The sequence below is a fragment of the Pipistrellus hanaki genome, assembly GCF_964339955.1.
Source record: "Pipistrellus hanaki genome assembly, chromosome: 2".
Lineage (NCBI taxonomy): Eukaryota > Metazoa > Chordata > Mammalia > Chiroptera > Vespertilionidae > Pipistrellus > Pipistrellus hanaki.
Genome location: NC_140504.1, coordinates 49,881,605 through 49,995,954, shown reverse-complemented (window position 1 = coordinate 49,995,954; position 114,350 = coordinate 49,881,605). Strand labels below are relative to the sequence as shown.

Genomic DNA, 114,350 nt, shown 5'->3' with positions numbered 1-114,350 from the left:
CAATAAGTAGCATAAGAAACTTTAAAGGTAAAAGAAGGTTTAGACTCAAAAGGACCTAAGAACTACATTCTGAATGTTAAGGAGAAGAATGGATATGCTCTTAGCACAATGTGCTTGATTTTATTTCTTTTCCAACAGCTAAGAAATAGAAAACTGAGTATAGAGCTAAAAGTAAGAGGGAGACCTAGGTTTTATTGAGTTGTATTTTTTTCACTCACTTAGTCATGTAATCACTGTGTGAACTTGTAAGAGTGTTTGGGCCTCACATTCATCTTCAAAACAAGGAAGTAGTTTTACTAAATATAGAGTGTCCCAAAAAATGTACACACACACTGAATAATTATGAAGGCAGTGTTTATTAAAATAGACTTCATTTTCAAAATTGAACTACCAGCTGTTAAAGTGTGTATACATTTTTTTGGGACACCCTGCATATGTTATACTTAATAATTACTAAGATTCCTTACAATTCTAAAATCCAAGCACAAGATATTTTTCTCCACACTGTCCTTCTCTCACTAGAAATAACTTATACACTCTCTGCTTACTTGTGTTTACAGGGAGGAATCTTAGATTAAGTTCTTAGTTTTATGGAAGAAAATTAATGTACTTAGAGTTTGGGTGAATTTTTGTACTTCAGATATTTATAAAATAGAAAATAAAACTCCCGCCGAAGCCGGTTTGGCTCAGTGGTAGAGCGTCGGTCTGCGGACTGAAAGGTCCTAGGTTCGATTCCAGTCAAGGGCATGTACATTGGTTGCGGGCACATCCCCGGTAGGGGGTGTGCAAGAGGCAGCTGGTCGATGTTTCTCTCTCATCGATGTTTCTAGCTCTCTCTCCCTCTCCCTTCCTCTCTGTAAAAAAATCAATAAAATATATATTAAAAAAAGAAAAGAAAATAAAACTCCCAAAATGTACTGTATTTTCCGGCGTATAAGACGACCCCCTAATTTTACAGTTAAAACATAGGTTTAGGCCTATATTCGCTGTATAAGACTACCCCCCACTTCTGAGGCAACACCAGTTCTTTTTAATATAAATGCTTCCCACCACCAGTATAGAAAAGTTTCCTTTTATTCTGGTCTTCTCCCCCAAACTGAGCTCCATCCTAAATCTCCTTATCTCTGAAAAGAACACACCCCAATGTTTCATAAACAAACCTAGCTATTGTATTTCCGATGTTCAGATCTTTCCAAGGGTTTCAGAATCTCAGAGTAATCACCCAGATTCCCAAGGGAAAAACCAGGAAAAAAAAAAAAAATTCAAGGTCAGTCACAAAATAGCAACCTGAGACACATGCAGCAATAGTAAAGAGGGAGGCAAGCCAAGAAATCAGGACTGGGGCGAGTCCAAGAAGTTCACCAGCCAGCTTCAAGGGCTGGGCTGGAGTACAAGGTCAACTCCGCCGTTTTCTGGACTATGAGAGGCAGCTATTCATTTAATGATCTATTCATTGAGCACCAGGCATCGTAATGGGCCCTGGGGATAAAATGGTGAGCAAGGTGGCTGCAGACCCTATCTTCACACAGCTTGCAGAGCAACGATATTCTCTGAGCACCTACTGCGAATGAGGCCTTGTGCCGGACACTAAACACTCATCCTTTGTTAGAGCACAGCAGTTTGGCGGCTTCACGTAAATCAAAATAAACAGAAGTCAAGTAGCTGCCCTTGTCAGAGGTTCGAGCTTGTCCACTGCAGATGAGACAGTATCTAGGATTGCCAGATAAAATTCAAGACCAGCTAAATTTAAATTTCAGGTAAACAATGGGCCATTATTTAATAGTATAAGTTTGTTCCAGATTTCAGATAAAGCAGCATTTGTTTTTTTACTATGTTGCATGCAATATTTAGGATAATTTATACGAAATGCTGAAATTCAAATTTGACTGGGAGTGGTATATTTTTATTTGCTAAATCTGGGAACCTTAACATTATACTTTTTGATTAATATGCTCTGGATTTCTTCTCACTAGAAATCTACATTATCTTCAAAGGTAAGCACAAGTCTTATGTATATAACCCTTAACTATTTTTATTAGTTTGATATGTCTTTTAGACCACCAGTTTTTCAGCTTTGTTGAGTTATAATCAATGGACAATAAAAATACATACTTAAAGTGTGCAGTTTATACAGATGTACAGGGTACATTCCTGTGAAAACACCACCATAATCAGCATAATGAATATATCCATTATCCCCAAAAGTTTTCTAGTGCTTCTTTGTAATCCTTTGCCCAAATCACTACCTAAGTAACCACTGATATATTTTCTGTCACTATAGATTAATATGAATTTTCTAGAATTTTCTCTTGTTTGAATGTTTGTCTGTTTGTTTGTTTTCCCCATTGATTTCTAGAGAAAATGGAAGAGAGGTAGGAAGGGGAGAGAGAGAGACAGAAACATAGACGTGAGAGACACATCAAGTGGTTGCCTCCTGCAACCAAGGTACCTGCCCTTGACAGGGCATTAAACCTGCAACCATTCCGTCGCGGGCTAACACTTCAACCACTGAGCAAAACAGACCAGGGCTCTTAATAAATAAACAAACAAACAAACAAACAAATAAATAAAATAATATATATTATATATATAATATATATTATATATAATATATATATTAATTTTAGAGAGGAAGGGAGGGGGGGGGAATAGAAACATCAATGATGAAAGAGAATCACTGATCATGCCCCTTACTGGGGATCGAGCCAGAAACCCAAGCATATGCCCTTGACTGGAATCAAACCCAGGACCCTTCAGTCCACAGGCTGATGCTCCATCCACTGAGCCAAACCAGCCAGGGCCTCTTTATATACATATATATGGAGAGAGAGAGAGAGAGAGAGAGAGAGAGAGAGAGAGAGAGAGAGAGAGATTTGTTATTTCTCTTATTTATGCAATCATTGGTTGCTTCTTGTATGTGCCCTGACTGGAGATTGAACCTGCAACCTTGGCATATCAGAAGGACACTCTAATAATTAGAGCTCTACAGTGTAGAGCCTAAGACCATTGGAAAACACAGATATTTACATTACGATTCATTAACAGTAGCAAAATTACAGTTATGAAGTAGCAACAAAAATAATTTTATGGTTGGGGGTCACCACAACATGAGGAACTGCTCTAACCAAATGAGTCACCTGGCCACGGCCTACACTCTTTTTTATCTGGATTATTTCACTCAGCATAGTTGTTTCAATCTCTATGCTTGTATTCTTTTTCTTGCATTATTGCACTGACTGGGGATTCTAGTACCATGTTTAACAGGAATGATGAAAGTGGACATTATTTAACTGGGAGTCTTATATTGTATTTTTATTAGCTAAATTTTTATTTGTTTCATTCCCAATCCCAGAGCAAAAGCATTCAGTCTTTCACCAATAAGTATAATGTTAGATGTTTTTGTAGATGTCCTTTAACAGATTGAAGAAGTTCATTTCTACTCCTGGTTTGCTGACAATTGTAATCATGAGTGAACGTTGAATTTTATCTAATGCTCTTTATCCATCTATTGAGATGACCAAATGGGTTTTCTCTTTAAGTTTATAAATATAGTGGATTACATTGACTGATTTTTACAATTTGAATCACCTTGCATTTCTATGATAAAACTACTTAGTCGTGGTATGTTATCCTTTTTACATATTATTGGATTTGATTTGCTAGCATTTTGTCAAGGATATTGTTTCTTTTTTATGAGTGATCTTGGTGTGTAATTTCTTCTTCTTATAATGTCTTTGTCTGATTTTTGTATCAACTCCTTTGTGTTTCAGAAGAGGATTTTTAGTCCTAGCCAGTTTGGCTGAGTGGATAGAGCTTTGGCCTGAAACCTAAGGGTCCGGAGTTTGATTCTTGTCAAGGACATGTACCTCGGCTGTAGGCTCCTCAAAAAAAAAAAAAAAAAAAAAAGAAAGAAAGAAAGAAAGAAAAAGAAAAAAAAAGGAAAGATATCCTTGGTGAGGATTAATAAATATATAAATAAATAATAATAAAAATATGATTTTTAGAATCTATATGTTATAATTTTTATTATACTGTTATAATAAGGGACTTGGGTATAATTGCATTATATGTAGGTATAATATGTATTATAGTTCGGTATAACTATTATTATTATTATACTTAACGCCCTTGAGCTACTTGTGTGTACATTACAGTTTTTCTTTTCTGCTCAAATCTTCTCATTCTACCCCTTTTATCATTGTTTTCGGATGCAGTAGTTTTTTTCTTTGCCAGTTTGCTAGAACTTCCTCTTCCTCATTTGTGTTGCCCTTTTTTTGTTCTACTTTTTTCTGGCTGTTCTACTCTTCCTTTTAACCTAAGGATTCTTTCATTCACTTACTCAAATGGAGCTTGATTTCCTGGTATGAGTGAGACACTGTGCTGACAATACTGCGACACAACAGAGAACGTGACAGACCGGTGCAGGCATCGCTGGAGGCATTGCTGGTCTCCAAGTGCGTGACTGTCATCAGTTTTTCTCTGACCAGGGAAACTGCTCTGGGAAGACAGGGGAACTTGAAGGGGATTTTTTCCAGGAATCAGGGGTTGGACCTCTCGTTCACTCCTTATTCGGCTTTATCTTCTCTGGGCAGGGTAGGAGTCCTTCTACCGAGGGTCCTGGAGCAATTCACTGAAGGACCAATTGTGGAATTTTCTGAAGCTAACCAAATTTGCATACATCACAATTTCCGCCTATATGCATAAATCTGTTCCTTATAAAAATATATTCTCGATTTGTGCTAAATAGGTTGGTACCCAGGAAGGTCTGGAGAGCCAGGGTCAGGGGGCCATTAGGCATTTATCCTTCTCTCTCTGCCTGCGGCCTCCCTGCTCTGGGATGAAGATGGACTAATTCTCATTTCTCCCTTCCTCTCAGGAGAGGGTCACTTCTCTTGGCCCATTTTTATCCAGCCAGAGGCTGGGACAGAGACACGCTGAACAGCTTCAAGTGTGTCAAGGATTTGATCAGTCCAGAAATAAGGTTTTAAAAATTTCACATTGACTTTCTGGATTCTGGAGTAGTATGTATTGATTATGACTGGCGAGGAACTTTACTATATAGTTGAGTAAATGAATCCAGTACTAACTGCGTCAAGGGGGTAGAGATGTTGCTGTAAAGACAAAATAGAAACCAGTCAATTAAAACTTGGAAAAATTCTTCAAAAGCTTTTTAATTTTTTTTTGAAATTGATTTTAGAAAGAGAAAGGGAGAGAGGGAAGAAGGGAAGGGAGGAAGGGAGGGAAGAGAGGGAAGGAGAGAGAAAGAGAGAGAGAGAGAGAGATCTATTGGTTGCCTCTTGTGTGCACCCCAACCGGGAATTGAACCCGAAACCTCGGTATGTGCCCTGACTGGGAATTGAACCTTTTAGCTATATGGGACAATGCTCCACCTGGCCAGGCTAAAAATTTCTAAAGATGCTAAATTTGAAAAATTTTACTTAAAATATACTCAAAATTAATCATTATAAACTAAGAAATTTGAAACACTAACATTTTGGCTTTATTGATTAATATGCAGTCATAAGAAAACAAACCATATTAAGGTGCTTGCCTTAAAAAATTTCTCACCAAAGGATAGGATATGTTTTTATTGCTTTTGAGAAAGAGAGAGGAAGAGAGAGAGAGAGGGAGAGAGAGACAGACAGACAGGCAGACAGACAGACACCGGTTGCCTCCCATATATGCTCTGACTGGGGTTCAAACCCACAACCATTTGGTGTATTGGATGACACTCCAGCCAACTGAGCCACCTAGCCAGAGCAGATACGTGCCTATTTTTAAAAAACATTTTCAAGTCTAGAGAGAAGTGGTAACAATAGTCCAGAGCTCATATATCCTTCACTAAGATTCACCTATTATTGGTTTTGCCACATTTGCTTTCTCTATATATAGCTAGATAGCTATAATTAATACTATTTGTTGTTGGATAATCTGAGTTGCAGACATCATGACTTTATAGAATATATCTCTAAGGATATCCGTTTACATAACCACGCTAAAATGATGAAACTTAGGAAATTTAACAGTGATGGAATTCTATTCTCTAATGTATATAGTTCATATTAAAATTTTGCCAATTACCCTAATAAATAAATTATCTTTTATAGCAATATTTTCTTCCAATATAGGATCCAATCCAGGTTCACATGTTGTATTTCTTTGTCCAGCCTCTTTTGTCTCATTTAATCTGAAAAAGTTTGTCTGCCTTTTTGTCTTTATGGAATTTACATTTTTGAATATTGAAGGCAGTTATTGCATAGATTGTCCTTCAATTTGGCTTTGTCTTATTGCCATCCTGTGATTAGATTTTTCAGGATAAGTAATGTGGTGTCCTTGTCAGTATTTAACACCAGAAGGTGTCTTTTTGTCTTCTTGGTGGTCTTAATTTTAATCACTTGGTTAAGGTGATGTTCACCAGATTTCTCCATTGTAAAGGTATCCCTTTTTCCCATTTATAAGTAATCTGTAGAAATATTGTTGACACTATGTAAATAGCAGATTTCAATAATGGCTTTAGCAACTATTGATAATTCTTGCCTGAATCAATTATTACTATCGTGACTAAAAAATAATGCTTGTCTAACTCGATCATTCCTCTACTTTCATAACTGACATTCAATTGTAAAAAAAAAAAAAAAGATTTCAAACAAAACAAAACAAAAAAAGATTTCCCTTCCCTCATTTCTTTCTTCTTTTTTTCTATGTATTTATATATTTGCACACTTACTTATATATACATCTAAATTTCCATAGTGGTTCTCTCTCATCATTGATGTTTCTGTCTCTCTCCCTCTCCCTTTCTTTCTGAAATCAATAAAAATATATTTTAAAAAAGAAATAGTCTTCTTGACTATATCAGCAAATATCAATTATTGACCTGAATGTTTTTATTATATTCACTAAAATTATTCTTTGCAGCAAAATACATACTCATTTGCATTCAAAAATTATCTTCTGAAAAGCAATGGGGTGAAAAGTGTAGGAGTTGTACATATGCTTGAGAAATATGGAGCTTTATATACATTCATGAATGAACTCGTTTTGATGCTCAAATTGTTTTTGACTTGACCAGTGAGAGACATCCCTTAGCTTTTAAAATTTGAATATTTTCCAAAATGCTAAGAACAATTTCAGTGAATATAATAAAAACATATTCAGGACTATAATTGATATTTGTTGATATATTCAAGAAGACTATTTCATATATATATATGAAAATGTCAGTAAGGGACAATTAATGAGATACGTCTGGGGAGAGACAGAAACATCAATGATGAGAGAAAAAAACCACTGACCCGCTGCCTCCTGCATGCCCCCGGGGATCAAGCTTGCAACCAGGCATGTGCCCTTGACCAAAATCGAACCCAGGATCCTTCAATTCTCTGGCTGACTCTATCCACTAAGCCAAGCCGCTAGGGCATGAAGACTATTTCTTAAAACCAAGTATATGTCAAATAGGTAAATGTAATGAGCTTTAAAAAATCTGTTATTTAAATAACTGATTCTCTAGACCTCTGAGTCGGGTTCCCCGGGAGAAAGGTGACAACAGTGTGTGAGGTTCACATCCTTAGAGACTCCGGAGACTGGCGTTGGTGGGCGTTCCAGCCTGGCGCACGCCCACAAGCACGCTGGCCGGGTCCGCAGCCCAGCGCAGCTTCCGATTGGATAGAACGGTGCGTGCCGGGAGCGGCCGGGCCTTCGCAGTGCTTTCTGGGAGTTGTGGTTTTTGGAGCAGGAAGTGGGGGTGTCAGGGATAGAAACCACAGCTGAGGCAGCATTCACTGCAGCTGCGGTCATCATCCGGGTGTAGTGCATCCCTGCGAGCCTATCCGCCCTGGGTCCCTTCTCTGTTCCCGGCGGGGCTCCGGGAGCCCCGAGGGGCGAAGCGGCAGGGACGCCTCTCTTCGGAAAGGAGGCGATGTCGCAGCCCCGGATGGGGCCGGAGCGTGCGGGAGTGGAGCTTGGCGACTGCGAGGAGCGCCGGCCGCCGGAGGAGAGCAGGTGGCTGGGGAAGGGCCGGGGAGCCAGTCGGGGGGCGAATCCATGAGCTTCACCACCGGGAGGCTTGGGAGATCTCGGCGTGGGGAGACGTGGCCCGGTGCGATAGACAGGAGGGTGACTGCCGTGGGCGGCTTGTTTGGGAAGACATTCTGAGAGCAGGGACGGGCAGGGCGTGGGTAGGACGGAGGAGTGACCCGGCTTTCTGAGGGCGAGGGAGGGGGGATAGGAGGTGTGGAGGGCAGGGGGAGAAGTGGTGGCTGCAGAAGAGGTGGATCTGAGGGGCTCCGTAGCAAGGTTTTATGGTCCAGAGCCTAGGGATGGGGAGAGGACGCAAGGTTGGTGGCCTGCCTGAAACGCGATGACAGCAAGCAAGTCGGGGCCCATATTGCGAAGGTTGACGTTGTGAGCATGTCTGGGAGCAAAGGTTAGGCACTTATAAGTGTCCTAGAAAGAAGCTTAGGCAGATCGATGAGTGTGAGGGGGAAGGCGAGCATGTGGATGAAAGCCGGCCGTTGTAGCGGCAGTGGTGTTGGGTGGGGGCTTGCTAAGGAGATTTGGAAATGGTGTGCCTGCCCCCTGTCAGTGCTGGATCACTTCATTTCCTTCTCATTTCCAAACCCTTCACTTCTTCGCAGCTGCAACTTAGCAATTTCACATTTATTTATGTGGAACGATTGTCATCAAGTTCATAGTTTCTAGAAATTAAGGAGTTTAAGATTTTTTAAACGCTTTTATTTATGATTGTTTTTAATCCTCGCCTGAGGACATATTTATTAAATATATATTTTTTATTGATTTTTTACAGAAAGGAAGGGAGAAGGATAGAGAGTTAGAAACATCGATGAGAGAGAATCATCCATCAGCTGCCTCTTGCACACCCCCTACTGGGGATGTGCCCGAAACCAAGGTACATGCCCCCAACCAGAATCGAACCTGGGACCCTTGAGTCTGCAGGCCGACGCTCTATCCACTGAGCCAAACCGGTTTCAGCCTGAGGACATATTTATTGATTTTTAGAGAGAGGAAGGGGGAAAGAGAAACACACACATGCGCGTGCATACACACATATCAGTGTGAGAGAGAAACATAGATTGGTTGCCTCTCCTATGCGCCTCAACCAGGGACCAAACCTGCAACTTGGGTATGTGCCTGACCAGGGAATCAAACCCTTAACCTTTCAGTGCATGACAACACTCCAACCAACTGAGCCACACTGGCTAGGGCAAAAACTACTTTAAATGGTGACTTATGTAGAGGTGCATCCCATATTTAGGGTTTGCTTTGTTAATAACTCTGATCTTAACCTTTTAACAATTAGCAATGGTGGCAGGATAGAACAAGACTGTGGCTTAAGGGAGTCTTGTTTGACTTTTAAAAATATTCAGATACAGTTATGGTGTCGGGCAGCTGGGGTCTAAAGACTGGAGGTAGAACAGTTACCTCTGAGAAAATGTCAGTAAGAGAAAATTAATGAGATACGTCTGGGTGAAGACCTGGTTGTTTAAGTGCAGTTAGCCTGTCGTCTGCTGTACAAAACCTGGACGGTCAGGGCACTGGGTTTCTTGCCTGAGATCTATGAATGATGTGTTAGTGAAATCGACCACCTTACTTCCCTTTTCCATGTTTCAGTTTCTGCTTGTATATATTTGGCTATCTATTCTTCCTCCAGATGTCTGTGAAATGCTTCATGTAAGAGACCCCAAATAAATTCTAAGTAAGTCTTAAGGTTATTTTTATTTTCTTCTTCCAGTTTATGTGCTAGGAGACAATAAAATTCAAGTTCAAGTTTTCTCCCCATAGCTGGGTTAGTTATTTACTTAATATACTTAAGAAACACTTATTTACCACATGCCAGGACTGCATAGGAGTCTTATAGGTAAACTTATTTAATCCTCACAACAAGTGGATAAGATACTCTATTATCACTATTTAACAGATAAGAAAACTGAGACTTAGGATAAATAACTTGCCAAGGTCATATAGTAAATCCTTGATGGAATTGGAATTAAAACCCAGGCAATCTGGCTCCCGAGCCTGCACTTTTGATTCCTAAGCTATGCTGCCTCTCACTTTGCTAATGTATAGTGAGAAAGAAATGTTTAAGATAGTGAACTTTATAGCATTCTCTGCCTGACATTCAGCCAATAGATAGCTCCTTTGCAGGTATGTTTTCCTTTTACTCTTTCCATGCTTGACTATTTATCTTTCAATTACAGGTGACAGTCAATATTATTTTAGTTTCAGGTGTACAGCATAGTGGTCAGACGAGGTGATCCCTCTAATAATTCTAATACCCACCAGACATCATACATAGTTATTACAGTGTTATTGACTATGTTCCCTATGCTGTACTTAAATCCCCATGACATTCTGTAACTACCAATTTGTATTTCTTAATCCCTTCACCTTTTCACCCAGTCTCCCCAACCCCTCCCATCTGGCAGTCCTCAGTTTGTTCTTTATGTCTGTGAGTCTTCGTTGTGTTTGTTCATCCATGCTTGACTCTCAACCAAGGCACTCTAGTCAAGAATTAATTTCAGCAGTGGGATTATTCCCATAATGCCACTTATATTGTTGCTATAGCCTATTCTCTGTTGGTGGTTGTTTACTCAGAATGTGTTTTTAGTGAAGCTTCGTGGCATTGATGGCCTTCGTAGCTCTAGAGAGACAACTGATAAATGCATGCCTTGATCCTGAGAACTGAGGCATTGTGGCTGAGTTAGTGCAAACCAAACCAGTCTATGGCCAATAAAACACCTAATTCATAAAAAATCTTTATGAGATGGCATTATTTTTTTAAAAAATACAACTTTTCAATATATTTTCTGAAAGCAGCTGTTTTAGTAAAATGTGCATAAGCTTATGGACAGATAGCATCCCTTTATTGCCTGCATTTGAATCCTTGTTCTACTGCTTAACTTGGTTCATCCTGTCTGAGTAGGAAGAACGATGCCTTTTTGACTGGTAAGGTGTGAGAATTCTATAAGATAATTGCATAAAGTTCCTCACAGAGTGGCTGGTATATACTACGTGCAAAAAAATAACAGTTTGGCTCAGTGGATAGAGCGTCGGGCTTGGGAACTGAAAGGTCCCAGGTTCGATTCCGGTCAAGGGCACATGCCCAGGTTGTGGGCTCCATCCCCAGTGGGGAGACGTGCAGGAGGCAGCCAATCCATGATTCTCTCTCATCTCATTGTGGATGTTCCTATCTCTCTCCCTCTTCCTTCCTCTCTGAAATCAATAAAAATAAATAATAAAAAAAGAACTAATACTATAAAAAAAATGACTACTTCTGTCCCCTCCCCAGTTTTCCTGAAGCAAGGTGTGTGTGTATGTGTGCATGCTCATTCTCTTGGTGCAATGGTTTAGCCTGCTCTTCCTCCTTCCCTGGCTCCTCTGTCTCAGTTGGACAGACTGAGGACGGGTGTGGGCCTAGCTTTTAACTTCATCCCTGGAGTGCAACTATGCCCGCTGTTGTTTTCCCCTTAGCTAGTTATCACTCCAGCAGAAGGCTGTAGTTCTTAGAGATGATGTTTCATTTTCCCTAGGGTTTCCTAAATGCCAGTTTTGGGGTGTTTTGTTTTTTGGAGATTTTCCGGTGAAAGTACTAAACAGTTAAAGGAATGGTTCTTCTAAGCATTGCTTTGTTACGCCAGACTGCCATGGCCTAAACAGTCTATTTCTGAGTTTGGAACCCAGCTACCTGTGCAGTTTTCCTGGTGCGGTGAACTAGATAGTGTCTGCAAACTGAACTCATTCAATTGCCCAGAACCTTTTCCTCTTCTGTTCTCTGTCTTAGTTAATAGAATTTTCCACGCAGTCAACCAAGCCAGAAGCCTCAGAGTGAAATTTGATTCTTCCCTCTTCATTTTCCATATCCAAGCAGTCACCAAGTCCTCTAAATTCTCTTCCCGATTTTTATCTTGAAGCTTTATTTTTTTTCTCTGTTTTCAAATATATTGGCTTATATTAGTGAAAAAAAAAACAGAGAGTAGTAATGCTTCAGGAATGGCCAAATGTAGGTGTGTACTTAAACAAAAATTTGTCCCTCTCTATGTGGCCTTTATTCTGGTATGTTGGCTTCCTTCTCAGGCAGACTTTTCTACAGGGCAACCCTTAGCAAATTGAACTTTAGCAATCCCAACGAAAATAAATAAATGAAGAATGTGGTCTCAGTAGGTACGGCAAAAGCAAAAATTCTGTACTGACTCTTTTTAGATAGAAATGACTTATGTTCCTGTTTCAGGGTATGGGACATGCAGCTGAGTCAGGACTAAACTATGTGCCCAACCCTGCGTGCAGGGCCGTGTGATACTTCCTTAGAACTCCACGGACCAGGCTGAGTGGCAGAGGTGTGGTTTCCCTGTGGGAAATCAGGGACCTGTTATTAAAAGAAAGGGACATGCATTCTGGGCAGATATAAATAAAATATTCACTGAAGACCCTTATTTGTCATTATGGATTATCTCAACCGCCTTTTAACCTAATCTCCCAATCTGAACTCACTCCCCCAATTCCAGAGAGCTTCCACACTGCTACCAACTTAATTTTTTTCTTATTCTTCCATTTTTAAAAATTAAATTATTATCTGTGTACATATCTTACCATTGCCCCCCTCCATACATGCCCTCCAACTTAATTTTTCAGAAGCAAAGTTATAAAAATAATATGCTCAGAAATGTTCAGTGGTTTCTTATTAAAAATAAAAAAAAAACAGTCAAAACTCTTTCCCTAATATTCAATCTGGACTTTAGTCCCTATGAAACTCCCAATTATAAAGCCATGTATTTATTCTATGTCACCATTCTCATTGTTGCTCCTCTACATTCCCTGTAATAGCTCCTTCTGTGTCTGGAGATCTCTTAGTCATCCTTTAAATAATGTTTCTTTGGGAGGCATCCCTTACCTGTCCTTTTTCATCTCTCTTATTATAGCATTTCTCACTTCATAGCACTTGATGTACGTGCCCATTTTCCCCATTGCATTCTGAATGCCGTGAGAGGGGGACTCCTCTTTAACCACCATAATAAGCCTAATATAGCGCCTGACATTGGTGTTCAAGGGGTGCCAGTGTACTGTTGCCATTGAAAGAAAGAAAGGGCCTCTTTTGTTGACCATGCTAGGAGTTGACAGTTTATACAGCACTGGCAGCAAAGTAGGATGATTACATGACTTTTGAGCAATCCATACTACTAGTCCAATCCTATCTAATAAAGAGGGAATATGCTAATTGACCATCACTCCATCACAAAGATGGCTGCGCCCACAGCTGAGGCGAAGTTCCCGTAAGGAGACTTAACGAGCAATCAGCAGACACCTGAGGCTACAACCTCCCCCACCCCTGTGAGGCTTGACAGGGGAACTCAGGCCAAGTCCCCCACCCTGGTATCAGGCTGGGGGACCTCAGGCCACACCTCCAACCCCAGTGCCAGGCCAGGGGACCTGAGGCCATGCCCCCTGCCTGGCGGGGTTTGATGGGGGACCTGAGGCTGTGGCCCCCTCCCGGTGCTGGACCTGAGGCTGCGCTCCCCCGCTGGGTGGGGCTTGATGGGGGCCTCAGGCCATGCCCCCCACCCAGGGGGCTTGACAGGGGACCTCAGGTTGTGTCCCCACCTGACAGGGCTTGACAGAGGACCTCAGGCCACACCCCCTGTCCTGGCGCTGGGCCAGGGGACCTGATGCTATGCCCCTGCCTGGCAGGGCTTGACAGGGTTGGGTCTGGATCCATCCTAATGGGCGGGGGTGGTGGGGGCAGGGCACGGCTGGGTCTGGGTCTTATGTGATTTTGAGGTGCATGTGGGTGGGCGAGGACTTGACTCTGGGTCCCATGGTGTGCCCCAGACTCTGACAGGAGTAAAGTTTTCATATACATTTTACTAATTTTCTTTCATCTCTGACACTTCTATTATAGAGAAAGGGCAAATAGCAATATTAAATTATTTTCTCTAATTAATCTCCTTTTAATGTGCATGAATTTCGTGCACCAGGTCACTAGTTATTAATTTTAAAAAAAGAGCCCACAGAAACATTCTCCTGAAGTTATTTTTGGGACAAAAGAGGAGATGTATTAGCTGACAGCAGGAACCCACAGTTGACTTTTTTTAGTATCTACCCTCCTCACAGCTGTTTCTGCTTTTTATAGCTGCTTTATTACTCTTCCACTAAATGGATTTTGTTTTGTTTTGTAATCTTCGTTAAGTTTCACCAACCTAAATTTCAGTTCTTTAGTCACACCAGATTTTAAGTGCTTAATGGTCACAGCGGCTAGTGGCTGCCATATTGCACAACACAGATATAGAACTTCCCAGCATCACAGAAAATGTGATTGAACAATGCTGCTATAGATGTAAATCTGAATTTTTCAGGAAACAACTACAGCATGCTTATATGCTTTTTGTTCCTCTGAATCGGGCTCACTTGGAGAGAGAGAGAGAGAGAGAGAGAGAGAGAGAGAGAGAGAGAGAGAGAGAGAGAGAGAGAGAGAGAGAGACTGTGTTCAAATTCAGAATACTTAGCAGGATTGGGTAAGGAGTTGGTACACCATTGGTGGTTAGGTTTCTAACATTTCTACATAAGGGATTTTACTTTTGTTAAACCTGCTCGTTGTTGAAATTCAATAAATTTGATATCATTCAAATTTAGTGTGATTGGTGAGGCCTTTTTTGAATAGGTACGAAGCTTCTAAGCATGCCTATAAGTACTGCTTATTCTCTCCTGGACATGGAGATTCTGCTGTCAGCCATTAAAGGGATGGAACTGGCCAGTGATGAGGTTCTCCTTGGTGCACCAGAGTGGAGACTTATAATAGACTCAAGTGTGTGTGTTTTTTCCTATAAGCATACTGTTTATTTTTAAAACATCATAGATACTTAACTATATATTCTACAAGGTAAATAGTATATAATTAAAAACAGAACATATGGAGCCAGATAAGAAGAAAATTGCCACTTCAGTGTTACCAATAATTATTTTACCTAATTATGTTTTTCTGTACTGTAAGAAGGAACCCATTACGTCTTTCCAGGAAGTGCTTTCTGGCATTAAAAGTCCCAGGTGCTTGCCTTACCACAATCTTTCCACACAAGATGCTCTTGATACTTTCCAGCTTCTTGTTTACTAACTTTGTTCAGATTATTATTCTTTCATTAACTGATAGCTTCAAGGAAGGCCTAAACAACTTTTCTCTATTTTCCCTCATATAATCAAAAGTAAGCACTATTAACATTTTTTTTAAATTTTTATGTTGAGATTACAAATAGCAGAATAATTTTATATTCTGCTTTTTATACTTTAATCTACTATTATTAGCTTGGAAACTTCCCAATCACAAATTTTTAAAAAAATATATATTTTATTGATTTTTCACAGAGAGGAAGAGAGAGAGATAGAGAGTTAGAAACATCGATGAGAGAGAAACATCGATCAGCTGCCTCCTGCACACCCCCCACTGGGGATGTGCCTGCAACCAAGGTACATGCCCTTGACTGGAATTGAAACTGGGACCCTTCAGTCCGCAGACCAACTCTCTATCCACAGAGCCAAACCAGTTAGGGCCCTAATCACAAATTTTAATGATTTCGTGATATTCCATCAGATGATGTCACATAGCTGTCCTCTTATTCCAGGGATCAAATCATTACCTGATTTGAGTCAGCCTGATTTTCAGCTCTGATCTCAGGTAGATACCACCATTCATTTCACATACATGGCACGCTGTAGTAGAGGGGCTATGCCAATAAGTTGAAGCTATTTCCTTTTACCATGAAAAGGAGCATTGAGGATTGAAGATAGGCCGATATGTATTTCTTGGATTGAGGCTCTCTTTAAAATTGCATCACATTTACTTATTTACTATTTATTTTACTTACTTAGTGTAACAGTTCAAAAAATTAACATTTGCTTATAACTTCTTTGTTTCTACCTTGAGTGTCACTGCTGACTGTGATTTGGCACCCTTCAGACTGAGTTGGCATTTAGGAAAACTGCTTTTCCTTGAATATCCTCATTTGAGTTGCTTAAGCGATTCCTGTTCCTCTTTAAAGGAGGAATGTAGTCAAAATCCTCCCAAAAGAAAACAGGTAGGACTTTTATTCTGAGAATTAGCTTTACTGTTAGTTAATGAAAATGATTCAGGTAGAGATGGATTATGCTTGCCCTTGCCATTTAGGCCCGGTTCTTCCTTGGCACAGGTGAGCAGCTTGGAAAGACTGCTTTTAATTTATGATGAATAAAGGAGAACACTCTGTGTATTTGCAGAAGTGGCTCTGCAACGGATGCTTTGAACCTAATAACTTCAAAGTCCCGACCTGTGCCCAGATAAAGGTTACCTGTGAATACAGGGTGAGACCATCCAAAGAATTACCAAATGGGTTTAACCTAGGAAATACTTTGGTTAACAAATGAGGAGGAGTATTTGATTTCTCTTGGTGATCTGCTTATTTGCATGTTAGATTCAGGAATGAAAGGATTAATCCAACCACTGTGTATGGGCTTCGATTGAATTTAGTATTTCAACTCTGAAAATGATAACTCTATAATTAGATGAAAGGACCCTAAAAAGGTAAAAGCACTAAACAGACTAGCTATATAAATAAAAAAAATTTTTAGGTTTACTTTTCTTCTACATGAGCATGCACCAAATATAGATGTTTTGTTGTATCTTATAGCAAGAGGCATATTCTTTTATAGCTTTGGATCTCAGGGATACTTCATTGTGGGGGAAAAACATTCTTTGGTTTTGTCCAGAGAAGTTGTCAGTAGATCTGAATGCTCAAGGTTTCTAGGATTTCAGTGCTTTTTGCATCATTTTGGAACCAAAGCCCTCGGATGATAAGTACTTGGTGCCTGCTTTCAGGGTTTATCATGATGTCCTTTGGCAGTTAAGCTTGTAAGATCAATGTATAGATAGAATGAAACAGAACACACATATGTATAGTAACTTGAGGAACCAGACTGGCTGTCTGGCCTGCAAGACTTGATTGTAACCTGTTGGAATGTAAAAACTGTATCAGTCAGAACAGGTCAGATTAGCTCTGAGGAAGCATAGGAGATGGAGAGTCAAGTGAAAGTTGGCAGTCTTGGCCTCTGTAATGGCAGTTTCTCACAGTACGACAATAAATGACATTTTTATGACCACCTCAGTCCTGTGTACGTCTTAGTTATCCTGAGATCTCTCTCAGAGTTGGTATAGAAAAAGAACAGGGAAATTGCCAATAGGTACATAAAAAGTTTTCCGCATCACTGATCACCAGGGAAATGTATATCAAAACCACAATGAGTCCTGGCTGGGTTGGCTCAGTTAGATGAGTGTCATAACATGCACTGAGAGGGCACCAATTTGATGCCCAGTCAGGGCACTTGGCTGGGTTGCAGGCTTGATCCCCAGGAGGGGGCTTATGGAAGGTAGCCAATTGATGTTTCTCTCTCTCTCTCTCTCTCTCTCTCTCTCTCTCTCTCTCTCTCTCTGTCTCTCTGTCTCTGTCTCTCTTTCAAATCAATAAAAATATTTTAAAAACACACAATGAGATGTCACCTCACACCTGTTAGAAGAGCTAGCATAAAAAAGACAAGAGATAACAAGTGTTTGTGAGGATGTGGAGAAAAGGGGATTCTTGGGCACCATTGATGGGATTATAAATTGGTGCAGCCAAGAGATGCAAACCAAAACAACAATGCGGTACCATCTCACACCTGTCAGAATGGCCAACATCAACAAATCAACAAAGGACAAGTGTTGGCGAGGTTGCGGAGAAAAAGGAACCCTCGTGCACTGCTGGTGGGAATGCAGACTGGTGCAACCACTGTGCAGAACAGTGTGGAGTCTCCTCAAAAAACTGAAAATGGAACTCCCATTTGACCCAGTAATCCCACTCCTAGGAATATATCCCAAGAAACTAGAAACACCAATCAGAAAGGATATATGCACCCCTATGTTCATAGCAGCACAATTTACAATAGTTAGGATTTGGAAACAGCCTAGGTGCCCATCAGCAGATGATTGGATCCAAAAACCATGGTACATCTACACAATGGAATACTATGCGGCCATAAAAAAGAAGGAATTCTCATCATTTGCAGCAACCTGGATGGAATTGGAGAACATCATGCTGAGTGAAATAAGCCAGTCAATGAAAGAGTAACACCACATGACCTCACTCATTTATGGATAATAAAGAACATTATAAACTGATGAACCAAAAGATAGATATAGAGACAGTAAAACAACAAGCAGACTGTCAAATTACAGCGGGGAGGGTAGGGAGATCTGGGGAAGATAATAGATCAATCGAAGGACTTGTATACATGCATATAAGTACAACCAATGGACACAAAACTCTGGGGAGGGAGGGTATGTATGGGAGGGGGAGGTAATGTTAAAATATGTACACAGATAATAATTTAATAAAAAAAAATGTAAAAAAAAATTGGTGCAGCCACAATGGAAAAAGTATGGAGATTCCTCAAAATATTTAAAATATAACTATATTTTAAATTCTTCTTCTGGGTACATAGATAAAGGTAACAAAATCTCTATCTCAAGATATGCATTGATTTTTAAAAAAAGATATCTGCACCCCTTTATTGAAGCATTATTTATAATAGCCAAGACGTGAAAGCAACCTATATGCCCACTGACAGATTAATGGGTAAAGTAAATCTGATAGCCCTAGATTGGCTCAGTGGGTAGAATGTCTGCCCTTAGACTGAAGGGCCCCAGGTTCAATTTTGGTCAAGTCCACATACCTCGGTTGCGGGTTCAATCCCCAGCCCCTCTTGAGGCCTGTGTGGGAGGCAACCAATTGATGTGTCTCTCTCATATTGATGTTTCTCTCTCTCTGTTCCCCGCCTCCCCTCCACCCTCTCTAAAAGTCAGTGGAAAAATACCCTTGGGTGAGGATTAACAACAACAACAAAAGTATACACTCATACAATGGAATATTATTAAACCATAAATAAGAAAATCTTGTCAAGACTGGTTTGGCTCAGTGGATAGAGCGTTGGCCTGTGGACTGGAAGGTCCCAGGTTCGATTCCAATCAAGGGCATGAGCCTTGGTTGCGGGCACATCCCTGGTAGGGGGTGTGCAAGAGGCAGCTGATCGAAGATTCTTTTTCATTGATGTTTCTAACTCTCTATCCCTCTCTCTTCCTCTCTGTAAAAAAATCAATAAAAAAAGAAAAGAAAAGAAAATCTTGCCATTTGCAACAGTATGATGGACCTTGAGGGCATTATACTAAGTGAAATAAGTCAGACAATAAAAGACAAATACGTATAATCTCACTTATATGTGAATCTGAGAAACCCAAATTCATAGCAACAGAGAACAGATTGCTGGTTGCCAGAGGTGGGGGGTGGAGGGGTGAGAGAAATGGGTAAAGGTAGTCCAGAGGTACAGTCATAAGGTAAATAAGTTCCGAGGAGAGGGAAAAAATAATAAGTTCTGAGGATGTAATATGCAGTGTGGTGACCATAGTTAACGATAGTGTATGTTTATTTGAAAGTTGCTAAGATAGTGTCTTAAAATTCTCATTAAAAATCGTAACTATGTGAGAGGTGATAAATATTTACTGTAATGATGAATAAACTTACTGTAGTAATCAGTTTGCAATATATACATGTGTCAAATCATTATTTTGTGCCTCTGAAACTAATATAAATTTATACATCAATTATATCTCAATAAAAACGGGGGTGGAGAAAGAAATAGAATAGGGGAGTCGGGTGACTCAAATGTTTAATGGCGTAAGATTAAGAAAGTGTGGTGTCTCTCAGTTTGAATAAATTCTTCATCTCAAGGCTTTCAGATCAGAAGAGCAGAGTGAGATCCATCTGGGTTTTTCTTTCTAGATGATACTCATATACCATACCGAGCTTCATTCATTTTATTTTATTTGTCTGCCTTTACTGTACCCACCTACTTTTTAAAGATGCTCAAAACATGTACAAAAATGTGTAAGAAAGGTTTATTTTGAGTACTGAAAGAAAGAATTCCAGTTCAGAATCCTTCCATACCTGTATATTTAAATAATGTAAATAGTTATGGTAAAAGTTCCTTAAAGAAATTATGACCATTTTCATTATTGTTCTTAAAGAGAGGAAAGAGCCCTAACTGGTTTGACTCAGTAGATAGAGCATCAACTTTGGACTCAAGGGTCCCAGGTCCAATTCCGGTCAAGGGCATGTACCTTGGTTGTGGGCACAAACCCAGTAGGGAGTGTGCAAGAGGCAGCTGATTGATGTTTCTCTCTCATCGATGTTTCTAGCTCTCTATCCCTTTCCCTTCCTCTCTGGAAAGGGATAGGGATATAATTCTTTCCAAATATATATATATATTTGGAAAGAGTTGTATGCTAAAAAGACATTAAGGGGTTAGGTAAAGTCCCAGCATAACAACTGGGGACCTAAAAGAAGGAATTTGATGCCTCATCTCATTATGTTTCCCTTATCCTGTTTGTTTCAGTGCATCCAATTTTTTTTTTATTTAATTGCAGTTGATTTTGAGTTTTTATGGGTTGGAAACTCTGTTGAGAAAATGCTGGGGATTTAAGAGGAACCTTAAAGATCATCTAGCATCAATTTTTAAACTTTTCCATTAAAGTGCTTTCTTTCTTTCTTTTTTAAAAAATATATATTTTATTGATTTTACAGAGAGGAAGGGGGAGGGATAGAGAGTGAGAAACATCGATGAGAGAGAAACATCGATCAGCTGCCTCCTGCACACACCCCCCCTCGCGCCCCCCCCCCCCCCCCCGAGGATGTGCCTGCAGCCAAGTGAAATCGAACCTGGGACCCTTGGACAATATATAAAGAGATGACCGGAATCGAACCTGGGACCCTTCAGTCAGCAGGCCAACACCCTATCCACTGAGCCAAACCAATTAAGACTATTTGTTTTTTTAAAAAAAATATATTTTTATTGATTTCAGAGAGGAAGGGAAAGGGAGAGGGAGAGAGAGATAAAAAAAAAAAAAAAATCAATGATGAGAGAATCATTGATTGGCTGCCTGCACACCCCTTACTGGGGATTGAGCCTGCAGTAAGAACACGTGAGAACAGTTGACTGATTTGGGGGCATGTCCCAAAATGGCTCAGTGCAAACTTAAAACATTTTTATCTCAATTTTTGCTTAAAAAATTGCAGGGGAAAAATCATGGGCAGCCTGTCCTGTGTGGCTTAGTGATGGAGCCCCGGAGGTCAGGGCTCCATTCCTGGTCAGGGCACATGACCAGCTTGCAGGCTCAATCCCCAGTGGGGGTTGTGCAGGAAGCAGCTCATCAATGATTTTCTATCAGTATTGATGTTTCTCTCTCTTTCCCTTCCTTTCTCTAACCCTTCCTATCTCTGAAATTAATAAAAACACATTTTATTTTATTTTTTTTATTTTTTATTTTTTTTAATATATTTTATTGATTTTTTTTTTACCCCCTCCCTCCCTCCCACACATCCCCTCCCTCCCCAGAGTTTTGTGTCCATTGGTTGCACTTATATGCATGTATACAAGTCCTTCGGTTGATCTATTATCTCCCCCAGATCTTCCTCCCGTCCCCACTGTAACTTGACAGTCTACTTGTTGATATACTGTCTCTATATCTATCTTATGGTTCACCAGTTTATAATGTTCTTTATTATCCACAAATGAGTGAGGTCATGTGGTGTTTCTCTTTCATTGATTGGCTTATTTCACTCAGCAAGATGTTCTCCAATTCCATCCAGGATGCTGCAAATGATGAGAAATCCTTCTTTTTTATGGCAGCATAGTATTCCATTGTGTAGATGTACCATAGTTTTTGGATCCAATCATCTGCTGACGGACACTTAGGCTGTTTCCAAATTCTGGCTATTGTAGATTGTGCTGCTATGAACATAGGGGTGCATATATCCTTTCTGATTGGTGTTTCAAGTTTCTTGGGATATATTCCTAGAAGTGGGATTACTGGGTCAAATGGGAGTTCCATTTTCAGTTTTTTGAGGAAACTCCACACTGTTCTCCACAGTGGTTGCACCAGTCTACATTCCCACCAGCAGTGCGCGAGGGTTCCTTTTTCTCCGCAACCTCGCCAACACTTGTCGTTTGTTGATTTGTTGATGTTGGCCATTCTGACAGGTGTGAGATGGTACCGCATTGTTGTTTTGATTTGCATCTCTCGGATAATTAGTGACTTTGAGCATGTTTTCATGTGCTTTTTGGCCTTCCTTCTGTCTTCTTTTGAAAATATTCTATTTAGGTCCATTGCCCATTTTTTAATTGGATCATTCATCTTCCTTTTATTTAGTTGTATAAGCTGTTTGTAGATGTTGGAGATTAAACCTTTATCAGTGGTAACATTTGCAAATATGTTCTCCCACACAGTGGGCTTTCTTGTTGTTTTGTTGATGGTTTCTTTTGCTGTAAAAAAGCTTTTTATTTTGATGTAGTCCCATTTGTTTATTTTCTCTTTAGCTTCCATTGCACTAGGGGTAGTATCAGTGAAGAAGTTTTTTTGGCATACGTCTGAGATTTTGTTGCCTGTGGATGCTTCAAGTATTTTTATGGTTTCCCGTCTGATGTTTAAGTCCTGTATCCATTTTGAGTTTATTTTTGTGTATGGTGTAAGTTGGTGATCTAGTTTCATTCTTTTGCATGTATCTGTCCAATTTTCCCAACACCATTTATTGAAGAGACTGTCTTGACTCCATTGTATATTAGTGCCTCCTTTGTCAAATATTAATTGAGCATAGTGATTTGGGTTGATATCTGGGTTCTCGATTTGATTCCATTGATCTATATGTCTGTTTTTGTGCCAGTACCAGGCTGTTTTGAGAACAGTGGCTTTGTAATACAGTTTGAAGTCTGGTATTGAGATACCTCCTACTTTACTCTTCTTTCTCAGGATTGCTGTGGCTATTCGGGGTCTTTTATTGTTCCAAATGAACTTTTGGAGAGTTCTTTCTAGGTCAGTGAAATATGCCGTTGGTATTTTAATGGGGAGTGCATTGAACTTATAGATTGCTTTAGGAAGTATGGACATTTTGATGATGTTGATTCTACCAATCCATGAACATGGTATGTTCTTCCATCTGTTTACATCTTCCTCTATTTCTTTTTTCAGTGTCGTGTAGTTTTCCGCAAATAGGTCCTTTACTTCCTTAGTTAAGTTTATTCCTAGGTATCTTAATTTTTTTGGTGCGATCATAAATGTAATTGCTTTTTTAGTCTCTGTTTCTATAAACTCACTGTTGGTGTATAGAAATGCCATAGATTTCTTGGTGTTAATTTTGTATCCTGCTACATTGCCAAATTCATTTATTAAGCCAATTAGTTTTTTAATGGAGTCTTTTGGGTTTTTTATATACAATATCATGTCGTCTGCAAATAAGGATAACTTTACTTCTTCTTTTCCAATTTGGATGCCTTTTATTTCCTCCTCTTGTCTAATTGCAATGGCTAGTACTTCCAGTACTATGTCAAAGAGGAGTGGCGATAGTGGGCATCCCTGTCTTGTTCCTGTTCTTAGAGGGAATGGTTTTAGTTTTTGCCCATTGAGTATGATGTTTGCTGTGGGTTTATCATATATAGCTTTTATTACGTTGAGGTATGATCCTTGTACTCCCACCTTGTTAAGAGTTTTTATCAGGAAAGGGTGTTGGATTTTATCAAATGCTTTTTCTGCATCAATTGATATGACTATATGATTTTTATCTTTCAACTTGTTTATGTGATGTATCACGTTTATTGATTTGCGGATATTGTACCAACCTTGCATTCCTGGTATAAATCCTACTTGGTCATGGTGTATGATCTTTGTGATGCTCTGCTGGAGCCGATTTGCTAGAATTTTGTTGAGGATTTTGGCATCTATGTTCATGAGGGATATTGGCCTGTAATTCTCTTTCATTGAGTTGTCTTTATCGGGTTTTGGTATTAGGGTGATGCTGGCTTCATAGAAGGAGTTTGGAAGTGTTCCTTCCTCTTGAATTTTTTGGAATAGTCTGAGGAGGATAGGTTTTAGTTCTTCCTTGAATGTTTGGTAAAACTCTCCTGTGAAGCCATCTGGCCCTGGGCTTTTGTTTGCTGGAAGCTTTTTGATGACTGTTTCAATTTCTTCCCAAGTCACTGGTCTATTGAGATTTTTAGATTCTTCCTGATTGAGTTTTGGAAGTTTGTATTTTTCTAGGAATATGTCCATTTCCTCCAGGTTGTTCAGTTTGTTGGAATAGAGTTGTTCGTAGTATTTTGTAACAATCCGTTGTATTTCGGTGGGGTCTGTTGTTATTTCACCTCTTTCATTTCTGATTTTGTTTATTTGGGTCCTCTCTCTTTGTTTCTTGGTTAGCCTGGCTAGAGGTCCATCTATCTTGTTTATTCTTTCAAAGAACCAGCTCTTGGTTTTGTTGATCTTATGTATTGTTTTTTTGGTCTCTATGTCGTTTATCTCTGCTCTGATTTTTGTTATTTCCTTCCTTCTGCTTACACTGGGTTTTTCTTGTTGCTCCTTTTCTAACTCTTTGAGTTGTAGAGTTAGATCATCTGTTACTATTTTTTCTAGTTTTTTGCAATAGGCTTGTAAGGATATGAACTTCCCTCTCAAAACTGCTTTTGCTGTGTCCCAAAGATTTTGGATTGTTGTGCTTTCATTGTCATTTGTTTCCAGGATGTTTTTAATTTCTTCCTTGATTTCTCTGGTAACCCAGTCCTTGTTTAATAGCAAGCTGTTTAGTCTCCATGTGTTTGATTTCTTTGGATTATTTTTATTGTAGTTAATTTCCAGTTTTATGCCATTATGGTCTGAAAAGATGCTTGATATGATTTCTATCTTCTTGAATTTGAAGAGACTTTGCCTATGTCCCAAAATGTGGTCTATCTTTGAGAATGTCCCATGTGCACTTGAGAAGAATGTATATTCTGTGGCTTTGGGGTGGAGTGTCCTGAAGATGTCAATTAATTCCATCTGGTCTAGTGAGTCATTTAGGATTGATATTTCTTTGCTGATTTTTTGTTTAGATGATTTGTCGAAGGGTGACAGTGGGGTATTAAAATCTCCTACTATGATTGTATTGCTATTAATCTCTCCCTTAATGTCCTCTAGCAGTTTTTTAATGTATTTGGTTGCTCCTGTAAAAACACATTTTAAAAAAATCATGGGCAATTTATGACCTTACCCATAATATTTGTATCTAGGTATGTGTACTTAGTGCTGGAAATATCTATATATATAAAAAGCCAGCCACCAGACCCCTGTAATGACCAGAACAACTGGTCGCCATGATGCTTACAATGGCCAGCAAACCGGCCGGATCTGGGGTGGGGCTGGCTGGTCAACCTCCTGCAGCCTCTCCCCTTGGCTGGCCCTGCCCCCAATGGGCTCTCACCACCTTGATCGGCCCATAGCCCCTCCCCTGGCTGGCCCCACTCCCAATCGCCCCCCAAGCTCCAATAGGGGCCAGAGCCAGCTGGCCAACCTACTGCAGCTACCCCGCCCATCCCCATGCCACATCAGGCCCCCTCCACCCTGACTAGGGGCAGGGCCAGCCAGCCAACCGCTTGTGGCCCCTCCCCCTGGGCAGCCCTACCCTCCATCAACCCACACCCACATAAATCAGGGATGGGGCTGGCCAGCCAACCACCCACAATCCCCCTGGCTGCTGGCCCCAGATTGGATCCCCCACTCCATTCGGGAGCAGGGCCTGCAGGCCCACTGCCCATGGCCCCTCCCCTTGGCTGGCCCCATCCCCAGCTGGTCCCCCACCCCAATTTGGGGCAGGGCTGGCCAGCCCACAGCCCCTCTCCATGGCCAGCCCTGCCCTCAATTGGTCCCCCACCCCAATCAGGGGCAGGGCCTGCTGGCCAATCACCTTTGGCCCTTTTCCCCCTCCTCTGATTGGGCCCCAATCAGGGCCAGGCTTGCTAGACCCCACCTATGCACGAATTCATGCACTGGGCCTCTAGTGGTAATATGAAGTCATTTTCCACCCCTGCTTTTTTGTTTGGCACAAGATTTCTGGTTTTGAGCAAATGTCTACATCTCTTTATATATTGTCTATGGTCTAGAAAAGGATCTTGATGGGTCATATTCCCAGAATCACAGGTTATCAGCTACTTATGTGAGGATTGAATGATGGTGGGTAAAGATCACATTGCAAAGATTAATATGCCATGTAAATGTGAGCTGTTTCTTTTTTTAAATCTTGGTGTTCTATACATCTTCAATCCTCTCAGAATTGGGTCTTATGACCAAGTAAAAAAATTAATAGGGGAGAGAATGATAAGATGGGGGACAGAGGGTTTCTTGCCTTAGACTTTCTTTGACATGATCAAAATGAGGCACAGCAAGTTAACTAACCATTGGTGTAATTGATGCTCTTACAGGAGGGAGCACTGGCAGTTGTTGGGTAATTTGAAGACTACCGTGGAGGGTTTGGTGTCAGCCAACAGCCCCAACGTTTGGTCCAAGTATGGTGGCCTGGAACGGCTTTGCAGGGACATGCAGAGCATCCTCTATCACGGGCTCATCCATGACAAGGTACGGAGACCTTCTTTTGTGTCAAATTGGGTGAATTAGTTGTTGGAAAGAAACAGTTGCATTAAGTTGTTGGCGGGGAGAAGATGATGGCCACTAGTCTATGAGCCCTTGAGGGAAGAACTGTACAATATGATGACGAGGAATCATTGGGCCTTTCCTCTTAGGATTATCATAGGACACATCTGATAAATATTTATTGAATATTGTTGTTTTTAGAATGTCCTATGAATATTATTTTGTAGACAACTGGTTGATACTTATGAGTAGTATTTGTAGTCATAGCTAACTTTTTAAAATATAAACTTTTTGATGTTGAGTTTATTTTTCATAATATCCTAAAACATTCTAATAAGATTTGAGTATTAAAAATGAGTGGAAGCTAATATTTAATAGTTTTTGCTTGTCTTTGGCAATTACTTCAGTTGCAGTGTTTTAAGTAAGGTTTGGTCTGGATAAATTTGTCAAGTGACTCATTGGTCTGGTATCCTTCTACTTTTTGAGTATCAAACCTGTCCTGGCCAGTGTGGCTCAGTGGTTGGGTGTCCTCCCATGCACCGAAAGGTTGCCTGTTTGATTCCTGGTCAGGGCACATGCCTGTGTTGCAGGCTCTACCCCTAATAGGGGGCGTGCAGAAGGCAGCCAAGAGATGTTTTGCTTTCACGTGGATGTTTCCCTCTCTCCCTCTCCCTTCCTTTCTCTCTGTAAATAAAATTTTTAAAAAAATATATTTTATTGATTTTTCACAGAGAGGAAGAGAGAGGGATAGAGAGTTAGAAACATCGATGAGAGAGAATCATTGATCAGCTGCCTCTTGCACACCCCCTACTGGGGATGCGCCCGCAACCAAGGTACATGCCCTTGACTGGAATCGAACCCAGGACCTTTCATCCCAGGCCGACGCTCTATCCACTGAGCCAAACCGGTCCCGGCTGTAAATAAAATTTTAAAAATCTTTATTTTTTTATTTTTTAAATATATTTTATTGATTTTTTTACAGAGAGGAAGGGAGAGAGATAGAGAGCTAGAAACGTCAATGAGAGAGAAACATCAACCAGCTGCCTCTTGCACACCCCCTACCGGGGATGTTCCCGCAACCAACGTACATGCCCCCGACCGGAATCGAACCTGGGACCCTTCAGTCCGCAGACCGATGCTCTACCACTGAGCCAATCTGCTTTCGGCTAAAAATCTTTATTTATTTAAAAAATATATTTATTAAATTTATTGATGAGAGAGAGAGAGGGAGAGAGAGAGGGAGAGAGAGAGAAAGAGAGAAATGTTGGTGTGTTGTTCCACTTACTAGTATTTATGCATTCATTGGTTGTCTCTTGTATGTGCCCTGACTGGGGATTGAACCTGCAACCTTGACGTATCAGGGCAATGCTCTAACCTAGGGGTGTCGAACTCAATCAGAGAAGGGGCCAAAATCTAAAATCCAGCCTAAATCGCGAGCCGAATGGTTTACTGAACAGTCATAAACTGACAATTTCATAAACTGACAGCGGAGTGCAGTGATGACAGCGCGGTGCGGGCCACATTGCAAGGCCTGGCGGGCTGGATTTGGCCCGCGGGCCTTGTGTTTGACACATGTGCTAACCAATTGAACTACCCAGCCAGGGCCCCATAAAAAAATCTTTATAAAATAAAAATCAAACCTCACAAATAAGTTCATAATTATGTATTCCCAAATATACATGCTCTTTTCTACCAGAGCCCAGTATTTTTCCCTGGAACTCTTTCCCCTGAGCCATGGTTAGCCTTTTTTTTTTTTTTTAAAAATCAGAATTTATTCTCAACTACCGTAGCAGTCACATTGGAAAAGATCTAATCAGTGAATTGGTATTAAGGTATTTATAGTTGATAGGATTTACTTTGCTACCCTCCCTTCTAAAAGTCTGGGTATATTATCTCTAACAATATCTTTAAACCAATGTTCCTATTGGCTTTTATTGTTAAAAATATTTTTATTGATTTCAGAGAGGAAGGGAGAGTGGGGAGGGAGAGAGAAACATCAATGATGAGAGGAAATCATTGATTGGCTGCGTCCTGCATGCCCCCTACTGGGGATCAAGCTCACAATCCAGGCATGTGCCCTTGTCTGGAATCAAACCCGGGACCCTTCAGTATGCAGGCTGATTCCCTATCCACTGAGCCAAACCAGCTGGGCCCTATTGGATTTTTTGGAGTTAGTGGGAAAGTTGGTTTAAGTTAGATTTTTTTTAAAATTCAAAGTAAGTTCTGAAAATGAGGCCTTCTCTTTTAATTAGTTTTAAAGATGTGAAAATTTTTTTATCCTTCAAAGAATTGTTCTTTTTAAAAAGATATATATTTTATTGTTTTTTTACAGAGATTAAGGGAGAGAGCTAGAGAGTTAGAAACATCAGTGAAAGAGACACATTGATCAGCTGCCTCCTGTACACCTCCTACTGGGGATGTGCCTGCAACCAAGATACATGCCCTTGACCAGAATCGAACCTGGGATCTCTCAGTCCGCTCTATCCACTGAGCCAAACCAGTTACGGCAAGAATTGTTCTTTTTTTTTTTTTTTTTTTTTTTTAAAAATATATTTTATTGATATTTTACAGAGAGGAAGGGAGAGAGATAGAGAGCCAGAAACGTCAATGAGAGAGAAACATTGACCAGCTGCCTCTTGCACACCCCCTACCGGGGATGTGCCCGCAACCAAGGTACATGCCCTTGACCGGAATCGAACCCGGGACCTTTCAGTCCACAGACCGACGCTCTACCACTGAGCCAAACCGGTTTCGGCAAGAATTGTTCTTAATGGTCATCATTATTAAAACACTATTTTAGGAATTTGGAGGCTAAATTGTATAGCAATTTGACAAAAGAATTAGTCAGAAACTAATCCAGATGCATCGCTCAGGTCCTTGGGGGGAAAAATGACATCATAGTTATAATTATAGACTTTTGAGTCAGACTTCTCATATTTTAATTTTAGCTTTACCACTATGTGGTAAGTTATATAACTCCTTGTACCTCTGTTTCCTCGTTTGTAAAATTATGAGATAACACTGGTACCCACCTCATAGGATTGCTGTAAGAATTAAATGAGATAATATATAAAAAGATTTAGAAAACATGAGAAATTTTTAGTCTTAACTATTAGGTAATAAGATATTTTTTGAGCCTTGCTTTTGTCATCTGTAAAATTAGGATAATGTCATTTATATAATAACATTTGATGGAAAGATTAAATGTAAAAGCATACAAATTTACCTACTGAAGTTAATGGCACATAGGAGGTAATTAATATATGTTTCTTTTTTTTTTTTTTTAAACTTTCAAGTTAACTTTTATGTAGTCGTATGGCAAAAATAATTAGAATTTACAAAACAAATAAGTTAACCCACTACAATCTGCCTTCTTCCCTTAGCACTGATGATCTTGGTACTAAAATTTAAGTAAGAATGACATCCATGTTATCAAATCCAATTAACATATTTCTCCTTTGAGGGCTGTCTTATGTTCTTCACTATTGACCACCATCAGACCTTGACTTTTTTTTTTTTTTTTTTTTAATATATATTTTATTGATTTTTTTACAGAGAGGAAGGGAGAAAGATAGAGAGCTAGAAACATCGATCAGCTGCCTCCTGCACACCCCCTAATGGGGATGTGCCTGCAACCAAGGTACATGCCCTTAACCGGTATCGAACCTGGGACTGTTTAGTCCACAGGCTGACGCTCTATCCACTGAGCCAAACTGGTTTGGCTCAGACCTTGACTTTTATGGCATTATTATTTTATCATGTCATGGAGAACCTCCAACTTCTGTGACCACTCCTTCTTAGTTGCTTTCCCTGGAATCTCTTCCTCTTGGATTTTAGCTTTTAATGGGGTTCTGTCTTATGTCCTTATCTCTTCTTACTTTGTTCATTTCCCTGAAGCAGTCTTATCCACTCGCATTGTTTAGGCTCAGACATTTTTGCTGAACTCCAGGCCCACAAGACTGGCTGTCTTGCTCTATATTATCTGGCTGGCTGTCCTACAGACTAAGCACAGTATGACCCCAAACAAACTTATATTCTCTCATGAGATTGCCCTTCCTCCTGGTATTTTTAATACTAATTTGTGACATTGCCAGCTACTCAGTCTTCCAAGTTAGAAACTTGGGAATCATGCCAACATGTTTTACAAAACTCAATACAAATTTCCCAGACTGACCACCAAAATAGCTACTAGATTAGTGACCCTGCCTTCTAGTGATTAAAGTACCTGTGACTTGGTAGCAAAAAGATTCTATTACTAATTTTACAAGGTCATCTAGAGTAATCAGTTAACCATATTCAGGACAATTTTACCATCTGTGCCAGGAGGAGAAAATGTGCCATGAAGAAATAGTGAAGTCAATGAGATTCTCAAGTGAACAATTATTCTCTCTCTCTTTCTCTTTCTCTCTTCCTCTTTTTCTCTCTTCACCCCCCCCCCCCTCTCTCTCTCTCTCTCTCTCTCTCACTATAGGGCTTAATGGGAAGAATAAAAACCGAAGGTTCATTTTAATTCCACCACTGCTCTGTTCTGCCTTGTAAAGACCTAAACATTGAAGTCAGTGTCAAGGACTGGTTTTCCCTTTTCATTTCCTTCCTAAAGACTAAGGCTTTCAAAGGTCTGGCTGTTGCGTCATCAAGAAGCTATTTGCCCTCGGAGAGGGGGAGGGGTATAATGACTCATGTGGGCCATTTCTTTTGTGCTTTCATAAGGATGTGTTATCGAATGTGTATTACATATTCTTTTAATCAGGGCCTTAGGAAACCTGTAAATGGCCATATTCTTAGAAAATATCATTTTCCAAGGTTTTCAAGGCAAATGGAAATGAAAAGAAAGCTGGGGTAGCAATACTTATATCTGACAAATTAGATCTCAGAGTGAAGGACATAACAAGAGACAATGAAGGCCACTTCATAATACTAAAGGGAGCAATCAAACAAGAAGAAATAACCCTGGTAAATATATATGCACCCAGTACGGGAGCACCCAAATACATAAAAAAACTGCTGGAGGACATTAAGGGAGAGATTAACAGCAATACAATCATAGTAGGAGATTTTAATACCCCACTGTCACCCTTCGACAAATCATCCAAACAAAAAATCAGCAAAAAAATATCAATCCTAAATGACTCACTAGACCAGATGGAATTAATTGACATCTTCAGAACATTCCACCCCAAAGCCACAGAATATACATTCTTCTCAAATGCACATGGGACATTCTCAAAGATAGACCACATTTTGGGACATAGGCAAAGTCTCTTCAAATTCAAGAAGATAGAAATCATATCAAGCATCTTCTCAGACCATAATGGCATAAAACTGGAAATTAACTACAATAAAAATAATCCAAAGAAATCAAACACATGGAGACTAAACAGCATGCTATTAAACAAGGACTGGGTTACCAGAGAAATCAAGGAAGAAATTAAAAACATCCTGGCAACAAATGACAATGAAAACACAACAATCCAAAATCTATGGGACACAGCAAAAGCAGTTTTGAGAGGGAAGTTCATATCCTTACAAGCCTATTGCAAAAAACTAGAAAAAAGTGTAACAAATGATCTAACTCTACAACTCAAAGAGTTAGAAAAAGAGCAACAAGAAAAGCCCAGTGTAAGTAGAAGGAAGGAAATAACAAAAATCAGAGCACAGATAAACGACATAGAGACCAAAGAAACAATACATAAGATCAACAAAACCAAGAGCTGGTTCTTTGAAAGGATAAACAAGATAGATGGACCTCTAGCCAGACTAACCAAGAAACAAAGAGAGAGGACCCAAATAAACAAAATCAGAAATGAAAGAGGTGAAATAACAACAGACCCCACCGAAATACAACGGATTGTTACAAAATACTATGAACAACTCTACTCCAACAAACTGAACAACCTGGAGGAAATGGACATATTCCTAGAAAAATATAATCTTCCAAAACTCAATCAGGAAGAATCTAAAAATCTCAATAAACCAGTGACTTGGGAAGAAATTGAAACAGTCATCAAAAAGCTTCCAGCAAACAAAAGCCCAGGGCCAGATAGCTTCACAGGAGAGTTTTACCAAACATTCAAGGAAGAACTAAAAACTATCCTCCTCAGACTATTCCAAAAAATCCAAGAGGAAGGAACACTTCCAAATTCCTTCTATGAAGCCAGCATCACCCTAATACCAAAACCAGATAAAGACAACTCAATGAAAGAGAATTACAGACCAATATCCCTCATGAACATAGATGCTAAAATCCTCAACAAAATTCTAGCAAATCGACTCCAGAAGAGTATCACAAAGATCATACACCACGACCAAGTAGGATTTATTCCAGGAATGCAAGGATGGTACAATATCCGCAAATCAATAAACGTGATACATCACATAAACAAATTGAAAGATAAAAATCATATAGTCATATCAATTGATGCAGAAAAAGCATTTGATAAAATCCAACACCCTTTTCTGATAAAAACTCTTAACAAGGTGGGAGTACAAGGATCATACCTCAACATAATAAAAGCTATATATGATAAACCCACAGCCAACATTATACTCAATGGGCAAAAACTAAAACCATTCCCTCTAAGAACAGGAACAAGACAGGGATGCCCACTCTCACCACTCCTGTTTGACATAGTACTGGAAGTACTAGCCATTGCAATTAGACAAGAGGAGGAAATAGAAGGCATCCAAATTGGAAAAGAAGAAGTAAAGTTATCCTTATTCGCCGATGACATGATATTGTACATAAAAAACCCAAAAGACTCCATTAAAAAACGAATTGACTTAATAAATGAATTTGGTAATGTAGCAGGATACAAAATTAATGCCAAGAAATCCATGGCTTTTCTATACACCAACAGAGAAACTGCAGAAACAGAGACTAAAAAAGCAATTCCATTTACCATCGCACCAAAAAAATTAAGATACCTAGGAATAACTTTAACTAAGGAAGTAAAGGACCTATATGGGGAAAACTACACGACACTGAAAAAAGAGATAGAGGAAGATGTAAGGAGATGGAAGAACATACCATGTTCATGGATTGGTAGGATCAACATCATCAAAATGTCCATACTTCCTAAAGCAATCTATAGGTTCAATGCACTCCCCATTAAAATACCAACGACATATTTCACCGACCTAGAAAGAACTCTCCAAAAGTTCATTTGGAACAATAAAAGACCCCGAATAGCCACAGCAATCCTGAGAAAGAAGAGTAAAGTAGGAGGGATCTCAATACCAGACTTCAAACTATATTACAAAGCCACTGTTCTCAAAACAGCCTGGTACTGGCACAAGAACAGACATATAGATCAATGGAATCGAATCGAGAACCCAGATATCAACCCAAATCACTATGCTCAACTAATATTTGACAAAGGAGGCACGAATATACAATGGAGTCAAGACAGTTTCTTCAATAAATGGTGTTGGGAAAATTGGACAGACACATGCAAAAGAATGAAACTAGATCACCAACTTTCACCATTCACAAAAATAAACTCAAAATGGATACAGGACTTAAACATCAGACGGGAAACCATAAAAATACTAGAAGCATCCACAGGCAGCAAAATCTCAGACGTATGCCAAAAGAACTTCTTCACTGATACTACCCCTAGGGCAATGGAAGCTAAAGAGAAAATAAACAAATGGGACTACATCAAAATAAAAAGCTTTTTTACAGCAAAAGAAACCATCAACAAAACAACAAGAAAGCCCACAGTGTGGGAGAACATATTTGCAAATGATACCACTGATAAAGGTTTAATCTCCAACATCTACAAACAGCTTATACAACTAAATAAAAGGAAGATAAATAATCCAATTAAAAAATGGGCAATGGACCTAAATAGAACATTTTCAAAAGAAGACAGAAGGAAGGCCAAAAGGCACATGAAAACATGCTCAAAGTCACTAATTGTCCGAGAGATGCAAATCAAAACAACAATGCGGTACCATCTCACACCTGTCAGAATGGCCAACATCAACAAATCAACAAACGACAAGTGTTGGCGAGGTTGCGGAGAAAAAGGAACCCTCGTGCACTGCTGGTGGGAATGTAGACTGGTGCAACCACTGTGGAGAACAGTGTGGAGTTTCCTCAAAAAACTGAAAATGGAACTCCCATTTGACCCAGTAATCCCACTCCTAGGAATATATCCCAAGAAACTAGAAACACCAATCAGAAAGGATATATGCACCCCTATGTTCATAGCAGCACAATCTACAATAGCCAGAATTTGGAAACAGCCTAAGTGTCCGTCAGCAGATGATTGGATCCAAAAACTTTGGTACATCTACACAATGGAATACTATGCGGCCATAAAAAAGAAGGAATTCTCATCATTTGCAGCAAACTGGATGGAACTGGAGAACATCATGCTGAGTGAAATAAGCCAATCAATGAAAGAGAAACACCACATGACCTCACTCATTTGTGGATAACAAAGAGCATTATAAACTGATGAACCAAAAGATAGATATAGAGACAGTAAATCAACAAGTAGACTGTCAAATTACAGCGGGGAGGGGAGGAAGATCTGGGGGAGATAATAGATCAACCGAAGGACTTTTATACATGCATATAAGTATAACCAATGGACACAAAACTCTGGGGAGGGAGGGGATGTGTGGGAGGGAGGGTGGGGGGCAAAAAAAAAAAATCAATAAAATATATTAAAAAAAAAATAAATAAATAAAAAAAAAATAAATAAACAATGTTGATATGAAAAAAAAAACAACAACAAAAAAAAAAAAAACCCAAAAGACTCCATTAAAAAACGAATTGACTTAATAAATGAATTTGGTAATGTAGCAGGATACAAAATTAATGCCAAGAAATCCATGGCTTTTCTATACACCAACAGAGAAACTGCAGAAACAGAGACTAAAAAAGCAATTCCATTTACCATCGCACCAAAAAAATTAAGATACCTAGGAATAACTTTAACTAAGGAAGTAAAGGACCTATATGGGGAAAACTACACGACACTGAAAAAAGAGATAGAGGAAGATGTAAGGAGATGGAAGAACATACCATGTTCATGGATTGGTAGGATCAACATCATCAAAATGTCCATACTTCCTAAAGCAATCTATAGGTTCAATGCACTCCCCATTAAAATACCAACGACATATTTCACCGACCTAGAAAGAACTCTCCAAAAGTTCATTTGGAACAATAAAAGACCCCGAATAGCCACAGCAATCCTGAGAAAGAAGAGTAAAGTAGGAGGGATCTCAATACCAGACTTCAAACTATATTACAAAGCCACTGTTCTCAAAACAGCCTGGTACTGGCACAAGAACAGACATATAGATCAATGGAATCGAATCGAGAACCCAGATATCAACCCAAATCACTATGCTCAACTAATATTTGACAAAGGAGGCACGAATATACAATGGAGTCAAGACAGTTTCTTCAATAAATGGTGTTGGGAAAATTGGACAGACACATGCAAAAGAATGAAACTAGATCACCAACTTTCACCATTCACAAAAATAAACTCAAAATGGATACAGGACTTAAACATCAGACGGGAAACCATAAAAATACTAGAAGCATCCACAGGCAGCAAAATCTCAGACGTATGCCAAAAGAACTTCTTCACTGATACTACCCCTAGGGCAATGGAAGCTAAAGAGAAAATAAACAAATGGGACTACATCAAAATAAAAAGCTTTTTTACAGCAAAAGAAACCATCAACAAAACAACAAGAAAGCCCACAGTGTGGGAGAACATATTTGCAAATGATACCACTGATAAAGGTTTAATCTCCAACATCTACAAACAGCTTATACAACTAAATAAAAGGAAGATAAATAATCCAATTAAAAAATGGGCAATGGACCTAAATAGAACATTTTCAAAAGAAGACAGAAGGAAGGCCAAAAGGCACATGAAAACATGCTCAAAGTCACTAATTGTCCGAGAGATGCAAATCAAAACAACAATGCGGTACCATCTCACACCTGTCAGAATGGCCAACATCAACAAATCAACAAACGACAAGTGTTGGCGAGTTTGCGGAGAAAAAGGAACCCTCGTGCACTGCTGGTGGGAATGCAGACTGGTGCAACCACTGTGGAGAACAGTGTGGAGTTTCCTCAAAAAACTGAAAATGGAACTCCCATTTGACCCAGTAATCCCACTCCTAGGAATATATCCCAAGAAACTAGAAACACCAATCAGAAAGGATATATGCACCCCTATGTTCATAGCAGCACAATCTACAATAGCCAGAATTTGGAAACAGCCTAAGTGTCCATCAGCAGATGATTGGATCCAAAAACTTTGGTACATCTACACAATGGAATACTATGCGGCCATAAAAAAGAAGGAATTCTCATCATTTGCAGCAAACTGGATGGAATTGGAGAACATCATGCTGAGTGAAATAAGCCAATCAATGAAAGAGAAACACTACATGACCTCACTCATTTGTGGATTACAAAGAGCATTATAAACTGATGAACCAAAAGATAGATATAGAGACAGTATATCAACAAGTAGACTGTCAAATTACAGCGGGGAGGGGAGGAAGATCTGGGGGAGATAATAGATCAACCGAAGGACTTTTATACATGCATATAAGTATAACCAATGGACACAAAACTCTGGGGAGGGAGGGGATGTGTGGGAGGGAGGGTGGGGGGCAAAAAAAAAAAATCAATAAAATATATTAAAAATAAATAAATAAATAAAAAAATAAATAAATAAAAAAAATAAAATAAAATAGCAAATGTTAAATATAAAAAAAAAAAATAAAAAAATAAAGGCAGATATTATAAACTAAAAAAAAAAAAAAAAAAAAAAAAAGAAAATATCATTTTCCTTGACAGCCTTCATCTAGGCTATTTTTAGTCCTCCCATAGCAATAACAATCACTCTTTAATATTTTGGTAGATTTTATTATTTTTTTGTGCATTTATATGCTTTTTAAAATATTAAGATTGTACTGTATATATCACTTCATATGTCTGTGCTTTTTAAAATACTAAGATTGTGCTGTATGTATCACTCCATAACTTGTTTTAAAATATTTAATTATTATTTATTTATTTTTAAAGTGTATTTTTATTGATTTCAGAGCAAGGAAGGGAAAGGGAGAGAGAGATAGAAACGTCAATGATGAGAGTCATTGATTGACTGCCTCCTGCACACACCTCTTTGGGGCTCAAACCTGAAACCCCAGGCATGTGCCCTGACTAGAAATTGAACCGTGACTTTCTGGTTCCTGGGTCGACTGACACTCAACCATGGAACCACACCAATCAGGCAATATTTAATTCTTTCAATGGACAATATATTTATATGGTTAAAAAACCAAAAAGTATAAAACCATATCCAGTAAAATGTCCTGATTCCATAGGTAACTACTACTTACCAGTTTCTTTCCAGAGAATTTTTATGCTTATAAAAGTAAATATCCTATTTAATAAAAGAGTAATATGCAAATTGACCATCACGCCAACACACAAGATGGCCACCCCCATGTTGTCAAAGATGGCTACCCCTGTGTAGACACAAGATGGCCACCACAAGATCACCAGCAGGGGAGGGCAGTTGTGGGTGATCAGGCCAGCAGGGGAGGGAAGTTGGAAGGAACTAGGCCTACAAGGGAGGGCAGTTGAGGGGGACCCAGGTCTGCAAGGGAGGGCAGTTGGGGGGGATCAGGCCTGAAGGGGGAGGGCAGTTAGGGGTGAATGCACCAGCAGAAGAGGGCAGTTGGGGGTGACCAGGCCTGCAAGGGAGGGCAGTTGGGGGGGTGGAACCAGGCCTGCAAGGGAGAGCAGTTGGGGGTGACTAAGCACTCCCACACAAATTTCGTGCCCTGGGCCTCTAGGGAATACATAATTTTCTTTGCTACACCTGATTTTTCACATAAATAAAAGGACACTATAACCATTATTCTGTATCTTGCTTTTCTCGCTTGATGTATCTTATAATAATTTATTTAAAATAGTTAGTCCGACTGGCATGGCTCAGTGGTTGAGCGTAGACCTATGAACCAGGAGGTTATGGTTCGACTCCTGGTCAGGGCACATGCCTAGGTTGCAGGTTCAATCCCCAGTGGGGGTGTGCAGGAGGCAGCTGATCAATGATTCTGTTATCATTGATGTTTCTCTTTTTCTGAAATCAATAAAAAGTATATTAAAAATAAATAAAATCACTGAAGAGTTTCATTCTTTTTTACAACTATCATTTTATTGTGTATACAATAATTTATTTAAACAGTCTCCTGGTAGTGGACATTCAAATTGCTTCCAGTCATTTGCTGTTAATAATAATGCTACAGTGAATAACCTTGTATATAGGTCACTTGGTTCTTTACTATATTCCTAGACATATTTGTTAGTCTAAAGGGCATGTGCTATTCTTTTCTTTCTTTCTTTTTTATTTTCTTACCACAAAGTTGAAATTTGTGGTTTTGCTCATGTACAAATAGAATATAATAGTTAAATTTTTATGGTTTCTAAACACTTAACCACTGATGATTCCCCATAAGATGCTGTTATCCTTCAGAGTTCAGGTGCCTGATCTGTGAAAGCCCAACTTTGCCTTCCTTTTTACCCACCAAATTAATTTGTCTTTCCAGAAGTCTTGTTGGATGTTTTCTTTGTTGGCCTCTCCATGTTGCTGCTTTATTTGAACGACTTCATTTTGTAACTACTCTATAGTCCTTTCAATCTCATAATTCTTACTGACCAGGAATACCCAATTTGACTACATTTCTCTTAACGTAGATCCAGCTGTGAGTTGCATGTTCTTTTGCTGCCAGTTTAAATCTTGAATATGTTTACTTAACTTCTGGAGCTTTTTCTGTGCATGTCAGCCACGTGAACTAGATTTTCATTATATATTTCCCAGGCATTGCATCCATGCTGTGACATTAGTTCTGGATTCTCAATTCGATCCGCTTGATGCTCGGACTGGGCTACAGAATTGTTTACATTCTTGCCATGCAGCAACGTCATTTTTCTGACCAAGGAAGGGGCTGGAAGTTCACGTAGTTTTATACTGAGCCATGCGATTGGTTAAGGAACAGCCAACCTTTCAAATTTATTTCTCATTATGTTGGTTTCAAAAGCGGAGCAGCCCGGGGCTGTCGGGTAGTTCAGGTAGTTCTTTGTAGGCTGATGTCTGAGAGTTTGCTTCTCCACTAGCCCCGCAGCCCTTCCCACACACCAGGCACTTGTAACCTTAGTCAAAATACAGCCTTGCAGACTCTGCAGCCACCAAACCAGTGCCCGCCGAGCTTAGGGTCACCGGGTTTTCTCAGGCTGTGTGCTTTCCACTTTCGATAGTTGTTGCTAAATCACCCTCTAGCATAGGGGTGTCGAACTCAATCAGAGAAGGGGCCAAAATCTAAAATCCACATTTAAATCGCGGGCCGAATGGTTTACTGAACAGTCATAAACTGACAATGTCATAAACTGACAGCGGAGTGCAGTGATGACAGCGCGGTGCGGGCCACATTGCAAGGCCTGGCGGGCTGGATTTGGCCCGCGGGCCTTGTGTTTGACACATGTGCTCTAGCACGTTAATGTCTGTTTATACCCTGTGAATTTTTTCTTTTCCCCCCCATTTTCCTTAAATTTTTAGTTTTATCCTGTGGGTTTGTAGGAGCTCTACAGTTATTAAGAAAATTAGTGGTGCGCTTACTGTGAAAAATACAGATGACATGTGATAGAATTATACACTTGAAACTTATATAATGTGTTAACCAATAAATTTAACTTAATAAAAAAAGAAAATTAGTCCTTGTCTATAATGTAAGTTATAAATATCTTTTTTTCCTAGTTTGTCTTTTGACACACTTTTAAAATCTACCCCTGAGGATATTTTCTCTGTTGTTGTCCTCCTCCTCCTCCTCCTCCTTCTCCTCCTCCTCCTTAGCTTGATGCTATGAAAGGGAGGCAGGAGGAGGGAGAGAGAAAGAAAAAAAATTTATGCATTACCTCTAACCACTGAACAACCCAGCCAGGGCTATATCATTTTTTTATAACAGGAAAAGCCTTCTTATTCTTCATGATCTGAACCATTAGCTGATTGATTTATTAAACAGTGGTAAGATATATCACTCAGACATTTTGTTTTAATTGAAAACATCTAAAATTGCATTTGTTCAATGGTCTTTGGCTATAGGGCCAAAACCAAATCAACCTATTTTATTGATTTCAGAGAGGAAGGGAGAGGGAGAGAGAGATTGAAATATCAATGATGAGAAAGAATCATTGATCACCTGCCTCCTGCATGTCCCCTACTGGGGATTGAGGCACAGCTTCCTCCTCCTCCTCCTCTTCCTCCTTCCTTAGCTGGAATTTATTTTGGCCTATAGATTGTGGAGAATGTCTAATTTTTACTAACCATTTTTTCTTTTCTACTGATTTTCTCCCAAAAGTGGTTTATTAAGTGAACCTAACATTTTTAATAGTCTTTATTTTTTTAGAGCAGTTTTAGGTTCTTAGCCAAACTGAGCAGAAGGTACAGATTTCCCATAAACCCCCTGCCTTCTCTCGTGTATAGCCTCTCTCACTCTCAGCATTCCCCACCAGAGGGGCACATTTGTCCCAACTGATGAACCTGCATTGATACATCATTCTTACCCAAATGCACAGTTTACATTAGGGTTCGCTCTTGGTCTTAAACTGTCTATGGCTTGGACAAATTTTTAATGACATGTCACTACCATTACAGTAGCATTTAGAGTAGTTTCACGGCCCTAAAAGTCCTCTGTGTTTCACCTCTTCATCTTCTCCGTCCTACCCCCGCCCCAAACCCTGGTAGCTACTGTCATTTTACTGTTTCCATAACGTTTTGCCTTTTCTAGAATGTCATATAGTGAAATCATAAGGTATGTAGCCTTTTCAGATTGAATTCTTTCATTTAGTAATATGCATTTACATTTCCTCTGTGTCTTTTTATGGCATGATAGTGCATTTCTTTTTGGTGCTGAAGAACATTTCATTGCCTGAATGTACCGCCATTTATTTATTTATTTATTTGCCTTTCAACTATTTAATACTTATTTACACACAGACACTTGATGACAGATATCATTCTCACTCTATAAATGAAAAGTTCAAGTTAAGTAACCTTCCAAAGGCCTCTAAGAGTTGGTGCTGTCTCTTGCATACTTTCTTCCCAGGCCTTAATACTATAACCCCTAGATCCTGTTAGGGAGGTTTTTGAAGTAAAAGTAGGGAAGTAGAGATGCCTAAGGACCTACACTCAGTCCAGAGAACAAAAGCACTTGTGGACATTTAAAAAAAAAATTATTATTATTTTTTTGTTAATATATTTTATTGATTTTTTTACAGAGAGGAAGGGAGAGGGATAAAAAGTTAGAAACATCGATGATAGAGAAACATTGATCAGTTGCCTCCTGCACACCTCCTAATGGGGATGTGCTCGCAACCAAAGTACGTGCCCTTAATCGGAATCGAATCTGGGACCCTTGAGTCCACAGGCCGACACTCTATCCACTGAGCCAAACCGGTTACAGCCACTTGTGGACATTTTATTTATTTATTTATTTATTTATTTATTTATTTTAAAAAAATATATTTTATTGATTTTGTACAGAGAGGAAGGGAGAGAGATAGAGAGTTAGAAACATCAATGAGAGAGAGTGTCATCGATCAGCTGCCTCTTGCACACCTCCCACTGGGGATATGCCCGCAACCAAGGTACATGCCCTTGACCGGAATTGAACCCGGGACCCTTCAGTCCCCAAGCCGATGCTCTATCCATTGAGCCAAACCGGTCTCCGCTACTTGTGGACAGTTTAATAAACTTCCTTCCATGTAGCTTCAAGTTACCAGGACACAGGCCCCCCAACACCCTTCATCTCCTCCTCGGCTGCTCTGCTGGAGACCTTGGACTTCACAGTGACAGGCCGCTCTGGCAGCCTTCCCTTCCCCAGAACGGTGTAGTAGCCTATCGCACCACATCAGTGACAGAAGCAGCTCCAGTCTTGCTTTTGGCAGCATTTACCCGGGTCTGCTCGCTGACCAGGGTCCACAGTTTATCAAGGTTGACAGTTGGGCAGAAGCTCTGGTTCCTCTTTCAGTGGTAATGCCTCACACCAACTTTCCCAAAGTCACCTGGGTGATATTTGTCGAAGGTGATCCTGTGATGATGCAAGCCGCCAAGCATCACCTCGGCCCCCAGTGCTTCCTGTGCTTGCCGATACCGCTGTGGCCTGGCTCACGTGGCCCCGATGTTTCGGGTCTTCCTCAGTCTGGACGGCCTGTTGGTGGCCGAGATGGAAGAGCACCACCGTTTACTTATCCATTACTTACTGAGGGACATTTCTGTTGCTTCCAGGCTATGATAATTATGAATAAATCTGCTATAAATGTCTGTGAGTAGGATTTTATGTGGACATAAGTTTTCAGCTCCTTTGGGTAAATAACAAGGAGTGTGATCACTGGACCATATGGTAAGGGTATGTTTAGTTTTACAAGAAACTACCAAGCTGTTTCCCAGAGTGGCTTTAACATTTTGCATTGCTACCATCAGCAAATAAGGGTTCCTTTGCACTAAATTAGGGGTGTCGAACTCAATCAGAGAAGGGGCCAAAATCTAAAATCCAGCCTAAATCGCGGGCCGAATGGTTTACTGAACAGTCATAAACTGACAATGTCATAAACTGACAGCGGAGTGCAGTGATGACAGCGCGGTGCAGACCACATTGCAAGGCCTGGCGGGCTGGATTTGGCCCGCGGGCCTTGTGTTTGACACATGTGCTCTAAATCCTTGCCAGCATTTATGTTGGCGTTGACCTGGATTTTGACCATTCTAATAGGTATCGTATTGTTTTAATTTGTATTTCCCTGGTGACGTATGATGTAGTGTATCTTTTTTTTTTTTTTGTGATAGGGATTATAATTCATTATTATTTTTTATTTTGCTCCAATTTTATTTTATTATTATTTTTTAAATAAATCTTTATTGCTCAGATTATTACAATTGTTTCTCCTTCCCCCCCTCCCATAGCTCCCTTCCACCAGGTTCCTGCCACACCCTCTGCCCTTACCTCCCCCCACCCTCGCCATTGTCCTCATCCATAGGTTATACGACTTTAACCCAGTCTCTTTCTGCACCCCTGATAATTATCAATCCACTCCCTTTCTTTGCCCCTGATTCTATTATATTCACCAGTTTATTCTGGTCTTCAGATTTTTTTTTTTTTTTTTTGCCAGTGCAAAAACTAAACCACATACATGTTATTTTCAAAACTTGAATGTCAAGAGCAAAACTTTGGCTATTAAATAATAACAACAATGCCAATGCAAAACAACAAAATGAGAAATCAGAATTATGGACATATTAATATTTTTAGCTACTAAATGAGTCTCTTTTGCTGCTGGTGTAGATTTACTCAGAGTCCTTGGACTTGCTGCACAAGACTTTGCAGAAGACTGGAAGCTAACAGATGCTAGCATGAGCAGGAACATGATTAAAGAAGTAGCTTCTTTTTTTTTAAAATATATATTTTTATTGATTTTTTTTACAGAGAGGAAGAGAGAGGGATAGAGAGTTAGAAACATCGATGAGAGAGAAACATCGATCAGCTGGCTCCTGCACACCTCCCACCAGGGATGTGCCCACAACCAAGGTACATGCCCTTGGCCGGAATTGAACCCGGGACCCCTCCATCCGCAGGCTGATGCTCTAGCCACTAAGCCAAACCTTAGTGTATCTTTTCATGTGTTTATTTGCCATGTGCATATTTTCTTTGGTGAGGTGTCTGTTAAGGTCTTTGGCCCATTTTTAAAATCAAATGACTTGTTTTCTTATTGTTGAATGGTGGAGAGAAAAGGGTAGAAAACAGATTATTTTCATTATATAACCTTCGATGTGATGTGTACAAATTACTTATTCAAAAGAACAATTACAATGATTTTAAAGTTATCCTTTAAGAAGGTGAACATGTATATGTATTCCTTTTATTGCTGCTGAGAACTTCTGTTATCTCTCTCTTTGAATGTCAACACCAGAACTCGATTTGGTCCAAAATGGTAGTGATTTGTTTACCATGTGTGTTCCCACTGCAGGTGTGTTGCCGCCAAACGGATTACTGGCAATTTGTGAAAGACATCCGCTGGCTGAGTCCCCACTCAGCCCTGCACGTGGAGAAGGTAAGAGATGAAGGTAACCACGAGGTCTCATTGTTTGATGTTCTGTTTGAGGAGTCTCCTAGGACGGAAGGGCGGTGTGTGTCACCTTTCTTATAACCGAGGAGAGGAAATGATCCCTTCAGGACTGATTTGAAGGGGAGGATTATTTGCTTTAAAAAATAAACTTTGCAAACCCATTGTGCTGGCCGCTTTCTCTCGTTTGGGGAAGGGGTGTAAAAGTTTTGTTGTTTTCCAAGGATCTGCATATGTGGGACCAGAGTAAAGCTTTTAAAAATCCAGGATATATGGTATATGTTAAGAGGTTCCCGGAAGTGGTTGGGGAAAGTGGGACTGAAATTCTAATAACTGGTTAAGAAGTGAGATACAGCAATTAGAAAGAAATGTGAGGTTTCTGAAGACCAGGGTCAAATGGAGCCATACATGTTCCTGTCAGCTTTGGCTACCATCATAGCATTCTGCTTTCCCATCTCTCAGCTCATCATAGTACCCCCGATTCCTAGTCAGGGGAACAAAGCCGGAGGAGGTTAGATGACTTTGCTAGAGTTACACAGCTAGTTCCAGATCAGTCTCTGCCAAATCTATGTATCTATTGATTTAACTCTTTCTTATGGAAATTTTTTTAAATATATATAACGAATATCCAGCATCCATCTTCAATACTTATTGATTCATGGCCAGTCTTATTTCATGTATATCCTACCCACTGCCAGATTCATTGTTGAGATGATGTTGGGAAAAGTAACTTGTTTTAATTTATTTTTAAAAAAAATGTGTTTATACTGATTTCAGAGAGGGAGAGAGAGATAGAAACATCAATGAGAAAGAATCATTGATCCGCTGTCTCCCACCCCCACTGGGGACCGAGTCTGCAACCCTCGCATGTGCCCAGACCGGAAATTGAACTGTGACCTGGTTCATAGGTCAACATTGAACCACTGAGCCACACTGGCTGGGTAGTAACTTGTTTTTAATTGGTAAAGGAACCAAATAACAAGGATAGGTCTTATACTATCCTTTTTTATGAAGAAGAGGCCAGAGCCCAATGATTTTTTTTTTATGGAGATTTTATTGTCCTCACTTTTCCCACCAAACCTCTCTCTACTTTTCTTTTATAAAATATATTGCTATAGTTATTTACTCTTAGAAGCTGTTCCAAATCTAGAATGAATGCTGTGGCCAGAGGCCAAAAGAGGTTCCTCTTTGGGGGCATTTTTCTGGATTCTTTCCCTCAGGTTTTTGTTGCATCGTTTTATGAAGGCCGTCTGAAATAGTGGACTCTGAGAGAGAAGGAAAAGATCGAGTTTATCCTTCTTCTGAGTACCCCAGGAAAGATGCTTCTTTGGAATAAGAACATAGAGACAGATGTAGGAGCTTTCTTTTCTCTAGAAACTGCATATTAGGTTTTAACTGCTTAGCCCCGCTGCAGTGGCCCAATCCAGCAGCGGAGCCATTAATCCCTCCCTCCCTCTCCGTCCTCAGTAACCTTGTAGATGCTAGCTGGAGGAAAAATGCCTGTGATCGCCTCCTTTTAACGTGTCTCAGTTTAGTTCTCAGGTCTTCAGGCCGCAATCTTGCCGTGTTTTTACCCGTTTACATGTTTTGACTCATGCCCTTTTGCCTCCTAGTTCATCAACTTGCATGAGAATGGCCAGAGCAGCACCGATGGCGTGAATGAGCGTGTCATCGCAGAGCTGTGGCTGCAGCACAGCCTGCAGTGCCACTGCCTCTCTGCTCAGCTCCGACCTCTGCTTGGGGACAGACAGTATATCAGGAAGTTCTACACAGGTAGGCAGAGGTCCCTTAGCCAGGACTGTGGCACAGATTCCCTCACTGTTTTCCACTTTACCCTTCCTTTAAAGACTCTTACCCAAGGTCTCATATTGTACTTGATGCCGTAGAGATTCTAATAAGAAACATGTTGTAGCCAGTCTTCTCTCTCACTTCCTATGTCATACACAAACCTATTCCTCTACTCCCACATACACAAACCAATAAGAAAAACTGCTACTGACTGAGAGTTTCCATGTTCCAATCACTGTTACCTACCTTTTGTACATATACTTTTTAACAACAGCCCTGAAAGTTGGATATTAATATCCGTTTTCCAATCAGGGAAGTAGAGTTCAATAAGGTTAGGTAACGTGGCCAAAGCCACCGAGGGCCAGGATTAAAACCTGGTCATTCTGAGTTTGAAGCCTCTTGTCCTGGCCTCTCTCCTCTACTAGACGTCACTTAGCCTCTCCTGTACTTGATTCGCCGCTGGCTCCGCCTCTCTCCACAGTGGCATGATTCTGCTCAAGCCATGTTTGCCTTTTCCCTCGCTCCTTCCCTGACCTTCTCCCAGGGTCAGACAGGGAAGCTGAAGGACTCCCTCTTGGCTCCATCACCGGTAGCTTCTCTCTCCCCAGATACCGCTTTCCTGCTCAGCGACGCCCACGTCACGGCCATGCTGCAGTGCCTGGAAGCGGTGGAGCAGAACAACCCCCGCCTCCTCGCCCAGATCGACGCCTCCATGGTAAAGGGGGCAGGAATCACCTTCGTTTGTGCTGCCTCCTGGGCCGCACCGGGACGTAACCCTCTGTAGCCAGATGTTTCTTTGTCAGTTGTGAACGTAAAGGCTTTCATTAAAAACAAAAAAAACACTTAGTAAAAGAAAGAGAATGGCTTGTTGCAGTTTAGGTTCTTACAAGGGTATTTCTTGGATCACATGATCTCACACATCTAGAGGAAATAATGAACAACACAAACAGACCCAGAGAAAGAGAACCAGCCATCAGACTCAAACATCAGAGGGAAAGTAGGGGAGGGTGGGGGTAAGGGGAAGAGATCAACCAAAGGACTTGTGTGCATACATATGGGCCTAGCCAGTGGCCATGGACAACAGGGGAGTGGGGATGGGGCATATCTAGGGAGGGGTTTGGGATGGGAATGAGGGAATAGGACAATTACGTGAGACCATAATCAATAAAAAAAATTTTTTTTAAAAAAAATAAAAAGGTTATGTTGACCGAAAAAGAAAAAAAGAAAAAAAAAAAAAAAAAAAAAAAGAAAAGAAAAGAAAAGAAAAGAAAAGAAAGGGAGGTACTGTCACGCCTTATTGAAGTAAAAAGCCTAGGTTTAGGTCTGTCTAAGAAGGGAGGCGTCTATTTTTTTTTAAACCGTTTAAAAAATCTTTAGTTTGAGTCAGCACCTCCCTAAAGGCAGGCTTGATAAAGAGCTGGGATAAGAAGGATGGTTTTGATCAGGAGCAGAATTTATAGCATCAGACCTAATGTGGTCTAGTATTATGTGGTCTAGTATCTAGTATTTTTGTCTTCGAAGTATAAAAGAAAATTTCGTTGCTTGATGTTGCTTATTATTAACTCTCCAGTTCACTTACCCCAACACTAATATCAGTGCCTCAGCTAGGATGGAATCACAGTCCTACCTCTTTTAAGGAGGTATTCCCTACCTTTCCTGGTTTTAAAATATTGATTCTTAGTTACCATACTATGTATGTGCCAGGCATCGTGCTATGCATAATTCATACATCATCTCATTTAATCATCACAACTCTCTAAGGAGGACACTGAGGGTAGAGTACATAAGTCACGTGCCCAGAGTTTGGAGCAAATAGCTTACAAGTGATAGGACCTGGATTTGAACCCTGGTCTGACTCCTGACTCCATGTGCACAGCAGTCCAAGCCTGCTGCCAAAGGCCAGCTTCTACCTGTGTTTCTGTAGTCCTTAGTGCCTCTCTGGGGACCTCTATCCTTGACCTTGACTCTGACACTTTTTTTTATTATTATTATTTTTTTTTAGTTTGCCGGGAAGCATGAGAGCCCACTGCTGGTGACAAAGAGCCAGAGCCTGACAGCTCTGCCTGGTTCCACATGCACCCCTCCAACCAGCTCCGGTCAGCATTCCTATTTTGGGTCCTTCTCTAGCCTCTACCAATCTGTCCCCAACCACGGCCCAGGTATGGGAGCAGGACAGGGTAGCTATGACATGCATTCCTGGACTGGAAAGAAGAAGACTTTTGAGTGCTCACAAGCTGGGTCTAGATAGAGCCTTGAGCTGGTGTAGTTTGTCAAACTTCATGTCTTAATAGTGGAGATCTTAAAAAGGTGCATAGCAACTAGCCCAAGATAATTCAGTAGAATCATTAAAGTAACAGAGGAAAGAGAGGTGGTTTTAGAGTCCCCCGTGTTTCTCATCTTCATTGCCAAGAATGCATTTCAATAATAATAGCCAACCTATATTGAATGCCTACCATGTGCCAGGCTCTGTTATTATCAGTTTATATGTATTATCTCATTTGATCCTCAAAACAGTCCTATGAGGTGAATGTTATTATTGCTCATTTTAGATGAGGAATGCATATTAATAAGCCATGAAGTCACTGTTTCAAGACCTCATTCTCTTGACTTAGCTGCTTCCAAGTAATTTTTTACTCACCTTAAATGACTTACCCTTTCTAAGGTGACGCCGTGTGTTCTGAGCACCTGTTAATGATAGGGAGTTTTGACCCTTAGTTGTGGAGAAGCCGTTCATATATACCGAAGGCTTCTAGGTCAACTGTCCCTTCCCTTTCTTTTTATATCCTAGAAAGAAGATCTACTTCCTTTTCTCTCTCTGGCCCTCCCCGGAAACCTCAAGAAAGCAGAGGGCACATTTCCCCAGCCAAGGATCAAACCATCCAGGCCCCTCTGCTCCCACTCTCTGCATTAACCAGGGATTCCCCTTCAACGCCAAATGAGATGAGCTCCAGCTCCCTGACCAGCCCTTTGGAGTCATCCTGGGTCAGCAGCCAGAATGATTCTCCAAGCGATGCCAGCGAAGGGCCCGAGTACTTGGCCATCGGCAACCTGGACTCCCGCGGCCGGGCCGCCAGTTGTCAGAGTCACAGCAGCAATGCCGAGAGCAGCAGCTCCAATCTGTTCTCCTCCAGCGGCTCCCAGAAGCCAGCTTCGGCTGCTGCTTCCCTAGTGGGCCAAGAGGGAGGTGGGCAGAGCCAGCTGTCCGGTGTCCCTCGCAGGTCCAGCTTCTCAGAGGGACAGGCGCTCGCTGTCACCAGTGGAACCAAGAAGAGCCATACTCGCTCCCATTCGGATACCAACATCGTCTCCAGAGGAGCCCCAGGTAATGCGAATCACCAGCCCCTCGCTGGGAAGGTGGTTTTCCCAACGAGGAAATTTTCTTGGGGCGGAAGGATCTTCAAATGGCAGAGAGAGAAGTTACGCTTCTGACAAAAGAGAGAAGTTTGTCATCGAATAGGGTTACCCAAGGAATCTCTCTCAGAATACTTAGGTTTGTTCCTTTGTACATTGCTAAATAGGAAATGCTTTTTCCTGGATTCTTGCACTAGTCCTTCAGCATCAGAGCATGCACAGTGTGACTCATCCCAGTTTGAGTTTTACATGTATCTTTCAGACAGAGGGGAAGTACTAATCCCTGTTTCCCCGAAAATAAGACAGTGTCTTATATTAATTCTTTCTCCCAAAGTTGCGCTAGGTCTTATTTTCAGGGGATGTCTTTCCATGCGCTACGTCTTATTTTCGGAGGATGTCTTATTTTCGGGGAAACACGGTAAATTTTAAAAACAATCCCATTAAATCCCTCCCCTTCCTGTGATTCCCGAGGAGTTGGGTCAGCATGTATTACCAATAGGATGAGGCCAAGTGATACTAGGGTTTCCTTATTGAAACTAGGGATGGAGTGGGTTTGGGGTGATGTGACCTAGTGAACAGGTAGGCGGGGCGGACTGTGCACCCCTAATTCCGGATGAAAGGCAGTCAGGTCAGGAGGCCCTGCCACGGAGACCTCGCTCACACAAGCAGCAGCTGCTAGCAGCAGAGAGCGGGCTATAGGCACAGGGAAGGTGCGGCTCATCGCTTTTGCCATCTTCCTGCCACCATCTTCCCAGGATTGACGGTGTCCAGCAGGCTTTGGTTGGGTTTCATTTGTAAGAGGATTTCCATTGTGCTTAAAGCCAGTTCTGAGTGGGAAAGCCCCGGAAATAAAATATTAAAAAAAAAAAAAATCAAGGACAAAAAAAAAGGAAGGATTTCCTTTAGCAACTAGAGCTGCCATTGATTTCTCTTTGTAATTTCTACAAAGGTGAGAAGAGCTAAGGCCCTCACCTGAAACTTCTGAATAGCAAACTTTTGTCCCTATTTTCCTGTCAAAAATATGATTTGGCTTACTGGAACGCTTCAGAAAATAAACTCCCAAGTCAAAGCCTGTCTTCCACACAAGCTGTTTTAGCTGTGAAGCGTGCTTGGGTTAGAGACTCAATTCACATCTCCTGCTGCACAAGGGTTCCCTCTCGGCAGTTCAGTCCCCACCTGGCCAGATAAAAGGACACTCTTTTTCTCACGTTCTCTATTCTCCTTTCCTCCGCCTGGACTCTCTGCACCTGTCTGTCTGCGTACAGGAGGCCCCAGGAACATCACCATTATAGTTGAAGATCCCATTGCAGGTTTGGGAGCCAGTCCTCCTCTCTGTGTACCTCCTCCTCCTGCTGCTGCTCCTCTGTCACCAATGTGCTTAGTTCGGAACCTCCTTTTCCATTCTGGTGTCAGATCAAGTCTGGCTAGTCTGGTCCTGCTGTGATGCTTGGACCTGGGTGCAAAGCGACACCAATGTCTTGCATCACGTGTTTTCGGCCCATGACTTCCAAATACTTCATTCAGTCTCAGCTGCTCTGGGAGGCAGACCCAGGGCTGTTTGTCTGAAGGTGACACTGAAGCTGCCGCATGGTCTCAGGCATCATGATGAAACCGGCAGAATTGTTCTTACAGCTGAGCACTTGGAACGGATTTCTTTATTTTCCTTGAATGAACACCAGAATGGGTTTCCTTCCCTTTCTGTGATCTTGGATGTGGATGCATGCCTTTGGCCTGGCCTGTTTCCTTTTTCCTGTCACCCGTCTTCCTTCCTTTATCAGGTTCTCCCCACCCCTCATTCCAGCCAGTCATAGGATTTTTCTAGGGATGCAGTCTGTTTCTTTGGTTGTCACAGTATGTTCCACCTGAATGTTGTACCGTAATGCATGGAGATACTAACCCCGGAGAGTGTCAGCCAAACAGAGCGCTGAGGGAGGACTGAAAACCATGCCCCCCGGGTAATGGGTAAAGCCACTGGGCATGTGAGCTTGGAAAAGATAAGGTTCAAGCGGAGTGAGTCTGTGAGACCATGGTTTAAAGGAGCATTGTTCTTAAGGAGATGAGAAATTGTAAGACGGCATTTCAAGTGACAGGTTTCATTTCAGTTGAATGGGCTAGCGTGAGGACACTTTTTTTCCTCACGTTCTGGAAGCCCAGTAAGCGAGCTGGATGGCCTTTGCGTATTGTAAGGAAACAGGGTGCTGGTGTTGGAGTTTATGCTGTACATTGAGTTTGACTGGGGATCTCAAAGGTCCTTCCCAAGGCATGGTTTGTGAACAAGGCATTATGGTAACCGCTGGTTTTTGCTTCAGTTCGGTAGTCCTCTGCCAGGTCCACTGGGAATCTTTGAGGCCCAGGAGAAGACAACATTCTCTGTCCCCACGCAGTAGCATGTTCTGTGAGAGGAGCAGCTGACCAGTTGGCACCGTCTGTCAGGGAAATGGGCTGGGTGCAGCTCAGTCATTCATCTTCCCTGAGCATGCAGCTCATTTCCCAGGCACCCACCTGCTTTCCCGCCTGCTCTTCCCTCTGTGACACTGGAATTTTGTTTCCCTCTGGAGAGTATCAGTTTTCTCATTTCCTGCAAGCCCTGCCTGATGCTATTTCTCCACTCCCAACTCTCACGGTTCCTTGAAAACTTCTATCCATGCACTTCAGATTTTGCCAGCTTTCTCTTAAAACCTCCCTCTTCCTTCTTCAGTAAGGCTGGGCCTCCAGCCCTGTGGTTGCAGGCGTCATCCTTGCTTTCTCTAGCATTGTCTTGGTGCTTGCGTTAAGGACATTGCTGGATTTCGTTTTGCTATTCTGTCCATTCAGAAATGGGTTAAATTTGTGAGTATGACACATTTACATTGCAGGTTGAAGAGAAGCCATATTCTCGTATTTCCTTAGTGAATTTAACCCTTCTGATACTGTTTTAAACCTTGTGTCAAGATATCAGTGAAGTTTCAATGTGCTTTTCTTTGTTTTACCACGTGAAGACAGTTTTATAAATTGGTTTGTCAAGAGGGCAGAAGTTGGCTGATAATTATGGAACATTTGCTTAAGAAGATGGAAGAACAGAGGACTAAATTCATACATCCACTTTCACTTGATTTATTTTTCCCCTTTGTGTTTCATTCTGGGTCCTGTTTTTTTTTCCTCTTTTCCCTTTAGAAAGCACTGATTTCCCATGTGTTCCTGCACTCTTGGACCGTTCCCTGTTGGTGTGCTACCTCTCTTGTTTGGGAGGGCATCGGGAATGGGAGCAGTTAAATGTTGAAAAGTTAAGAGTTGGAAATGTAACTGTTCTCATGTGTGTGTGTTTTTACTCCTGGTGGCCACGGACACTAGAGTCCTGCAATGATAAGTCGAAGTTGAGAGGCCCCTTGCCCTACTCTGGCCAGAGCAGTGAAGTCAGCACAGCCCGCTCTCTGTACATGGAGAACGGTGAGTACTAGGAAGGCAGGGCTGCAGTTGTGTCTTCGCTCTCCCCGCGTGCCTGCTAAACTCTGAGCTGTGTGGCCGCCTCAGCTCTGCGGGGGATGCTCACCACACAGCATCTCTCTCCCTGCCATCAGTTTCCACCCCTGTGCTGGAAATCACAGGCCCCTCCATTTCTCTGCTCCGCTCTGGCTCAGGGGTCGCACCCGCTCTCATGCTCTGGCTGTTATCACTAGGAATGTCTGTGGAGCCAATGGAATGGCTCTCTGAGTGGGTGAGAGGGACCTTGACAAGAGGCCTTTGAGTGTCTGGGCTTAATCACCAGAAGATAAGCTCCTGTGGAAATCAGCCGTCAGAAGGAGCCAGTTGTTTCCTTGTCCGATTCTCAGCACAGGTTTTTGTTTTCTTTTGTGTGTGGGGTAGGAGAGCGAGGGTGTCATCTTAAATTTAGGTGGTGAAAAAAAATTGTCTCCAGGCACTTTCCATTCCATCATTCTTTACCCAGGAGGCTTTGTGCTGTGGGATTTGACATTCAGAGGAATTCCTTTAGAAGGTAGATATCTTTTTTCCCAACCTGGTACCTGGGAAAACTCGAGACCATCATTAATGGTAAAAGTGTCAGACTTCTTGAAGAAGTGTGACTGTCAAGCAGATTTGCTTTTCAAAGCAGAGCTTTTCACACTCACATTCCATTTGCCCGCAGAGGGTGGCCAGTACCTAAGCTCAGGTGAAGGCATGTTCCGAAGACCGTCAGAAGGACAGTCCCTTATCAGCTACCTGTCCGAGCAAGACTTTGGCAGCTGTGCAGACCTGGAAAAGGTGAGACATCTAAAGAATCTACGAGCTCATGAGTCAGGAGATCTGAGGGGCTGTGGTGCCATATTTTTTTTGGGGGGGGGGGGATATTTTTCCATTGATTTTTAGAGAGGGGAGAGAAGGGAAGAGACAGACAGAGAGAAGCATTGATGTGAGAGAGACACATTGATTAGTTGACTAGGGTTGTAGATAGAGTCTGAAACCCAGGTACATGCCCTTGACTGGAATCGAGCCTGGGACTCTTCAGTCCTAGGACCGATGCCCTATCCACTGAGCCATACTGGCGAGGGCACCATTTGTTCCAAAGAGGTCTTGGGGCATACTGCAGTGACATGAATATAGACTATAAAAAAGGCAAGTTCACAATAAAGATAAACTCAACGAATTTTCTTTCTGGAGAACTCTTCAGGGAGTTGTGCTCCTCATCAAGTCCAGGAATATTACTGATTTTTGTCTTAGAAGCTGCCTGGGGCAGAGAAGGATTGAATGTTAGCCACCTGATTGTTGTTTCCTTGACCCTGGAACCTGAGGGAAGGACTCTTTCCAGAACCAACTTGTGTATTTCGTTCTAAAGCTCAGCCACGCTATATAAGAAAGAGCTAATCTGCTAATTAGACCGAATGGTGGGACGACCTTCCAGACGACCTTCCTGAATGACCAGTGGGCGGGGCTGCAGGGTGAAGAGGCAGCCGGGGCCTCAGAGAGCCACGCCCCTTGCACGAAGTGTGTGCATCAGGCCTCTACTGTAATAAGTAATGTTCCTGTAGAATTTTATAGCTTACAAATTGTATCACTTTATCTTGAGACATCACATTTAATTTAACACTTTGTGTACTGCTGTATGGCTTTAGGAAAGACCCTGCTGGGAAATCTAGGATGCTTCTCTGTCATATTTTTTATGTGGAAAATAGGCCAGGAAGGCCAGGCATGAAGAGGTCTGAGAGCAAAGAGAATGTAGAATGGGCTTTCTGGTCATCGGCTTTCCTTATGGTAGACCATCCACTTCCCCTGGCTGTTTTGAAGAACGGTAGCGTGTGCTTTGGAAGCTTTATTTCCGACAGTATGGTCAGCGAGGTGTTCAATACTTCTCACCCCTTGCTGAACAGCTTGTTTGGTTCTATGCTTCCCCCCAGGAGAATGCCCACTTCAGCATCTCAGAGTCCTTAATTGCTGCCATTGAATTAATGAAGTGCAACATGATGAGCCAGTGTCTGGAGGAGGAGGAAGAGGAGGGGGAAGACAGCGACAGAGAGATCCAGGAACTGAAGCAGAAGATCCGCCTTCGCCGCCAGCAGATCCGCACCAAGAACCTGCTCCCTGGGTACCAGGAGACCGAGCATGGAAGTGAGCATGCTCGGAATACCCCTCTTCCTGCTTCTCCTGCCTCAGGAGAACTGGTGCCTCCTGGGTTTTCTTTTCGGTCTTAACTTGAGAGGTTATCACCAAGCTACGGGTTCCTCTTCTGTCAGAAAAGATTTTCTATGTTTTACTTTTTTCTACCAGAGCAGAGTCCGAGAATTCACCCATTTCCTGCCTCAGAAATATTTTCCAAAAAATAGGTTTCTGATATGAGGAGAACTAAGACCAGATACCTACTATCTACAGGAAACTTGATAAATTTCACGAATGAAATGGGGATCAGCCAGCAAGCAAAACTAGTTTCCACTTCCCCAGCATCTCTCTCAGGGCTGTGTGTACGTCTCTGCTAAAGTCAGACCAGGTTCCTTTTGTTGTAGCTCCCGAAGAAGTAGGAGATGTTGCTCTTTTTTTTTTAATTTTTTAAAAAATTATATATTTTATTGATTTGTTACAGAGAGGAAGGGAGAGGGAGAGAGAGTTAGAAACATCGATGAGAGAGAAGCATCAATCAGCTGCCTCCTGCACACCCCCTACTAGAGATGTGCCCGAAACCAAGGTACAAACCCTTGACCGGAATCGAACCTGGGACCCTTGAGTCCGCAGGCTGATGCTCTATCCACTGAGCCAAACCGGTTAGGGCAGGAGATGTTTTTTTTTTTTTTTTATGTTAACAGGCTTTCGGGTCACTTCCAGCAGCTCCCAGTTCAGCTCGCGTGACTCCACACAGTTCTCCGACTCCGGCTCTGCCGATGAGGTTGATGAATTGGAAATCCAAGGTAAGAAGTGGCACTTTGTTTCAAGGGAGCTTTCGTTACCAGTTTCTTTTAATTTTCAATCATGGGCTGAGAAGTTTTCCCTAAGTAGCAGTCTTCAGTCTGGTCCATGGTGGAGTGTTGTGGGTTATTGTAAGGGATAGCCTCTCTTGCTAAAAACAAAACCCCTTTAAAAATTTAAGCAGAAAAGAATACCAGGAGGAAGTGTTCCAGGTGGAGTGGGCTGGTGTTGAAGTCTCCTGGTGCTTCTTCCTCCATTGCGTCTTTCTTTTGGGTTCTCCCTTGGATTCCTCCTGTTAAGAGCCTCCTCGGGCTGGCCCATTCCATACATGACATCAGCATCCTATCCTCTTGTATTCCATAACACAACTGAAATTGTTTCAGAGTGTTTAAAAAGAGCTTTATTATCATCCTAAGAGAAAAGTACAGAGTCACCGAAAAAAGGAAAAAATTAAGTTTACAAAGTAGAGCTTTATCTTCTGTCCTCCCAGTGGGCAAATTACTTAGCAGAATCACAAACTTTTATTTGTTTGTTTTGTTGATCCTCACCCGAGGATAACAGGTATCTGCATAAAGAAGAGGAGGGTTATAATCCGGGAAGGCAGTTGTTAAATTAGGTTAACCTATGATTAATGGGTTCATTTGTTTCTGCAAATCATAGATTCCTTTGAGTTCCCATCTGTTCAGCAAACAGACTAACAAAAAACAGAAGTTCAGGGACATAGTTTTTCCCCTATGGCTGAAACCAAGTAATTTTCTTTTTTTTTAAATTTAATTTTTAATAATTGATTATGGTATCACATAATTGTCCTCATAGTAATTTTCTTATAGAGGGTGAATTGTACCGGTAATTCTCCATTGTAACATGGTGATGAATAGATAGATCTTTTATTTCCTGAGGCTTTGCTTTCCTGTTTACACTAATCCAGAGAACTCATCCACCTGCACAGACCTCTAGGTGTGGTAGCTGGGTTTCTTCCCCATTCAGAAATGGAATTTTTGTTCATATTTTTCCAGGTTTCCAGTAAATCTTTTTTCTGTATTCTCCTTAATATATCTGATTTCTATTCATGACAGCAGTAGTTACTTAAAACTCATTTTTTGTTTGTTTGTATGTGGTTTTCCAACAATAATTCTCCAATTCTCGGACACCAACTCTGAGTGTCCTACAATTCAGTTCTAAGACCTACTTCTGGAGCACAGACCTTACCTCACAGCTTAAGGTCGTAATCCCATGAGACTGTCCCTGCTTACATACCAGTCATAGATGGGTCACCAGGATCTCCGTAGCCAATGCACATGTCTCCGTAGCCAACGACAAAGTCAGGGGTTCCCATGACTCCCTACCCAGGTTCCGTAATTCGCTAGAATGACTCAGATCTCAGGAAAGCACTATCTTACAAACGGACAGCTACATGGAGAGGTGTGTAGGACAAGGTCCCAAAGTGTCCATGGGCACCTCTGTCCTGTGGAGGCAGGGTGTGCCACTGTCCTATCAATATGTTCACCACCAACGAGGAGCTCCTCCAGTCCTCATCACTGTAAGTTTTTATCAGGGTTTCATTGTGCAGGCATGAGTGATTAAATCATTAACCTTTAATGATTAAACATAATCTCCAGGCCCTGTCCCCTCCTGGGAAATTGGGGTTCGGGCTAAAATTTATCCTGGTAATCAGACCTATCCAAACTATCTGGATGTCCCCAAGAGTCCCCCTATTAAATAGTTTAAGCTCTTAGAAAGGGGATTGTTATGGATAACAAAAGGCATTCCTCAGGAAATAATGAATTTTAGGAGCTCTGTGCCAGGAAATGGTCCAGAAACCAAATATATATATATAAAATATATTTAATTGATTTTTTACAGAGAGGAAGAGAGAGGGATAGAGGGTTAGAAACATCGATGAGAGAGAAGCATCGATCAGCTGCCTCTTGCACACCCCATACTGGGGATGTGCCCGCAACCAAGGTACATGCCCTTGACCGGAATCAAACCTGGGACCTTTCGGTCCACAGGCCGATGCTCTATCCACTGAGCCAAACCGGTTTCGGCCAAATATATATATTTTTATTATACCACAGTCTGTGATTGAATTGATCTCCAAATTTAAAAAAAGAATGAAAAGGTTCTGCTTCTGTCTTGGAATCAACAGAATTTCATGAGGGTAATATTAAGGTAAATTTAAAACATGCTGCTTCACTGGGTATGGATAAGTCTGTTCCTTGCAGCAAAAACAAAGAGCCAGGGGAAGCTGTGTAAGCTGGGAGGAGCCCAGTTTGAAATAGCTTGCCTGTTGGTGGCCTGAAATACACCTGTGGGCCCAGAGAAGAGATTTAATCAACGAACTCTCTAATCAGTTCCAAACAGAAATCCTTAAAGGAAAAGGCCTTAAGGCAGGGTTTCTCAAACTCTAAACCCATATTTCTTTGTTGTGATTGACTGTCCTGTGCATTATAGGATATTTAGCATCATCCCGGCCTCTACCCACAAAATGCTGGTAGCACAATCATGGTAATAAAAAATGTCTTCAGACATTGCCAGTTATAAAATCTGGCAAAATCTTCCCCTGGTTGAGAACCAAAACTATAGTGAAAAGTATACCTGTAGATTTAAGTTCCTAAAAGCAGTTTCATCTTTTAGAGCAAAAATCAAGTCCTAATTCCAGGAATATGTGGTACAGAACTGTCATTTTCATTGATTTACTTCCTGTCTGAATACTAAAGGGCCCCTTTTTATAATCATTATTACACAGATGGTAGCGAAGGATCTAACCTGACTCATATGTCAAAGAATGGACTCTCAGTGTCAATGGCCTCGATGTTTTCAGGTAGTCTTTGTTGCAAGCGTGGGTGTGCTCATACATGCATGTGTGTGAATGTTTTCACTAGCCTTTATACATAGTTTATGTGACACCTGCCAAGTTTATGAAGACTACAGGGTCTGGAGAACTAGCTGGGAAAAACTGGGCTTAAGACAGCTAGGGACACTTATTTATTTATTTTTAAAATAATTTTTATTTTTATTTTTATTTAATTTTTTTAAATTTCTTTATGGTATCACATATTTGTCCTCAACTCCCCATTCCAATCCTCCACCCCTCCCCATTCATGTGCCTACCCCACCCTATTGTCCTTGACTACTGGTTAGGTTCATATGTATGCACACAAGTCCTTTGGTTGATTTCTCTCTTTTATCCCCACCCTCCTTTTGAGGTCCAACAATCTGAATCATGGCTCCTTATCTCTGGGTCTGTTCTTGTTCATCAGTCTATGTTGTTCACCATTTCTCCTAGATGAGTGAGATCATGTCCTACTGGAAATATACTTATAAGAATAAAAAATGAGACAAGCAATAATCGTTATGCTGAAAGGCATATGAATCAGTCTGTAGTGAGTTTCTTTCTGGGCCAACAGTTCTTTTGAGACCCAATTTCAATGTCAAACAGTTCCTTATATGTACATGTCAGCAATGATATTTCAGTTCTGGATGGTGGACAAATGGTGGTAATGAAGGTCCAACCATCTCTGATTTGGTCTTGGGCAACCTGGAGTGATACACAGCTGCTGACTGCTATTATGGCAAGGCGTCATCAGCGTCTTCCATCTCTGGACTGCTTCTCTTCTGTCTTCATGGTTGGAGTAGTCCTGTCAATTTCTCTCTGTTGCCAGAATCCACATGGTCTCAGAGTTGTTTTCTGAAAATATACAAACATATTCTTGGCGAAAAGTTAATAAAGGAATATTTTCTATAAATTTGACTTGGGATCCTTTTTCATTTTTTGCCCAAATGATTTTCCTCTGGCTTGTTTTGACACCATGTGTGTTTTTCATGGGTGTCTTGCTGTTAGTATTACAGTTAATTTTCTAAAGTACAAATTTTCTAGATGCAATTTACTTACAGGATATTTTTCCTTACATGTTATTCTTCTACTTTCCCCCTTTTTTGATTTAAATATTAGGAGGCTTTTGAAAATTTTATAATTTAGTCTTGATAGCTTTTAAATTTTATTTTTTTGCACTAAAATATGACTGATTTAGGTTCATTTCCTGTTGTGAGATTTTATCCTGAGATGAACTACCAATAAAAATTTTAGTTAATACTTTAGGAACAGCTTTTTGTCCAGTGCAATTAGAATAGAATATTTGCTTATTTCAATTAGCCAATTTAAATTAGCCTGAAAACTTGTCTACTATTTTACTGTCAAAATTATTTCTCTAAAATAATCTTATTTTACTGTGTATTATTAGGGGAAAGGCTTATTTGCCTTCTTGAGTAGGCCCTGAGCATTCCTGGTGGTAGGCTGGATTTAGATATCAAAAACCCACTTCCCCACACCATGGGTACAAGACAACTCAAACAAGTCTTGTAGTGCGAGGGCAGCTGCTGCCAGCCAAATCTCTGTCTTTTACCCGGGTCTGATTTGAGCTGGGCATGGGAAGTTAAACAGCCATGGGGGCAGGAGACTCCCTCAGCAGGGGTGAGGTTTCAGGCCCCTACAAAGTTGGGTGGGTGAGGGTCTGTGCCCCACCTCAGTTGACCCCCAAGTTCTCTCCTGATGGCCCCTCTTCAACTGTGCCTGTCTTAGGTTGTTTTTCCCCTGAGGAATCTTACACATCACTAGCTAACCAGCCATCCTCTGGGGCCAAGCAGGGTGATGTGAGATTCAGTTCTGTCTCCTTGGTAGCCTATGCCCCCGTGGCCTCCACGCCCAGCTCCTGCCTTAGGATCCCCTCACCTGCTGGTGGGGTAAATAATTTTTATTGATTTCAGAGAGGAAGGGAGAGGGAGAGAGATACATCAATGATGAGAGAGAATCATTGATTGGCTGCCTCCTGCACACTCCCTACTGAGGATTGAGCTCACAACCTGGGCAGGTGCCCTTGATCGGAATTGAACCCAGGACTTTTCAGTCTGCAGGCTGACGCTCTGTCCATTGAGCCAAACTGGCTAGGGCAAGGGACACTTTAGATATTAATTTTCTTCTTCCTCATATGACCCCAACAAACCTCTTCACTGAGATGGTCCTTGTTTGTCTTTCCCTGCAGTGATACTTACAGATTAAGTAGTTGTTATGGCTGGTGGAGGTAGAAGTGTAGAAAGGAATGGTCAGGTGAAGAGATTTTAGTTTAAAACTATAGATAAGCTACAGCCACATATCCAGATAGCAAAAATCAGAGAGAATGGCATGAAACTTAGTGTCTCTTTAGAGTTTTGAATTCACGGAGCCAAACTCTCGCTCCTCGGTACTTTGCATGCAGTTAGGATTTAAGGCTGCACATGTATGGCTTTAGTAATTGCTTTGTGATCCAAACAGATAGCCTTTCTGTAGGTGGGGTAGCAAAGAAAGTAGCAGTTTTCTACTCAAAGTGGCTTCACAACACACAAACACAAAATGGGACTTTTATTAAAGTTAATTTTAACTTAATATTGTCAGCAACTAGAAATTGAAATAATTGTATAAAATTAGATCAAGATATAGATAAATAAAAATAATTAGGTACCTTTTTCTCTATTTCTGAATTGTTATAATTTATTCTAACATAGTCTTTTCTTGCTTGAGATATATTATCCTATCACTTTTTAACTGGTTTTTAATGTTTATAATCACAGTCCTTTGATTGTGTGTTTATTGATTATTAGCCACTTTTATACCAGTCTACTTTAACCATAAAGCTTACCTTTATTTGGTCTTCGAGCATCTTTCACCAATTTTGGGATTGTTACAACTTTTTTTATATGCCAAGAATATGAAACATTTTTCAATTAGAAAACTATTTTTTCTTGTGATCCACATCCCAACATATTAAGGGGTTTAAGGGGAAAGCAATCAGAACAAGCCTCTCTCAAAAGTTTTATCTTTTTTGGACACATAGATTTCCAATTAGGAAAGTATAATACACAATTAATCTTTCTCTACTCCAGATTTCTTTGTTGCTTTCTGTTTCTTTTCATTTGTTCTGGCCTTTAATCAAGTTTATTGCTGGTATCAAATTCTTGCTAAAAATGTCATACTTTTTATTAGCCATCTTTTTGATCATGTCGAGGTTTACAGATCATGTCTAGAAGTTTCTTTTAAAAAAATATTTTTATTGATTTCAGAGAGGAAGGGAGAGGGAGAGAGATAGAAACATTAATGATGAGAGAGAATCATTGATTGGCTACCTCCTGCACATCCCTGGGCATATGCTCTTAACCAGAATTGAACTCAAGACCCTCAGTCTGCAGGCCAATGCTCTATCCACTGAGCCAAACCAGCTAGGGCTAGAGGTTTCTCCACTACACCCACCAGCCAATCAGAGTGAGTATGCAAATTAACCCAACAAAGATGGTAATTAATTTGCATACACAGGCACAGAGCAAAGACTGAAGACAGCATAGAAGGAAGCCAAGTGCTGCAGAAGGGAGCAAAGCGGTGGAGAAGGGAGGGAGCCGAGGCAGTGGAGATGGGAGGGAGTGAGGCAGCGAGGGAGGGAGTGAGGCAGCGGAGAAGGGAGCGAAACCTCTTCTCTGCTTCGCTCCAGCTGCAGGAAGCCCTATTCTTGCAGGAATCTTCCTGCAACAGGCCTCTAGTTAACTATAATGGGGGATAAAAAATAATGGGAAACTGGCTCCTAAGGAGCAGAGAGAACAGTAGAACACCCAGGAATAGCAGATAGAGGCAGCAGCCACTATCCCTACGACTGAGGTAGAGCACCGAGGTAGGAACAAATGTAGAAGGGGGTCATATCTCTAAGGCTGAGGTTCAGACCTCCTGGCTCACTGGATGGCAGAGAAGTTCTCTGAAGCTGCACAGCAGCCTGAGAGTGTGCCAGGGGATGCTGTCCACATGAGATGCCAGGCCAGCGCCCTCACCCGGAAATCACTCTCCGGGGTGCTAGCGAGGGCTTCCCCCAGGGAGGCACCGTGCCTCAGAACTTGGGGGGGTTGGGGGAAGTGGTTCTCGCTGTGAAGCTTCCTCAAGAGCTGCCAAGGGAAGCCTTTTATGGGAGGAAGTAGTACTAGTCGGACTAGGCTGCAAGGCGATGGGAAGGCTTGCTCACGCTGGGGAGAGTCCTAGGCAGCACAGGTGTCTGCCTAGAGGAGCACACAACTGGCAAGAGAAACCCCTTCCTCCTCCATTGTCCCTCTGGTGCCCTCTACTGACAAAGCATAACATTGCGCCAGCTAGCAAAAGAGGACTTTTACAAGTCCAGCTCACTATCATAACACAGACAAACAGAAGGACAGGTTTGCAGCTGAAAGGCAATAAATTGGTAATAGGTAAATATATATATAAAGAGGGAAGTTCATGAACTGTATTTTCTGACAAGTTTTTAAATTATATCCAATTCAAGCTAATCAGTTGCTTCTCCCTACCCTCCCTCTTTCAAATATTTTTTCTCCCTTTTATAACAAAACCAAAGTTTTAACCAGTTCTTCCCTGAGTATCCCTATTTCAGTATCTGGACGTGCAAAAATTCTTCTTATAATGTCATTATTTTTGTTGTTTGTTTATATTTATATATATATATATATATATATATATATATATATTTTAAACTTTTTCAGTCAGTAGTAATAGCCTTGTCCTATTCAAGCATCAGAAACATTTGAAATATGTTTTTGTAACTGAATTGATAAAAAGTTTCATAATTATGTTAACTTCCCCTCAGAAAGAAAGCTTCTCAGAATTCTTTCTAAAGTGTTTTCATTTGGGGTACATGTAATCCATCCAGATGAATAGCTTCCTCCTCTCTGTTTACCCCCTAATTATCTTAGACCCTTGTCTACTTTTATCCAAATACTTGACTAGTGTTCCAACCACATTACTTATTCATCTGCTTGGACTGACTAGAGAGTCAACAGGATGCAGCAGAAGCCCAGTACCAATAGGCCTTCACGGTACCTGACCAGTATCAGAAGTCATGTCCCTTATGATGTCAGGTGCTGCCTTTCCCCTCCACTCCTGGGGTAAGATCTGGACAGCCAGAACTCTATGGCCTTCCACACCCTTGGAAGTATTCATGATGAGCTAGGAAATCATTCACCTGTGATAGAAGGAGAAGGAGAGGGAGAAGGAGAAGGAGAAGGAGAAGGAGGGAAAGGAGAAGAGAAAGAAGAAGAAGGAGGAGGAGGAGGAAGAGAAGGAAGAGGAGCAGGAGGAAGAAGAGGAGGAGGAGCAGGAAGAAGAAGAAGAAGAAGAAGAAGAAGAAGAAGAAGAAGAAGAAGGAGGAGGAGGAGGAGGAGGAGGAGGAGGAGGAGGAGGAGGAGGAGGAGGAGGAGAAGAAGAAGAAGAAGAAGAAGGAGGAGAAGGAGAAATGTGATGAAGTATGAGTATAAAGAATTGCTGAATAGTTTTTATGAAGATGATGGTTTCTATAGCAATCATGAAATATCAATCACCTCTCCTCTGCTGTTTAATAGCCTGGCCATAAAGTAACAACATTAGTTAACTCTTTATTCATGGATATCTGCCTAAGAGCTCTCATTTTTCCTTTTTCATCACTGCCAAATAAGCTAAAGTTTGCTTTTTTGCTTTTAGTCAATTAATCATTTAGTTGGGAAATGGTTTCTAAAAACCTATTACATACAAAACACTCTGAGGATTTTTAAGGATAAGGCAAGATGTAAGCACAATCCAAGACAATGTAAGTGTTAGTTACATATAAATGGTACAAACCAAATGGTCCATGAAAGTTTGCTATGTCTAGTATTTTTTTCTCCTTCATTAGCACTATTTAGAATGGAATAGACAACTAGCAGCATATTGGGATCTGGATTTTGATAGTGCAAATTCAGGCAGATAATTATGATATATGTGAACTTATTCATTAAATAAAATAAAATTTGTTGTTTAATAATAAAAAATGCTGTTTCTTTTTTTTCTTTTTTTTGTGTTAAAAATGCTGTTTCTTTCTTGAGTTTTACTATGCTTAGAAAGCATTTAAAAATTGACAGATTTTAATTCTGTTCTCTTGTATTTATAGCTTTGAAGACATTACTTTGTTAGGAATATTATTTAAATACAATATATACTTGTATACAGAGCCTGTGTTAAGTGTTTTAGGGCCAAACAGAAGAATTAGATACAGTCTCGTTTTCTCACATGATACATGCAAAAAATATATAGAGAGGAAATGTGGAGAACAATTGAGCTACTCATAGCCAAGTGCAGAGTGATGTCATGTGAGCTCTACTGAGAGGCTTGAATGCAGTAGATTGATCATTGTGTAGGTTTAATCAGGAAAAGAAGCTCTTTTCATTGGGCATCAAAGGAAATGATGCATTAGATTTATCTGAACAGCCTTGTTTTCATGACTGAATAGATTCCATTTGCCTTTCTTGGACATGACTGCTATATTTCACATTCCTCCCCATTAAAGTGTTTGGGTAGATGAGGTCTCTGGAGGTCCAGACATATCATTATTAGAAACCCTCTTCAACATCCTTTATCAGAAATATGTGATGAAAAGTCTGCTGTAGTTTTCTGTAATTATGCCTAAAGATCATGTTGAATGACAGCTTTGTGCAAATTTGTTGCCTTTCAAGCATCTCCGGGGAGTTGCCAAGCCTCAGGGAAATTCTCTTCTTCCCTGAGACATTCTTTACTGCCCGACAGGAAGGAAACCTTTCCGTGAAGCTTTTCTTAAGGATACGGAAAGGCTTCTCACATTCAGAGTTAATAGTAATAGTGAGCAGATGTTAGGAGAAAAGTTCCAATTCCATATACATTTAATGAGCAACTTCTGTGATCCACGTTGTGTATTAGATATTGATTCTGTTACGGAAAAGAGCTACATAGAGCGCTTGCCTCTGCGAGTTTATTATTTAAGAGGGCTTGACCTAGAGAATGAGGGAGAGAGTGGAGGAATTTGTTTCATCTTTCTGCTTGGTATTGGGTGTGTCCCTGTGTGCCTTAGGGTGCTTCCTTTTCTTGTTCGCTGTCTTGCACGGAGTCCGAGTTTGTTATTTCACCTGGATTTGTAGCCACTTTGACCTTCTCAGTGCTATGCTTACTGTCACTAACTCAGCCTGGTTGTGACTTGAACAGAGTCAAACTATGAATTATGTGCAGAGCTTCACCTGGACTTGCTGCTTATTATCCCGCATAGAGTATAGACCTAGATGCCACCCTGAGTGCTTAGCTGCAGTAGCTTGGAAAGGTTTCCGTTATTATCCCTTACTCCCCTCATCTCTGATTTCTCTTTAGATGCTGACATCAGAAGGAGCACAGCCTCAAACAACAAACTCTTGATTTCCTCCTCCCAGGCCTTGTAAGTACTTTAAAAATAAAATAAAATCAAATCATTGTTCATTTATTTTGTTTTTTAGGTTTCACGTATAAGTAAAATCATATGGTATTTGCCTTTCAATGTCTGACTTGTTTTATTTAGCACAATACCCTGTAGGATGTCCAAGCTGTTGCAAATGGTTAGATTTCATTCTTTTTTTTTTTAATGGCTGAGCAATATTCCATTGTATATACGTATCACAACTTTTTCTTATCCACTCATCTACTGATGGGCACTTGGATTGCTTCTATATCTTGGCTATTGTAAATAACACAACGGTGAACATAAGGGTGCATAAATCCTTTCGGATTAGTGTTTTAGGTTTCTTCAGATACATACTCAGAAGTGAATTTGTTAGGTCTAAGAAGTACAAATTGGTAGTTCTAAAATAGGGGATGTAAAATACAGCACAAGGAGTGTAGTCAATAATATTGTAGTAACTATGGGTGGTGCTAGGTAGGTAATTAAAATATCAGGGGATCACTTTTCATGTATAAGATTATCTAACCACGATGCTGAATATCTGAAACTAATACAAAATGATGTTGACTGTAAACTGTGATTGAAAAAAATAAATAAACCTTAGGGTATCTAAACAAACCCGGTTCTTGGCATGAGGATGGGAAAGACCATGGATGAAGCCATCCACATTCACAAAGAGGCAAGGTTACGTGACGGGCCTGCCTGACTGATGGTGGGAAGCCAAGAGAGCAGAAGATCAATGGTTCCAGCAGGGTGGGCTCTGGTGGAGGCAGAGCTCGCTGTATGGGTTGTTCCTTCTTTCCTAACAGATCATACCAGAGGCCCCCAGAAGACTGGGCCTCCAAATTGAAAAGAGTGATCATGATTTCCGACTGTGAAATCAAATTGGACAGGTTCTACATTGTAGTAGCTCATTTGGGAGTAACAATAGCTCTTTATATCCCACAAAGCAATTTACTCACTTTATTTTGAAACAGGCATTATTATCCCCATTTTGCGGTAAAGAAACTGAAGTATAGAGAAACTGAAGTGAGAAACAGAATTCTTAACGAGCAGTGCCGTGCATTGCAGACAAATGGGATATGAGCCTAAGTCTCAGGACTCTAAGACCAGTGTATTTTCCACTAAACACATGTGTCTAAAGATGACAGGAAAAGAAGCTCGCAGACTGGGATTGCTGTGGGTGTTCTCTCCGCTCAGAGGTCACTGGGTGTGGTAGCAGGTCCCGAAAGGAAGGCTCCATCTTCCTGTCTTTTCTCCATGCTCAGCCTTCCTTGATTCTTTTCTTTCCAGCTCCCACTGCTTTCTCCACTCCACGTCCGCCGAGGCAGTAGCCATGGGGCTCCTGAAGCAATTTGAGGGGATGCAGCTCCCAGCCGCCTCAGAGCTCGAGTGGCTAGTTCCAGAGCATGATGCCCCTCAGAAGGTAGGTTCTTCAGCTCTTTCTTCACCGTCTGTCCTTTCTGATATTGTTCTATTTTGTCACATGTCCCCAATCTAGAATGAGCCTATGTGTTTCCTTCCTTACTCACAGAAGCCATTCTTACAAATTTGTTGAAAGAATGAATGGATGAATGAAGGTTTACCTAGGTTTCCCCTAGCAATTGTCAAAACAAATAATGGCGCCCTAATCAGTTTGGCTCAGTGAATAGAGCGTTGGGTTGCAGACTCAAGGGTCCCAGGTTCAATTCTGGCCAAGGGCACATGTCGGGGTTGCAGGCTCGATCCCCAGTAGAAACCGTGAGACACCAGAAGGCAGCTGATCAATGATTCTCTCATCACTGATGTTTCTATCTCTCCTCTCCCTCTTCCTTCCTCTCTGAAATCAATAAAGAAATACATTTAAAGAAAAAGTAAACTCAAATTAAAAACAACAATAACAACAAAAAAAAAACAGCCGAAACCGATTTGGCTCAGTGGATAGAGCATTGGTTTGTGGACTGAAGGGTCCCAGGTTTGATTCTGGTCAAGGGTATGTACCTTGGTTGCGGGCACATCCCAGTAGGGGGTGTGCAGGAGGCAGCTGGTCATTGTTTCTCTCTCATCGATATTTCTAGCTCTCTATCCTTCTCTCCCTTCCTCTCTGTAAAAATCAATAAAATATATTAAAACAAAACAAAACACACACACACACACACACACACACAAAAAAAAAAAAAAAAAAAACACACACACACATACAAACAAACAAAACAAAACAAAAAAACCAAACAAACATAATGGCTCCTCCACTGTCCTATTCCACATGACTACTGACTAGACCCAGAGGCAGACCTCCTGTGTGTGACCATTTTTGAGAGACGTGAGAAAGCGAATTTTTCAGATTCTCTTTGTTCTGCAGTTGAGTAAGGCATGAAGCACCCTGGAACACAGGAGTCCCGGGGTGGGTCTGGGATAGCATCAGCAGTGGGTGTTCCCACGCTGGGATGCCGCTCCTGTTCCTTTTGCTTCTTGGAACCAAGGCTCTTACTTCCAGTAGCCTGGTGTCTCACGGTTTCAAGGTTCCCTGAAGCTCTTACCTACGATCTTCCTGAAATCTTTCATTGACTGTGCTTCTTTCATGGCCAGAAGGTTCAAGCATCTGTGTTCCCTCAACTGTTTATGTTCGATCACCCTGTGCTTTTCTCCTGCAGCTCCTGCCCATCCCTGACTCACTGCCCATCTCACCAGATGATGGGCAGCATGCTGACATCTACAAACTGCGTATCCGTGTCCGTGGCAACCTGGAGTGGGCCCCACCCCGGCCTCAGATAATTTTTAATGTTCATCCAGCCCCAACGTGAGTAGCCAGAGACTGTGTCCCCTAAAAAAGATACATTCTCTTTGGATTGCCAGGGCTGTCTCTTCAACCTCCTATCTCTGCATCTAACTTTACCTCTCACACAGTTCTAACAGGCAGCGGGAGAGGATTTCCATCTTGGGAGTCTTACTCAATTCTACCATTCCTTCACAGAGCAACCTGGAAGTTAGCATTTTATCCTTGGATGATTGCTTTTCTTTTCTAGTGTTCTCTCTTCTTTACTACTTCTCATCTCTTACATTTGTACAGAAAGGGTGGTTCATTATTGAGGAGCATTATTGCCTAGACCTAAATTCTTTTAATCCTTGGTTTTAATCGGTTCTCCCAATGGGTTCCGTTTGTCTAATTCTAAAAAAAAAAATCGGTGAATGCTCCCCCATTCCCAGCCTTAACAAGAGCCCTGTGTGTGCACCCTCATCCTTTTCATCTCGGAGGCCTCATGCTGCTGGTATCTGCTAATCCGCTGCCTTCCCCTTTCCGCAGGAGGAAGATTGCCGTGGCCAAGCAGAATTACCGCTGTGCGGGATGTGGCATCCGGACAGAACCTGGTGAGTATCTTCTCTGGCTCCAAAGGCTTTACCCTTTCACTCATTCGGGCAGGGAGATCTGGTCAGGGAGGTAATAAGAGGAGGTGACAGACAGAATTGGGAAAAGGAGGAAAGGGGCCCGGAGGGGAAGGGATAGGACCAGGCAAGAACACTGGCAGTCAGAGGGGAGTTACGTCTAGGAGCACCTCGCCAGGGGTGTACACCAGAGAAAAATTGGTACTTCTGACCAGGTTCTTGGAGGATACCAACGCTGGCAGCGTTTGTTTTCTGAGGTGCCTCCAGGATGGTACGCAGAAGCCACAGGCCCCACCACTTAGGTTGCTGCCAACTCTGGGAGCTTGAGCAGAGGTGGCTGGAGCCCCCTGTCCATTCCTCCTGCTCTTCACCAGCTTCTATAGAAGGGAAAGACCCATCTCACCTTCTGACTTCCTGGTTTTTCTAGATTATATCAAGCGGCTGCGGTACTGTGAGTACTTGGGCAAGTACTTCTGTCAGTGCTGCCACGAGAACGCCCAGATGGCTATCCCCAGCCGGGTTCTGCGCAAGTGGGACTTCAGCAAGTATTATGTCAGCAATTTCTCCAAGGACCTGCTCCTTAAGATCTGGAACGATCCTCTCTTCAATGTGCAGGACATCAACAGCGCCCTCTACAGGAAGGTCAAGCTGCTCAACCAAGTTCGGGTAAGACCCGTGAAAAAGGTCACATCATAGATTACCCTTCACATCTCCCTGTGTTTGTACAGACTTTCCCAAGATCACCATGCTTCTCTTTGTCACCGTGTCGTTTCTGTCACATCTCACCGTTCATACTGTCTCTGTGTACTTCCTGTTGCCATTTCCCAGGCGTCTATCTAGTTAGAATCCGAAACCTGCCAGGGAAGCTCTGAAGCTATAGATAGCACTCAGTGGCAACAGCAGGATGTCTCCCTTCTCTGACAATATTGTGAGTGGAGAATAGGGTCTCAGATGGGAAATTTGAATTCTGGATTTCTTAGCGGCTCCTGACTGTGTATGTGATGTGGGAGACTGATCCAACAGAGGGGCCATTGGGAGGTCGCTCTGAAGTGAGCTGTTAAGTTACAGGTATAGAGAACGGTCGGACTCTCAGGGTTTAAAGGTTCTGATCTAATGGTTGTTTCTCTTCTCTTCATACCCTTTCTTACCCCCACCCACCACCGCCACATCTGCCTCCTCAGCTGCTGCGGATCCAGCTGTATCACATGAAGAACATGTTCAAGACATGCCGATTGGCCAAAGAGTAAGTCTTGCATGGAGGCCTCTGGCTGAGGTAATGTCTCTGAGAGAAACATGTCCCAGCAGTTGGCCCTTGTTGTGTGTAGAAGGACGGTAGGTGGATGTTGCAGGAAACTCCAGAAAAGGTAAATGAGAACCAGTCGCTGTCTGTATTCTCACTGGAAGGGGAAATCTTGTGGTGATTCTCTCCAGGGCAGGCCCACCACTTTTTGCAAGCTGTCATTAATCCCAAGCAAAAGGGTATCAAAATTCATTTCTGCCATCCAGACACCTGGGAGTGTGGGAAGGTGGGGGTGGCCTGGAGCCCGTAGGCTGGCTGAGTGTTGCCCACGTCTTCACCTCTGCCTGGACCCCTTCCCTTCCCTTATCCTGCTTATGGACAGAGATCCTTCTACTCTGGTGTTCACTGTCTGCTCCCGCATGCGCCCCTTCCCTCCTGTAGCCTTCTGGATTCCTTTGACGCAGTTCCAGGCCACCTGACGGAGGATCTCCACCTGTACTCGCTGAATGACCTCACGGCAACCAGGAAGGGGGAGCTGGGGCCCCGGCTTGCTGAGCTCGCCAGGGCGGGGGCTGCCCACGTGGAGCGATGCATGGTAAGAAGGTCTCACTTGAGTGTGTGGCTGGACCCTCGCCCAGGGATACAGGTTGTGGGGTGGACCCGGGGTTCTTGCCATTTAGTTCCAGGAAGTTGAAATGGTCTGTCAACTCTGAGAGGGAAACTGGACAGGATTGCTTGTCCCTAGGATGAATAGCTAAATCATCCAGATGGAAAGAATCAAGAATTAGGAGAGAATTTGGTGCTGGCATTGCCCCTGAGTAACTGGGCAGTTCTAAGCAGACCTTCACCAGAGAATTGCCACAGTGTGGGAGGAGAACCTTGGTCATTTGCAGAGATCCTGTGTGTCAAGGGTAATTGGAAAGATGTAGCTATAATGTGACTCAAGGCTGGGTGTTATTTTGGAGAAATATTCTTGCCTTCACATTTTAACTTAATTGGCTAGTTCCTATCTATATATATAAAAGCCTAATATGCTAAGTGTCTGACCGTTCGACTGTCTGACCAGTTGCTATGACATGCACTGACTACCAGGGGGCAGATGCTCCTACTGGTAGGTTAGCTTGCTGCTGGGGTCCGGCCAATTGGGATTGGGTTTGACAGGCCAATCACGCCCTGGAGCCCTCCCACAGTCCCTCCCTAGCCCCAATCGGTACTGAGTAAGATGGCCGGACAGGCCTGTAGCCCTCCATGGTCCCTCCCTGACCCCAATCATGCACCAGTGGGGTCTCTTGGCCTGGCCTGTGCCCTCTTGCAATCTGGGACCCTTCGGGGGATGTTGGAGGGCTAGTTTCAGCCCAATCCCCGCAGGCCAGGCCAAGGGACCCCACCAATGCATGAATCTGTGCATAGGGCCTCTAGTTTCAAGATAAAATCATTACCCACACTGGAATTTTGACTTTAGGAAGCCTGTTAGGCATTTTTCTCCTTTTCACTGGGAGCCATACTCATGGGTGGAGTTTCTGAAACTCGTGCCTCTCATCTCCACCTTGAAGTTTTGTCTAAACTGCCCAGCTTGGTCCTAGCTTTCCTGTCAAACTTCCGAGTCTAGCGCGGGTCTCTTTCCTGAAAGTGGGAAAACACTGAGAGCCCATTTAAATCTCATATTTTCCCCACTCTTCTTATGCCAATTCCTCAGGTTCTGTCCCTCATTTTGCCACCTGTTCCTTTCCTCCCCAGCTCTGCCAAGCCAAGGGCTTCATCTGCGAGTTCTGTCAGAATGAGGATGACGTCATCTTCCCTTTCGAGCTCCATAAATGCCGGACCTGTGAAGGTGAGGGCTGGCGCCAGGTGTGGGGTGGGCAGATACGTCTGAACACAAAGCTAATGCGCTTCCCTCCAGCCACCCCGACCAGTAAGCGTCTGGCCTGACTCGGCAGCTCCCTGCATTGACCGCAGGCACCCCGGGCCATGAGGTGGGAAAAGGGGATAGCGGCATCTCACGCCCAGCCCGCGATAATACAGCCTGTGCTCTCCTCTGTCACCTTTCCACCCCGCACAGAATGCAAAGCGTGTTACCATAAAGCTTGCTTCAAGTGTGGGAGCTGTCCGCGGTGTGAGCGGCTGCAGGCCCGGCGGGAGCTGCTGGCCAAGCAGAGCCTGGAGTCCTACACGTCAGACTGCGAGGAGGAGCCCGCGGAAGCGCTGGCCGTGGAGGCCGCCATCCTGGAGGCCACCTGAAGAGCGCGCCACGCCCTGGGCCCCGGGGCGAGGGCCACCCAACGCAGAGCTGAGCCGCCCTTTTAAGGACTTGCCCCACTTTTTTTTTATTTTTATTATTATCATTATCATTTTTTAATGACTTGTCTCATGTCCGTAGAGAGCCAGCCTTGGTTGGGTTGGTGGGGTCCAGTCCGCTGTAACACATTGTGGGTATCAGGAATTCCCATCAGAACTGACACATGGGTCCCGGAGGGAAGCTTGCAGGGCCTCTGCCAGGGGAATGGACAGTGGAACCCACTTCTCTGACATCCATGGCCTCCTTCCCTTGGACCAGATCTGGTTGCCGCTGCATCTCAAATGTCATTTCCAGTTTCATTTTGTTTGTGTTCTGGAGCCTCCGAGCCAGGCCTGTCTCAACCAACTCACTTCTCCTTTGCTGCTGAAACAGGCGGGAGCTCTCTCCCTCCCAGTCCTGGAAGTAGGGCAGGCCATGCCCTGAGGAGAAGCGGCAGAGGCCGGACAGCATCGTGGACACTCTGTCCAGCTTACTCCACTACTTTTGAGGCCATGGAGACGGCATTATCACTCCCCTGGAGCCCAGAGGCCTCACAGAGGCAGCCATGGCCTCCTCGCTTGAAGTCTTAAGTGCAGGTGATGTAACCGCTCACGGACTTCCTTTATCTACCCTGATGGGCTTGAAGCGAAGAACAGAACTAATACTTCAGCCGGGCCCATTGATAATCTTACTCCAAGCATCAGTGAGGCCGATGAAGGAGAATTCATTCTGTCAGAGGAGCTGTCGGTCTCCTCTTAGGTGATAGGGTCCCTACCTCTGGTGCAGGTCTGATTTTTCAAGCTCAGACAAGTCCCCAAGGCCATCCTAAACGGAGGACAGAAACCCCATCCGCCATCTCATCTGGTGGGTTTCTTGCCGCTGCATCCTCTCTCAGGTGGTCATTGTGATTCTGGGTAAAAGTAGGGCCCAACTCCGTTCTCTCTTTCCCCGTCCTGTGACAGAGCTGGGACTCTCCCTGGTGGCTGATCTCTTGCCTTAGTTCTTTCTTGTCAAAGTTGGGAAAAGCTTCCTGCAATTAGCGGTGTTAAGAGAACTTGGACAATTTGTGTTTGTGAGTATGAGTCTTTACATCAATTATGCACTTAACTTTAGCTTGGTGACAGTTGTATGTTTATGATCCCTTTCATATTACTAATTTTAACACACACACACACACCCCTTTTTTTAATGTGTGTTTGATGGGAGGGGTTTCTGACGGGACCATGTGTGTTTGTGGTTGTTCTTAAGTTGCTGAAGCTCCCGACCTGTTTCTGAAACACTGGTTAGGGCCGCTGCTCCGAGGGCCGGCAGCTCCGTGACCTAAAACCCACAGCATTTTTGTTCTGGGACTGACCGCTTCCCGTGTCCCTGTCTTTCCATAGTCGCTTGCTAGTCGGGAAAACTTGGCGTGTGTGCCGCCCCGGGAAGCTGGACAGAAAGTTGCACACAGTTGGTGGAAGCTGATAAGTGCCTGAGCTGGAGGCAACCAGGAGTCTCACGGGAAGTAGCAGGGACTGTACGGTAACCATCGGGGCAATGGGGGCCAAGACGTATGCACCAGTGGCGTTGGTCCCTCTGCCTCAAGCTTGGAAGACCCTGAGGCTGTTCTCCCTTCAACTCGTGGAGGAGCCTCTGAAAGCCAAGGCCTCCAGACCAGCCCTGTTTCGAAGGACTGACCAGCAGCTCTCTTGTCCTTCACAGAGTTTGGGAAACGAGCCCATAAAACTCAAGGCTCACGAAGCCCGAGATTCCGATTGAGGGGTTTGTAAAAAGGGCGAGCTCCGCTTCCAATTCTGGTTGACAGGACAAATCCAGCTCCTCATTCCACGTCACTACACTGGAGGAGAGGCGTCCTCTCCTTTCTGCGCTGCCTGTTTCATATTCGCATAGGATCAGAGGACGGAGAATGCTGACACTGGTTCCAAAGCCGGTTCCAAAGCCGAGCTCAGCAGCCTCACCTGCTGCTGGGTTCTCGCCTATCCCCTTCACCTCCCCGCCCCGTCCCGTTAGGTTGCGTCTCTGTTTTAGTGACCCTGACGCTCTGCTGTCATCACTGTCCAAAGACCCACTTATTTATTTATTGGAGAGTGAGGGAGAGAGGGGAAGGAGGGTGGGATATTTTGAAAGCACTTTGCAACTAACCAGTATCTGAGAGTCCCGCTCTTGCGGGGAGACGCTTTGAATGCACTGAAGAGAGTTCCTTCTGAATGAAATGGGAGGGAGGAAGTATTCTTTTCTGTAAATAAAGGGGAAAACGTTTGCTTACTAGGTGGAGACGAGATTCAAGGCACAGCAGAAGAGTGGAAGGCAATTATTTTCCACTTACATGAAGCTGCAATTGACTTTCTCCTCTAATTCTTTAGAGCTTTTTGTTAAATTAACATAAAAGGAGCAAGAGTCTAAATGGAGATGTTCTGTGTATACAGCTCATGTTCTGAACTGGATTCCTACTTACTGTAATTCACACGTACCTAACAGCTCATTGTCCTCTTTAATAAACTAAGGAAACAAAGATCTGCCTTTTATTTGCCTGCCTCAACTCTCAGGAAATGGTCGTCAAGTATGGACATCTACTGTAAGGAGGGCGCATCTGAAACTTCAGGCGCTGTCTGTGAGAATGCCAGGAACCTGGATCTTCCAGGTCAGGAAAAGGGGGTTCGATGCTTCGTCACTGACTTGCTAGGGGACTTTGCACAGATCATGTCGCCTCTCCAGATTTCTGTTTCTTTGTGTGGCACATAGTCCTTCCCAGTGTACGGCTGTGCCCGCTGTCCATCCCCGTGCCGTAACTGTCACTTATGGTGAGGCATGTCTTCCTCTCCACAACATCTTAGGCCAGGGGTGGGGAACCTATTTTCTGCCAAGGGCCATTTGAATATTTACAACATCATTTGAGGGCCATACAAAATTAGCCTGCTATATTTGGTCAAACTTTTAATTAACTCACCCCTAATGCCTTGGCAGGGCCAGACCAAATGATGTTCTCCACTCCTGTCTTAGGAGCCTTAGTCCCCACTTCCATTGACAGCTGGCTCTGAGTTTCTCCTTGTGGCCCATGGAGCTCCAGCTCCACCCTGCAGCTTTCTGAGCATGTTCCCCTGCACGACCCTTACTCACCTCCAACCAAAAGAGCCTCAAAGGAACACTCAAATCTGAGATGAATATGAAACATCCTTTTTCCCCAAACCTAATCATTATTCACCCGTTTCTAAGTTTACTTGTCTTCGACCCCTCCCTCTCTGAGTCAGGTGGCATGTTGGGCTAGTAAATACTATCTCCTTCCTACTACCCATCATTAAGTTCAATTGATATCCCTCTCTCTCTCTCTCTCTCTCTCTCTCTCTCTCTCTCTCTCTCTCGCTTAAATGTATTTTATTGATTTTTTACAGAGAGGAAGGGAAAGGGATAGAGAGTTAGAAACATCAAGGAGAGAGAAACATCAATCAGCTGCCTCCTGCACACTCCCTACTGGGGATGTGCTTGCAACCAAGGTACATGCCCTTGACCGGAATCGAACCTAGAACCCTTCAGTCCACAGGCCGACGCTCTATCCACTGAGCCAAACTGGTTAGAGCTGACTTCTCTCTTTAAATTAAATCTATCTCATTCCTTTTCTACCACTAGCACACAAATCAGGTTCTTTTCTTACATCTCAACCATCTCCAGCCATGCCAGTCTTTTCCTATTGAATCAGCCATCAACTATTTGGGAACCTGTTGCCCTCCACAGTGTGGATGAAGAGTGGGAGGACAGAAAGCTTTACCGCGGGGTCACACTCTCTTGCCTAAAATCAGTATTCTCTCCCCATATGATAAAGTTTGGTCCCTTCCCCTGGCACATAGCGAATCTTCAGTACATGGCCACACTGCAGCTTCCTAGCCAGAGCTCTTGACATTCCCTGAACCACTAGCAGGTTCTCAAATATACCTTGATCTTTCCTCCTTTCAAGAGCTAACTCAGCTACATCCTGGCCTTCCCCAGCAGCATTCTACTGTACTCACCCTGTGTGAGCCCCAGACACTCACTAAACCTCCTGTTAGATCACTTCTCACACAATCTTGTTATTTAGAGATTAGAGCAACAAACAAGTGAATGAATGGAATGAATGAATGACTTGCCAGGTGGCCTTTCAAATAAGGAACTGTCCTATGTGGAAGCAAATGGACAGATGAAATAGGGTCCTTGCTGATAAGGATGCTTTGGCTGCAGCAGTGGCCCTGACTGACCACTGTCAAACACCTGTCCTCTTTAGTCACTCTAAACTCAGCAGCCCTTCCTATGCAGAAACTCAGTGATCACCCCGAAGACCCAGCACAAACCCTTCCAAGTTAAGCCAAGTTCAACTATTCATTAACTTTCTATAAAAATAGACATGATTCTTCCTGGAGAGTGGGAGAACCACTGGGGCTTATTCTGTTCTTGATCATGTTTTCCCCTCCCTGCCTCTCGGTGGGTATAGAAATGATCAAAAGTGAGACAAGGGACAGAAGGTGTTCCAACCTTGGCTCTGACAAGCTCCCCTCTGAGCTGTCTTATCTCTTACCACCAAATCTCTGCAGTGGTTACTCTCCCACATTTTGAAGTGATGAAAGTGTTCGCATCCCTCGGCTTCTTTTTTTGCAACGATTTCTGTTTTGTTTTCTCCAGCAGTCATGATCAGAGTAGATAACATTCCAAATGTCCTTCACTCACTTTATTATTAAACTGCCAGCTTTTTCCTTGCCAGGAACTAAAACTAGGAGAGCTGATGATATTTGTATGTCCTAAAAGCGACCTAGGTATTTAAAATCTTATCTAAAAGGTAAGCTGAGAAAAGTAAAGCCATGGGAAAGACTGTTGAAACTGAAAAAATATCCAAAATGTGTGCCAGCCAGAGGTAGGGAACTACCGTAGCTTACAGTACACCATCTTTACTTTGTTCCAAGGACCTTTGTTTATTGTTACAAACTAGGTGTGGTTCACAGGGAGCCAGACCTTGATTTCCAGGAAGTTCTCACGTTTCTCTTCTACACATTTAACTTAGACTTGAGATCTTCATAGGCCAAGAGTGAGAGGACTGTTCAAAGGACCACTGGTTTATATTGCTAGCCTAGCATCCATCCACCCACCCATCCACCCATCCATCCATCCATCCATCCACCAATCCACCCCAAATAAACATCTATTGAATGCTTCATATGTTTCTGTGTTCTAGACACCATGTCAGAGCTGGAATACAAAGAATCATAGAACATTTACTGCAGCATAATTTATAAGACTGAAAAGTTAATAATGGAAAATATAAAAAAATAGATGCAACCATTAAAATGATGGTTATAAAGGCCATATATAAATTCCAGATATCAGGGACTCTGCTTGGGTTGCCAGGGGGCGTGGCTGGCTTGCAAACCACAACAGACCCCTTACCCAGGCTGTCCCACACCCCAAGGGAACCCCCACCCTGATCTGGGACATTCTTCAGGGCAAATCAGCTGGCCCCCACCCGTGCACCAGGTCTCTATCCTATCTAATAAAAGAGTAATATGCAGATTGACCTTCACTCCAACATACAAGATGGCTGCCCCCATATGGTCAAAGATCCTGCCCCCATGTGGACACAGATGGCTACACAAGGTGCCAGCAGGAGAGGGCAGTTAGGAGGCACCAGGCCTGCAAGGTAGGGCAGTTGGGGGTGATCAACCCTGCAGGGGAGAGCAGTTAGGGGTGACCAGGACTGCAGAGGAGGGAAGTTGGGGGCAAACAGGCTGGCAGGGGAGAAGTTAGACATCAATCAGGCTGGCATGGGAGTGGGTAGGGGGTGATCAGGCTGGAAGGCAGGCAGGAGAGAAGTTGTGAGCCAGCAGTCCTGGATTGTGAGACGGATGTCCAAATGCCCGTTTAAACAGGCAGTCGGACATTCCTTGAGGGGTCCCAGATTGTAGAGGGTGCAGACTGGGCTGAGGGACACCACCACCCCTCTCCCATGCATGAATTTCGTGCACCAGGCCTCTAATATTATAATAAAAGGGTGATATGCAAATTGACCCTAATGGCAGAACAACCAGGAACAACTGGTCACTATGACGCACATTGACCACCAGGGAACAGATGCTCAATGCAGGGTTGCCCCCTGGTGGTCAATGCACTTCCACAGGGGGAGCGCCACTCAGCCAGAAGCCAACTCATAGCTGGCCAGTGTAGCAGCCATGGCGAGAGCCTCTCACACCTCCATGGCAGTGCTAAGGATGTCTGACAAGGACTTGTATGCATGCATATAAGCCTAACCAGTGGTCACAGACAACAGGGGGGTGGGGCACACATGGGGAAGGGTTTGGGATGGGAATGGGGGGATGAGGACAGTTATGTGATACCAAGTCTGCAGGTCGATGCTCTACGCACTGAGCCAAGCCGGTCTTGGCTAACTATCTTCATTTAAAAAAAAAATTTTTTTTTCTTTTTGCTTTTCTAATTGTATGTTTTCTGCTTCCTTATCTTCCAAATTTCTGATTTGATACTCTGCTTCATTGAATCTACTATTTATTCCCTCTAATGTGATATCTTAATCAATAATTTTTTTTTTTTTAAGATGTCTGACTAATGGCTTAGGCCCAATACCCCAGGGAAGCTGGCCGAAGCCCTCAGTCAGACATCCCCTGAGGGGTCTTAGACTGCAAGAGGGTGCAGACCGGGCTGAGGGAACAACCCCTACCTGCCCTCTCCCTCTCCCCCCGTCAGTGCATGAATTTTTGTACACTGGGCCTCTAGTTGTATTATAATTAGCAGTTACAATATGTCTCTTTTACCACTAGACAGAAGTTCCTTGAAGGCAGAACTGTGTCTGTCTTGTTCATTATTGGATCATCAGAGTTGGTTTAGAATGGATGTTAAATAGTCTTGTTAAATCCATTGATGAGTTTTAGAAATGTGACAAAGTGATAGAAAGCATTTATAGTCCTGAGACCTCTAAATCTTCTGTGCCCCCTGAAGCAAATATTCATAGGCTGTCTCTGCACTCAAAGAGATTATCTCCTATCTCACGGTGCCTCAGAATCTCTGAGCTGGAAGGGACTTCTGTGGACCCCTGTGTCCAGCCTCCTGCAGAATACAGTCTCCACCACGGCTCCTCTGAGAGTTTTCCAGCCTGGCCCAAGTGCTTCCAAAGATGATCACTACATGGTTATGCTTCGCATGTTACAGAAACTCCAACTAAAAGTGCAAACAAATGGAGGTTTATTTCCTCACATACCAAGAAGGCCCTGGATAGGCAATTGGTGACCCTGGTTTAGTAATTCAGTGATGTCTTTGGGGCTTTGATTATGGAATGGCTGCCACAGCTCCAGGCATCATATTCCATTAAAAACAAGAAGAAAGGAAAGGGGGGCAGTGCCATTAAGCTCTCCTCTTCTGCCTGCCCTCCCCCCCTTTAAATATATTTTTATTGATTTCATAGAGGGAGAGAGATATATAAACAACAAAAATGAGAATCATTGATCAACTGCCTTCTGCAATGCTCCCCAGTGGGAGTGAGCTCACAAGCCAAGCATGTGCCCTGACCAGAATCAAACCGTGACCTCCTGGTTCATAGGTCGATGCTCAACCACTGAGCCATGCCAGCTGGGCACCTCCACTGCATTTTGTTGAAAGAATGCTGGAGTGGGAGCAAGGAGATTGGAGTTCTCACCTCAGCTTTACAGTGTTCAAGCTGTGTGGGAATGGGTGACTCTGTCTTATTTGGGCCTCAGTATCCTCAGCTATAAAATGGGAGGGTCAGACTAGATGCTCTCCCAAGTCCTTGACAGCAATATCACTCTGATTTCTCTGCTTCTCTCACAGGCCTGAAGACACCAAGAGATGGAAAAATAGGCCCTTGTTTTTTGTTTGTTTTGCTTGTATTACCTCTGCTTGGGCAAACTATTCCAAGCAGCTGGGACACCTGTGCCACTGTCTTGGTGCCACAACTCCCCACCCTCTGCCCGGGTGTCAGCTGGCTCCTCCCCAGGGGTGCAGATGCCAAATGAGCATACTGGAATGGGGTATTAAAAGCTTCCGCTTTGGTCCCTGAAACACTTGATTTCTGCTTGATGCCTGCAGCCATGTGGCTGCTTCTCCTACTCCTGCTCTGGCTGAGTCCTGTGGCCCCAAACTGGGAGACAGGTGAGGAGCCCGGTTAGCTGGTCAAAGGGACCCAAGCCTCTAGTATCTTTCTTTCCTTCTTTCTTTCTTTCCTTCTTTCTTTCTTCCTTCCTTCCTTCCTTCCTTCCTTCCTTCCTTCCTTCCTCCCTCTCTCCCTCCCTCCCTCCCTCCTTTTCTTCCTCCCTCCTTCCCTCCTTCCCTTTCTCTCTCTCTCTCTCTCTCTCTTTCTTTCTTTCTTTCTTTGAATATATTTTATTGATTTTTTTTTTTTTTTTTTTTTTTTTACAGAGAGGAAAGGAGAGAGATAGAGAGTTAGAAACATCAATGACAGAGAAACATCCATCAGCTGCCTCCTGCTCACCTCCTACTGGGGATGTGCCAGCAACCAAGATACATGCCCTTGACCGGAATCAAACCTGGGACCTCTCGATCTGCAGGCCAATACTCTATCCATTAGCCAAACTAGTTAGGTCTCTTTCTTTTATTAGTTCATTTGTTCATTCATTCATTCATTCATTTGTGTCCCTGGCATGATCTATCTCTTTGGGGTTAATATTTACTAACTCACTAATTAAGTAATCCATTTATTCAGACTCATACTAAGCACTTGCTAGTGTGGCTTCTCAGTGTATCCATCTTTATATTTGTAAGATGACCTTTGGTGATTAACCCAGGAAGGTCTGTTTTGGTTGGGGCGTCCAGAGGAGTGTCTAGAGGTTCCTGTGAGTAGAGATAACATGGGGCTCTAGAATGTGCACTATTGCGGAGGGAGGATGGGAAGGGGGAAGGTGGTGTGACAAACCCAGATCCAGATTAACTGGGCAACTGTCATGCACCAACCTGTTAGGTTTGCTCAAACATCCCTGGGGATGCAATGATGGATAAAGCTGTATTCACCAGCCCGGCTGGTGTGGCTCAGTGGTTGAGTATTGACCTATGAACCAGGAGGTCACGGTTCAATTCCAGGTCAGGGCACATACCTGGGTTGCGGTCTTGATCCCCGGTGGTGGTGGGGGGGTGGGGGCATGCAGGAGGCAGTCAATCTATAATTCTTTCTCATCATTGATATTTCTCTCCCTCTCCCTTCCTCTCTGAAATCATATATATATTTTAAAGTTGTGTTTACTGGAACTTCTTTGGTAAAATGCTAGATGTCAGTGGTGGGAATATATTGAGGGTGGAGCCTGAAGGGACATGCTTAGGTAATAACAGACATGTAATTAAATGCTTTGTGACAAAGGACTTTTGGGGAAGGACAGGGCTTCAGCTTTGCTGAGTTTGGGGTTGGAGCAGGATTGTTGGGAACCGTAGCGGGGAGGAGAAGGCTGCCCTGTGCCCCCCTTCCTCCCTCTTCCCCAGCAGTGCTCACCCTCTTCAACATACAATTGTAAACATGTTTGAAGAGTATTGCTCTGGAGGCGTGCAAATTATTAGCGTTGGGTTCTTCAACCAGCCCTGTGGGCCTCTTCCTGGCTCCTCAACTCGTCCCTTTACTAGCCTCTCGGTCTGAAGCCGGTGGGATGGTCACAGAGGAGCCACTTCAGCGGGGCCTCCGAAGCCCTTCTCTGAGGGCTCCCTGCCCGCTCCCAGCCCTGTGGCTCTCTCCGCCTAACTGCCGCGCAGTGCTTACCTCTCAGTACGGTGACATTCTGGTTACCTGTAGTATAATGATGCTCTGTTCACTAGACGGAACTCCTGGAAGGTGGGGAGCAGGTTGGGGGGCGGGGACGAGGCACAGCACAGTGGAATGTATCTCCATGATCCACCATGGTATCTGGCTCAGAGTGTCACTCCATAGAACAAAATGAATGAATGAATGAATGAGTGAGTGAGTGAATGGGTTCTTGGTCACTATGGAGGTAGACTTCCTTTCCCTTACTGTACTGTCATTTTTCTGATAGTATCAATCAGGACTGTTAGAAACAGTAACTTTCTTCTGGCCCATGGACCCTGTGGGAGCTCAATGTGAACCCCAGGATTCTTTTTCTTAATATGTTTTTATTAATTTCAGAGAGGAAGGGAGAGGGAGATAGAGAAAGAAACATCAGTGATGAGAGAGATACATCAATAGGTTGCCTCCTGCACTCCTCTCACCGGGGATCGAGCCTGAAACCTTGGCAGGTGCCCTGACCGGGAATCAAACTGTGACCTCCTGGTTTATGGGACAACACTCAACCACTGAGCCACATGAGCTGGGCTCAATTAAGATCTTTTAAATTAGCTGAAACCTGTTTGGCTCAGTGGATAGAGCGTTGGTCTGCGGACTGAAAGGTCCCAGGTTCGATTCCAGTCAAAGGCATGTACCTTGGTTGCGGGCACATCCCCGGTAGGGGGTGTGCAGGAGGTGGCTGATCGATGTTTCTCTCTCATCGATGTTTCTAACTCTCTATCCATCTCCCTTCCTCTCTGTGAAGAATCAATAAAATATATTAAAAAAATCTTTTAAATTAAATTAAGAAAAAATTATCTGGCATGAGAAAAATGCATTTTCTGCCTTCATGTTTCTGGTATGGAAGACAGATATACACATCCAGAAAGAAGGCTGTAACAATAATGGAGACAGGGATTAATGCTATGTTAGAAGGTAAAATCAGTAGGTTTTAACAGTAAGAAGAAAAGGTTAACCTCTGCTGGGGGTATATGTAGGAGGGCCTCTCAGAATAAATCAAATTTAGTTAAAAAGCTATTATAGAAAAATTTCTTTTTTTTTAAATGACTATTTATTTTTAATTTTTTTATTTTATTGATTCTTTACAGAGAGGAAGGGAGAGAGATAGAGAGCTAGAAACGTCGATGAGAGAGAAACATCAACCAGCTGCCTCTTGCACACCCCACACTGGGGATGTGCCCGCAACCAAGGTACATGCCCTTGACCGGAATCAAACCCCAGACCTTTTAGTCTGCAGACCGATGCTCTACCACCGAGCCAAACCGGCTTCGGCAAAAATAACTATTATGGAAAAATTTCAAACACACACAAGTGTAGACAGAATAGTGTAATGAACCAAATGTACCTATTGGCTAGCTTCCAAATTGTCAACTCAAGTTCTTATCCACCATATTTTAAAACTATAACCACAATACGGTATCAGAGCTGAACTAATTAAAATAATTACCTACTATCATTTAATGTCTATCAGTGTGCTTATTTCTCCAACTGTCAGAAAGGAATTTTTGTAGTTGGCTTATTTAAATCAGGATCCAAACAAGGTCTATACATTACATTTAACTGGTCTATTTCCTAAGTCTCTTTAAATCTATATCCACCCCTTCTTTCTTCTCATGCTGTTGAAGAAATCAGGTCAATTGTCTTGCAGAATGTCCTACACTGTGGACTTGTCTGAGCGAATCGCTGTGGCTGTCCCTCTGTCCTCTGAATTTTCTGAAACCTAATAGTTAAGGTATTTCTTTTGGCAGGAATATTCCATAGGTGGGCTGTGAACTTCCTATTGCATCCTGAAGGAGGCACACAGCATCTCAAAGGAAACACACAATGTTCAGTTGTCCTATGTTTATTGGTATTAAAGTTGATTAGTTAGATGCATCCATTTATTGCTGGTTAGACTAATTTTTTTTCATTAGTGGTTGCCAAATGGTGGTTTTCTAATTCTGTCATTCCTTCTGCATTTATTTGCTGGAGTTTTTCCATAAAGAAGACACTCCCCTTTAGTTTGTATGAAAAGATTATATGAAAGTTTGATTCTTTGTCATTTTCAGAATAATAAGCTAGTTCCTTAGCAGCCCCAGGAAGGTTGAATTTAAGCATGACCTTGAAAAATAAAATGTTTTCTTCTAGTGCCTATGGGAGAAAGGGTCTTTCAAGCAGGGGAAACAGCTTGAACAAAGACTCAAAAGCAGAAGTCTGCAAAGTGCTTAGAGAGCGGCAGAGATTGGTGGCAAGTGCAACTGGAGGTTTCTTTTTTAATGTGAACCTGAGCAGGGTGTGGCGGCTCTGTCACTCACTCAGGCATGACCTTGAGAAAATGGCTTTTCTCTTTCTAGATCAGTGGCTTTCACACTTTGCTGGCCACAATCCACATTAATGAATATATTTTTCACTGTGCCCAAGAACTAGTGCATACATGTATATAAAAACAAGCAAAAAAATTCATAAAGAACTCTAAGCAACTTATACTTATACTAGAAGCCCAGTGCACAAATTCATGCACAGGAGGGGTTCCTCAACCTGGCCAGTGATTGGGACTGATTGGGGCCAGCGGTGGGTGGGAGGTGAGGAGGGAGCGCGTGAGTTTAGCCAGCTGCGGGAGGTTGGCTGTGGGAGTGCACTGACACCAGGGGGCAGTTCCTGCATTGAGTGTCTGCTCCCTGGTAGCCAGTGCATGTCATAGTGACTGGTCGATCAAAAGTTCTGTCGTTTGGGCATATATATATATATATATATATATATATATATATATATATATATATATATATAATATATATACAGATTTATATCTATATATCTATATATATTTTATATATTATATATATAAAAGAAATATAGATATATAGATATATACACATAAATATATCTATATATCTATATATCTATATATCTATATATCTATATATAGATAAATAGTGTATGCAGATATTTTCTACTCTGTTCTATTCTACTCCTATCCTATCCTATCCTATCCTATCCTATCCTATCCTATCCTATCCTAATAAATGCTAGTCATGACCACTGAATTGATCTCTGACTCACAAATGGGATACAACCCTTGTTTGGATTGGTTCCTGGTGCTCTTTCCAGCTCCAATCCTCTTTGATCCATCCCTGGTATTGGTGACAACCTGATGCTGGACAGGCACTTGGGAAGAGTGATGGTGTGAGAGAGGAAACTGATCATTTGCAGGAGGCTCCTGAGCTAACCATGAGGCAGAAGCCAGGCCAAACTCAGAGGCCTCCACCCCAGCCCACCATTACCTTGAGAGGTCTGACCTCCTGGGCCACTGCTCCCCTATCCCCAGACACCCATGATCCCTGTTTCCATAACAGGCTGGTTTGGACACCTAGTCCTCTCAGAGGCCTGCTCCCTGTTGATCATGTCAACTTTGGAAGGCCCTCAAGCTTATCCCTAAACAAAGCCCCAGGTGCAAACCTACCTGGAGGCAACTAGGAAGGTCAAGTTAAAGCAGAGCAGAGCACTGAGAGTCCTGGGCATGAGAGCACGGGGCCTACTCCCACCTGAGCCACAGGATTACTAGGTCACCGGGACCACGGCCCCTCCCTGCCAATGCCTTTCTTCCCCCATCTCTTAAGAAGATAACCCCTCTCATTGCATAGCGGATGGCAGGAATCAATACTTCATTCTTTAAAAAAAGAAAATTATTGATTTTGTACAGAGAGGAAGGGAGAGGGATAGAGAGTTAGAAACATCGATGAGAGAGAAACATCAATCAGCTGCCTCCTGCACACCTCCCACTGAGGATGTGTCCGCAACCAAGGTACATGCCCTTGTCTGGAATTGAACCCGGGACCTTTCAGTCCGCAGACCGATGCTCTATCCACTGAGCCAAACCGGTTTCGGCTCAATACTTCATTCTTTTTTTCTGACTTAATAATATTTCGTTGTGTAGATATACCTTATTTATATTATCCGTTTATTAGTTGATGAATGTTTGAATTTGTTTTGGCTGTTATGAGCAATGCTGCTAAGAACATTCATGTGCAAGTTTTTATGTCAACATATATTTTCAGTTCTCTTAGGTATATACCCAGAAGTGGAATTATTGAACCACGTGGTTAGTTCTATGTCAAACATTCTGAGAAACTGTCAAAATGTTTTTCTAAGTGTGTTAGCCATTTTTTCAATCCCATCAGCAATGTGTGTAATTTCTCTATACTCTCACCAACACTTGTTATTTTTTAAATTTTATTTTAGCTATCTTAGTTGGTGTGAAGTGGGACTGAGAGTGCGGAAGGACGTGCAATGAGGATAGAGCCACAGTTGTCTAATAATTATTCACCTCACTACCTGTAGTTAGGGAGTTTTCTTACAGACCCTGGGAAACGGGAGGAAGAAACAGGCCTGTAAAAGGTAAGATACCTCGGAGCCCAAATAGGGCCATGACTCAGGAAAGGGATACATTGTGAGAACAGACCAAGGACAGGACACGCTTTGATTTGGTTGCTGCACCTGGACCCCGACCCCCTCCGGGAGTTTTTCTCAGGAATGCTGACCATTCTCCGGTTCCCATTAGCCACCTTGCGATCAGACTTTGAGCTTCCAAGGCCGGACTGCAGACCCTCCCCTCCCCTGTCCATGTTACACTTGTAGCTCGCAGCTGTGTGTAGCTATCTTCTCCCTCCTGTGTATATAACCAGCCACTGGCAAGGGGGGGTCAGAGCAGATTTTTGTGGTGACCGACTGCTCTCCCTTACTGCTGGCATTTTGTAATAAAGTCATCTATACTCAACCCTGTCCCTGCTTATTTGGCCAAGTGGTGACGGGCATCCCTGACCCCCCGGTTGTCTGGTTACATAATTTCATCCCGGCTTTGATTTGCATTTTCTTGGTGACTAATGATGTCTCAACGAGCTTGCTTGCCATTTGGATATCTTCTTTGGCTATTTCCTTCTTTCCATTTAAGAATTGACTTATTTGCGCCGAAACCGGTTTGGCTCAATGGACAGAGCATCGGCTTGGGGACTGAAGGGTCCCGGGTTCAATTCCAGTCAAGGGCATGTACCTTGGTTGCAGGCATATCCCCAGTAGGGGGTGTGCAAGAGGCAGCTGATTGATGACTCTCTCCCATCGATGTTTCTAACTCTCTATCTCTCTCCCTTCCTCTCTGTACAAAATCAATAAAATATACTAAAAAAAAAAAAAAAGAATTGGCTTATTTGACTTTTTTTTTTTTTTTTTGAGTTGTGGGAGTTCTCACATATTCTACATAAAATTCTTATCACATATATGATTTGCAGATATTTTCTCCCATTCAATGGGTTATCCTTTTACTTTCTTGATAGTATCCTTAGAGGCACAAAACTTTTAAATTTTGGTCTACTTTATCTGTTTTTTCTTTCTCACTTTTGTTTTTGGTATCATAACTGAGAAATGCTGGCTTAATCCTAGGCCATGATAATTTACATCTATGTATTTGCCTAAGAGTTCTATAGTTTTAACTCTTACATTTAGATCTGTGACCCTTGCCAAAACTGGTTTTGGCTCAGTGGATACAGCGTCGGCCTGCAGACTGAAAGGTCCCGGGTTCGATTCCGGTCAAGGGCATATACCTTGGTTTCGGGCACATCCCCAGTAGGGGGTGTGCAAGAGGCAGCTGATAGATGAGATTCTCTCTCATCGAAGTTTCTAACTCTCTATCCCTCTCTCTTCCTCTCTGTAAAAAATCAAGAGATCTGTTACTCTTTTTGAGTTAATTTTTGTATATTCTGTAATGTAAAGGTCCAAATTCATTCTTTTGCATATGGATATACTGTACAGTTTTCCAGCACCATTTGTTAAATATATATTTTGTTGTTGCTGTTAATCCTCACCAAGGATTTTCTCTTTCCTATTGATTTTTAGAGAGTGGAAGGGAGTGGGAGACAGTGAGAGAAACATGGATGTGTGAGAGGCACAGGGATTGGTTGCCTCCTGCACGTGCCCCGACCAGGGATCAAGCCTGCAACCAAGCTATGTGAGCTCGACTGGAATCAAACCTGAGACCCTTCAGTCTGCCGGTCGAAACTCTATCCACTGAGCAGATAGACTAGAGCTAAATATTTCTATTTGTAATGTCTCCCTTTCTGCAGGCAGCTGCTCCCAGCCCCAGCCCTTCTGCTGCCCTGGAACAGATAACCACTGCAAGAGAGGAGACTGCTTCTGTGATGACTTCTGCCGCGAGGTCTCCGATTGCTGCCCAGACCACCACGCCCTCTGCAGCCCTGGCAGCTCACACGCAGGCTCCTTCCCTCCCCTGAACGCTGGGATTGACAGAGGCGAGCCCCTCCCATCGACTGCAGGCCAAGGTCAGCATGTGGACCCTGGGGCCCCTAACAATCCTGAGAGCCTGGCATTCTGCCCACGTTGCATCAAAAGTGCCTGCACATTCCTCGCAGCTTTGTTTCCCACGGCTCCTGACCGCCTGCCGCTCCCCCTGAGCCACTTGTCCAGGTCCCACAGGGAGGGGTTAGGCTGTTGGTGACTGGGGATCAGGGTGGCCAGTGGGGTGGTTGGGTTCTAACTGTCCCACCTTCTCTTGCAGTGTAGACACCTCTTGACTGTGCCACGTAGACTCTTGAAGGCAGACAGGAGTCTGCAGCGAGGTGCAAAGGATGCTTGTTGGGCGGTAGCGGGAGGGGAGAAGGCCGGGACAGAAGAGGTGCTTTCTCTCTGTGTCCTCAGCTCCTCAGAACGCCACTATGGTGCTGCAGATGGTGTTGAGGATGGAGAACCCACCAAGCCTTGCCAGAAGCAATCTCAACTGGGTGCAGAGCATGGTGAGGATCTCCCGGGAAGGGTGGGGGCAGTCTGCTCCTGGCCTCCCTGGCGTCCAGGCGCCAGAGTCAGGGAGCAATCTGCTGAAGGGGCCGAGAGGCCTGAGCTGGGGTGGAGTCCGTCGCAGCCATCGTTTTAAGGTTAAGGGCCAGGATGCCTATCCACGGATACTGACACTTGGATTTCATATAATTTTCATGTCTTCTGAAATATTATTATTGTTTTTACTTTTTTGAATCACTTAAAATATTTTTAAAATCTTAATTTGTTCACTGTACAAAACTAGGCAGCAAGACAGATTTGGCTCATAGACTGTAGTTTGCTGTTTTCTCTCCTGAATCATCCTCTGTTCTTACCTTTCTTCTGAGTCCTGGTTTTAGCCCTGACCTGTCCCGGGCTCTCTGAGCTCTCTCTCTCTCTCACTGTGTCTCCCACTCCCTTCTACTTTCTCTAAAAATCAAGGAGAGGCCTTAGCCCCCATCCTAGCACATGACAACCCTGGGAAGAAAGGCAGCATAATCCAATGGAAACAACATGGACTCGGAGCCAGATAGACCTGAGTTCAAATCCTGGCTCCACCACGTATTACATGGGTGACCTCTTCTGTGTGCTGGAGCTTGCCTTGCCGGGCTGTGTGGAAGGAACTGGTTCCTGGGGGATGCACAAGAGGTGGCTGTTAACTGGGGACACATGACTAAGCGAGAGAGGGAACAGGCCTTCCCTTACTGCTCGCTGCTTACTGTCCACGAAGGTGCAGCAGTTTCTCCAAACCAGGCTCCCACGGAAGCCCCTCTCCATCTCTGTGAAGCGGACCAGGAAGAGAGCCTGACACTCCTGAGCTCCCCCGCCGGTCCATGGAGCAGAGCCCCCCTGCCCACCGGGACCTGCTGGGCACAGAGGTGCTGGCCTCCCTGCTGCTTCCAACGTGGTTCAACCAGAGGAAAATGGAAATCTGCTGTTTTTAATGTGTACAGAATTTAAATGTGTGTAGAATCAGCCATACAAATTATAAAACATCCATTTGATGCTTGCTCTTCATTGTTTTGTGATAGTTACAGTGAATCTAGTAAACATTTAAAAAATATTTTATTGATTTTTTACAGAGAGGAGGGGAGAGGAACAGAGTTAGAAACATCAATGAGAGAGAAACATTGATTAGCTGCCTCCTGCACACCTCCCATTGGAGATGTGCCCACAGCCAAGGTACATATCCTTCACCAGAATCGAACCTGGGACCTTTCAGTCCGAAGGCGACGCTCTATCCAGTGAGCCAAACCGGTTAGTAAACATTTTTTTAAAAAAATTTAATAAGAGGTGAAGCACCATTTTTCACCCAAACTGAGCCTGTACAGGACACAATAGTTTTCTGGCCCATCACAGCCTTTGTAACACTGAACCCTCCCTCACCTGTGGACCTTGGGGCGTGTGCTATTTTTTTAAAAAAAATTTGTTTTGTTGAAAGTTTTGCATATGTTTCCTTTTTCCCCTATTGACCTCTCCCACCTGCTTCTTCTCTCTCCCCCCCCCCCAGCCCCGCCCAGCACATGCCCTCACTCCCCTATTGTCTGTGTCCATTGGTCATGCTCACATGCATGGATACAAGTCCTTGGGTTGATCTCTTACTCGCCACTCCGCCACCCTCCCCTGCCTTCCCTCTGAGGTTTGACGGTCTGTTCAATGCCTCTATGTCTCTGGATCTATTTTTGTTCATAAGTTTATGTTGTTCATTATATTCCACCAATGAGTGATATTTGTGATATTTATCTTTCTCCGACTGGCTTATTTCTCTTACTATAATGCTCCCTAGTCCATCCATGTTATTTCAAATGGTAAGAGTTCCTTCTTTTTTATAGCAGCGCAATATTCCATTGTATAGATGCACCACTGTTTTTAACCCATTCCTTTGCTGATGGGCACTTAGGCTGTTTCCAAATCTTAGCTATTGTAAGTTGTGCTGCTATGAACATAGGGGTGCATATATTATTTCTGACTGGTGTTTCTGATTTCTTGGAATATCTTTCTAATAGTGGAATTGCTGGGTCAAATGGGAGTTCCATCTTTTAATTTTTTGAGGAAACTTCTTACTGTTCTCCACAGTGACTGCACCAGTCTGCATTCCCATTCGCAGTACACGAGGGTTCCTTTTCTCCGCATCCTCTCCAGCACTTGTCCTTGGTTGATTTGTTGGTGATAGCCATTCTGACAGGTGTGAGATGGTACCGCATTGTTGTTTTGATTTACATCTCTCGGATGATTAGTGACTTAGAGCATGTTTTCATGTGTCTCTTGGCCTTCTGTATGTCCACTTTTGAAAAGTGTCTGTGGAGGTCCTTTGCCCATTTTTTGATTGGATTGTTTATCTTCCTTTTATTAAGTTGTATGAGTTCCCTGTAAATGTTGGAGATTAAACCCTTATCAGAGATTGGGTTTATTGTCAAATATGTTTTCCCATACAGCGGACTCTCTTGTTGGTTTGTTGATGGCTTCTTTTGCTGTGCAGCAGCTTTTTATTTTAATGTAGTCCCATTTGTTTATTTTCTCCTTAGTTTCCATTGTCCTAGAGGTATCAGTAAAGATATTGCTATGCCCAGGTCTTCTGGTGGGCTGGGATTGGCATGGGGATTCTCCTCATGTGAGGATTTCAAAGTTCTAGAAGGGTGATGCCAGCAGGTGTGGGGGTCACCTTCCCTCTCAGACCTGCTCCTCCTTTAAAAAAATTAAATAAATCTTTATTGTTCAGATTATTACGAACGTTCCTCTTTTTTTCCCCCTCCATTGCTCCCCTCCACCAGGTTCCCACCTCACCCTCTGCCCTTTCCCCACCCCCCATTGTCCTCATCCATAGGTGCACAGTTTATGTTCAGTCTCTTCCCACACCCCCCACTTCCCTTTTCCCTGAGAATCGTCAGTCCACTCCCCTCCCATACCTCTGATTCTATTATATTCAATAGTTAATATTGTTCATCAGATTTTTTAATTCCCTTGGTTTTTAGATTCACTTGTTGATAGTTACGTATTGGTTGTTCATAATTTTTATCTATATCTTCTTCCTCTTCCTAAAGAACCCCCTTCAGCAACTCATATAATTCTGGTTTGGCGGTGATGAACTCCTTTAGCTTTTTTTTTATTTGTGAAGCTCTTTATCTGGCCTTCGCTTCTGAGTGATATCTGCTCCTCCTTTTATTCTGTGAAGAGATCCCTGCCCTCCAGCCTTCTGGACTCCAGACTCAGGGTCACCTTTATTTCTCTCTGCCCCTGTCCGCCCTCTGCCAAATCTTTCCACGTGTACTTCCCAACGTGGTTCACATCAGCTCCCTTTACCGCTCCACTGCCCACGTCCCAGCCACAGCCTCCTCACTGGTCCCCTTGCCCTGGACTCTCCTCAAACTGGTCTCTGCTTACGTTGTACTGCCCAAAGCAAGCTCTGCTGTTGCCACTTCCCTTCTCAAAAACCATCCCTGGCTTCCCACGGTCTCTAGAATAAAGGCTAACCTCCCACTCACGGCAGGAAAGGGCCTCCGCCACATGGTCCTGAGGCACACAGTGTCCTTCTCTCCTGCTGGTGGCTCCCTTCCCCACTCCTCTGTTCCAACTGAATGGAGCGACCCATTACCCCGCCCAGGCCTCGCTCTACATCTTTGCCAACCTGTTTTAACTCCGTTTCTCTGAAAGCCGAACCTGAATAATTTATGGGGGAACACAGTGCAATGAGCAGAGGTGAGGGAAGGGGCAGTGGAACAGGGAAGAAGGGAGGCCCAATACCAAGATGCCTTATCACCTTGGCCCCTGTTATGGCTGCCTGGTGGCTCGTTCCTGTGGGACCTCTGAGAAGCCTTATGAAATGTCTGAGAAGCGTCGCTCCCATCCCCGCGGTTTAGGGGTTGCTCTATGGTGACTAACTCTCCCAGGCCAGTGTTGCTGGATCAGCTTCTCCCAGAAGCATCCCCGGGGCAGAGAGCAAATGGCATGTGGCAGGTCACCCCTGGTTGCTCCTGGGAAAGTGTCCTCTGCACAGTGGCTGGAGTTGGAAGCGGGGCCAAGGGGACAATGCTATTCGTCTTTAGGAAAATACAAATTAAAACCACATGATGGCTTAGCTGGTTTGGCTCAGTGGATAGAGTGTTGGCCTGCAGACTGAAGGGTCCTAGGTTCAATTCTGGTCAAGGGCATGTACCTTGGCTGCAAGCTTGATCCCCAGCCCTGGTTGGTAGGGACGCGTGCAAGAAGCAACAAATTGATGAACCCCACCGTGGACTTCCAGAACATCAGCTCATCCCGTCAGCTCTTCCAGCCCCAGGTTTCCCCTCCTGCCCAGGGACAGAGGAGCCTGAAGAGAGACAGCCCTGGGCTCTGACTGGGTGAACCCCACTCATATTGCCAGAGCCTGAACTCTCTCTTCCCTGCCAGGAAGAGTTTTTTTCAGGTGAGACTCAATGAGACGTGGCCTCTCTGCTTGGGATGCATTATCCTATGGGCCTCCTAGGGAGCCTCAACATGCGCATTTGTGGGCTCCTTGTTCTCTCTCGACTTAATGCTCATTCTCCTTCCAATGCTCAGATATCCTATCTCCTCTTCCTCCTGTCCCTGCTCTGTCATCTGCTACCCCAGCCTGGGTCCCAGTTTATCCCCCAGTTCTGAGATGTTCCAGTCCCTGAGTAGCTTCCTCTATAGTGGAGTGTGCATGTGTGTGCACACCTGGCCCATCCTTCTCCCTTCCTGTGTCCTCCAAATACCTTCCCTGTGGAAGGCATTTCCTGGCAGCAGCATGCCACCTAGGGAAACAGAGGTCTCCCTGCAATGCAAGTTAAATCCAGTGAGAAACACTCAGCCCCAAGACTGACTACGGTGAAAAGGACCAATGATGTCAATTGTTGAGACCATGGAGCATCTGGGACTCTCATACTTTGCTGGTGTGGTGTAAGCTGGCACAATCAGTTTGGAAAACTTTTTGATGCTGTTTATTAAGGAGAACACGTGTCCACCCACAGACCCAACAATTCTACTCCTGGATATACATGCTCAAGATGTGTACAAGAATGTTCATAGCAGCTTTAATTAGAATAGTGAAACACTGGAAACAATCCAAATGTCCATCCAAAGGAAAATGCATAAATAAATTGTGGCATATTTATTCAATGGAATCCTACACAACCACAACAAAAGAATGAAGTACTGCCCTAACCGATTTGGCTCAGTGGATAGAGCGTCGGCCTGCGGACTCAAGGGTCCAGGGTTCAATTCCGGTCAAGGGCATTTACCTTGGTTGTGGGCACATACCCAGTAGGGGGTGTGCAGGAGGCAGCTGATCAATGTTTCTCTCTCATTGATGTTTCTAACTCTCCATTCCTCTCTTTTCCTCTCTGTAAAAAAATCAATAAAATATATTTTTAAGAAAAGAATGAAGTACTGTCACACACAACATGGGAGAGTGTTGCAGACACACTGTTAAGAGAAAGAAGCCAGAAACAAAAGAGTATAAATGCATAATTCTACTTATATGAAGTTCAAAAATAGGTAAGCTGCCAAGACCGGTTTGGCTCAATGGATAGAGCGTCGGCTTGGGGACTGAAAGGTCCCGGGTCCGATTCCGGTCAAGGGCAGGTACCTTGGTTGTGGGTATATTCCCAGTAGGGGGTGTGATAGAGGCAGCTGATCGATGTCTATCTCTCATAGATGTTTCTAACTCTCTATCTCTCTCCCTTTCTCTCTGTACAAAATCAATAAAATATATTTTAAAACAAATAGGTAAGCTAACCCAAGGTGATATAGGTAAGAATGGTTTTTTGGGGGGTGGGTGGAGGCAGATATTGACTGGAAGGGAACACAGGGAAGCCTGTTGAAGTACTAAAAGTGTCTTCTTATTGTGAATAAAAGAAATGAATGGACAGATGAACAGAGGGCTCGCTGGAGTTTCCTGAGCTACCATCCAAGGAAACAGGGGTTGGGGGCCCACTCTCAAGGCCTTGCACTCTTAGATGATTCTCACCACTTCCCCTGTGTCTCACTTACACAGTCTGTGCACACTCAACGTTTTGAGCCTGTGGAGACCTACTCAGACCCCCAGAGGTGGTATAAAGGTTATTTTAAAGTGGAAACATTAAAGAAGATACAGAAAGCAATGTTTTCCCAACTTCCTTTACCCGAGGAAAGCAGCACCTTCCAAAAATGTGCCTGCCATTATTCCGGTTCAGAGGGATTTTCCAGCCAATCCACCTCTCAAGGAGACAGACAGAGCCAACAGACCCTCCCAAACTTCCCTTGGAAGCCTCAGAGCCCCTCCCTCACTCTCCTCCCCTTGTTGAATTTGGTAAATACACCTTTATTTAGTGAGTTACTCATTCCTGAGCAACTTCCTGGTGTACCTGTAAAGAAGCTGTCTTTGTTCCTGTTAATCTGTTCTCAGTTGCTTTTCAGGTCTCCAACCACTGGACACAAGTTTTCCTTTTCTCTATGGTATTCTTCCCTATACAATTCACTTATTTATTGTGGTATCGTTTGCTATTTCCTCCTAGGAAAAGCGATATATTCCAAGTGCCTAGAACAATGTGTGGCATATAGTAAGCGCTCCAAATATGTGTGTACAGTCAATGAAATAGCCTCCTGTGTTGAGTCTGGGTGAGAACTGAGTTTGGCTGAAATGGGGGGTCCAGGAACCGTCTGATTATTATGGCCCTGAAGCTAAGAGTCACGTGCCCAGGCTTGGATATTCGACCAGACAAATACAGCAAACCCAGGAAAGCATTCAGTCAGCTTCCCTCCAGGAGGATTCCTCAGCTCCTTATCTACCGAGGCAGAGCCCGGCTTTCGATCTCAATACCGCTGAAAAGAAGAATTGGAGAATGTGGGTGTGTGTGGGGAGGTTGGGGGTTGGTGAAAAGGCACCTTGAATTCCTCTGTAGATTAAGCCACTGGCTGCTGGAATGAGGAAGTCCCTTTCCTGGCTGGGGTGGGACCGAGGCCACCCAGCAGGGAAGGGAGGTGGCAGAAAGGAGTTGCTTTCTTGCTGGATTTCTCCTTGTCTTTGCTGAGAGGAAATTGTTGTGGGGTCAAAATCTGGGTTTAAAATAAGACCACCAGAGGCTGATGATTAATTAAAAAAAGCAGGCAAGGATTTATTGAAATATCTGGCCAGGACAGCCGTGAGAGCACCACACACAGGTGGTCTCCACATGACTGCGCCGTTTCAGGGTAGGCAGTCCCTTTTAAAGGTTCAAACCACAGAAATTTTCCTTTGTTCTAAATTCTAAATCCTAAAGACTACATTCTAAAGACCCAGCCTGCAGAGTAGTAGCTAGTCACATCCTGCTGGACATTGGAATGTGGTCCTATCTTGCGATAGCGATAACACAGAAGCAGAGCTCAGCTTAGTCTCTAAAGGTTATCTACAGTTTCTATCCCTGAGGCTACTGAGTCAGGGGGAATCAATCTCCTGTGGTCCTGGTCCCAGGCAAGGGAAAATTGCCTTAGCCTCCAGGTCTCCACCTGGAAGCTGAGGTAAGTATTCCGTATTTAATCAGGCAGGAGCCAGACTTAGCAGGGTTAAAATTCAAACAGCAGTTTTTACCAAAGTATGGTTGCCACTGTATTTCAGAAATCTCATACTAGATCGCACACTACTGAGCAGGGTCCAGCTGAATTCAGTCACTGGTGTAGCCCTGGACCCTTTCTCTGCACCTGAACCCCAGGAAGGGGAAATCCACCCTCCCATTTTAGAAAGCCACACACTGGGGTTGAATGGGAGGGTTCAGCCTGTCAGGAGGAGTCCGCAGATTAATGGTGTCGTTGGACCTGGAGTCTAAGATCCTTGACCCCAAGTGCTGGGTTGTACCCCAGATGGAGCCCTTCAGCTTCTCCCAATACAGTAACCCCTCACCACATGCCCTGGAGCAGTGGTCGGCAAACTCATTAGTCCACAGAGCCAAATATCAACAGTACAACGATTGAAATTTCTTTTGAGAGCCAATTTTTTAAACTTAAACTTCTAACACCACTTCTTCAAAACAGACTTGCCCAGGACGTGGTATTTTGTGGAAGAGCCACACTCAAGGGGCCAAAGAGCTGCATGTGGCTAGAGAACTGCAGTTTGCCGACCCCGGTCCTGGAATGACTCTCCAGCAGCAGAGGCCTTTCTCCAGGGCAGGGTTAGGTTCTGGAAGACAGTCACAGACCCAGTGCAGAACCTCAGACCACGTGGCCAACAGGATTGTGGAGCTGTTATGGACCAGAGCCCAGAGAAGACAGATAACTTGTCCACGATCACACAGCTCCTGGGCCACTGTTAAGGAAGAAGCAGAAAAGAGAACCCAAACATTCATTTATTTATTTATTTTAAAAATATATATTTTATTGATTTTTTACAGGGAGGCAGAGAGAGGGATAGAGTGTTAGAAACATCGATGAGAGAGAATCATCAATCAACTGCCTCTTGCACACCCCCCACTAGGGGTGTGCCTGCAACCAAGGTACATGCCCTTGACCAGAATCAAACCTGAGACCTTTCAGTCCACAGGCCGACGCTCTATCCACTGAGCCAAACCAGCTTTGGCAAGAACCCAAACATTGAGATCCACTTTAAAGTTCCTGATAGTCCTGAGAGCTTGTGATTTCTTGATGCTGATCCAGCATCTTTCCTCCTTTCTAGAACTGCTTTCATCATAAAACTCTTGTCCTGAAACCTTCAAGGTACCTTGTTCGACCAGCTCATTGGCCCCATGTGGGGATAGGGTTCATCTCTACGCACTTGGATATATGCTCAGCAACTTCATCCCCTTCTTTGTGGCCAAATGCTCCAAGTTTCCCTAAGATTTAGGGCCTAAGTCATCACCTTCACACCTCCCTCCTCCCAGACCTTGTGACTGCGAGTAGACACATACCCTTTCCCTTCTCCCAGCTAGTGCCTTCTCCAGGCTGGCAGCAGGGCATGGTCCTGGCTCTGGCTGGGATGTGGAGTCACAGGATGTGACAATGGAATGTTAGAATCAGAGTCCTGCCCGCCCCACACAGGAGAGCTGTGCCCTCCAGACCTCAGGGCTGTCCCTTCTCTCTACTGCTTGAGGGACAGGGCAGACATCAGGGCTCTGGCTCATTTATTGGGCACCCGAGAGACATGTTTTTGGTGAGCACCGAGTGTGTGGCAGCAGGCACTGGACAAGAGTTTACTCTCTTATGTAACCCTCACAACACAGTGCAGCGAGGTAGCAATTATGCCCATTTAACAGCCAGAAAGTTGAGCTTTAGAAAATTTCTCTAATTTTCCCTAGATTACTACCCTGTTTCTCCGAAAATAAGAGTGTCTTATATTAATTTTTTCTCCCAAAGTTGCGCTAGGTCTTATTTTCAGAGGATGTCTTATCTTTCCATGCGCTAGGTCTTATTTTCGGAGGATGTCTTATTTTCTGGGAAACACGGTAGTATACTAATGAAGTCTGGGGTTAGGAATGAGATCCAAGTCTAAGGAAAAACCCAAGCCCAAGGCATAAGGAGGGGAGAGGAGTGAAGGGTGGAGACAGGGGGAAAGTGTGTGAAGCACCATCTCCCATGATCTCCTGGGCTGCAGGACCCAAGGCTGAGTGTCACTGTGAAAGAGATCCCATGTTTTCAATGGAAACTCCAGAGAGGAGAGGTCTCTGGGCAAGGGGGCAGGAGAGTTATCTTGCGGCCAGTGCTCAGGCTGTGCATGGATGATCAGCTGGCTGCAGCCGGGAAATTACCAGGTGACACGGAGGCCGGTGGCCGGCCCCTCCTCTCTGGGTAGAGGAAGCAGGAACAGGTGGCTGTGAGAGGCAGTGGGGAGACCTGCTGAGCAGCGGTGGCTGGAGTCCCAGCTAGGATGGGCTCTCTGTGGGCCCTGGCTCTGCCCCTTCTCTGCTGCTGCTGGGAGGCTGGGGCCCCTGGGAGCTCTGCAGGTAAGAGGGCAGGAGGGTCCCGTGGCTTCTCTCCTGGCATCACCTTGGGGGTGTGTTTCTGTCCCAGCAGCCTTTGTGTGTGAGGGGAGCTCTCTTGGGCTCATTAAAATGAGCCATAAAGCTCAATGTGAGGTGTTACTTTTGTTATAGAAAGACTTGTCCACCCAGTGCTAGCCGAGCCAAACCCTAGAATGTCAGTGCAGACAGATATTATTGATGAATGGCGCCATCCAGGGGAACTGAAGCTATGCTCCAAGTCCGAACTCGCTGGTGGCAAGTAGGTTACCGAATATATGGGGCAAAATCTCAAGACACCGTGGGTTAGGGAGCTCCAGGCATGCTGCAAGGAGACACATACCCTTGGTCAGAGGTGAGGGTAATACATTATTTCTTCAGGTCGTGAGGACAGCTCTGCAGTCTGTTCTAGTCTCATGGGAAAACAGCCAGGGGGTGGTTCCTTCTCAGGGCTTAGGAACTGAGACATAACTTAGACCAAGATGTTACCTTTAGCCTGCCGGAGGCCGGAGGTCGGGCCTTGTAATCATTAGTCAGGTCCTGACAACTGGCTTCCTCTGCCTGGGGTTTGCTGCTGATGGACAAAGGTGGTCTTTGGGTTGTAGATAATAGTGAGAGATATGATTTCTAGAGCTAGGATTTAAAGCTGAATTTAATCAAAGTCATCAGGACCCTGGGTTTCACTATCATTGATAAAGAGTATGCAGATGGCAGTGTGTCCCCTTAAGTATGTATGAAACTGTGGTGCTTACAAATGAGTGATATCATTTGAGGTTCCCAGGAGTTTGTTTTTCTGCTTGTGGGAGCGTGAGAGGGTCAGGCTGGTGCTAAATATGACTGAAGCCAAAGAATGTGGCTGGACAAGATTCTAACTCCTCCAAGTATATCCTTAAGAAAACACAGTTTTTGTGTGAAACACAGACTGCTTGGGGGTGGGGGTGGGGGTGGATTCTGAGAGAGACAGGACTTCTATGAAAGAAGAGAATTAATATTGATGTGTATTAGGAATTGTGCCACATTTCCTAATGCTGGTCACATGCATTATCTTTTTTTTTTTTTTTTTTTTTTTTTTTTTTTTAATGGACTTTATTTTTAAAAGCGGTTTTAGGTTCATAGCAAAACTGAGCAGAAAGCCGAAACAGGTTTGGCTCAGTGGATAGAGCATCAACCTGCAGACTGAAAGGTCCCAGGTTCGATTCCGGTCAAGGGCATGTACCTTGGTTGCAGGCACATCCCCAGTGGGAGGTGTGCTGGAGGAGGCTGATTGATGATTCTCTCTCATCGATGTTTCTAACTCTCTATCCCTCTCTCTTCCTCTCTGTAAAAAAAAAAAATCAATAAAATATATATATAAAAAAAAAAACTGAGCAGAAAATACAGAGATTCCCCCCCACCCCTCCGCCGCCCATCCTCAAATACACACACAGTGTCTGCCACTAGCCACATCCTGCAGCAGTGTGGTCCTTGTGTTATAATCAATAATCCTCCATTGACACATCCTTATCATGCATTATCTTTTTTTTCCCCCCAGCTTAAGTGATAAAAATGTATTGAGAATCCCTGGGATGGTTATTACCTCTCACCCCAGAGGGTGGAGCCGACACTGTAGGAAATCCCTGAGAAATGACAGTGTCCTAACAACCCCAGCCAACACAGGGAGGGGGAGTCATTCCCGTGAACATGGGTCAGTCTCATTCATCCAAGCAGGGCTGGAGAACAGATGCAGAGGGACCATCACATGATGCTGGGGGAGGGGCAGGGGGGAGGGTGCTGGACCCCAGGCTGGTTCCTCAAGCACCGGATCCACTTCTTCTCTAGGGATGAGGTTCCTGGCCTTCAGGTTCATTTTTTTCTTCTTTTTTTAAAAAATATATATGTTATTGATTTTTTACGGAGAGGAAGGGAGAGAAATAGAGAGTTAGAAATATCTATCAGCTGCCTCCTGCACGCCTCCCCCCCCCCCCCCCCCCCCCCCCCCCGCCCCGGGATGTGCTTGCAACCAAGGTACATGTCCTTCACCAGAATCGAACCTGGGATCCTTGAGTCCACAGGTTGACGCTCTATCCACTGAGCCAAACCGGTTAGGGCTCATTTCTTATCTTGTGGCTGTCATTTCCTGTTTTTTTTTGTTTTGTTTTGTTTTTTTTAGTTGTTTTTTTTTTTTTTAAGACTCTAGTCCAGCTGGTGGCATGGCTCAGTGGTTGAGCATCGACCTATGAACTACGATGCCACAGGTTCAATTCCTGGTCAGGGCACATGCCTGGATTCCGGGCTCAATCCCCAGTAGGGGACGTGCAGGAGACAACCGATCCATGGTACTCTTTTATCATGGATGTTTCTATCTCTCCCTCTCTCTCTGATATCAATGATAATAATAATAATAATAGTAATAATAATAATAATGATGATAATAATAATTTAGTTTCTAAGAGCAGTTTTAGATTCATAGCAATATTGAAAGGAAGGTACAGTGATATCCCATATACTGCATGCAGTGCACTATTTATTTATTTTTTTAAAAAATATATTTTATTGATTTTGTACAGAGAGGAAGGGAGAGAGATAGAGAGTTAGAAACATCGATGAGAGAGAGTCATCGATCAGCTGCCTCTTGCACACCACCTACCAGGGATGTGCCCAAGGTACATGCCCTTGCCCGGAATCGAACCCGGGACCTTTCAGTCCGCAGGCCGATGCTCTATCCACTGAGCCAAACTGGTTTCGGCTATGTGCACTATCTTTTCAATCCTCACACGAACCCTAGGAAAGAGATATGATTCTTTTCCCTCCCCTGAAAGGTGAGGAGACTGGAGTTTACTGGGATTAAGTAACTCATCTGCAGAGCCACACATGCCCACCACTGAGCATCCACCCACCTCTTGCATGCACTCAGATCTGCAAGGCTTGTGCTGCACATTTTATTTTTAATTGAATTGAATCTTCAAAACCCTATGAAATAGGTGCCCCTCCTCCATCCCACAGGAGAAAAATGCAGCCTGGGAGCCGGGAGACTGGCCGTGATCTCAGGTTGGTAAGCAGCAGGGTAAGCAGCAAAGTGATAACTACAGCTCAGAGTCCAGAGTCCACAGTTTCTTCTCCACCAGTTCCATCTGAGGAATGGAGCAGGAGAGTTCAACAGTCTAGAGCTGTAGAGGCCTGGGTGGCCTTGAAAAGAGCCCATCTTGAGGTCTTCTGTTTGAGGAGACCCCTGGTGGGTAAGAGATGTGGAGAGGGGATTGTGAGACTCTGGATGAAGAGGTTATGGGGTTGGGAAGCATGGTGACACCACAAGGCTCCTGGAAAAAGATATAAAGTGTCAGGGGAGGCCAGTGGTCAGAGCCCAAGAACCCAAACCACTGTTTGGGCTTCAGGCTGAGTGGGCTGACCCAGAAAGTCCCTGCTTGCACAGTATAGGGTCCGAGAGGCTGAGGGGAGTATCTCAGGCTTTGAAAGTGTATTCCTGTAAAAGCAGGATTTGTGCATTAGTTAGACTGCGCTGGATTAGTCATGAGATCGAATGTCTTGACTTGTCTAACAGGCCTGTGGGTACAGCAGGACATTCTCACTGTATTAAAATAGGTTTGTGCCCTCAAGTGACTGGCTCCTTGAAAGAACATGGTGTGTTACAGAAAACCGAAGAAGAACAAAGCAATTCTTAGAGAGATGGAGTTACATTAATTATGCGCAGGTCCAGAGGAAAATGTATCTCAAATTCTGGGCCCCAACATGCAGGAATTCTCTCTATTTATATGATGTTACCTTCTTTGTCCCCCAAATATGGAGTGTTTCCGGCTCCCTTTTGCAAGTTCTTAAAGAGCCAGTGCGTACTGGGGCCTTGAGACCTCAACCAGAGGCCTGGCCTGGCGCCAGCACTGATGACCTTGTGTGGGGAAGGTAAAATCCACAGAAGCCAAATAGCAAGGTTAAAATTTCAAACAGCAGTTTTCACACAAGATGGATGCTTCAGGTGGGGAAGGCATGCTTAAGAACCCTTGCAATAATAAGGCTTTGGAATATAAGAACTTCCTGATTCCCCCCACGGCGATGCAGGACTGGGCGCCTCTGTCACAGGGAGGAGATGGGGACTTGAAGAGGTTCGGTGGCTGGCCTCCCTGGTAAGAGGCAGAGTCAGGATTTGCATTAGGAAATCACTGGACTCCAAGCTAGTAAGCAACAGACCTGAGGCTGGAACCCAGTGTCTTGTCTCGTGGCCCAGTGCTTGTTCACCATTCAGTGGGAGACACTAGAGGACAAGCTGAGGACCTGGGGCCTCCCCATGACACCCCAATAGAAGTGACTGCATGGTTCTGGACCTCCTTCAGGTCCTGGGATACATTTGGGGCAGTAGATTTCGGAAAAGACCATCTCAAACCATCATAACCTTGAAAATGGGGGGCTTATACTTTTATCTTTTTCCTTCCAAGAGTAGTGTTATTAGTAAAATGCAGAGTGTTCCCTTAAATTTGAATTTCAGATAATGAAGTTTTGTTTGGTATAAGGATGTCTCAAATATTGCATGAGAAGTAAATACACATACTAAACAAATTATTTGTCATTAAAATCATTCCTTGCCCTAGTTGGTTTGGCTCAGTGGATAAGAGCATCAGCCTGCAGGCTGAAAGGTCCCAGGTTCAATTCCAGTCAGGGGCACAGTTCTGGGTTGCAGGCTCCATCCCCAGTAGGGGGCATTCAGGAGGCAGCCGATTAATGATTCTCTGTCGTCATTGATGTTTCTAGCTCCCTCCTACATTCTTTCTCTCTGCAATCAATAAAGCGTATTTTAAAAGAACAATTCCTTGTTTATCTGACATTTAAATTCAAATTTAACCAGCATCCTGTATTTTTATTTGCTAACTCTGGCAACCCTCCCCAGGAGGCTCCTTGGTCCACCATCAGAGAGCCCCTCCCCTTTGGCAGACAGGAGAGGCCCCTTTGTCAGCCTATGAAAGAGCCTGCTGAAGCCCCTCCTGGGCAATGAGCACCTGCTGGCCCTCCATTCCCACAACTTCAGAGGGCCGGTCAAGTGAACAGAGACATTGTGCCCTGTGGAGAAATGCTAGGAGCATCTCTATTCAAGCTGAAGTTTTGCCTCACCTGGCTCTATGCTGCCTGTAAAAATGCCTGGTACATCATTTCTGGAGTTCTGGGGTTCCATCCCCATCATCTCAGGTCCATGGTCAGGAGAGGTTTGAGCAGGGATGGGAAGCTGGCTCCTTTATCCTTGCTAGAGCCCCAAGGACTCTGCCTGCTCCCCTCCCCTTTGCAGTACCAATACCCACATTGTCTCTGGAGGTTCCTCCAGATTATTTTAGAAAGTTTAAAAAATATGTATTTTATTGATTTTTTTTTTTTTTTTTTTTTTTTACAGAGAGGAAGAGAGAGGGATAGAGAGTTAGAAACATCAATGAGAGAAAATCATCCATCAGTTGCCTCTTGCACATACCCTCACTCCCACCTCTGGGGATGTGCCCGCAACCAAGGTAAATGCCCTTGACCGGAATTGAACCCGGGGCCCTTCAGTCCGCAGGCTGACACTCTATCCACTGAGCCTAACCAGTTTCAGCTATTTTAGAAAGTTTTAAGAGTTGTGGTCCCTGCTCTGCAGTCCTTGGCTCGCATGGACTTCTGCCTTCTCGCTCCTCCTTGAGGCTGTCCCTACATGTTCCCTCTGAAGTCTTCAGACCAATAATCAACTAGCTTCTGGGGCTGGCTTGCCTCAAATGGCCATCAGCGGACATCAGTCAGGGCCCTCCCAGTTTGGAGCTGCCACAGGGGACTGGTCTTCCCATTACTATCTCCTTCTTCCTTGTAGATGTAGATGGCAAATGGGGTAAAAGCACCTTCCCCTCTCGTCCTCCTCCCAGCAGTGCCCAAGGCATAAGCCTGAGAGCTCCTGCGAAGTCAGTCCACTTGGACTCATGGCTCACAAAGTTGTCTTACCCAACACAGGCGCCAGCACCCATGGACCAAGCCCTTTGGTGACAATGAATCACACAGAAGTGCCTGCTGTGACTCTGGGGGTCAACACAAGCTTAGAGGGAGCCTCCAAGACCACCGACCTTGCTCAAGCCTATGTGCCAAGTCACAGCCCTTTCGAAACTCAAACCCTGGGCACCCAGACCTTGGATAAGACCGTACTCCCAGCGAGCACCATCTCAGAAGCAAAGATCAGGGAAACCCAAACCGTATCTCCTGCAACAGAGACCAGAGCCCTCACAAAAATAACACCTCCCAAGTCCATGTCTGTGGTCACTACTTCTATGGAGACATCAGCCACAAGTGACAGTCCCTCAGGAACTGGAATGACCACAGTTGCGACTGTGACAGATGGTGGTCTCTCGGAAGCTGTCTTTGACACCCTTTGTACTGATGACAGCTCTGAAGAGAAGAGGATCACCATCGATGCCTTGACGTTGGCTCAGACCTCTGCAGAAGCCAGGGCTCTGGCCTTGGAGAGCAACTCAGCTTCAGATATCACCTCACAAGCCCAGGAGCCTGACATCCCTGTTCCACACAAAGCCTTGGTCGCCTACAGGATCACCAACATTGAGGCTACTAATTGCGATATTGTAGAAATAGAAGAAACTGCCATCCTTCCTGGGACCTTAGGCATCGACCACAGCCCCACAGGAGGAAAGACCCCGTCCGCCCCTGAGACATCAGCTTTGCCTGACTTCACTAAAGCAAAACCACACCTCACCAGGACCACACCCCCTTCTGAGGCCTTGTCAACTGACAGCACCACAGAACCAGCGGAGCCCCCACACGCTGCCAACAGCCTTACCGGAGAAACAGCAGCAGCTGAGGCCACCACCCCCAGTGGAACTTCGGTGAAGAAACCCTTGGGAGAAACCTCAGCCCCCTCTGTTGAGACACCAAGCCACGCTGAGGTCTTAGGAGCAGTTACAATTTCCACGGAGGCTGGGTCAACAGCGGGCAGAGCAACTTCCTGTGCTGAGTCCTCAGCCACGGGCTACAGCCTCTCAGAGGTAGCCACCATCAAGGAATCCACTGGCTCAGAGACTTCTACCACAGACAGCACAACCAGTGGGCCCGTTCCCATCAGCAGGAGTCCTCTTCCTTCTGTCCATCTGGCTGCAGCCAACAGCAGCCAAGAAACAGACATCACCTTAGCCGAGACCACAGCCTCAGCAAAGACCTCGAGGACAGCCAGCATGGCAGGAGGAAAGTCCCCAACAGCCACACCCACCGCTGCTTGGACCACAGGAGTTACTACAGGTTAGAGAGTACCCATGTATGATCTAGGGCACATGTGTCAAACACAAGGCCCGCGGGCCAAATCCAGCCCACCAGGCCTTGCAATGTGGCCCGCACCGCGCTGTCATCACTGCACTCCGCTGTCAGTTTATGACATTGTCAGTTTATGACTGTTCAGTAAACCATTCGGCCCGAGATTTAGGCTGGATTTTAGATTTTGGCCCCTTCTCTGATTGAGTTCGACACCCCTAATCTAGGGGGATTTGAAGTTTGGAGTCTCCAGGGTGTCTACAGGAAGGAATGCCCGAAAGCCTCTTGGGAGCTCTGTTTCTTTTCTTTCTTTCTTTCTTTCTTTTTTTAAATAAATATATTTTATTGATCTTTCACAGAGAGGAAGGGAGAGAGATAGAGAGCTAGAAATGCTGATGAGAGAGAAACATCGACCAGCTGCCTCTTGCACACCCCCTGCCGGGGATGTGCCCACAACCAATGTATATGCCCTTGACCGGAATCGAACCTGGGACCTTTTAGTCCACAGACCGGCGCTCTACCACTGAGCCAAACCGGTTTTGGCGGGAGCTCTGTCTCTGATGTCACCTCTTCAGGATCTCCTAGTGATTCTTGCTAAATCAGTAACAAGCAAAGTAAGGACCGGGTATGGACAGAGTGCAGGGCTGAAAGCCAGGAGAAATGGTTTGAGATCTTGTCTCTGCCCTTAACAACCTGAGTGGCCTGCGACAGGCCCTGTCCCTCTCTGGACTCCGGAAGTCCTTTCCAGCTCTGCCTTTCTGAGTGACTGCTGTGCCCCAGGCGAGTCCCCAGAGCTAATTTGAAGGACATGGCCCTCCTGCTCTGGAAGCTACTGGCTCAGCCGGAGCCACCCAGAGGAGCTTCCAGTGGGCGCCTGGCCCAAGTTGCTGCCCTCTGAGCATCTAGTACCCCACGAGAGCGGGGCTCACCGAATGCACTGGCTGGGTTTGGTGCCATAAATGGTGCCAAAATATACTGAGTGAAGGTGTGGAATTTTAAGCTACATCTGTGGGACAGCAGCTCCTTCTCAGAGGAAAGCCCTTGTCCAACGCTGCTTGGTCAGCTGACTCCTGGCCGGTCTGCCGCCCCATCTGCACTTCCTCATGCCTCCTCCGCACCATGTCCTCAGCTAGCCCTGCCTTTCTGGGAAGGCGAGATGAAAACATGAATCACAATCACCTTGCCGAATTTCTCTTGTAGTCCAGGCAGAGGAGGCATAAAAATACTGCTCAGCCGGAAGCGTTGGCACCCCTGAGTGTTTTCTCTGATGCCAGGCAGTGCACTCTGAGCTTTGCATGTTATTTCCTCTAATTAAATACTCAAACCACCATATGATGGGTGATGAAAGATAGCTATATAATATTGATATCTAGCTATATCTACATAAATCTATTAATATAGAGATGGATATCTTACATCCTCTTTTAAGCTTGTAGAGTGTATGATAAAGATTAGACTTTTTTTATGGCTGCTCAGCATTCCATTTTGTTTTATCTTAATTTATTTAACTAGTCCTCTAGGGATGGACCTTTAGGCTGTTTAGAGAGAGGGAATTCTTTTTCTCTTTGCAGTGAGGAAACATAAGCTCCTAGGTGAATACGGACACATTTACATATGAGATGAGCACATATATGCTGCGGGGTGGGTGGGGGTGGGGAAAGACAGGGGCTGGGTAACACCATTCACGTCTTGATTTCTGAACTGACTCCCCCATATTTTTATCTTCCTACTGATCTCAACTTGCAGGCGGGGATGAAGGTTTCCTCCTCCTGAGACTGAGGGTGGCCTCCCCAGAAGACCTCACTGACCCCAGCGTGGCAGAGAGACTGATGCGCTGGGTGAGTGGGTACTTTCTGGGCCGGGGGAGGAGAGGGGAGTGAGAGATTCTTGTGAACTCCTGGGAAGAGCTGCAGGAGATAGAAGAGCAACTGTGACACTCGGGAGTCTACTAGTAGTTTCCTACGGTGGATTAGGAGCTAAATCTAAGGGTCCCTGCCTGGCTTTGCTTCTGCCTATTTTTGTTGAGTTCTGAATTCCCCTTCTCTGCTATGTAAAAAAAATTCTTTTTCTCACCTTCAATTCCCTCAGGCCCTTAGAAGGTCAGGCCTTCTGGCCTCTGGAAGAAGGGCAATCACATTCATGGGCAGATAGGCAGGACTTTTGGTTGCAGGTGGCAGAAACCCAACACAGCTTATATAGAACAGGCAAAGGATTGGCTGAGAAACCTAGAACTTCATCCAGGTTTTCTCTTTCTTCCTCTCTCTTAGCTCTGCTTATTTATTCTCCAGAGTCTCTCTCCATCTGTAAGGAGAGGTGGCTATGACAGTCCTGGAACCACAAGGCACTTCCTCTCCCAGGTTAATCATGTCATTCTAAGGAAGGAATGATGCCATTGGCCTACAAGGGCCACCATGACTGACATCCTAACCTGAACCACGTGGAAATCGAAGAATAGGCCCCAAAGGAAATAGGGATGCTGGGAAGAAAAATACCATCCTAGGTGGGAACCAAGATTGGGCTTTACTTGTACAAGTGGTAATATTCTCCTAAAACCCAGCTCAAAGCTTCTAGTGGTAAAATTATGGGGTTAGGGCTTTCCGGAATGTTTGAGTCTTTGGAAAATTAGAATGAGTCAGCTCAGTCTGCCTCTTGTGCCCACCTCATGCTACCAGGGAATGGGAACATTTGGGTCTTGAAGTTCTCTTAGGAGAACTCCTCAGATTTCCATAAGTAGTTCCATGAACATGGCATGGGGTTTTGGAAGCAGGACAGCCAAATAAGTGACAAATGCCCGCTGCACCTGCTAATCGAAGTAGCAAGTGTGAATCTCAGTGGAAGAGGAAAGCCAGAGTGTATCATATCTGAGGGCCCCCAAACTGGAAGCTATTTCAAGGGTCAGAAAGAATCCAGGGAGACAGAAGCATGTCAGGAGCCTGGGTGCGGGACCAGGCAATGGGGGTGTCGGACGTCAGTTCTTGGGAGCTGGCCATTGGTTTAGGGTTCAGGGATCAAACAACCATTTATGGGGCCAGATAGATCTAGCAGAGCGCCTGGCCCACAGCAGGACCACAGAGAATGTTTGTTGAAGTGACTTGAATTGCAAGCTTTGGACACGGACAGGTTTAAAAGAAAGTCTGTAATACTCAATTTCACACATCCAGACATTGGGTACGTTACTCCATATACTTTCCCCTCTGATAAAATACGGCAGATACTACCTGCTTTCTAAGGTCACTGTCAGGTTTAAATGACATTATGTGCACAAAGCACCTAGGCCATGCCCAGCCTGAGAGGCTCAGGAAATGTGGGGGCCTCCTCCTTTGTTCTCCCCCACTGTCCCTTCCTGTCCTTGGCCTGTGGGGGGCGCCTGGGCCAGATGGGCTGGAAGCACTCACCTGCTCCTTTTGCCCTCCAGCTCCGCCAGGAACTGCACACCTACCTGCCTCCCGTCCAAGTCTCTCTGCTGCGTGCCAGGAGGGACTAGAGAGCACCGGCTGTATGCCAAGAGGGGGCAGTGCTCCCTTTACCTGGAATCCACTACAGACTGGAGCCCATTGCTGTGCCAACATGTACCTGAAGGTCCCCCTGGAGGTCAGCTCGCCTAAGCTTTTACCCCAGGCATGGCTGCGGGGCCCTGGCTCACATATGCCCGAGTGTATCCGTGTGGTGGGTGGGGTTTCCCCTGTTCCATGCGCTTGGACTTACCACTGCACATAGTTGTTTTTCAGTAAAGAGTGACTGATCACCCAAACTGTCATCGACTGGCAGCGTCCATCCTACAATAAAATTACACTCGGTGTGGCCCAGAGGTTATCTACTTGATCTGTGTGTTTTTGACATTTTTATGGCACAGGGATTTCGTGCATCCCCACAGCTACCTCCCTCCTTTATTGCTCCCCTGCTTCTTGGCTTGGACTTTGATTTCAGCACTTACTGAGGCTGGTGCTGGAGCCTGTTGAACTGTGAGCTCCTTCGGAGCAGGGACCATATTAGTTTATCTCTGCATCTTAGCAGAACTCTGGACACAGACAGTTTAAAAGAAAGTCTGTAATACTCAGGATCACAGAGAATGTTTATTGAATTGACTCGAACTGCAAGCTCTGGACACGGACAGGTTTAAAAAAGTCTGTAATACTCAATTATTTCTCTACTCAGAGCTCATAAATCACATTATTATTGTTTCAAATTAAATTAGATGATTATGTTACCTGTGAACAATGACAATTTCATTTCTTCCTTCCCAATCTGTATATCTTTTATTCTCCCCCCACCCCCTCCCGGTGATTGAATTAGTTAGGACTCCTCATATGATGATGAAAAGCAGTGGTGACCCTGGCAGGTGTGGCTCATTGGTTGAGTGTCCACCTAGCAACCAAGAGGTCACCATACAGTTCCCAGTCAGGCACATGCCTGAGTTACTGGCTTGATCCTAGTCTAGCCCTCTCCCTTTCTTTCTCTCTCTCTCTCTCTCTCATCAATAAAGACATATTTAAAAAAAAAAAAAAAAAGCAGTGGTGAAAAGGGATGTTTTTGTTTTGTTCCTGACCTTAGCTGGAAAACACTGAGTTTCTCACCATTCAGTATGATGATAGCTACAGGTTTCTGTAGATTAAAAATTTTCAATTACAGCAGGGACCGGTTTGGCTCAGTGGATAGGGCGTCGGCCTGCGGACTGAAAGGTCCCAGGTTCGATTCTGGGCAAGGGCATGTACCTTGGTTGCGGCCACATCCCCAGTAGGGGGTGTGCAAGAGGCAGCTGATCGATGATTCTCTCTCATCGATGTTTCTAACTCTGTATCCCTCTCTCTTCCTCTCTGTGAAAAATCAATAAAATATATTTTAAAAAAATCCTTGCTATTCCATCTTTAAGTAACTCTGGACCAAGACTTATACTTCATTATTTAAAAAAAATTTTTTTTTTCAATTACAGTTGACATACAATATATTAGTCTCAGATGTACAACATAATAGACATTTATATGACTTACAAAGTGATCACCCCATAGGCCTAGTACCCATCTAACACCACACAGATTTCTTTTTATCAACCTGAGGAAGATGCCTTCTATTCCTAGTTTGCTAAGAGTTTTTATAGTAAATGGGTGTGGATTTTGTTAGATGTTTTTGTTTCTTTTTTGCATCTAGTGATGTGATCATATGATTTTCCTTCTTTGGTCTTTTCATGTAATAGATTACATTAATTGATTTTTATATGTTGAACTAGCCTTGCATACCTAGGATAAACACTACTTGGTTGTGATGTATAATTCTTTCTATTCATTGTTGGATTGGACTTTTCAAAATTTTGTTGAGGATTTTTTGCACTTCTGTTCATGAGAGCTGTTGGTGAATAGTTTTATTCATTTTTTATGGTATCTTGTTCTGGTTTGGGTACTGCTTGCCTTATAAAATGAGTTAGGAAATATTCTCTCTGCTTTAATCTTCTGAAAGAGATTATAGATAATTTGTGGAATTTCTTCCTGAAATGTTAGGTAGAATTCACCAGTGAACCCATTTGGGCTATGTGCTTAATTCTTTTATTTTTTAAATTTTTATTGATTTCAGGGAGGAAGAGAGAAGGAGAGAGATAGAAACATCAATGGCTAGAGAGAATCATTGATCGGCTGCCTCCTGCATGCCCTCCACCAGGATAAGAGCCCACAACCCGGGCATGTGCCCTGGAGCAGAGAATCAAATGTGGGACCCTTCAGTCCATATGCCAATGCTCCATCCACTGAGCCAACGGGCTAGGGCTACTGCTTCTACTCTTGCTTTACTTGAAGGAGCACACCATACAGTTCCTTTCCCTCTCTCCTTCCCCCACAGGCACGTAACCCTCAAGTCTAAGGGACTCCATAAGACTTACAACCAGGGGAGCAATGGGCAGTGGCGGTTTGTCCCAGGTTAACCCCTGCTCCTGTCTCCAAGGCCCCCTTCCCTCTGACTTCCCAGTGAGCCAAAGCAGCCCGGCCTGGGCTCTCCTGTTGCTTCTTCTATGCCCTTCCCTGTTCCACTGTCCTAAGTCTATTTTTGCTGCCTGTGCCTGTCAATAAATTCTTACTTGCTTTTCAACATTTTGAAATATTTTCTCTAGATTGAAATCTTCTTCTCAAGAAGACAAGAACTAAGGTCTCCTCATCTCCTTGGTAACAGAAGGACAAAGATTACGAGCAGAAGTAGGCAAAAGGAATAAGAAAGAATGCATAAAATGGCTACAGATTATAGGCAACGGATGTGTGTGTGTGTGGTGTGCAAAGGGTGAGTGCCTTAAGGCCTCTATCTTTCCGAAGTGATAGGCAGTTCTTGGAAAAGGAGGTTAACCCCCATGTTCCTTGGGGGTAGAATTCCCAGCCAGGTTAGAATGTGCTTTCTCTAATCAGAACAGTACAGTCACGGTTAACCGGGCATAGAAATAGTTTTCTATAAATATAGCTAGTCCTCAATATTCTATTTCTGCTCCACAAAAATTCTTTACAGGTTTGAACATTTCTACGTTGACAAGCAGTACCAGTTACTAAAATATTGAAATACTAGATACTGTTTGGAAATGGCTGAGGCCCCAAGGCCCCTGAACAGTCCCTTAACACCTTAGTCCCCAACTTCCCTGGGTGGGCACAGTCAGGGGTTGGGTACCTGGTGCTCACTGGCTCACATACAGAAGTACTGCCCGCCCTCTGCCCCCTCCCTCCTGGCCATTCTGGCCTGAGCCCTGCTGCAGTCCTGGAAGCTGAGTCCTGCTGGGAGCCAGTGCCTGCCAAAGGCTGGGACAAATTTCTGCCTGTTGTGGGGTTAAGGGTGTTGGCAGGCTGAGTCCCTGTTTCCCTGGGCCACTTCCTGCCACCGCTAATCTCCTCCCTGTGGCCTGTTCCTGGCAATGAGCCCCGCCTGGCACCACAGGCAGCACGTGGGTGTCTTTGTCAGGCAATCCTGCCTCTGTCGCTGGCACTGGGCCCATTGCCCTGGAATCCTTTCTGTGTGGCACCGTCCCTTTGCAGAATTCTCCTGGTGCCGGGAACCAGGAACAGGGAACTAAATCCTAGCACTGTCACTGGAGATAAAATGTAAAAAGAGCTAGCGGAGCCATTAACTCATTGTCTAGTTGAGATAGTGGTGCCTGAGGCAACTTTAATTTGTTAATCATATGTAAATGTAAGTTGATTTTCTGCTGTTGGAACTTCCTCCTTAAGAGATGTCTTTGTCTCAGAATCTCAATAAAAGGAATGGTAAAAGGCCAGAGAGGGGTTAGTCTTCCCACTAGAGGTAGACTTCCCGCCTGGCCCCCATTTTCCCAAATTAACTCTTTTCCA

General features: G+C 43.6%; 2 protein-coding genes and 2 pseudogenes across 11 annotated transcripts; 2 read left to right on the top strand and 2 right to left on the bottom strand.

Annotated features, from left to right (window-relative positions):
- The first annotated feature begins 7,721 nt into the window (after nt 1–7,721).
- Nucleotides 7,722–75,829, top strand: RUBCN (rubicon autophagy regulator). Of its 8 annotated transcripts, XM_084871541.1 has the most exons (22): nt 7,722–8,001; nt 26,347–26,500; nt 44,586–44,669; nt 46,295–46,454; nt 47,078–47,184; nt 48,472–48,565; nt 49,258–49,791; nt 51,086–51,130; nt 53,151–53,246; nt 53,944–54,059; nt 55,190–55,400; nt 56,090–56,191; nt 58,939–59,013; nt 66,376–66,439; nt 67,733–67,865; nt 69,073–69,218; nt 69,723–69,787; nt 70,230–70,468; nt 70,984–71,045; nt 71,484–71,637; nt 72,780–72,873; nt 73,102–75,829. In XM_084871541.1, exons 1-22 carry the CDS (start codon nt 7,919–7,921, stop codon nt 73,278–73,280), a joined length of 2,997 nt encoding a protein of 998 aa, XP_084727667.1. In that variant the 5' UTR covers nt 7,722–7,918; the 3' UTR covers nt 73,281–75,829. The 8 variants fall into 8 exon arrangements, with proteins under 8 accessions (XP_084727667.1, XP_084727668.1, XP_084727670.1 ...); XM_084871542.1 differs by lacking the exon at nt 51,086–51,130; XM_084871544.1 differs by lacking the exon at nt 53,151–53,246.
- Nucleotides 39,057–41,275, bottom strand: LOC311617365 (pre-mRNA-splicing factor SPF27-like; annotated as a pseudogene). Its single transcript has 2 exons — nt 41,268–41,275; nt 39,057–39,722 (listed from the first exon to the last, which is right to left on the bottom strand). The product of its transcript is annotated as a pre-mRNA-splicing factor SPF27-like (transcript).
- LOC311617364 (large ribosomal subunit protein uL15-like) lies at nt 42,336–43,028 on the bottom strand (annotated as a pseudogene). Its single transcript has 2 exons — nt 43,000–43,028; nt 42,336–42,775 (listed from the first exon to the last, which is right to left on the bottom strand). The product of its transcript is annotated as a large ribosomal subunit protein uL15-like (transcript).
- Nucleotides 75,830–99,624: 23,795 nt separating the features above from the next.
- Nucleotides 99,625–111,528, top strand: MUC20 (mucin 20, cell surface associated). The gene is made up of 4 exons (XM_084871661.1): nt 99,625–99,780; nt 105,745–107,034; nt 108,790–108,881; nt 110,459–111,528. The coding sequence occupies exons 1-4, from the start codon at nt 99,705–99,707 to the stop codon at nt 110,525–110,527; spliced, it is 1,527 nt and encodes a 508-aa protein (XP_084727787.1). The 5' UTR covers nt 99,625–99,704; the 3' UTR covers nt 110,528–111,528.
- Nucleotides 111,529–114,350: the final 2,822 nt, after the last annotated feature.

Excerpts from the sequence above, each read along its gene's own strand:
- RUBCN (XM_084871541.1), top strand. The coding sequence starts at position 7,919 with ATGTCGCAGCCCCGGATGGGGCCGGAGCGTGCGGGAGTGGAGCTTGGC. Across the intron at positions 49,792-51,085 it reads CGTCTCCAGAGGAGCCCCAG|GAGGCCCCAGGAACATCACC; the intron begins GTAATGCGAATC and ends GTCTGCGTACAG. Across the intron at positions 66,440-67,732 it reads ATTTCCTCCTCCCAGGCCTT|CTCCCACTGCTTTCTCCACT; the intron begins GTAAGTACTTTA and ends TTTTCTTTCCAG.
- MUC20 (XM_084871661.1), top strand. The coding sequence starts at position 99,705 with ATGGGCTCTCTGTGGGCCCTGGCTCTGCCCCTTCTCTGCTGCTGCTGG. Across the intron at positions 99,781-105,744 it reads GGCCCCTGGGAGCTCTGCAG|GCGCCAGCACCCATGGACCA; the intron begins GTAAGAGGGCAG and ends TACCCAACACAG. Across the intron at positions 107,035-108,789 it reads GACCACAGGAGTTACTACAG|GCGGGGATGAAGGTTTCCTC; the intron begins GTTAGAGAGTAC and ends CTCAACTTGCAG.